We start from the raw sequence: 143,207 nt of genomic DNA, 5'->3' as shown, positions 1-143,207 counted from the left end.
CCCCTTCAAACTCCTTAACATGCTGATAGAACTTAGACCTTCAGTCAGTGCAGTCAGGAGTGCTCCTGTGTGGTGGGGGTAATTTCACATGGAACACATTCTACATCTGTAAAATGGGAGATCAGCACCTATCCCAGCAGCAGAGAGAGCGACAGTGAATCTGCCACACTGCCCCATGGCTCTCGTCCTAAAACAGGACATTGTGTGGGAAGCACAAGGGAGAGGCTAAGTGAGCTGCTCTGCAGGACTTACAGGAAGGCTCATTTGATTCCTAAAACATGAGGAGTAAGGTTCTGAGGATTGGATGGCATCCTCAGATAGAGAAATGTTTCTGTAGGCATATATGTATAGAGATTGCAGGGAGTAAGAGGTGGCTGAAGTTGGGGGTGGGGGGGAGGGATGGCCAGCAGTGAGCTGGGGAGAGCATAGATAGCTGTGAAAGTCTTATTGAGGAGTCTTGGGTTTTCTAAGAAGTTATAGGGAATTTTGGTGTAGAAGGAACAATTGCTTCGGACTCAGGGTCCTCAAGGCTCTGCCTCCCAAACGCTGGGATTTCCTAGTTAATGTATGACTTTCTATCTCCCTTTATAAAAGATGCTCTTAGTACCATCATGTATGTAGAGAAGAACATGAAGACTCATATGCCAAACTGTTAACTTGAAAGTTAATGGAGGAAGAGAGGAAAATTAGCAGAAGATGCCATTGGAGTTAGAAAGGTGAGAATTTGGGTTAATAAAGTGGTAAACTTGATTTAGTGTGTTTAATTATTGGGAACAAAAGTATTGAGTGCAAAGAAGAATAACTGCTTATAGGATTGTACAACAAGTAACACATTTTACAGTGTATTTACCATGTATGTATATTTCTGCACTATTATTTAAAGCAAATCTTTCATTTGGGGAACAGCATAGCCCTTTATATGTATTTTTATTCCAGTTTTAAAATTTAAAACTACATTTCTTTATTTTATATGTGTTTGTGTGTGGGTCGTGGAGTGATATAGGGGTCAAAGGATAGCTTGTGGGAGTAGGTTCTCTTTCAACCATGTGGATTCTACAGATTGAACTCTGGTCCTCGGGCTTGGAGGTGGCAAGTGCCTTTAGCCTCAGTCATTTTGCTGACTTAATTAACTTTTTTAGTTAATTAATTAGTACGTATGTGTGTGGGTGAGTGTATGAAATTCAGAGGACAACTCTCTGGAGTTAGCTCTCCTTCACTCAGTTGTCAGGCTTGTTGGTAAGTGTCTACCTGCTGAGCAATCTTGATGGCCCTTTTCCTCACAAGTTTTGTTTGTTTGGTTTTTACAATTTAAAAACCAAATAATCCTTTAAACCATTTGTATTTTCATCATCTCTAAAACAAATTATATTTTCAGTCTTTCATTTTTAAGTAATTAAGGGAAAATACAGAAGAGAGAGGACATTTTAGGTAGAGGAAATAGTGAAATAATTGTGTAAAGGTTAGGTGAAGACCCTTCCTTGTCTGCTGCAAGCTGGACTGGGATGAAGTAGTCAGTCAGTAGATGTTGAGGAAGCTGGTGTGAGCTAGATGGTGTAGAGCCTGGTAATTATGGCAAGAATTTGAATTCTGTCAAAGTTTTGAGCAGGGATGTGAAATGGTTTGGTTCAATTTACAAAAGAAATAACTGTGAGAGGAGATGCAGAATAGTTTGGAATTGAAATTTTCTGGTTAGAGACTTAGCCAAAGATGTCTTTAAACTTCTAGAGATACACTGAATTACTTAACCTTTAAGGTACACGGATTGCTGTATATGTGAAAATGACCAATCAGGGAATGTGGCAATTACGTTTTTTAATGGCCTTTAAGTGCTAAATACAGTTAGCAAAATATTGAACCTGAGGTCAGATTTTATATGTAGTTAATTTGCTCTTAAACTTGATCAAGTCTTTTAAGTTCTGAGCTTCTTTATCTGTAAATTTAAGAAACATGTGTTTAACTTAATTGTGTTAATCGCTTAACTCTAGTTCACATATGGGCTGAGTCTTGCTGAGTCATTTTCTCAGACTGTGTGGGCGAGGCTTAATTAAAACCAACTAAGAAAACTTAATAATACCCCAACCTCTTCTGTTATTTCATGTATGTTTCATTTATTGTGCCTCTGCCTCCACCTCCAGTTTTTCAAGAAAGAATCTTGCTAAGTAATCCAACAGGCCTAGAACATGCATTCTATGTGCCTAGGTGCTAGGATTGCAAATAACATTACGATTTCTGCAGTTTAACCATTGGAAGGTAGTGGGCTCTTTGGCAGTAGCATGCCTCTAGCTAGTTGCATCTATTAAATTGCTTCTTTGACTTTGTAGTTGTTTTCAAATCTTTCTCTTTTAGTATATTATTATTATTTTATGTGTATGAATTTTTTTTGCCTGCATGTATATTTGTGTTCCATGAAATGCCTGATGCTCACAGGAACGAGAAGAGGGTATTAGAATCCCTCGAGCTAGAGTTACAGATGGTGTGAGCTGCATATATAGATCTGGAAATATATATGTATCCCTGAATGACCTGGAATTTCCCATGGTAGACCATATTGGCCTCAAACTCAGAGAAATCCACTTGCCTCTGCCTTCCGAGTGCTGGGATTAAAGGTGTGTACCACCATGCCAGTCTGGTTTCTTCCTTGGTAGTTCAGGCTTTTTAAGAAATATATAAAATTTATTAGTTTTAATTATATGTATGTGTGTGTGGACACGTGTGTCTGTAGAGCCCTGGAGCTGGATTTATAAGCAGTTCTGAGCCACCTGGCCTGAACGCAGGGATCTGAACTGAACAGATCCTCTGCAAGAATAGTACACATGCGCCACATGGTTGAGCCATGTCTCTAGCCCTAATTTTATTTTTAACTGTGTGGGTGTGTGTGTGCATGTGTGTGTGTCTCAGGGGTACATGTGTACCCGTGTATGAATATATGCAAGTGTTTGTGGAGGCCAGGAGCATTGGATCCTTTGGGGCTGGATTTAGAGAAGGTTGTAAACAGCTTAATGTAACTGCCTGATGTGCTGGGAACTGAATTTGAGTTCATATTCAGTTCTCTGCAAGAACAGTATGTATGTTCTTTTAACCTCTGAGACGTCTCTCCAGCCCCTACAGAATTAAAAAGTAATAATAATTTAAGCTAGAGAATAATAGCAAGACATTCAAAAAAATCTTAACTATCAGCCAAGTTGGATACTTGGAAAGTTGAGATTGGATGGTCTCAAGTCCAAGGTCTGTCTGGTCTATATATCAGTTCAGTGCCTGTCTGAGCAACTTAGGGGGATCTGTCTCAAAAGGAAAGTAATAAAACAGGCTGGAGATAGAGCTGATGGAGCACATGTCTAGCAGGTGTACAGCTCTGGGGTCACTTTCCAGTCTGCCATCAACAGTTTCTGCTTTTCAGTTTTTGAGACAGCCTCATGTAGCCCAGGCTGACCTCATTCAGCAGTGTAGCTCATCCTTCTACTTCCATCTCTCAAGTCCTGGGATCATAGGTGAATACCACCATGCCTGACTTTATTTTGGGGTTTTGAGACAAGGTCTCTTTAACCTGGAACTTCTGTGTGGCTTAGGTTTTAGCTTCCTGAGAGAGTGCTGGAATTACAAATTACAGGCATGTGCCACCACACTTAGCATGGTCAGATATTTTTATAATAGTCTTGGTTTGGGAATGCTGTATGTCATTCTTAGATTTCTATTTTACATTGTCTGTTGTGTTGAGCTATACTGAGCAGCTATATGTTTTTATTTTGGAACTCTTTGGACTTCAAATTATGCATCCTTGGCTTTGTCATAGGGTCCAGTCTTCATAGTCTCCTGGATTTTTAACAATGCGTAGAAGCTTGCTACAGGATGCTAGGTTTTTGAGTACAGTAGAGAATGGTGAGACAAGGATCAAGTACTAGATGAAGAAGAAATCTAATTTTAGTTAGGTTTGACTTCTTTTTAAACAGGCTTGTAAACTTTTATAATATGTAATAAAGTTTGTATTAAGTTGAGCCTCTAGGATTATTTCTTCTTGGATTTGGTTTTGTTTGTTTAGGAATATTTAGAAATTTCTGGATTGCTTTTTTTTCCTCCTTGTGCTCCTTTCACATAGTAGTGAAGAGAGCAAGAGGTAGCCATTGCCATTGTGCAGGTGTGCGTGGTGGCTCAATGGCATATGCTGATCATGTGACAGGTGTAGTGAAGCCAGGCCTTTAGTGTGGTGATAGGAAGCTTTGGGACTAGACATTTAGGTTTAGTTCGACTCTGTCTAAATTTCCTTATCTGTACTGCTCTGCACCCCAGAATGTCTGTGAGATGAACGTGGTGGCACTTTCCTGTTAGTCCGCACTTTAGAGGCGGAGGCAGGAAGACCACTGGGAGTGAGACCAAGCCAACCAGCAACCACCCTGTCTTACATAGCAAGTACCAGGTCAGCCACTGCTAAGTAGCAACATGTACTGCCCCTCAAAACAAACCCCAGAAAAAAAATGAGTTTGTGGTTAGCCCTGACCTTTGTGTGCCTGTTTTTGTGTGAGTACATTGGGAGTCATTGTGAAACAGCTGCCTCATTGTGAGAAAGTAGAACTTCTTCTAAGGAAAAGCACCTTTGAGATAGTTGGAATTAACCTTTTTTTTGTGTTTTGTTTTGTAATAACAATGGTTGTTTAGGCTTGAGGACTTTCCAGGTCCATATCTGTATGCAACTAGATTTTCTCTTGGCTTTATATACTTCATGCTTCAGCTAAGCAATCCGTAGCAGACTGAGTGCAGAAGTACCTCAGACTCACTGCTGTCAAGGGAACAGCAGAGCTACAGAACCTTAACATCATGGCACTTTTCTTCCTGACTTTATTTTTATCTTTGATAATGATATTTTTAATAGAAATGTTATTTATGTTAACACGCAATATGTTTATTATTTTCAAACACTAGTCATGTGCTTAAAATTTTCTAAGTTTTAGTTTCTAGTATGGTAAATACAGATTGGCATAAACCATATGTCAAAAGCTTAATTGGGTCCTCAGTAATTGGGGATGTAAAGGACAGAACAAAAAATATGAGAAACTGTTGACACCTCAGTCAACAAGAAACAGTTTACGTGTCTCTGTTCTGTGTACATGTTGAGATCCTAAAATGTACCTCAGAGACAAGTCTGTGCTGTCCCATCAGAAAGCAGACACCACTCCTAGGTTTAATTCAGAGTATAGTTACTTGTTTTAAAGGGAAAGAAGAAGATTGGGCCTGAAACCCCAGGCTTACTGTCGCAGCACTCTGGGGCCAGAAGTAGGATGACAGTTGCAAGTTTGCTATAACATCAGGTTCCAGACTACCCAGACTGTCACGAGACCCTGACTCAAAACACTGAGAAGAAAAGAGGAACTAATAGTAGAATTTGTTTCAGAAGTGATGGAAGGCCTAGGTCGGAGGAACAAATGGTAGAAGGGGTTCTTATACAAAGAAGGAACCATCACCTTGTGAGGGCTGCAGCTCTTGAGCATGTACTTAACCTCATGAGCTGTTGGAGATGTCCTTTCTGTTCAACTAGGTGCAGAGGCGCATACCTGTAGACTGAAGTACAAGGATCACTTGAGCTTGTGAGTTCAAGACCGACCTAGACAAGACTTCATCTTAAAACAGATAACCTTGTTTTTGTTCTTATTGCTGTGATTGCTGTACTGATGGATTAACCTAATTCCTGTGCTGGATTGCCCACTACTGTTGCCTCTGGGTAGAGGCAGAGCCACTGGGTTTGTTGTAGCTACTACCAGAATAAGATGGCTTGCCTTTTCTTCTTTCATTTCCTTCTAAGATGTTTAATTAGTAGATCCTATCCAGAACCAAGCTTTCAGAGCTGGTACTATAGATGAGAATCAGGATAGGATACTAAAAGCTTCATATAGTTAACAGGTAAAGTGGGTTTTACAGGGTTTTTTTTTTGTTGTTGTTTTTAAATTTGGGTGTTTGCAGACACCCATGCCCATGTGCATACACATGGAGACCAGAGGAAGATGTCAGATATCCCACCCAGTCTATCATTCTTTCTCTGCCTTATTCCCTTAAGACAGAGTCTCTCACTGAACCTGAGCTTGCCATTTTTCAACAAAACTGGCTGGGCAATAAGCTCTGGGGCTCCCCTTGTCCCTTCCACCTCAGTGAGGGGTTTAGAGATACATGCAGCTACAACCAGCTTTTATGTGGATGTTGGGAATCCAGATTCATGTCCTCGCTTGTACAGCAAGTGCTCTTATCCATTTACCCAACTCCCCAGCTTTTTATTGTTATAAGCAATTGATTATGGGGACTAAAGCAATGGCTTAGTGGTTAAGAACACTTGTTGCTCTTTCAGAGAACCTAAGTTCTCTTCCCAGAAGCCATGTCAGACAGTTCACATCTATCTGTAACACTAACTCCAGGAGATCGAATGCCTCCGGCGGCTTCCTCCTGCACCTACACGTGTAGATGCACATGTAGATCCACATGTAGATACACATAATACATAGTTAAAAACAACACAAACATTTTTCTGAAAACCAACTAATTAAATCAGTGTATTAAAATAGCTGTCTAGACTTCTTCATTGATGATTTCAAACTCTACTCCTGACTCAGTACAGATGGACGTAATCTTAACTGTTCAAGTCAACTTGTCAGTTGAGGGTTCTCATCTGACCCATGTCTAGACCCTTTAACCACGGGTGTTTTTGCTGTAGTGATTGCAAATATTATGGGGACTGGTCCTTTGGCTTTCTTCTTCTTTGTCTTTACCCTTCTGATGAAGTCAGCACACACCTCCAGATACTCCTGTTGCTGCTACTAAGGCTACTTCTGTTTAAGAGGAAGAGTAAACAGTGGTGAGTAAGGAGCTGGAGCCACTGACATACAGCTCCATGCAGCCTGGTTGCTCCTGGCACTGATGCAAAAGCAGGAAGGAGGAAAGCGCAGAAGGATAGATTAGAGCACTAGAGTTTTATGAAGGAAGCTAAAAAATGGTAGTTGATTATGGTCAGAATTCAAAGTTTAATAGAGTTGGAGAGAGATTTTCAAGCAGTGGGTCAGTACGAATGAAATGAGATTACAGTAGGGGAATTGATTCTAAGAGAAGGTAATATTGCACTTTAAAATTTCAGTTTATTGCCGGGTGGTGGTGGTGCACGCCTTTAATCCCAGCACTCGGGAGGCAGAGGCAGGCAGATCTCTGTGAGTTCGAGACCAGCCTGGTCTACAAGAGCTAGTTCCAGGACAGGCTCCAAAGCCACAGAGAAACCCTGTCTCGAAAAACCAAAAAAAAAAAAAAATTCAGTTTATTGGGGGCTGGAGAGATGACTCAATGGTTAAGAGAACCTGGGTTCAATTCCTAGCTTCCACATGGCAACTCAAAACTGTCTGTATCCAGTTCCAGGGGATCCCACACCCTCTTACCAATGCAAATAAAATAAATTATAAAAATTCAGTTTATTAGCCAAAAAAGTTTTAGTTTATTATTATTATGCTCGGATGGTGTGTGGTGGCTCTTGTATGACAGTGAGCATGTGTAAGGCAGGGGTTCAGGGAACCAAACTCAGGTTTCCAGGCCTGAGAGTCAAGCACCACTTTCTGTTGTCACCTCTCTGGCATCATTATACTGAATTCTAAGAGAGAACTCTAAAAAGTGGCAGTGGAATTTGGACATTCTGGTAGTTTAAGAGCAAAAATGACATAATGAAAAGGAACAGTAGACAGCATTAGAAGAACAGAATGGTGGGCTACAACATGAAGCAGAGCACTGAAGAGGCTATCAGGAGACTGCTTTGGAGGCTTTTAGCAGTCAGCATGGGGTGCTGGTATTGGCAGTAAAGATAAGACTGCTCTAAAGAGGGGTTTGTTTGTTTTTTTTAAGACTTTGGGTTTTGAGTGGGGGGTTTGAAAGAAATTAGAAGTGACTCAGAAGATTTTAAAATGCTCATTTTTAGTGAAATTGTGTAGTTGAGATTGGAAACAAATGATTGATTATACAATTCAGAATCTAGAAAAGATGAGAAATGTGCTTTCAGAAGTATTGAACTTGGTGAAGAATTAATGACAAGACTTAGGCTGGTTTTATTTATGGGTGTATTATATATGCTTTTAAGAAAAAGTAGATAGCCAAGATAATCATTGGTCCCTTCTATTCATAACTCAGTTTATACCATGTAAGAACTACTGACACAATATGAATAGTCACATAAGGAATAATGATACCAAAAAAAAAACCAACAAAAGGGAATATATTCAAAACATCTGTCTGAGCATGTTGGCATACACCTTTAATCCCATCAGGGAGGCCAAGGCTCTAGAAGAGAGACCCTGTCACAAAGACAAAACAAAAAGCACACTCAGGTCCTCATACTTGCTTGGCAAAGACTTTATTAACTGAGCCATCTCCCCAGCCCCAAAAGCTGAGTGTGGTGGCACATGCCTTTAATTCCAGCAGGAGGATCTCTGAGTTTGAGGGTAGCCTGGTCTATATAGCAACTTCCAGGACAGCCAGGGCTACATAGGGAGACCCTGTTTCAAAAACAGCAATAACAAAATAAAAAATGGTATGAAGAAAGAAAGCTAAATAAATAGGAAAGAATTTCAGGTATAAGATCCAGATTACTCCAGCATTATTTCTGTGGTTAACATATGAAAAAGTCAGTTTATAGTGTGTTTGAGGCCTGCCTAAGCTTTATTAGGAGAACCTGTCTTAAAGTAGTCATACATGTGAAAAATATTACCACTTGTAGAAGAAAACATCTGGTTTGCTTTTTAACTTTGTATTCCAGTTAGTTAGTTAGTTAGTTGGTTAGTTAGTTTTTTAGGGCAGAGGTTCTCTGTGTAGTATTTGCTGTCCTAGAACTAGCTCTGTAGACCAGGCTGGCCTCAAACTCACAGAGATCCTCCTGCCTCTGCCTCCAAAGTGCTGGTATGAACGGTGTGTGCCACCACCCAGCTGTACTCTATTCTTAATGATAATAGTGATAGAACATTTTCTTTCATTAAAAAGAAAGCATTCCTTGGTTTAAGTGCTTTTATCACAGCCTGAACAAGTTTCAGTAAAAAAGACCTTTAAAACCTTGAAAGAATGACAGATGCTGGAGTATTAGGTGCAGGGGATCTGGAGTGGAGATCCTAAATCTAGGAGATTTCTAGGTAAAGGGTGTGGGCAAAGGATACATGACATTCTTCGGGTTCTCAATGAGAAAATGTTCCCAAAAAAGGGCAAAACACCGCTTAACTTTATGTGCATGAGTGTTTTGTCTGCATGTATGTTTGTATACCATGTGCATGTACTGCCTGCAAAGACCAGAAGAGGGGGTGTTGAATCTCCTGGGGCTGGAGTTAGATAGTTGTGAGCTGCCATTTGGATGCAGATAGTTCAACCTCGGCTCCTTAATTACTGAGCCATCTCACCACCCCAACTGCTTAACTTTTAAAAGCAGAAAGGTTTGAAGACTTCCAGTTCTGATCACTACAAAGTAACTAGTACACAGCCAGCGTTCTAGCCATAAATAGCTAGGAAACTGGACGAAGCATACGAAACAACTGCTCCCTGTGAAAAGGAAAAAAATGAGCCCTGTAATCTCCTCAGGTTTCTGTGTGAAACTGGATTCCAGTGCACAGTTCAAGCAGAGAAAGGCAGTCGTCTCAGACCAAGGGAATAAAAAACAAAGTACAGGCTGGATGGAAGGCAGGAATTTGTAGATTAAAGAGTGAGATTTAGAAATCTTCAGAAGAGTCCCCCCTTTTTTTGTCTTTGGCTGACTTTGGGTGAGACTCGGGGTGGGCAGGTAACAGCTATGAAGAACTTGGTAGACATTATTGGCACCCACAGGTTGGGAAACAGTCTAGTTTGTAATGTGCTAAGGAGATCCTCATCATTAGGATAAAGTAACCCAAGAAAAGACCATTTTAGCCCTGCCCTGAAGATGAAGTGGAAAAGGTAGAGAAGAAAAAAGGGGGGGGGGGCTTCAAAATATTAAGCTAGGATTGAGGTGCAGTTTAGTGCTAAAGTTCTTGCATACCATGCAGGAGACACTGGCTTCTATTCCCAGAGTCATCAAGTTAGCAAAAAAAGATCAATCCAATTCTCAATTATCTGCCATGGGGCAACAAAGAAACAAACAAACAAAAAAAACCAACATTGCAAACAGTCTATATACCATTATAACCAGGTGTGGTGGTGCACACCTGTAACTCCAGTATTTGGAAGGCGCAGAAAGATCAAGAATTCCAAGCCAGGCTAGGCAATAGTGGCTCACGCCTTTAATCCAAGCACCTGGGAGGCAGAGGCAGGTGGTTGGATCTCTATGAGTTCGAGGCCAGCGGAATCCCTGGTCTACAGAGCTAGTTCCAGGACAGCTAGGACTGTTACACAGAGAAACCCTGTCTTGAAAAACAAATGGGGTAGGGGGAGAAGAATTCCAAGCCAGCCTTAGCTTTGTTAGAGAGTTCAGCCTGAACTCTTGATAATTTGAGACAGAAGAATCTTGAGTGTTAAGGCTCACTAGGGCTTCTCTACACAGTAAGTCCAAGGCCAGCCTGCACTGTGAGATCTTATCTAAAATTAAAGGTCAACAAAGTATATAAAATAAAGTTTCCAATCCCATATTTTTTTTAAAAGATAGATAAAAAATAAGAAAATATAACCTTTAACTAGAGGAAAATTAGTTGACAAATCCAGAAATGAAAAAGAGGACAGATTGAGAAGACAGTTGCAGTGAAGTACTTAAAGCCTGATCAGGCCATCGTTGAAAGGGGTAAGAAGAAAGACCCAGTGAAACTAACCTAGAGGACTGAAAGATTCAGGATCTGAAATGAAAAGTTCTGTCAGGGATCTCTAGCTATTATACATTCTAGAAGAAAAAGAAAGGAAAGTTAATAGAAACTATTTACACTGAAGCACAGGTCAACAGACAAAAACCAGGCGGTGATGTCTAAGACACTGTCACCTGGCCTAATACACATGTCATTGGAATCCGGGTAAAAGGTAGTTTGTAGGAAATTATTTGTTGATAAATAACAGCTAAAGAATTTTCAAATACAATAAAAGCGATAAGCCTGCTGACTCTAATGAACCGTGGTGGGATGAGTACAAAGAAAACAGCACTAAGACACATCCTACCCACATTATTGAAAACTGGAGTTAAAAGGGAATGGTATAGGGCTGAGAGGTTGTTCTGTGTTTTTGATCATTTGTTGCACTTGCAGAGAACCCCAGTTCTATTTCTAGTGTCCACATGGTTGCTTATAACCATCTTAATCCCAGTTCCAGGGGATTCATTACTCTCTTCTAGCTTTGCTGGGTACCAGACATTAACATGGTGTTCATCCGTACATGCAGGCAAAATACTGATACCATTTTTTTGTTTGTTTATAAACAGGGTTCCTTTGTGTGGCCTTGGCTGCCTTAGAACTAGCTCTGTAGACCAGGCTCACCTCTGCCTCCTAAATGCTGGATTAAAGGTATCATGTATCTCTACTAGCTGGCCTTTCCCCCTGCTTCTTTAAAAGGATAGAATTGAAACAAGGGTTGTACATATTGCTAATGTACTCTAGAACTGAATTATGCCTCTCAACTCTTTCCCCCCATTTATCTTTTAGTAATAATAAGGTTGAGTAGGGTTGTTTAGAGCATTTAAGTGGTAATCGAGGCAAAGGGTGTCTTGGAACAGTTCTAAGTGCACTGTGAAATGTTGACTGAGCTATTATTACTGTATGAAAGGATCCTTACCCGTTGATATACTGTCAAGACACTTGTTTGCATACACATACAGGTTATAAAAAGGAATGGCCTTTTTGAAGTACTGTTTGTGTGCTATTCCTGAAAGAACCGAGGCTAGAAACTGATTTCTTAAATTCTAGACCAGGAGACATTCAAAGGTAACTGTATTTAATCCCTCTCAGAGACACTTAATTTTACTTGATAAAAATCACAAATGTTGACAATTAGCCTGTAAATAAGTACTTTGGAACTTACTGCACTGATGCCTATGCAGATTATTGCACAGTGCAGTGGCTGGAGGGTGCACTTAATTTTCTTGCCACTGGATGGTGCTCGTGTAACATTGAAGTCCCATAGGGTTGGCTGGCCTTGAATGTGCAGTGGTCTTCATGCCTCTGACTCCCTACCATACGCAACGCAGGTATGTTTTCTGGTCTTTTTTCTCTCTTGAGCAGCTGAATATTGATATACATTTACTGGAGTAAATGAAATAATCTTTTAAGTGGAATCAACATAAAATAGAAGTTCTGTGTGTTTTTGCATAAGCATAACCTGTAGGGGGGCATTGTTCATGGGATCAAATCCTTACTTGTCTATTTCAGCAGAAGGCAGGATTGCAGTAGAATATGATTATTCCTCTTGACAGAATCTTAGAGGATTATTGGTATGTTTTTCTGTTTTTTCTAGACAACTGGGCTATTTATTTATTTTTGTTCTGGTCCCTAATTTTTAAAAAAAAAGATAATTTATTGTTTTATATGCATGGGTGTTTTGCATGCATTTATGTCAGTCATTACATGTGTACCTAGTGTTCACAGAGATCAGAAGAGGACATTGGGTCCTCTGGAACTGGAGTTATAGGCTATCATGAGCTGCCATGTGAGTTGTTGGGAATCGACCCGCCTTCTGCAAGAACAAGTGCTCTTAACTGCTGAGACAGTTCTCTAGTCTTGATCCCTAAATTTTATCCTAAGTCTTTCTGGTTAGTTTCCCACGCTTTGCTATATTCTGGGCATCTATTGGAGTATAAAAACTACATGCTGGTATAGCAAAAGTATTTACTTAGGAAAAAGTTAAGAGTTACAAAGTTGTCTTTGTAAGCTGTGTATGATGTCACACGCCTATAATCCTAGCAATTGGAAGAGTATAGAGATTTTGAGACCAGTATGAGCTTTACATAGCCAGACCCTATGTCAAAACGAAATAGATTGTGACTAGGAGGAAAACCGGAGTGGCTATGCTAAGAAACATTAGCACCTTTGTTTAAAGCATGTGTTGCCACCGCCCTGCTGGAGTATCTTTGTATCTATGTTTACACACAGTGATGATCCAGTTGTTGTGCATGTAGTGGAGAGGGTATACTTGCAAATATGCCTCCTTGGTTAACCTAATTTTTATTTTGTTGATGTAGTAGGCACAACAAATTCTTACCCTGTGTTTTGCCTTTTTCAGACATTTTTGGCTCTTTCTGTTACTAGACTGTATTTCTTATTTTTAAATAATTTATTTGATTTTATTTTATATCCATTGGGGTTTTATTTTATGTCCACTGACCTGCATTCATGTCTCTGTGAGGGTATTGTATTCCCTGAAACTGGAGTTACAGGCAGTTGTGAGCTGCCATGTGGGTGCTAGGAAGAACAATCCGTGCTCTTAACACTGAGCCATCTCTCCAGCCCCCCAGACTGTATTTCTATAACTTAAAAAACAAAATTTTCAAGAACCTCATCTTATTATTGGAACATAAGAATTTAGCACCACAATTTGTTCCTGGTACCTCGAATAACAAATGTCTTGGTCAAGTGCTTAACCAAGTAGTACACTGTACTTGCATTTCCTTTCTTTTGGATACCTTTACTTAGAGTCCCTTCTTTTTTACAGTCACCTCGATTTTCAGATACTCTCCTTTAACACAATCAGAATCAACAGACATTGCTTTTTGTAGGTTGTTTTGCTGTTTCCTTTTTCATAACCCACCCCTAGGCTCAGTAGACACCCCCCCCCCTCTTCTTCCTCCATTCGTTCATTCATAAGACCAAGTCTTCTGTAGCTAAGGCTCAACTGCCTCCTCCTGAGCTCAGGGTTGATACTGTGAAGCTCCCATCTTGAAAATAATTTACTTCTTGTTCTCCAGGCCAATTTGACCTTATTTTCATCACTGATAGTGGTTTCCTATCTCTCTCTTCTTTGTTTGGTAAAACTCTCTTTGTAGCTGTCTCTCAGGATGCATGCAAATAGAAATGAACACTCTGCCTCAGAATGCTTGTAATCGAGTAGAAGGAAACCCAAAGATAAACAGGAGAAAGGGTATAAAGATTAATGTGCACACGTGTGCCAGAGCCTCACAGAAACATGAAATTCACGTGATTAAAGTTTAGAGAGCTCTCAATTCTCACTTTCTGCAGCTCATCCTGTCACAGTGCCATTCTCTAAGGCACATGGGAACTGACTTATTTGCTATCTTTCATTTCTCTAGGCAGAGGATTCTGGATGGTGTAAAACTGGAGAAATAGAGCTAAGCACAAGCGAGCAAGTGGGGTGTGTACATCCATGTCTCTCCGCTTTGGACTGTGGGTGTGATGTGACAGCTGCTTTAAGCGCCTGCCACTGGGACTTAAGCTCTGGTCTATGTAACCTGGAATTGTGAGCTAAAGTAGCTCTGGTTTTTCGCCAGATATCTGTCACAGCAACGGAAACGAAACTTACTCACAAAGCCTTCTGTTGTCTGTTGCTTTTGAGGTGTTTAGAATTGGGCATTGTGTGACTTGTTTTGTTTCTCTGCAAGCACTTATAAGCTTTCCCCAGTGTTTTCTGTGATGTGTCTTGGTATAAATCATACTTTATTCATGCTATACTTGATGAGTCTTTCAAAAGTAGATCTCTTTGGTTTTAAGTTTCAGAGAGTTAATGGTGGGTGTTGATTAAATGTGGTCCTGAAAAAAATTCAAGGAGTTTAGGATGACATTTATTTTTAATTTTTAAAAATTTATTTTTATGGGCTGGAGAGATGGCTCAGTGGTTAAGAGCACTGGCTGCTCTTCCAGAGGTCCTGAGTTCAATTCCCAGCAACCACATGGTGGCTTACAACCATCTGTAATGAGGTCTGGTGCCCTCTTCTGGCCTGCAGGCGTACATGTAGATAGAATATTGTATACATAATAAATAAATGTTAAAAAGTTATTTTTATTTTATGTATATGAGTTTTTTGCCTATCTCCTCCCCCCAACACCTTATCTGTGCAGTGCCTGAGGAGGCCATAAGAGAGTACCAGATCCCCTGGAACTGGAGTTATAGACAGTTGTAAGCCACCATATGGGTGCTTTGAATTGAACTGGGTCCTCTGGGGGAGGAGCCAGTGCTCTTAACTGCCTTCTCTTCAGCCCCTAGGGTGATGTTTTTATCTCAACCAATTTGATTCATGAATTTCTGAATGTTTTGTAATTTTCCCAAATGACATTTTGTAGTGATTTCCAATTTAAAATTTATGGAATCAGAACACATACATTTGTATGATTTCAATACATGTAAACATTTTATTGTGATACATGTTCATCTTGTGCTGTAAGAGTGTGAAATCCCAGCACTTGGAAGAAGTTGAGTCTAGCCTGGTCTAAATATCTATATAGCAAGTTCCAGGCCAGTCAAGGCTACATAGTCAGACTCTGTATCAAAAAATAAAAAAAAAAAATTAAAAAAAGGTGGTGCAGGCGAGTCCCTGCTCACTACTACTTTTTCTGTCTACATGTAAAAATAACAAATTTTTAAAGAATAAATAAGCATTAAAATTTTCAACTAAAGTAATAAGGATTTAAATTTTTTTCTTCTTGGAGAAGTTCTTTCTATGTAGTTAATGTTCCTATCAGGGTGGAGTTTATATCACTTATCAAGTTGTGGACACATATTCATGTGTGGACATTTACTTTTAGTGTATATGTACAAGCAAGCAAGTTTCAAAAGTATAAGCATTTTGTCTTCAGAAAATTTTATTGTCACTAAGTATAAAGCAGCAGTTACAATTTATCTTCCCTTTGTTACAGGAATAGATTTTAAGATCAAAACAGTTGAACTACAAGGAAAGAAGATCAAGCTACAGATTTGGTAAGTGACAAGTGTACTTCCTTTGTGTGTTGGTGCCAGTTGCTTAAAGTTTGTGGTGAGACTCCCATTTGCCATTTGTTTAGCGTCTTCTAGACTGCCCCCTGAAACAAGCAATCAGTGACTTTCAGGAAGTAAAACATTGCATTGACCTCACAGTTCATGCACTGTTTGTGCCTAGACTGTATAATTTCGAGTAGTGCCCAGAGCACACAGCTCATCCCACAGGTGGGGCCAGGAGGGAAGGAGCTGCTTGGATTCTTAGGAATGTAGCACACTTTTTACGGCATGTTATTGGGAGTAATAGTTTTTACAACATCCTCTCCGCTGTGCATCTTTTATCTTTTATAAAGGAAAATTTTGCTACTGGCTTGTGATTTTAGAAACCCAATCATACTAACTAGTCTGGTAAAGAAAATAATTTTTCAGATATTTATCATCAGTTTTGCTTATTGGGTTGAACTTAGAATACTGGATTAGACTTGGACCTATGTGAGAAGTTCTAGAAATAACTTCATCAGTAAATAGGCAGCTCTAGCCCTAAGCAAAGGGGTTAGTTACTGGTAGGTTATCCCAGAGGTAGTGAGGCAAACCACCTTTCTCTTGGTTTGAAGTAAGTTGTTAGAGAGATGGCTCAGTGGTTACAACATGAACTCTGCAGAGGACCCAACTTCAGTACCCAGCACCTACATCAGGGAGCTCACAAACCACCTGTAACTCTAGCTCTGGGGAATTTTGATACCTTCAGCCTCTGCAGGTACCTACACACACACAGGCACACATGTGAGCACAGACAGACACATATACAATAATGAAAATAAAATTAAAAATGCATCGTTCATTGCCATAATGACTCATGGAGGGTGGGCAACATAATGAGAATCCAGGTCTGGAACTTGGGAAGGGGTAGGTGAAGAACCCAGGTTGAGTCCAGCATGGTATCTGTACTCCCAATTTGGGAGAAGTGGAGACAGAATGATCAGGCAATGCTCTTAACCACTGAGCCATCTCTCCAGCCCGACAGAATGATCAGGAACTCAAGGCTACGTACCGGGTTCCAGGAGAGCCCTGGCTACATGCTACCATAGTTTTAAAAACAAACAAGGGAGCCAGTTCATTTTGGTAAGGTACAGTCATATTTAAAGTACAAATGTATGAAGTATGCAAATTAAAATGGGACATAAAACTTTAATAAAAAATTAACTTGGATTATTCTAACAGTAATGGGAGGCAATAATTAGGTGTTGTCTTTCTGAAAAATGAAGACAAAATTTTTAAAAACAGGCTCAGTGGGATGGCTCCGTAGAGAAAGGTGGCTGCCACCAAACCTGAAAACCTGAATTTGGCCCTCAGAACCTACATGGTGGAAGGCAATATCTGGCTCCCCAGAAGTTGACTTTTGATCTCTACATGTAAATCTTGACATATATGTGCCTCTCTTCAAAAAATAGGAAAATTAATGTTAAATAAATCATCTAAGCATGGTTGCACATGCCTTTAATCCCAGCACTGCCGTGGGAGGCAGAAGCAGGGAGATCTCTGTGATTTCAAGGCCAGCCTGGTCTACAGATCAAGCTCCAGGACAGCCAGGACTACACAGAGAAACCCTGTCCCCCCAAAAACCAATAAATAAACAAACAAACAAATAAATAAATAATGGCTGTCAGTCATAGAGTCCTTTTCCTGGCCAGCATCTCTATCATCCTGAGGATCCTAGAGTCTTTTGCATGCATTTGGTCACCACAACTTTGTACTCACTGGTAGCCTTATCTTTTACCTAGAGGCAAGGACCTTATCTCAGCACTGGTTCTCTTTTCCTGTCGCGTTAATAGGACATGATTAGAAGCGCTTATAACTAAATACATGAAATTAGCAGGAGATGAACAGGAAATTGAAAATGAAAAAATTTGAGCAGATTATTATACAACTTCTTTGTTTTGGCCTGTTTATAGAATTTAACTGAAAACCTTGGCAGCCAAGGCAAGAAGGAATAGGAATATTGGGCTACTAAGAACAAACTATTTTTCCCCAAGAAAAGTTGAAAAAAGCTTGATAGTACATGAGTAATAACTTCTCATAAGGCTTCTTCTTTCTTTTTTTTTTCTTTTTTTTTAATCTTTTTTCTTTCTTTTTTTTTTTTTTTTTTTTTTTTTTTTTTTTTTTGTTAAGGCTTCTTCTTGTATTGATTGTTAGTATCTAAAAATTATTAAAAGTACAAATATATACATGTGCATTTTTTTTTTTTTTTGAAGACACAGTCCTACTTACCTGCAGATTCCTACCCTTTTTCCCTCTTGGAACACCATTTCCGAATATTGATGTGGTTTATTTCCCTAACTCTCTATCATACATAGATCACCCCCTTATTTAAATTGTGCCTTTTTGTCTCGACCCATCATCAGCTTCTAATCCCACTCCCCTCTCTCAACAGAGCAGTTTGTTTTTTTCCTATGAAAATACTTTGGGGTAGTCCAGGTGCAGCCCAGGCCCTCTGTTGGAGAGTTCTCACAGGGTGGTCAGTGGATTTCAAGAGGGTGATTCTGGTCAGTCCCTGGGGCAGGATGGGGAGGGGGTGTCAGTGAAGTAGCTGTGGTCTTGGAAATAGTGTTTCAAGTGACCTTGGCAAAGTTGCTGGGTGACTGTTGTGTTCTCTGGCCTCCAAAACGGTCCTTGTTACAAACTGTTAGAAGGAGTTTCTTGGACACAGACTGAGATGAGGCCACACCAGTGCAGAGTTGAGTTGCAGTGACCAAATATCTTGTCAAAGACTCTGGGGTCCTCAGAATGGTGGAAATGTTGTCTAGGAAAATGGCTCTGTGGTTGACAATTGATAATGGAGCGTTCAACACCCTGGCCAATGTAACTGTTGCAGTTCCTAATGGCAAAGGAAAAAAAAAGCCTTGACCCTTCTCTGCTTGCCATCACGAGTTTGCCTGTTCCTGCACTGGTACACCTAGGGGCTGAGGAGCTGGCTCAGTGGTTAAGATTTTGTTGTACAAATAGGAAGGCCAGAGTTTAAATTCCCAGAATCCACATAAACACTGGGTGGGTGGAGGCATTGGCCTCTAATTCCAGTCTGGGAAGGTGCAAAAGAGGTCCTCAGAGCAAACTGGCTATTGAGACTAGCCATATTGGCAAGCTCTGGGTTTTCTTGAGTGACCCTGACTCGATGAATCATGTGGAAGAGCAATCAATATTGATGTTGGACATCATCCCTGGCCCTCCACACGCATACACACACACACCACAGACACATGAAAATGGGGAAAGAAGAAAAGAATCTCTCACCCTTGAGGACATCCATACTTCCTCAGGGAAAACTGAACAGGCTTCTCGTTGAAGGATAAGGAGAAGGACTCCGTCTCCTCCAGGACCTTAATAGCCTTGGTTTTGTCTCCTGTAAGTTCTGTAGCCAGTCATTGCTGCTGACTTCTCCCTTGAAAGAGCCCCAATCTCTGGCCCTTCATTTTTTTCTCATTGACACTTGTTAATTGTTACTTCACATGCCATTTTACCAGTTAAAGTGTCCAGTTCAGTGGTTTTTAGTTTAGTTACAAGACTGTATGTATAGTCGTCATTACAATTTTAGAATACTTACTCTCCAAAGAAACTCCTCACTTTCACACCCTGTTCTCCTAAACTCTATTAGTTTGCAGTTTGTCTCTTGGCTCTTCTTAGTCTAGATATTTCATATCTATAGGATTGTAGAATACCTGATAGTTTGTGACTAGCTACTGTTTCTCTTAGCATGTTATCAAGATTCTTCTGTTTTATACATGTATACATGCACCACTGCCTTTCCGCTTCTGGGCTAGTATGGTGTGTGTCTGTCTGTCTGTCTCTGTGTGTCTGTGTTGCCCAAGGAGGTGAGAAGGCATCAGATCCTCTGGAGGTGGAGTAGACAACCACTTGTGAGGCACCTGATGATGTAGATGCTGGGAACTAAGCTTGAGTCCTTTAAAAGAGCAACAAACACTCTTAGCTGCTGAGCCATTTCTCCAGTCAGTCCCATGTTTAATGTTTAGGGCAAAGGCCAGATTTAACTTATATGTCTGAATAATTCTAGTTTGTAGAAGGAGGCCGCTTGTTGGTTCCTGGCCACTTAGCCCCGAAATAACCACACAGATACTGTATTAATTAAATCATTGCTTGTCCTATTAGCTCTAACTTCTTATTGGCTAACTCTTAAATCTGAATTTAACCCATTTCTATTAATCTGTATATCGCCACATGGCTGTGGCTTACTGGGTAAAGTTCCCAGCTTCTGCCTCCGGTGGTGGTTTCATGACTTCTCTCTTACTCTGCCCTTCCTTCTCCCAACATTCAGTTCCATCTTCGCCACCTACCTCTGCTCTGCCTTGCCATAGGCTCAGGCCAGCTTTCTTTATCGACCAATCGTATTCACAGCATACAGAGGGCAATCCCACATCACCTCCCCTTTTCTGTTTAAGTAAAAAGGAAGGTTTTAAGTGGATTTTAGTTGGCTATGTTGAAAGGGGCTGCTTGTTCATCCTGGCCGCCCAGAACCGAAATAATCACACAAAAACTGTACTAATTAAACACTGCTTGACCCATTAGCTCTAGCTTCTTATTGGCTAATTCTTACATATTAATTTAACTCATCACCATTAATCTGTGTATCACCATGTGGCAATGGTTTGCCAAATAAAGTTCTGGTGTCTTATCTCCAGTGGGGCTGCATGGCTTCTCTCTGACTCTGCCCTTCTTTCTCCCAGCATTCTGTTTAGTTGTCCATGCTCCCCTCCCACTTAGCTCTATTCCCCTATAGCTCTGCTATAGGCCCAAAGCAGTTTCTTTATTCATTAATGGTAATCACAGCATACATAGGGAAATCCCACATCACTAGTTGCTACCAGTAACAGATGAGGGCTCCAATTTCTGTAGGTCCTTACCAAAATACCTTTTTTATAATAGCCTTTGTAGAAGAGTTGAAATACTATCGTTGTAGTTTTGGCTTACGTTTCATTTCTGCTTGATGACAATGTTGGACTTCTTAAGTATTTATTGACTGTGTAAGCATATATTTTTGTAAAAATGCATTACTATCTTTTGCTTATTTTTAAGTTTATTTATGTATTTTATGTATATGGGTACTTTGTGTGCATGCATGTTACACCAGAAAAGGGCATCAGGTTCCATTTTAGGCAGTTGTGAGCTGCTTATGTGAATTGAACTCAGGATCTCTTGAAGAGCAGCCAGTGCTCTTAACCACTAAACCATCTATCTATATAGCCCCTCATTCACTGCTTTTTGCTTATTTTTAAGTTTGTTCATTTGTCCTTTTGTTGTTTGAAGATAAGACAGTTTATTATTTAGCATACACAAAACCCTTTGCAAACACATTTATGTGTTATGTGGGTTGTCTTTTTCTTCATGGTATCCTTTGACAATAAATCCAGGTGTGGTGTTACACACTTGATCCCTGTACTCAGGAGAATAAGCCAGGAAGGTGTGGGTTCAGAGCCAACCTGAGCTACATAGCAAGCACCTATCTTCAACAAAGATGGAGGGGGTGGGGAAACAAGGGCTGAGTTTGATCCCTAGCACCATAAACAAAATTGGAAACGTGGGTTTTTCATTTTTATGAAGTCTAGTTTATTTAAAATTTGTTACTTATACTTTGGTAGCATAGCTAAGATAAAAAATGAAGCTATATCCCCTTCTATTCACGAGATTTTTGTTTGTTTTCTTCTGTTGCGATGTGCGGTGCTAAAATCAAACCCAGGCCTCCTGTGCACTGGACAAATGTTCTGCCTCTGAACTACACATTCCCAGCCTTTCTAAAGACTTTTTGGAGTGTTAATTCGCAGAGCTGAATTAGTTTTGTATCTGAGTTAGGGGTTCAGCTTTGCTGTTTTACATGGGAATATAAAGTCCCAGCATATTGTTGGAAAACTTACTCTGCATTTAAGTGGCTGGAAAATTGAAACAGAGCAACATGAACTTGAAGATCACTTTTAGAAGGATGGTTAGGCATGCCTGTAACTTCAGCATTTGGGAAGCTGAGACAGGAGGATTGTAAGTTTGAGGCTAGCCTCAGCTTTATAGCCAGTTCTCTGTAACCCTAGACGACATGATCAGCTGTTTGGAATCCTGCTTAGTGATTAAGATACAAAGAAAAGAATGGCTGTCTAGTTGACAAGAAAGTTACTGGAAGTCTTTTGAAACACAGTCTCTCTGGATTTAATAAAGAATGTAACTAGAGTTGGATGAGGGGACATGGAAGTGTGTGGCTTAGTGCTTAGCCAAGTGGGAGATTCTGCTTAGGTCAACCCCCAGCAAACACACCCCTATCCCTCCCATGAATTAACTGACATACATATGTACACATACACCCAGTAAATAAATATAATTAAAAATTTTTTAGATTAAAAAATGGTGTTTTGTTTTCGTGTATGTATGTGTACCATGTGCATGCCTGGTGCTTGTAGAGGTTAGAAGATGGTGTCAGATCTTCTAGAACCGGAGATACAGGTGGATGCGAGCCATCTCATGTGGACTGGGAGCAGAACTTGGGTTCTCTGCAAGCGCAACAAGTGCTCTTAACTGCTGACCCATATTACTAGCCCCAACGTGTACTAAACATGCAGAGAACTATTTATACTTACACAAGTAAGTGAAAGGCAAGAGCGAAATCTGAATTCTGTCTTAGATAATACTATTGTCAAGTTCTGGTTTTGCTACTACACTAAAGTTCATACCTTTGGATAACGTTTATTGGCCAAGCCTGATGGTGCACACCTTTAATCCCAGTAATTGGAAGGCAGCGGCACGAATCTCAGAGATTGAGCCAACCTAGTCTATGTAGCAAGGTCCAGGCCATGCTACATAGGACCTTCCAGAGGACCCAGGTTCTCTTCTTGTCCCCATATGGCTTACAACTGTTCTTAACTCCAGTTCCAGGGGATCTGGTTCCCCCTTCTGGCTTCTACTGGCACCAGGTATGCACACGTTGAACATACATGCATGCCAGCAAAACATTTAAACATGTAAGGTAAAAATAGATAATTTTAAATTAAAAAAAGAAAATGGCGTCAGCTCTGATGCCCTCTTCTGGTCTCTGGGAGGCACTAGGCAAGCATGTGGTACATATTCATTCATGCAAGCAAAAACCTTTACACATTTACATAAAATAAAAAAATAAAATAAAGATACATAGTTAAAGAGGGATGAGAGAGGGAGCTGGCGAGGTGGCTCAGTGACTGAGCACTGGCTTGCTTTTCTTTGGAGGACCCAGGTTCAATTCCCAGCATCCTCATGGCAGTTCGTAACTATTTATAACTCAAGTCCAAGGGCATCTAATGTCCTCTTCTAGCTTCCATGGGCACTGGTACACAGACGTACATGCAGGCAAAACGCTCACAGCGAGAAATAAAAATAATTTAGAAATTCAGTAAAATGAGGTGGAAAGCAGGGAAGGAGGGGATGTAGCACAGTGGTACAACGCCTGGCCAGTATGTGCGGGACCATAGGTCAGGCTACAGTGAGTGAGTTAGTAAACAGACGGGTGTTTTTACAGCTTTTGTAAATGAGTCGTGGTCTTTAAATGTCCCTTGCTACTGTTTTTTCTTTTCCACTCAATATGGGTAGGTCATTAATTGCCTCCAATATGAAGTGTGGAGCTGGGTGTTCCTGTAATGCCAGCACTTTGGAGGCTGAGGTAAGAGATAGGAGTTCAAGCCTTTTTTTTATTACCTAGCAAGTTTGAAGCAAGTTTGTCTCAAATGAAAGAGTTAAATGAGTGCTTGTTCTGTTTTTCCTTTGTGGTAAATCGTGAATTGTAATCTATTTTTTTGCTTCTGTTCTATTTTGTCCTTTATTTGCAGTATTTGATATTAAAACGCTTAATACAATTATTGACTGTTTATTTCAGGGACACAGCAGGCCAGGAGCGATTTCACACCATCACAACCTCCTACTACAGAGGAGCAATGGGCATCATGCTAGTGTATGACATCACCAATGGTAAAAGTTTTGAAAACATCAGCAAGTGGCTTAGAAACATAGATGAGGTAAGACCTAGGAGGTGCATAAACCCTCTCCCCTTAACCACCTGAGTAGTTTATCTTTAAAATTGTTTCTCACTGAATCTTTATTGAATGATTTAAATTTTTAAATTTTATTACTAAGTTATAGAAAGGTTATATTGTTTCTAGACATTTTTAAATGTTTAAGTATAAAGACAGTAAATCTAACCAAAAGGAAATAGTGCCAAATGCATGTGAAGTTAACAATTTTTTGTAAGCTGAAGTTACATATCAAAGCATATCTATTTCATTGCTAGAGCTTTGAGACTTCCTGTTGGAATTGTTATTCACACTGTATTGCTGTCCTTAACATTGACATTTCACTAGGACTGACTTTTTAAAGCATGCTTTACCTGGATACATGAAGCAGGGTAACTAACTACCTGGCTGTAGAAATGCTCATGGAAAGATGCTTTGGCCCAAAGATGTTAGTTAGCCTTAGCCGAATTCTTGGGAGGCTTAATCTCATGTTCCTTCTCTAAAACAAGGAGGTATTTATGTGAGGTGTGCTGGTGTATGTGTATGTTTGATATAGAGGGGGCTGTGCATGTTAGGGCACACATGTGGGTGCCAGAAGACAACTAATTCATGGTATCGGGCTGACACGGTAAGCCCCCCCCCCCCCCCGCTCTCTTTCTTTCTTTTTCTCTCCCCTTTTCCTCCCCTCCTCCCTCCTCACAGGTTTCCCTGTATATCCCTGGCTGTCCTGGAAAACTCACTCTATAAACTAGACTGGCCTCAAACTCAGAGATCCACCTGCCTCTGCCTCTCAAGTGCTGGGATTAAAGCCACCATTACCTGGCTCACAGCAAACATCTTGATCCACTGAATCATGGTTTACAAGTATTGTCTGTTTTGTGGGTGACCTTTTCAGTGTCTTTTGAGAGGTCTCATCTCAGACTGGCCTTGAACTAAAGTCCTCCTGCCTCTTGCAGTTTATATACTGCTAGGGATTGAACTCAGGGCTTCCTGTGTAGTAGGCAGGAAGTCGCCCAATGAGCTAGCTGCAGTCCTGTTCACTTTTTTTGCATACTTGGAAGCAGGAAAGAAAAATGAGGTCACCTGTCACCTGATGGGACATGATTTGAGAATACTGCCCCATATCCCAGAGTCTGTGAAATTCTGCCAAATTATTGCTAACATAGTAAAGTTTACTGTGTAGATTCCCTACAAAGAGAGACTTTTCTGTATGAAGACATTCCCAGTAAAGGATTTAAAATAATAGTGACCCATGTTTAAGGTCTTGGCATATATGAGGCATATCAAGTATAGCCTTCCTCCTTTCCCAGGTATTAGCATGTAATTTTCTGGAAATTTTTTTATGACTTAAACTTCATTTTCAATGAAAATGTCTTAGCTCCCTGTGTAATGCTTATGATCTGTGGTTTTACCTTACCAGTCTGTAATCCTATCCAGTGTGTCTCAGCAACCACCCCGTGATGTGATGTCATTTACAGAAGGGGTGGAAATAGGTGGAAAGTCCCATCAAAAAATCCCAGGCATGTATGCCTTTAATCCCAGCACTTAGGAGGCAGAATCAGGCAGATCTCTATGAAGTTTGAGGCCACCAAAACTACTAAGTGAGACCTTGTCTTTAAAAAAATTTTTTAAAAAGCCACAAATGATCCGTATAATGGTTACTATGATCTTAAATGTAACTCTTGAATCATGCCCACAGTTGGCTGGGCACAGTTTTTTCCCCCGAGTGCCTCATTTTCTACTAACATCTGTGCTTAAGGGTATGTTAAAAATCTCTTAATAAACTTCTGTTTTGTTTTTCACACTGATTTGTCCTGGGTTCTCTCTTTTTAAACAATGATTTTTTTTTCTTTACTTATAGGAATGTACCTGTATGAGTAAATACCGTGTGTGTGTGTGTGTGTGTGTGTGTGTGTGTGTGTGTGCGCGCGCGCGCGCACGCTGATGCCAGAAGAGAATATCAGATACCCTGAAGCTCGAGTTACAAGTGGTTGTTCTGATTGACGGTGTGGGTGCTGGGAACGGAACTTGTGTTCTCTGGAAGAACAGCAAATGCTCTTAGCTGCTGCGCCATCTCTCCAGCCCAAAGATGAGAGAAGCTGTTTTGCCAGGTTATGCTGCAATTCTTTTCTGCAGTGAAATTAATGCTACCCCTTGGTTGCACAAATGTATTGGTTTAGATTTTTTGATTGTTTGGTTTTGGTTTGAGTCTTTAAGTTGGGGTCTCACATAGCCTAGGCTAGCTTAGCTCTCTGACCTTAAATCTCTGATCCTCCTCTCATCTCTGCCTCCCAAGTGCTAGGATTACAGGCATGATCCACCACTCCTTTCTTTTTTTTTTTTTTTTTTTTTTTAAGAGCTGCGTGTTTGAATGTTTTGCCCACACATTTGAATATGTGCCATGGATCTCAAAAGGGGCCTCAGGTATCCTGGACTTGGAGTTACAGATGTGTGTGAATCACTATGTGGTTGCTGGGAACCAACCTGACTTCTCTGCAAGAGCAATAAGTGCTCTTGGCCAGTTCTCCCCCCCAGGCTTACTAATTTGAATGAAGAATTTTTTAAACCTTATTTATGGATAGTGTTCTACCTGCATGTATACCTGTAGGCCAGAAGAGGGCACCAGATCTCATTACATATGGTTGTAATTGCTGGGAATTGAACTCATAACCTCTGGAAGAGCAGCCAATGCTCTTTTGAGCCATCTCTTCAGCATGAATGAAGAATTTTTAATGCCGTTTTGACTTGTAAAAATTCGGGGTGGGTGTACTGAGAAGCAAGTGTCAGCTGTTTTTTTTTTTTTTTTTTTTTTTGGTATTTTCTTTTTCTTAGCTTTGCTATAGATAATTCTTCTTATAAAAGGGGTGGTAATTAGGAAGAAAGGAAACTTGAGCTAAAGTCATAACTGCAAAGGTTTCCCACACTGATAAGAATGTGTCCCTGCTGGGTGTTGCCACTGTTGGTCTTTTCTGTAGCACCTTAATGCACATAGCGGGAGCCAGTCCAAGCACAGGCTCGTTCTTTCCCATGTATGGGTCTGTGTCCCTCCCCTTAAACATGCATGGCACACACACAGATACATGGAAAAGGACATGAGTTTAAGAAACATACTGTCATGTTTAGAAAATATTAAGTCATAATTCATGTCAGTGTGCAAAAGTAATTTTTATCCTGTTTCAGCATGCCAATGAGGATGTGGAAAGAATGTTACTAGGAAACAAGTGTGACATGGATGATAAGAGAGTTGTACCTAAAAGCAAGGGAGAGCAGGTAAGAGTGAGCCGTGGTGGGGACAGCGCTGGCCCAGTGGCTGTGGTGCTGCTGTGGTGACTGGGCGGGTCTACCAGGCCTTAGAAAGTGCTTGTTGGAAACAATAGCTTACCCTCTGAGAAAATACTTTCTACTGCGTAACTAACATGGGGGCAGGGCCATATATGTGCCTCGTAGTTGTTATTCTGTGTAAGCTATACAGAAAAGCATGTCAGTGATCGTTTTTGTTGCAGTTGTTTTAATCTTAGAAGTTAATGAAATGTGTCAATTATTAAGATTCTGACAATTGATAGCTAAGACTGTGGCAGTGGAAATTCAGTACATCACGCCAAACTTCTAACATAGTTCCTGATTTAGAATATCTGAGATGAACTCCTATGGTGGAGAGGGCTGTTTCTATTACCTAGTTCTCTTTTTAAGGTCTTGACTCATGAAAATGGTCTGTGTTACATTTTCTACTTGGTACCCTAGCTTCAGAGTAAAGTTATTACCTCCTCTAAAATGTTGCTGCCACTGTTGGCAGTCCATATTTGACAGTTGCATGACGTTATTTTGCTTCTATTTTTAGATTGCAAGGGAGCATGGTATTAGGTTTTTTGAGACTAGTGCAAAAGCAAATATAAACATCGAAAAGGCGTTCCTCACATTAGCTGAAGACATCCTCCGAAAGGTAAGCTCCTTTCTGCACTGACACTTGTGAATTTTTTGACTTGGTGATGGTGGTAGTAGTAGTTTTTGTTTTTGTTTGTGACAGGATCTTAACTCGTACCTCAGACTGGTCTGCAACTCTTGTTCCTTCTGTCTTAGCTTTATGGATGCTGGGATTACCCCACTACCTTCTGTTCTTTGTTTCTTTAAATATAGTATTCACATAGTTTGAGTTTTGATGCTATTGTTTCTAAAAGATAACCTTTTATCAATATTTGATTCTCCAGAATGAATTAAGGAACTTAAAGTTACATGTCTAGAAAACATGTGGCAAGGACTGGAGAGATGGCTCAGTGGTTAAGAGCACTGGCTGCTCTTCCAGAGGTCCTGAGTTCAATTCCCAGCAACTACATGGTGGCTCACAACCATCTGTAATGGGATCTGGTGCCCTCTTCTGGCATGCGGGCATACATGGAGGTAGAATGTTGTATACATAATAAGTAAATCTTTTATTTAAAAAAAAAAAAAAGGAATGATGAGAGGGGAGAAACAGTCTTCCCTAGGGAAAAGCACACCAATTGGCTATTCAAAACAAAAGGTCAGCCCTGAAAACATGCATGAGTAACACTATACAGACTGAGCAGGTTATATTTAGGAATAGATTAATGAAAAAAAGAGACCATGGGAGGTTTGGAGGAAAGAAAAGAGAGAAATGATGTAATTATATTATAATCTCAAAAAAAAAAAAAAAAGAAAGAAAGAAAGAAAGAAAGAAAACATGTGGCGACCTGAAGGAAGAGGTAGCCAGTAGTGTTGCTGTTCACTACCTGGTCTCTGTTTCACACGGCTCCCGTACAACTCCCTGATGTCCGTGTGATGGTGATGAAACCTGCAAAAAGAAGCAAAAGTGGGGCTGAGAGTGTAGATCAGTGGTTCTCAGGCTGCAGGGTGCAACCCCTTTGGCAGAGCTCTATCTCCAAAAATATTTACATTATGATTCATAACAATAGCAAAATTACAGCTGTGAAGTAGCAATGAAAACAGTGTTATGGATGGGGTCATCACAGCACGATGAAGGCTGAGAACCTCTGGTGTAGGTCATTCATGGAGTGATTGATGTGGAAGGCCCTAAGTTCAATCTCTAGCATTCAGAGAATGAGAGAAGTGTAGTATAAATAGATGAAGGCTATTTTTAGTGTACTGAGCAGCAAAAAGCAGGTTATAGCCAAGCATGATGGCACATGTCTAATCCCATCACTTAGGAAGATGAAGCAGATTGATCATATGTTGAGGCCAGTCTGGTTAGAGAGAGAGATCCCATCTCAAATTTTAAAAAAAGTTGAGTGAAAGATAATGGTTTCATTTAAAAAGATTGTATGATACCAAACAGATACATTTCATATAGCAAAGGAATATCTGGAAAGGTAGGTTTTTAAAAAATCTTTAAATTATGTGAATGTTTTAAAGTGTTGTTTTTGTTTTGTTTCTTAAGCATTGATTGTTTGGGCTGGGAACGCAGCTTGGTGTCAGAGCACGTTTTTGTCATGCTTGAGGCTCTGGGTTCTCTGCTGGTCTCTAGTCTGCATAGTTTCAGGCCAGCCAGGATATGCAGTAAGATAACCTTATCTCAGAAAAAAAGAAGAAAATTATAACTCTTTCATACTTGAAAATGCCATGGAAACCTACTTTGTAAGTTAATCTGTTTAAAAGATGAGAAGGAATGTTTTAAAGCCAAGTGCATTGGCACACTCTTTTAATCCCAGCATTTGGTGGCTGAGACAGAATTGCATAGTGAGTTCAAGGCTAGCCTGCATACCACAGTGAGATCCTTTAAATCTAAAACCAAAAAACTGCTCATCATAGTGGTGCACACTTTTAATCCCAGCCTAATCTACGGAGCGAGTTCCAGGACATTCAGGGCTACTTACATAGTGAAATTCTGTCTCAATAACATCATCATCATCATAATTCCCCAAATTTAAAGAATCCTCTGTTAACTGTTCTGTTGGGTTAGTGCCCTTTTCCTGGCCAAGAGCCAAATTAAAGTCTGCTTCAAAAACTGAATTCATATTGCGACTCTCAAGTGTGTTACCAAGAGATACTCCTTTGTCAAGATCTACACGGATCTCAGTTAAGAGAAAGTTGAAAGAAAGCCAGACTAAGATGCAGGAGTAAACCTGAGTCACACTACCCTGGGAGCCAGACTTCCTGGAGAAGGTGAACTCCTGTGCAGTTGTGTTTTTTTGGTGTGGCTACTTGAGCTGCCTCTTTATTTTCTGTGTATTTTCCTTAAAATCTGTTCAAGAAGCAAAGGCGGTGGTCAGAAAGCTCATGGGGTTTGGACAGTCTTGTTAGTCTGCACCTTGATTCCCTGATGTTTACAGGGACGAGCCCATCTTGAGACAGCAAGAATAAGTTAGACAGGATTCTCACTTCAGATTTACTAGACGTTCTGAGGGCTCCTGGATTTTCCTTTGTCCTGCTAAAGATCTTCACTTTTAAACTATTTCATGAAAGCTGAGTTCTCAGGCACACCTTAGGCTTTAAAGTTCTATTTATGATGTTCTAAGAATCATATTCAGGATGTTGGAGAAAGCAGAATGATATGACAGAGAAAGCCACTCCTAAGAGTTAACAGTCAACATTTTGGTGTGTCCCTGGAGCTTTTAGAAAGTCTTGCCCACCCAAATTGCATTTTATCCCTCTCCTCTTCCACTTACTCATGATTGAGATTGCCATTTTGTTTGTTTTTCAAGACAAGTTTCTCTGTGTAGCCCTGGCTGTCCTGGAACTTGTTTTGTAGACCAGGCTGGCCTCGAACTCACCAGAGATCCACCTGCCTCTGCCTCCCAAGTTCTGGGACTAAAGGCATGCACCACCACCATGAAGATTGCCTCGTTTAAAGCACTGGTACAGTAATATAAACAATTCAAATGTGCTTTTGTCTGAAAAGGCAAATAACTGAACAGAGAAAGGCTTTGGTGTCCCTAGTGTCAGATGTGCTCTAACAATGGTTTTTGTGAGTTAGAAATTAATATGTTTTTTATTTGGAGGGGCAGGGTTTGCACAGGTTCCACAGCACACTTGTGGGGCTTAAAAACATCTTGTAGGAGTTAGTGCTGTCCTATTTTAAGGTCCCAAGGATCAAACTCAGTCATGAGGGTTAGCAACAGACAGTTACACACTGAACTATCTCGCCTGCCTTTCAAAACAAAACAAAACACAGATCTTGCTATGTAGCCCAGACTTACCTAGAATTCTTCATTTTCTGCCTTCTACGTTCTGGGATTACAAGGATGTGCCATCTCACCTAGCTTAATGATCCTAAGTACTAAGTACTCATAGTTGAGGGCTAAGAGATGCCAAACCTGTTCAGAAGAGTTAGTTAGACTGGGCGGTGGTGGCCCACGCCTTTGATCCCAGCACTAGGGAGGCAGAGGCAGATGGATCTCTATGAGTCCGAGGCCAGCCTGGTCTACAAGAGCTAGTTCCAGGACAGTCACCAAAGCTACAGAGAAGCCCTGTCTCGAAAACAAACAAACAAACAAACAAAAAAGGCAGGGATGGTTTGAAATGCTTTAGTAAGTATTGCCTAGAGATCTCTGTCACTCTTCACAGAAGAAACACCAACTAAGGGACAACCAGAAACAGTTTTGAAGTTGGGACTTTCATGGGGAAGGGACAATCTTCTCATGTGACTGTGACTGCCTTTTGTTGTGTAGCTGATATTAACATGATTCTTCCGGTTGAGTCTGTTTTCATCCAGGCCTGTGTTTCCTCATGGCTTGCTTCCTTGTGTTGTTGCAGACCCCTGTAAAAGAACCCAACAGTGAAAACGTAGACATCAGCAGTGGAGGAGGCGTGACGGGCTGGAAGAGCAAATGCTGCTGAGCGCTCTCCTGTCCATCTGTTCCATCCACCATCCGTTTCTCTTCTCGCTGCAAAATAAAACACTCTGTCCATTTTTAACTCTAAACAGATATTTTTGTTCTTCATCTTAACTATTCAGTCCACCTATTTTATTTGTTCTTTCATCTGTGACTGCTTGCGGACTATTATAATTTTCTTCAAACAAAAAAAATGTATAGAAAAATCATGTCTGTGACTTCATTTTCAGATGTACTTGCTCAGCTCACCACTGCACTTCAGTTGTATTATAGTCCAGTTCTTATCAACATTAAACAATAGCAATCATTTCAACTCTATTCTGCAAAATTGTATAAGAATAAAAGTTAGAATTAACAGTTTTATTTTGTACAACAGTGGGATTTTCTGTCATGAATAATGTGCTTGAGTCCCTATAATCTGTAGACGTGATAGCAAAGAAACAAAAGCCAGGAAAACACTCATTTTCGCCTTGAATCTGTATGTGGGGTTAATTTTGTCCTGTGCCTTATGTGGAAAGGAACTTCTTTGGTTTTCTTTTTTTGTTTTGGTGGAAGCATGTGCAGGAGACATTTCATCCCAACATAAACCCGTTCAGATGCTCGCGGTGTGCTCGACTGTAACTTTGACAGTAGTTAACTGAGGACGAAGGGTAATGCAGAAATGATACTTGATTTGCAGTCTCGTTTCCAGTGGCCTTGATACTTACACCGATTCCTGCCACCAGGTCCCTTGGCCACTCTGTCCCTGCGTCTCATCTTTCTGCATGCTGCTTTGTTTGCCCCCACTACTCCTGGTATGAGTTATTTAAAGATGAAAGCTTTGTCGAGTTTAACATAAAGCACTGATTTACCTTGCTAAGTAAATGGAAAGATAAATTCTAACTGCCTACTATCAGATGTCAGTTAATCGGTGTTGGCCCCTCATTTACTCTCTCTCCTAAACCTGTCCCGCTGTCTGACTTCTGTTTCTCTCCCTCCCTTTGCCCTTCCTGTCTATCCACTGAGTTTATGAAATGGAAGAGTTAATTGCATGCACTAGTGTTTGGAGGGTGTTGTGGTTTGTCTTTCTAATTAGGTATATATCCTATTCACTTTCCTAGAATAAACTTCTTAACCTGAATTTGAGTAGTTTCCACTCTGGCAACTCCTCCAGCAGTTTCATAGCCCAGGAAAAACTGGTTTTGAAATAAACATGAAGAACAGGAAGGAGGAGTGGATCTTAGTGATGTTTGCCAAATATATTGAGATTTGGCCTTTGAAGAACACTTCAGTGTTAAGTTGTCTTTACTGTAAGATTTAGAAATACATTATAATATTATTAATTTCAAGTCCTATCTTTCCATCCTCTCAGAAACTCTTAAGACGATGGACTTTTAAAGACTACAAAGGACAGCGAAAGGCTCCTCACATGAAGCTGAGACAGATCTCTGGCTTTCTGACCCTCGCCTCTCTTCCTCTTTCTAGTTTGGCTCCGTTGCTTCTCATAAGGACAGGGTAGGCTAAGTTCCCTATGCTGCTAGCATCCTAAGATGATACCTTTGTGGAAATAATTGTGAATAGCATGATTCATTTCAAGCAGAGGCTGAGTTTAGGACAGCAGCTTCCATTGAAGAGTTCTGTGACACGCATCTTAATGACCTCTTGGCTCACATAAACAATACAGGGACATATCTGCTAAGAGAACCCATGAATTTTTCAGATAGTGCCCTAAAGACAGTTTTATATGCCTCACTGGTGGCTCTTAGTCCCCCTTCCCCACTTGACTTTATCATTGTTTACTAGTAAAAAGCAGCATTGCCAAATAATCCCTGTTTTTCCACTCTGAAAAATGCAATGTTTAAGCTTTTGAAGTTGTAGGTCAAACCTGCTGTCGCTAAGTCCTTGCTGTTTGTGTTGCTTCCCTTTTCCTGGAATGTGGCAGTCGCCGCTTTGCTTTCAACCCTCTTTGATTCTTAATTCAGTGACTTAAGGTTTGGAGCTACACACTGGGATTTTGGCTAACAGACTGACAGTTTTGTTGTTTGCATAATTATAATTGGCATTGTACAGAGAGGATATGGCTACCTTTTGTTAAATCTGCACTTTCTGAATATCAAAAAAAGGGAAATGGAGTATAAATCAATTTTTGTATAATCTGTTTGAAACCTGAGTTTTATTTGCTTACTATTAGGGCTTTGTCCCCTTTTCTGTAAGTCTCCTGGGATCCTGTGTAGAAGCTGTTCTCATCAAACACCAACAGTTCAGTCCATTCTCTGGTACTAGCTACAAATTCGGTTTCATACTCTACTTAACAATTTAAATAAACTGAAATATTTCTAGATGGTCTACTTCTGTTCATATAAAAAGAAAACTTGATTTCCAACTGTGTGGTTTGGTTTTCATTTATTTTTGGAGTTGGAGGGTTGCTTCTGAAAACAATACAGGAGAGCATCCTGTTAAGCATGGTAAAGATAGAAGGGAAATCATTTTGTCAGCATTTGGAAGAACTGTAGAGCAAACTGTTTTAAACCACAAGGAGCTCTAGGACATTAAGCGAAATCATCCTGATTGTAGGATGGCTGCCCTGGTCCTCTCCAGCTCATGCTAGTTCTGTGTGCCAGGGCCAAGTTGGAAGCACTGTTGACCCAGGGCACCCAGGTAGGCTCTCAGTTCTGAGGGATGGTGCAGCCGAGTTTAGACAGCCTCACGAACCACGGCTTGTCCTTGCCGAGTGTTGGCAAAATCAGTGCTTAACTCCATGGTCAGCCTGGTCAGGAAAAGAGCATGGCTGCTTGTCTCTGCAGAAGAATCACGCACAGGTGCTCACGTGTAGTTTCTGAGAGGCTGAGTCTTTTCAGTGCTGCGCGCCCCTTTCTTCATGACCCCCTTCTAGCAGTAGGAGTTCCAGGGCTGCCTGAGGGCCTCCAGGCTCCCAAGCTGAGTAGAGATGAAGGCAGGGCGCGGCACAGTATAATGAAACACACAAAATGAGCTGCTCCCATTGGACTCTTGTCTGCCCTTCCTCCAAGAATGGACTGGTTGGACAGCCAAGGGAAACCGAGGTAACTGGTGTGCTGGGAGAGCTTCAGCAGCAAGAGACGTTTCAGCTGAGTCACAGCCCTCTGTGCTTCCACACTAATGGGTGCCAGTCAGGTGGTTGGCTCCCAGTGGGCTGGGGGAAGGGAGAAAGGCCCTCGCAGAGCAAGTCTGGGGCTTGAGGACTGGAGTCTCAGGTCTCTCAAAGTTTAGGCAGGGGTGAAGCCCTCTGCCTGCGGCTACTGATTCCAGTGGTGGATACTGCTGGAGGGAGCTCCCTGCAGAAGCCTTAGGCAGAAGAAGCCCACATCTTTGTCTCCCAAGAATTCCCTGCCAGTAACCTGGGGCTTCTCATTTTACTACGTTTTGCTGGAAGCCTCAGGAGAGGGTCTAATTTATTGAGACCAGCTGACTTCTGATTGGATGTGGGCACACAAATAAGGTGAGACTTGGTGAGGTCAAGAAAAAAGCTATCAGACTGGACTTCCCGCTGGCTGTCAAAATGGGAGGTGCTACAGCAGAAGTTGGGGTCAGGGTGGGAGGGTTGCTTGTTCCTTAGCTGCTGCATTGACAGCTGTCAGAGAACCCCCACATGGGCAGGAAACTGCATCAGACACCCCCTCCTATGCCTCACCTGAGATTATACACAAAAGCCACACCTGTTTTTTGTTTCTGTTTGTTAATTTGTGTGGGTCTGTATGTGCCCATGCATGTGGGTGGCTGAAGAAGTCACAGGAGAACATCAGATCTGGAGCTGCAGTTACAGGAGACTGAGCCACCATGTGTGTGCTGGGAACTGAGCTAGGGGCCTCTGCAGGAGCAGCAAGCACCCTTAATTTGCAGGCCGCCTTTCTAGTCCCTTTGTTTTTGTAAAGCAGTACTGGGATCAAACCCATTTCATGCAAGATAGGCAAACACTTTACCAACTGAACTATAGCCCCAGTCCCTACAATAAACTGTTTTTCTTTTAATTCTTCTCTTGTATATTATATTCCTCCCTCTCCTCCCAGTCCCTCCCCTACCCATTTCTCCTAGATCCAAGCCTCTGTTTCCCTCAAAAAAGGGCAGACCTCCCAGGAGTATGCCGCATCAAGTCACAGTACGTCTGGGTACTTCCCCTCATATTAAGGCTGCACTAGGCAACCCAGTAGGAGGAAAAGGGTCCTAAAAGCTGATAGAAGTCAAGCAGTCCCCACTCCCACTGTTGGGAGCCCTACAAGAACACCAAACAGCATATATGCAGAGGACCTGGGTCAGACCCATACAGGCTTCTTGATTGTTAGTACCGTCTGTGAACCCCTATGAGCCCTGCTTAGTTGATTCTGTGGGCCATGTTCTTGACCCCTCTGGCTTCTATAATCCTTCCTCTCCATCTTGGGCAGTAAAATAAATACTTCTTTTAAAAAAATTGTCATTACATTTATTTGTGTGTGTGTGTGCATGCCAATAAATACTTTTTAAAAATTTGTTATGTGTGTTTATGCATGCACATGTGTATGCACTCTAGTGTGTCACAGCATGACATGGAAACCAGAGGACATCTTTCATAGGTCAGTTCTCTCCTTGTTCGTCTTGGGGATCAAACTCAGGTCATCACGCTGGGTGGAAAGCTCTTTTACCTACCCACTGAGCCACCTCACTGGTCCAGTAGACACTAATTATGAAGCCAGGCCAGGAAGATCAGATGTGTAGTCTGGTTTCAAATGCCACATTGAAGGAAATATGAGGACAGGAACAGATCAAACGACATTATTCTAAACCCAGGCTGGCAAGAGTTCACAGGAGTTTTGACCCAGCCTCTCCAGTAATTGCATTGTGACGAGGAGAAAAAGGTAAGCAAATGAAATAGGAATGCCATTAGAAGCTGGGCAGTGGTGGAAGACACCTTTAATTCCAGCAATTGAGAGCTGAATATTTGGTACCCAGTTTGTAGAGGTTTAGGGGAAGGACCAGGGGCTGTAGTCTTAGGGAAGGAAGCGTGTTACTGTGGTGTCCTTTGAGATCTCAGAAGCCCACACCATTCCCAGTTAGCTCTCTACCTCATGCTTGTGAATCAAATATGGGAACTCAGCTACTGCTCCAGGGCCATGCCTGCTGCCATGCTCCCCACGATGATAGCCATGGACTCTAATTTGTTTTATAATTGCCTTGGTCAAGCCAGGTGGTGGTGGCGCACGCCTTTAATCCCAGCATTTGGGAGGCAGAGGCAGGCAGATCTCTGAGCTCAAGGTCAGCCTGGTCTACAAGAGCTAGTTCCAGGACAGGTTCCAAAGCTACAGAAAAACCCTGTCTCGAAAAACCAAAAAAAAAAAAAAAAAAAAAAAATGTCTTGGTCATGGTGTCTTAGTGTGCAATAGAAAAGTAACTGAGCCACTCCCTGGTATAAATGCCCATCCATGACTGGTAATGCAGCTTGGTAAAGTGCTTGCCTCCCATGCACAAACAAGAACAAAATATAGGCTGGAGAGATGGCTCAGAGGTTAAGAGCACTGACTGCTCTTCCAGTGGTCCTGAGTTCAATTCCCAGCAACCACATGGTGGCTCACAACCATCTGAAATGAGATCTGGTGCCCTCTTCTGACATGTAGCATACGTGCCAGCAGCAAATTGTATGCAAAATAAATATTTTTTAAAAAAGAACAAAATACACAGACAGACACATGGTTGTACTCAGCCCATCTGAAGAATGCTGGGCTGAGAGATTCAGGTGCTAGTTGTGTGGGGTTTTTTGTTATTTGTTTTGTTTTAACTTACTTTGTGATTCCCCCTAGGCAGCCAAGTTCATGAGCTGGCCTTCAAATTACATGCCTTGGGACCTCCTGGGAGCCTGTTAGAAACCAGCTTGCTCTTGAGCCTCTGCCCAGTCCCAACTTTCTAGAGCCCGCTCCCATTCTGGAGAATGCTGTTCTTCAATAAACCGCCTGTCTCCATCACAAAAGGAAAGAAGGAAGAGAGTCCTAAGGAAAATCTTAGGGCTAGGCATGCCCTAAGTGTTAGAGTGAAAGTCCCAGGCTTGATCCCCCCTCCCTTCCAGAAAAAAGGAGGTGTGAAATACAGAGTCTCAATACAACTCGAGCAAGTTTAAGCAACAGCCTAAATGAGTGTGGCCTGTATTGCTTTGGGAAGGGCTGGCCTGCGGTTTCTCCATGGCAGCCATTGAGGACAGCACACCCTACCTCCATGTCATCTGGCAGGCCCTGTGCACGTCCTCAGTTTCAGTTAACTGTCCTTAGATTCTGTCCTTACCGTTCCTGATTGCAGTCCACCACTGAGGGCAAGTCGGGGCAGAAAGACCAGCAGCAAGGGCAAAGAGAAATGAGTAAGTATATCCGTGTTGTCCACTGGCATTTTTATTCTCAGTAGCTTTCTTCTATTTTAGTGGTTCAAGATCCCTTGCCTAGAGAATGGTGTCACCCACAATGGAGTTTGTTCCCCTCCATCCATCTAAAATCAAGACAACTCCCACAAACATTCTCCTACCCACCTAACATTAAGGTGCTCTTTCCAGGTGGCTCGAGGTTGTATAAAGTTGACAATAGAAAAAAAAAAAAAAAGCACAGCATATATACATACACATTTTATTTATACACACACACACACACATTTTTTTTCCTTTGAGATAGTGTCGTAGTAGCCCAGGTTGGCCTTGAACTCACTGTGTAGCCGCTTGAATTTCTGATCCTCCCTCCTCCAACTCATTGGTGGTGAGATTACAGGCATGTACCACTTCGTCAGGCTGCCCAGGTCGACCTTGGATTCTTACACTCAAATCGCCCTTCCACCTCAGCCTCCCAAATAGCTGAGCTGTGAGCATGAGTCACTGCACCCTGCTTGCATTTCTTTTAATGCAGCTTCAATTATAACTCAAAAAGAACTTTAAAATGCAAGCTGCAGTCTGGTCAAGCTAACTCCTGCCAGTTAGCTGCTGGACAAATTAGTTGACTCAGTGCACATCCATCATCAATTCTTTATCTCTAAAGCGCCCAGTGGGACAGCTCAGCGGTTAAGTATGCTTGCTGCCAAATCTTATGACCCGAGTTTGATCCCTGGGACTCACAAGTTGGAGGGAAATAACCAACTCTTAAAGTTTGTCCTCTAAACTAGGCATTCACTTGCATGCATTTATGCACGCACTCAAGATAAATGTAAAATAAAGGGTGATCTAGAAAGTCCCTTTCTATTAGACCCAATTGAATAGAAACATTCTTCAGTTCTGAGGGCTCCTTGCTTGACACACAAGACTCCTAACATTACAGTTTTTCTGAATTGACAGGGTCTTGACACTGTGGGGTAGGGTGGGTGAGGATGTGGGGACTATAAAATTAACCATAGAGCCAGTTTGCCACCTGGTGGTCATTTTGGGAACTGCGGTTCCAATGCCCAATTCTCGATGAAACACTTCCTTTAAACCAGCAGTTCACAACCTTCCAATGCTGTGACCTTTTAATACAGTCTCTCGTGTTGTGGTGACCCCAACCATAAAATGATTTTCGTTGCTACTTCATAACAGTGGTTTTGTTACTGTTATGAATTGTAATGTAAATACTTGTGTTTTCTGATGGTCTTAGGTGACCCCCAAGGGTCGTTTGGTCCCCAGGTTGAGAACCACTGCCTTAAACACTTTGAAGGAAGAGGCTAGAGAGATGGCTCAGCACTGGCTGCTCTTCCAGAGGACCTAGGTTCAATTCCCAGCACCCACATGGCAGCTCACAATGGTCTGTAACTCCAGTTCTAGAGGACCTGACACCTTACACCAATTCACAGAAAATAAAGTTAGATAAATTATATATGTATTTATTATTTATATAAAAACCAGCACCTTGGGGCTGGAGAGATGGCTCAGAGGTTAAGAGCATTGCCTGCTCTTCCAAAGGTCCTGAGTTCAATTCCCAGCAACCACATGGTGGCTCACAACCATCTGTAGTGGGGTCTGGTGCCCTCTTCTGGCCTGCAGGCATACACACAGAACATTGTATACATAATAAATAAATAAAATATTTAAAAAAACAAAACAAAAAAACCAGCACCTTGAGGATTTAGGGTGTCAAGTTGGACAAGCACTCTGTCAGCTGAGCCACACCTGCTCCCACCTCCCAAATGCTGGAATTACGGGGTCTGCACCACCAGCCCCATCCTAGTCAGTTCTTCATGCTAACGCAAAAGAGTAAATATAACTAACAGGAAGTAGAGAAGACCAAAGGAAAATGGGTGAGGTGCTACATGGGTAAAGCAGGTAAAGATGTCTGCACCGAGTCTGACAACCTGAATTTGACACCTGGGACTCACATGGTGGGAGAAGAAACCATCCAAATGCAAGCCATGATGTGTGTACTCACACATGTAGATATGCCATAAATACATAAATGTAATTTTAAATGAGAAAGCAAAAAGCAAAGATGAAATCAAAGGTTAAAATTTGAGTAACTAGGGGCCAGGCATGGCAGCACACACCTCTAATTCCAGCATACAGGAGGCAGAGGCATGCAGATTTCTGAGTTTGAGCCCAGTCTGGTCTACAGAGCAAGTTCCAGAATAGCCTGGGCTCCACAGAGAAACGCTGTCTCAGAACACAAACGGACAAATGAGCAGCTGGAAAGAGAGGAAAGCAGACCGTGTGCTATGGCCTGAGGTGACTGAGGCGGGCCCTTTAAGAGGGTATTAATTAGGTTGTGGGAGCTGGGCCTCCCTTACAAAAGGGAACAAGGTAGAAGAGAATTTTCTCTTTCCTCCTGCTTACCACCACTTGAGGAAACAGCTGGACAGCTTCACCTTGAACTCGAGTTCTCTATAAATTACCCGGTCTGTGGTGACAGCAACATAGGAATGAAAGAGTCGAGGGACATGGCACACACACACAAAACACACCACACACACGCAGTTTTTTGTTTTACTGTTTGGGGGCCCTGCCACCCAGCTCCCAAACAACTCATACATGGAGGCTGATTATTACTTATAAATGGCCAGCCTTAACTTGGCTTTTTTCTAGCCAGCTTTACTTAAATTATCCTGTCTGTCTTTTGTCTCTGGGCTTTTCCTTTTCTTACGTCTGTATCTTACTTTCCTCTTACTCTGTAGCTGGCTGGTAGGTCCCTTAGCATCCTCCTCACCTTGTTCTCTTGCCCCTCCTTCCTTTTCTTTCCTTTTCTCCTTCTATTTATTCTCTCTGCCTGCCAGTCCCACTATCATTTCTCCTGCCTTTCTATTGGCCGTTCAGTTTTTTATTGGACCAATCAGGTGTTTTAGACAGGCAAAATAGCACAGCTTCACAGAGTTAAACAAATGCAATATAAAACAAAGTACAACACATCTTTGCATCATTAAACAAATGGGCCATAGCATAAACAAATGCAACACATCTCCCCCCACCCCCAAGACAGGGTTTCTCAGTGTAACAGTCCTAGCTATTCTGGAACTCGCTCTGTAGACCAGGCTGGCCTCAAACTCACAGAGATCCACCTGCCTCTGCCTCTGCCTCCCTAGTGCTGAGATGAAAGGTGTGCGCCACCACTGCCCAGAGGTCACACATCTTAAAATAATATTCCACAACACACACACACATACACACATACATACATACATACATACCATACATACATACATACTACACATACATACAAATAACCTAGAAGATTACCTATGCCTAGAACTGTCTTTATGGCATTTCAGAACTGCAAGAAAAGGAGTTTTGTTGTTGTTTCCTTAGAATGTTCTTACCTTTTCTTTGAGTCAGTCTGTTCCCAAGTCACAGTGGACACGAGCTGGAGGACAACTTGTGGGAGTCGTTCTCTCCTTCCGCCACGTGACTCCAGGGATTGAATGTAGTCTCTGCGGCAAGTCCCCTAACTGCTGAGCCACACCTGGGGTTGGTGTGCATGGGCAGCAAGGCTCCAACATGGAGCTCCAGCCCGAGACTACAGATATGGAAGGCAACAGTAGGCCAGCCAGATGGCTCAGCACATGGTATCCAGAAAGAAGGGAGAGGGGCTGGGAACGTGGCTCGGTCTGTGAAGCACTTACTGCTTGAGCACAATGGCCCAAGCCCAGTCTCTAGCACACCTACGAAAGCCATGCCATGCTCAGGGTCAGTGAGAGGCCCTACCAACAACTGAGGCAGGGCACAGAGGACATGGCTCAGTGGTAGAGCATTTGTCTAGCATGCATGTGGCTCTCGTTTCAAAATATTCTTTTAAATATTTATTTATTTATTTTATGCATGAGCGCTCTGTCTGCATGGACAGCTTTACCCCTAGAAGAGGGCATCAGATTCCACTAGAGATGGCTGTGAGCCACCATGTGGTTGCTAGGAATTTGAACTCAGGACCTCCGGAAGAGCAGTCAGTGCACTTGACCTCTGAGCCATCTCTCCAGCCTCTTGAAAAAAAATTTAATTAATTAATTGAAAAAATTTAAAACAAGGCCTCCTGTTGACAGAGGTTTCTGTCTCACCAGGTCACACATCTGTTTAGTCCCAAATAAACACACAGAGGTCTACATTAATTATAAACTGACTGGCCTATTACATCGGGCTTCTTATTAACTCTTATAACTTATAAACTTATAACTCTTATAACTTATAACTTATAATTATAAATTATAATTCCTGTCTGTGTTAGCCATGTGGCTTGGTGCCTTGTTTGGTGAGGCAGCCATGTCTTGCTTCCTCTGCATCTGGGTGATGACTGAAAACTGACCTTCCCTCTTCCCAGAATCCTCCTGTTCTCATTGCTCTGCCTCTACTTCCTGCCTGGCTACTGGCCAATCAGCTTTTCATCAAACAAGTACAAGAAACAAATTTTTACAGGGTAAAACCATGTCCCGCAGCATCCTCCCCCCTTTTTTCAAAACAAGAACTCTGAATCGAATCTTCCTTGTTTAGCTTTCTTCCTGACCATCTATAACAACTTGTAACCAGCACTCTAAACAAAGAAAAACATCCATAGTCTATTTTCTGGAAATGTGGGTGTAGTTTTCTAGGCTACTTCCTGCTGATTTGGGCCACTGATAATCTTATGGGGACCTAAAGAGAATTTAGATCAAGTCCTGACTGGAGTATCCTGTGAGGTTTGAATTATCTCAGGCAGCAGTCTTGAATCTGTTCTGGATGTAGAACTCAGACATCTGGGCCATCAGCTCCTATTGGAGATTTCTTAGGTGGTCTTCCTTGATCAAACCTGATTTTTCTTAATCCAGAATGAATCCACAGCCTCGCATTTCCTGTGGAAACAAAAGCAAAACCTCTTCTCCAAAGTAACATATATTTTGACTTATATTTTAAAGTCAAGGCATTTTAAAAATATATATGTTGGATTAATCCATCAGCATTTATAATCAAATATCTTTTAGCAGCTGTTGCTCCTTTATCAGCCACCAAACAATTTAAAGACAATACAATAACATACAGAACCCAGACTTTCTGTGTATTTTCCATCTTTACGTGGCTTTTTTTAAAACTCTATTTCTTTTATTTTTATTTTTAATTTTTGGATTTTTGAGACAGGGTTTTTTCTGTGTATCTTTGGCTGTCCTGAAATTTACTCTGTAGACCAGGCTGTCCTTGAACTCAGAGATCTGCCTGCCTTTGTCTTCCAAGTGCTAGGATTAAAGGTGGGTGCCACCACACCCAACTACTCTCTTTTTTATTTAAAGGACTTTATCCTTTTTTCTTTTCTCTCCCAAGCCTACACATAATTTTAAACACATTGCAAACCATTTAAAGATTTTCTTCACCTAAATCTATCTTTCTTTTTCTGACCTCAGGAGTCTTTAATTTGCTAAGTGATGTGGCTAGGATTAAAGCCCTGGCTTTGACGGTCAGTCGGATCCACTCCATTTCTTAGCTGTTTTCTGTTTGTTTGAAACGAGGTCTCAGGTAGCCCAGGCTAGCTTTGAACTCTTGATTGTCCTGCCTCTACCTCCGCTGGCCTGGCGTTATGTGTGTATAGATAGCACTATGCCCTGTCTTAGTAGAGAGAGGACGAGACAAACACAAAGGTATGCTGGGGTTAAAGGTGTGGCCTTACATCAGGCAACAGACAGTGACTTCACAGCCGTTCTGGGCTGTGTTTCGGTGTTGCTTGTGAGGCTAGAACTGTGACCTAAAAGGCAAGGCCAAAGGAAGACATCCTATCAGCTGTCCGGTCCTATGAAGATGATTGTGAAGGAGGGCTCCTCTGGTTCTGGAAACTTCCAGGCGAGACTAGAGCAGGACATTCAAGGTTGGTAGCTGCTGTCTTCTCTTGCCCTCGCCTCCGGGTTCCCCTGCTTGATCGTGGCAGACACTGTGACAACCACACACCAGGCAGAGCAACGGGCGAATTTGTTTTCATCTGATTATATTTGTCTGTGTTGTGGGGTTTTTGTTTTGGGGGTGAGAATGATTCCACCCCCCCTTACTACTTCCTCTCCTGATTTAAATGACTTCAGCAGGATTTTAGCATCTGGAGTTCTTTGCTGTTTTCACCATGTCAAATGAGGAACATGAGCTGCTGTGTGGGTGCTGGGAACCAAACCAGGGTCCCCTGAAAGAGCATCAAGTGCTCTTAGCCACTGAGCCATCGCTCCAGTCCCAATATATTGATAGTTTTCAATCTAATTCTTGCCAGGCAGTGGTGGTGCATGCCCTTAATCCCAGCACTTGGAAGTCAGAGGCAGGTGGAGTTGTGAATTTGAGGTTAGCCTGGTCTACAGAGTCAGTTCCAGGACAGCCAGGGCTACACAGAGAAACTCTGTCTTGAAAAACCAAGAACAAAATAAAAATAAATGAATTACCTCAAATACAAAACAAAATAGAAAAGTAAACTTTTCAATTTAAATATATATATTAAATATATATTTTTATAGATAACATATATGGGAGTTTTGCCTGCATATATCTATATGCCATATGTGTGCCTGGTGCCTCCAAAGCTAGAAGAGGGCATTGGATCCCTTGGAGCTGGAGTTGCAAGGAAAATTGTGAGCTTCCATGTGGGTGCTAGGAATAGAACCCAAGTCCTCTAGAAAAATAGCCAGTGCTCTTAACTATGGAGTCAACTCTCTAGCCCCCTAGCTAACTCCACAATTTTTTCCTTTTCTGAATTAAGTTCTTGGCATCACGTTATCTAATCAGCACGAGGCTGTTTAGATCCTTATTTATGTTTTCTTTTAGTTTGATAGTTTAATTTGGGGTGGGGGGTTTGAGACAGGGTTTCTCTGTGTAGCTTTGGAGCCTGTCCTGGAACTAGCTCTCATAGACCAGGCTGGCCTCGAACTCATAGAGATCTGCCTGCCTCTGCCTCCCGAGTGCGGCATTTTGGTTTTATTTACCCATATCCACTGGTTCTTGTCTCAGCACTTCTCGTGCTAGAAGAGCCTGTCCCCTTTGCTCTTTTGTCACAGATTGGTTACCTTGGTGCAACCACTGGGCGTCAGTCTAGGTCAACAAAGGCATTCTGCCGGGTCCTTCACCAACTCATCGGCTAGATTCATGTCAGATAACCAAGAATTTGCTGTCATGGAGGCCCAAGACGCCAAGTTCACCTGAAGTATCTATCCAGGCAAGTGTCATTCCAAGAGCTCTGGAAGACCACTAGCATGAAGCATTTCACTGGGAAATAATGTGAGAAAATTTTAAAATCATGAAACTTTTTTAAAAAAGCAACTCAATTTAAAAGCAAGCCATGAGGGCTGGTGAGAGGTCCTGAGTTCAATTCCCAGGAATCACATGCTGGCTCATAACCATCTGTAATGAAATCTGGTGCCCTCTTCTGGCCTGCAGGTATACATGCAGGCAGAACATTGTATACATAATAAATAAATCTTTAAAAAAATCATGAGACTCATGAGATGATAATGAATTCTCAGTTTATAGGTGTCTTAAGAGCCAGGGAGATGGCGCCACATGTGACAATATTGACACATAAGCCTGATGGCATGACTTCTATCTGGTATGCTGTCCCCAAGACGGAGTCACCTAAGACACTGAGATGAACAACCTGTGGGGGACCTGGCTCCTTCAGGGAAAGGGAACTGGAATGTCCTGTAAGTCTCATAAGCCTGCTGGCCCCTCCTGGTAGCCTCATGACCAGAATCCCCTCTCCACTGCAAACTTTCTTACTGCAGTTCCTGTTGCCTGTGACAGTTCCTTTTTCCTCAATGCCCTTCTGTCACTGTCCAACTGAAATCACCCTATAAAACTCCAATTCCCTTTTTGGCGCTGCTGTTCTCTCAGAGACTGGCAGTTCCTGCTTTAAACAAAAGCTTTACCTCCAGCCTCAGTGTGGCTCTCGTTCTCTTGTTAAGCCTCAAGCCAACCCTTTTAGGAGAGAATCAACTCCTAAAAGTTGTCCTCTGACTTCCACATGTGTGCTGTGACATGCATGCATGCACACACAGAGAGACAGATACACGCATGAAGGCAGCCACGTGCAAATAAATAAAGCTAGACATGATAATTCGTGTTTGTAATTCCAACATTTGGGAAGCTGAGGCAGCACAGGTGGGGAGGCCACTTTGAGCATGAACTACACAGGGAGACACTGCCTTTAAAAAGATTTCAGGACTTAATTAAAATAACCTTGATATGAAGATACAATAGAAGAAATAGACTCATCAGTTAAAGAAAACATTAAATCTAACAAAAGCTTAACCCAAAATATCCATGAAATATGGGACACCATAAAAAGGCCAAATCTTAGAATAATAGGTATAGAAGGAGAGGAAGTTCAACTCAAAGGCACAGAAAATTTATTTAACAAAATCATAGAGGAAAACTTTCCCTACCTAAAGAAAGATATGCCTATGAAGATACAAGAGCTTACAGAACACCAAATAGACCAGATCCAAAAAAAGTCCTCTCGCCACATAATAATTAAAACACTAAACACTCTCTCCATATCTATTCGATATAGTTCTTGTGGTCCTAGCTAGAGCAATAAAACACCAAAGGGAGATTAAGGGAAAAGGGAGATTCGGAAAAGAAGAAGTCAAACTCTCACTGTTTGCTGATGATATGATAGTTTACATAAGTGATCCCAAAAATTCTACTAAGGAACTTCTACAACTCATAAATGCTTTCAGCAATGTAGCAGGATATAAGATTAACTCAAAAAAATCAGTAGCCCTCCTGTCCACAGATGATAAAAGGGCTGGGGAAGAAATCAGAGAATCAACACCCTTCACAATAGCCACAAATAGCATAAAATATCTCGGAGTAACTCTAACCAAACAAGTGGAAGACCTGTATGACAAAAACTTTAAATCTTTGAAGAAAGAAATTGAAGAAGACACCAGAAAGTGGAAAGACTTCCCGTGCTCTTGGGTAGGCAGAATTAATATAGTAAAAATGGCAATCTTACCGAAAGCAGTCTACAGATTGAACTCAATGCCCATCAAAATCCCAGAAAAATTCTTCAAAGACCTCAAAAGAACGGTACTCAATTTCATTTAGAAAAGCAAAAAGCCCAGGATAGCCAAAACAATCCTGTGCAATAAAAGAACTTCTGGAGGCATCACAATCCCTGACTTCAAACTCTACTACAGAGCTACAGTACTGAAAACAGCCTGGTACTGGCATAAGAACAGACAGGAGAACCAATGGAACCGAATAGAAGACCCGGATATCAATACACACATATTCGAACACCTGATCTTTGATAAAGAAGCAAAAAATAGAAAATGGAAAAAAGAAAGCATATTTAACAAGTGGTGCTGGCATAACTGGATATCAACATGTAGAAAAATGAAAATATCTATATCTATATCTATCACCATGCACAAAACTCAAGTCCAGATGGATCAAAGACCTCAACATAAAGCCAGTCAAACTGAACCTCATAGAAGAGAAACTGGGAAGTACACTTGAACCCATTGGCACAGGAGACCACTTCCTAAATATAACTCCAGTAGCACAGACACTGAGAGAAACAATAAATGGGACCTCCTGAAGCTGAAAAGCTTCTGTAAAGCAAAGGACATGGTCAACAAGATAAAACGACAGCCTACAGAATGGGAAAATATCTTCACCAACCCCACATCAGACAGAGGTCTGATCTCTAAAATATACAAAGAACTCAAGAAATTGGTCATCAAAAGAACACATAATCCAATTTTAAAAATGGAGTACAGACCTAAAGAGAGAACTATCAATAGAGGAATCTAAAATGGCTGAAAGACACTTAAGGAAATGCTCAACATCCTTAGTCATCAGAGAAATGCAAATCAAAACAACTCAGATTCCCTCTTACTCTGGCAAGAATGGCCAAGATCAAAAACACTGATGACAACTTATGCTGGAGAGGTTGTGGGGTAAAGGGAACACTTCTGCATTGCTGGTGGGAATGCAAACTGGTACAGCCCCTTTGGATATCAGTATGGCAATTTCTCAGAAAATTAGGAAAAAACCTTCCTCAAGACCCAACAATACCACTTTTGGGTATTATATCCAAAGGATGCTCAATCGTGCCACAAGGACATGTGCTCAACTATGTTCATAGCAGCATTGTTTGTCATAGCCAGAACCTGGAAACAACCTAAATGCCCCTTGACCAAAGAATGGATAAGGAAAATGTGGTACATTTACACAATGGAGTTCTACACAGCAGAAAAAATGACAACATCTTGAAATTTGCAGGCAAATGGATTAAGCTAGAAAGCATCATTTTGAGTGAGGTAACCCAGACCCAGAAAGACAATTATCACATGTACTCACTCATAGGTGGTTTTTAAACATAAAGCAAAAGAAAGCACCCTACGAATCACAATCCCAGAGAATTTAGACAACAATGCGGACACTAAGAGAGACTTACATAGATCTAATCTACATGGGAAGTAGAAAAAGACAAGATCTCCTGAGTAAATTGGGAGCATAGGAACCTTGGGAGATGGTTGAAGGGGAGGGGAGAGGCAGGGAGGGGAGCAGAGAAAAATAAAATAAAAATCAATAAAAAAGAAAATGCAGAAATGTAATAGCAGATTTTGACACTGAAGAAAAAGATTGGATCCCTAGTCCTCCTTGTGACTCTAACATTTCCTTCCTTATAAGAAATTACAATATGACAAAAACTCCTCTGAATAGGCTCCTAGTTACTTTTCTCTCTTGGTTTTTCAAGACAAGGTTTCTCTGTGTAGTCCTGGCTGTCTGTAGAACCGGCTGGTCTTGAACTCACAGAGATTTGCCTGCCTCTGCCTCCCAAGTGCTGGTATCAAAGGAATATGCCACCGCCACCCAGATTTTTTATTTTTTATTTTTTGAGACAAAGTCTTTCTGGCTGTTTTGGAACTATGTTGACTAGGAACTCACAGAGATCTGATTGCTCATGCCTCCTAAGTGCTGGGATTAAAGACATGCACTACCGCGGACAGCTTACATTCCTTTCTTAAAACCTGATGCTAAGGCTGAGGATAAAATGAGACAACACAGGGCTTCCTTAGGGGCTGAGAAGACCGGGGTTGAAAGCCCAACCCCACAGCAAACCAGGCATGGTGTTGTGCTCTTAGACTCACAGCACTGAGGAAAGGTAGGAGGATCAAGGATTTAAGGTAATCCTCAACTACTTAGCAAGTTCCTGGTCAGCCTGGGCTACATAGCTATGAGGCTGAGTGATCGATCTCTCATCTAGCGTGTGCAAAGTCCTCCATTCAAATAACACATACATACAGACACACTCCACACACAAAGACACACTCATATACACACACACTACACACACACACACACACACACACACACACACACACACACTCCTATGTCCTTGGTTCTGCTCACTGAAAAGGCTTAGAAGCAATACCGCATCCTGAAGAGTGAGCCTCCCAGCTCTCAGAATGTGAATTCATGACTTTCCTACTTAAGTGGACCATATGTCACCGGAAAAATGGCTGACGCCAGATTTCAGGCTGTACACTTGGAATATCTGAACGTTCTGCACAGAAAGGGACATGTACGAAGACCTTACCACAGATGTGACACCTCCATCCAGGGGTAGGCAGTCAGTTGACCACATGGCCCTTCACACCTGCTTTCTGGAGTCTAGGTTATGCCTGTTGGCCTGGCCTTTACTCCATAAACTTTCATACAGTGTCGTGTGACGAAGCTTTTCCTGGGGAGACCCAACACGTGCATATCTACTCAGGGAGCCCAGGACAGACCTAACTCCAGATATCACCAATGTTTAGCTTGATGAACCAAGAGTTTTATTGGGGTTACTTACAGGAATATGAGTGAGGAGTTACTTATAGGAGCAGAAATGACTCAAAGACAGCTACATCACCAAAGCCCACCCCAGCACGGGTGACAGCTCACTATGCTGGGAATACGCTGGGAATCCAGAGCACACTGCACAGCCTGCAGCAACTCACCAGGTTGGAGAGTGTTTATCTCAGGTGCCTCAGTTGGTTTGGCTTCTTCCAAGCAGTTGGCCTAGTCTGAGTCTTCTTTGCAGCTTGGCTTTGGGGAGGGGTCTAGTGAGCCTGGTCAGTTTCAGGGATTTCCTGAGTTCTTTTGAGTTGTTTACCTTCTTGCTTAAGGAGTTTCCCTGAAGTATAAAATGTTTCAATCTCGGAGGAATTTGGTACTCAAGATGTGGTGACTTGGTGGCTCACATCTTTAATCCCAGCACTCAGGAGGCAAATGGAGGTGGATCTCTGTGAGTTCGAGGCCAGCCTGGTCTACAGAGTGAGTAATCAAAGATACATAGAGAAACCTTGTCTCAAAAACAAAACATCAACAAAAAGAAAGAAAGAAAGAAAAGAATAAAAAGAAAGAAAGAAAAAAGAAAGAAAAATAAAAAATAAAAAATAAAAAACAAAATAAAAACCATGGGGTGGTAGTGGCACATGCCTTTAATCCCAGCACTAGGGAGGCAGAGGCAGGTGGATCTCTGTGAGTTCGAGGCTAGGCTGGGCTACCAAGTGAGTTCCAGTACAAGGCTCCAAAGCTACACAGAGAAACCCTGTCTCGAAACAAACAAACAAACAAACAAGACACAAACAAACAAGCAAAACATATGGTCACACTATTCAAGAGACCCTTCACCAGGTAGAAAAGTAATAAGTTTCATGGTTCCACCTTTCGTCTGCCCCGCCCCCTTTAAGATATTTCTAGAAAAGAATACTTAACAAATGCTTTCATTTTTTTGAATTACGTTAATTGGGTTTGGAGAGATGGCTTGGCAGTTAAGAGCACTTGCTGCTCTTGAAGATGATCTGAATGCATTCCCAGTGCCCATTTGGTGGTCCCTGGGAAGTGGAGGCTGGAAAAGTTGGGCTGAACCCACAGAAGAGTTTGGGGGGGGGGGGGCTTCGACTGGGTCCAGGCGGGTAATGGTACCCATCCGCTGGGCACAGGAAGTTGTTGACAGACTTTGTTTCTCTACAGTGTGACCGCACAAGCCTATGATCCCAGCTGCTTGGGGGACCGCGGCAGAAGGCTTGAAAGTTCAAAGGCTGGCTGTGCTAGACAGGAAGTTCAAGACCAGCCTGGGCAATTTATTGAGTCGTGCCTGAAGACCAAAAGTGAAAGAGGGCTGGCGATATAACTCAGTGGTAGGGCCCTTGTTCAGCATGTGCCAGGCCCTGGGTATGAAAAAAAATGAAAGGAAAAAGCAGGGGAATGGGGTTTCTGCTCTTGACACTGGCTCAGGGTTGTAATGCCCATTGTGCTCCGGGATGTTAAGGCAGGAGAACACGAGAATGAGCCAACATAGACTACACACACACACACACACACACACACACACACACGCACACACGCACACACGCACACACACACGGGGGGGGGCAGAGAGAGACAGAGAGACAGAGACAGAGACAGAGACAGAAAACACCTTGTCTCAAAGAAACCAAAACAAAAAAAAAAAGGTGGTATCTGATGCCATTTCCTTTGAGGTTAGGTCAAATGTCAGATGCATCAGACAAAAGGACTTGTGTATACACGCATGCAAATTTCTTGAGTGCACGGAGTACATGGAGCCTCTTAAGGACCAGCCTAGGGACCAAGGCAAGGTCCTCTTCTTGGAGGGCACTCAGCCACGACCCACCTGCACCTGCAGAGGGCGCCGCAGACACACCGAGGCGAAGCGAGCCCCAGGCTGGGTGCGAGGCCATGGCCAGAACAGCCTCTGGGCAAGGCTTCTTCCTAAGGGAACTCCTGAGTTGCATCAGGAGCGGGATGAAGGTTGATGAAGAAAGCAGAAAAGAAAGAGTAGATGAAAAAACTAGTTCTGCTACTGACCCCAATCGTTCAGGTGTCTGAACCTGTTTCCCCATCTATAAAGTGGATGGGGGCGCACGAGGGGCGGGGGCGGATTCGGAGAGTGCTCTTACAAGGATTCGGAGTCAACTTAGATCCCAAGTGCCACCTGCCCTCTCTGCTCTTCCCCAGTCTAAACATCCTCGCCGCGGGGCAGCCAGCCGCCAGTTTGGAGTAGCCGATTGGGTACCGCAGCAGGGATGGATCCGGACTCCACGAAGTCCTGGCACAAGGGGACACCTAGGATACCGTGCCAGAGCCCCACCGACCCTGTTGTCCCCCCACTCACCCTCCACCCCAAGAGCCCGGTCGCCGACCACCACCTGGGCATTCCCGGGCGCGGGCCTGGCGGGCGGGGCGCGGGGCGGGGATGGGGGCGGGGGCGGGGGCCGGGGCCGTGGGAGGAGGCCGGCCACGTGACTCCCGCAGCACGGCCGGGGTTGCCAGGCGGGGAGCGCTGCTGAGGCGCGGGTGGTGGCGGCGGGCGCGGAGCCCGAGCGGCGCGGGACTGGCCGTCGGGGCCCCGGGACGGCGGCTCCCGGAGAGCTCCCATGCCATGGAGAAGCTGGCGGCCGGGCTGGCCGGGCTGCGCTGGAGCATGGGCGCTTTCCCGCTCGACCTCATCGTCAGCCGCTGCCGCCTGCCCACACTCGCCTGCCTCGGGCCAGGTACGGGGTGCTCAGGGAGGGGACGTTGTTGGGGAGCGGGTGGACGGACCGTTGGGACCTCTCACGGATGGAGCTGGCGGGATTACGAGATGCCGGTCCCGGTCCCTGCCCTCCCTGTCCCCAGCAATGGGAGCCTCGCCTGTCTTCTGGGGCAGCTCCCGGGACAACCGGAGCCCCCGAGCTCGGGGAGCGCTTTTTGGCCCCATCTGGGCACAGGGTTAGAAACTGGAGGCAGGGCTGGGAGAAAGTTTTCTGTTCCCTCTGGAGCCAGTAGCGCTGCTGAGTCTCTGGGCTGATCCGTCGGTGCACCCCGCTTTCTTAAAGCTTGTCGGCCCCTGCCCCGGCCGCACCCCCTTGATCCCTTTGTTTCCAGCCTTTACCTTCATCCTCCTGCATCCCTTGGACCTCTATGTGTCTGTTCCCTACTATCACCCGCTAGTCCCTTTTGGGGGACTTGAACCGTCCTTTGGCATCCTAAGGTCCTCTGGTGAAGGGAGGCTATCCTCAGGAGAGGCCTGAGTGAGCGGGCCCCCTTAGGCGCCCCCCCCCCAAGCACAGGACCCCCGCTCCCGCCCTCGTCATATTTCTTCAGCAGTCTCCTGGTATTCCGATGATGGGACCGGGACCTTATTTGAGAGAGCTGAAGGCTGCACAGAGCGAGAGGACTGTAGAGTTGGGGGAAAGGGGAGCTGTTTGACTGGGGGAGGGGCGGGAGCCGGGGCTGGCAGCCAGGCCGGGGGGTTTTGTGTGTGAGAAGAATAGGGGTTTGGCCCGCGTTGGCACACTCGCTTCCCTGAATGCTAATGGGACTCCTGTGCTGTCTTCTTGGACTGGCAGTCCTTCCTCTGGCCGGCAACAGCAAGAACTGGGCACAGTGGGTACCAGGCAGGCTAAAGCAGGCTCTGTGGGGCATCGGTGTCTGGGTCCATCAGGCAGGAATACCTGGTAGGGCAACTCTTGCTGGACCTTGCTCACCACCCAGCGTGTGATCCCAAGACTCTGTCTGCAGCTGGGCCGCGTCCGCTTGTGAATAGGAAATTCGGCCCTAGGTTCTTCCTGCTCACTTCCCACGCATCTCTTTGACACCTCTTTTTTTGAGTTCTTTTCTGAGCCCTTCTGTATAGGCTAGGCCTCCTCTGCTGTTCGCCACACCTGTGCGTCCCTTTATAACCAACAGTTTCCTGTCTTCCACTGGGCTCCTGGCTTTTGGGAGAGGACCGGATAAAGATCGTGGACATTGATTCATTGAATGAATGAATGAGCAATGGTGTGTGATGGCCTAGCTGTCTGACAGCGTTGTTATGACTGTAGTCACCATTTGAGTATGAATGTATATTTGAAATGGTGTGTCCTTGAAGGTCCCCTTGTGGGCATACATTCCGGAAGTGTCCCTCTGTGCGATATTGAGACTGAGTTTTGCTGTTCGGGTGACAAGCGTTTGAACTGCTGGTGATGGTGGCCCCTGGCTCTTGGTATGTAAACCAGTGTGGCTTCTGCCTGTGTCCCTACGGAAGAGTGGGTGGGGCCTAGAAAGAGCTGGAAGAGTTGGAGAGAGCAGACCTTCATCTCTTCCAGGAGCTAGAGAGCTGAGGAGGAAGACAGACAAACCTCCCCTGGCATGCTCTGGCGTACACATGCTCACACACAGAATGGAAGATCCTCCCTTGAAGGCCCTGGATACCTCACCCATTCATACACAGCATACGGACATGCTTTATGAAACCCCCTCTGTCAGAGCAAACCATTTCCCATTTGTTTGGCTGGTAGAAAATTTGGTGTGTGTGTGTGTGTGTGTGTGTGTGTGTGTGTGTGTGTGTGTGTGAGGGGGCTGGGAAGGAGACATCCCCACCCCCACTGTGTCCACCAGCTGCATCCAGGATACGCCCCATCAGTCTCCTGGAAGCTGGGCTGCTAGTCCTGCTTCCCCTGGAAACGGTTGCTGGGGATGGAGCCTCTTGGGCCCAGACCCCTCCCTACTCCAGCACCTCTGCCCCAGTGCCGCTTTCCTCAGCCTAGGTTCCCTCCTCCTACTCCTCCTCCTCCTCCTCCTCCTCCTCCTCCTCCTCCTCCTCCTCCTCTTTCTCTTCCTCCTCCCCAATTCTGCTTCCTAAATCCCCTGAACATCCTATCCCGACTTTAAGAAATTGCTTTCCAAGATGAGATCTGGGTGTTCAGGATTAACTCCCCCGTCCTTTGAGGTCCCATGCCTATGAGACTCTGTGACAGTGTTTCTCTGAAAGATCCAGGAGTGGGCTCTTCTTGTGAGTTTTGCCATTCTGAGCTGACAGTGACTTTCTGAGCACTCATAGCCAGGAACCACAGGGGACAGATCCCTTCTCTGTCTTTTCCTTGTCTAGCCTGGGCACTGACTAGGCAGGATCCTGCAAAGTCTCTCATACCCCACCCCAGCCTTATGTCCGCCTCCCCCATGTCCCTACATGCCCTCAGCTCCCTGCCTCAGACTTGCTTCCTCCAGCCTCCTGAGGCCTGAACACGCCCGGAGGGCAGAAGCTGGCTGGCTCAGACTCCTCCACTGGGAGTCCCTAGCCCCAGCTTGGGCTGGGACAGCAGACACTCCAGCGGAATGATGAATGAGAGGCTGTGAATGCTATAGTTGCGGAGGCCCCATAGGGAGTCAGAGCTTTGAGGCTCAGGCTGGACTCACAGCCCAGAGGCCACAGCTGACAGCCCATTACTGCCCCCCAGGGTTGCTGACCAGTACAAGGATCACCGGGTGCAGTCCCCAGGCAGGGATTTGCTGATAAAGTGTGTGTGTGGGGGGGGGGGGGGGCACCCAATCTTTTCCTTTTTTCCTCTCCTAATCTTCCCTCTTCTCTTCTTTCCATCTCTTCCTTTCTCTCCCAGGGGAGTACGCTGAGGGTGTCAGTGAGCGTGACATCTTGCTGATCCACTCCTGCCGCCAGTGGACGACAGTGACAGCCCACACGCTGGAGGAGGGCCACTACGTCATTGGGCCCAAGATTGACATTCCCCTGCAGTACCCAGGTGTGCCCAGCTAGGGCCAGATGCGTGGGGAGACGGGAGAGACTGGGACCAAGGGTGCGGGGTAATGTGTAACAGAGGCGCCCTTCCTCAGAGCTTCCTGGATGAGCTAGGACCTGCTGCTAGGGGGGTTGTGCTTAGAGCTAGGGCTGAGGAGTGTCCATACTGTTTGTGGAGCGCTGTTTCGGAAGATATGGATCTCATGTTTACAGACTTTGGAGTCTTGTTTTATATCTTGGAGACAGGTTTTACCATATAGCTCAGGCTGACTTTGAACTCATGTCAAGCCTCTTGCCTCAGCCTCCTGAGTACTGATGATAAGCATGACCCACTGTGCTAGGTCACATTTTATTTTTAAATATTTTTTGAAGTAATGATTAAAGATATACACATCTCTTTTCTTTTTCCCTTCAAAGACAGGGTCTCATTCTGTAGATCAGACTGACCCCCAAATCACAGAGCTCTGTCTGCCTCTGCCTCTCAAGTGCTGGGGACCAGAGGTGTGCACCACTACAGCTGTCAAAATGTACCTACATCTCTAAGGCACACAAATCAAACTTTATCCTTAATTGGAGAGCTTCAAGACTATGCCCTAAGCTGCCTTTAATGTTTTCTTTTAAAAAAAAATATTTTTTATGGTTTATTTAACTTTATTTTACATGCATTGGTGTGAAGGTGTCAGATCCCCTACAACTGGATCTTCAGACAGTTGTGAGCTGCCATGTGGGTGCTGGGAATTGAACCCGGTTCCTCTGGAAGAGCAGTCAGTACTCTTAACCACTGAGCCATCTCTCCAGCACACATCTAATGTTTTCAAGCTCAAACAAAGGGAATGTCTGCTAGAGTCCTCTCAGTACTGTGTGCTGGGGCCAACTTGTGGCTGCCTCTCAGCTGGGGCTACTCTTTCCCCCAGTTTTGTGTTAAACATATGGTCTTCCTGGATTGGCTCTTTCAACAATGCTGAAGTGGTGTATTTCTAGGGGATTTGTTTTTATGTGTGTTCTATTTGTTTTTTATTTGTTTGCAGTACGGGGGTCAGAACTAAGGCCTCCTGCATACTAGGCATGCTCGCTAGTGCTCTACCACTGAGGTGCAGCCCCAGCCCTTGTCTACCTTTTTGTTTTAATTTTTGTTAGATTTTTATCCATTCATTGTGTGTGTGTGTGTGCACACGCATGTGCGTGACAGCACATGTGGAAGTCAGAGAATAACTCGCAGATTCTCGTCTTCTACCACGTGGAGCGAGGAGCCAGACACATTTCTTCAGGCTTGGCCGCAAGCACCTTTACCATCGAGCCATCTCCGCTGTCTTTCTGTGTGTTTGTTTGTTTTGTTTTTCAAGACGGGGTTTCTCTGTGTAGCCCTAACTGTGCTGTCCTAGAAATCGCTCTGTAGAACAGGCTGGTCTCAAACTAACAAAGATCCGCCTGCCTCTGCCTCCCGAGTGCTTGGGATTAAAGGCGTGCGCCACCACTCAGCTCAGCTATCTTTTTATTTGGAGGCATGGTCTTGATAAATTGCCCTGTAATCCACGTAGGTCTTGAACTTGTGCTCCTCCTGCCTCAGTCTCCTGAGTGGTTGGGAGTTACAGTCCTGCACCATGCCACCAGGTCTGGCCCTTTGTGTTTGGTTAAAGGTTTTGTTTGAAGAAAGGATGTACTGCCAAAAGAAAGGGTAGCACTTCGATTCTGCGGGTAATGGAACCAAGGGCCCCAGCAGGGAACAGACCTGCCGTGGGTCACAGGGCTACTCGGAGGAGTCAAGGCCAGAACCCAGGTATCCCAACCACTGGGCTCGTTGCATCTTAACAGCACCGCTGGGCTGTTGTCCCCAAAGTACCAGCCCAGTGCCATTCCAGAAATGTCTCCACTCAAGCCCAGGGCAGCTACGTCCAGGGCATCTTGAGTTGTGCGCTGGCCGCACCATTTGGTTCTCACCACATCGCTCCTCGGAGCAGCTGGAGAGCGAGGCTCCAACTCTGCGCAGCTCTGCACGGCTCTTCTGCCCCGCCCCCAACAGGACTGCAGCCCTTGGTCTTACCACTGCTCCTTCTGGCCTGGCCCTCCCTTGAGTCAGCGGGACAAGGCTTAAACCTTGCCCCAGGTTTGATCTCTTTACCACACACTCGCAGGGCTGGCTTCTACTCGCAACACCCCAGGGAGGAAGCTGCCTTGATGGTCTGACTGACTTGGGGGTCTGTCTTGGCTGTAGGCTTTTGGTGCTCAAGCTAGAAATTCCCCTCGCTGAGAATCTGGCGTTGATTGACTCCTGTTGAGATCCCTACCTTCTTGGGCTAAAAAAGCAAGCCAGCAGTTTGGGAAAGCCTTTACAGACATTGGAACCATTTCGGTTGTATCTTTAAAATCCTGAGAAACCAAGTCACAGAGCTCCCAGCAAACCGTGAACAGAGGGAGGGCGGGAAGCCCCCATCCGTTCACCCATCCATTTTGATGCCTCCTTAGTGAGCATGAGAGGTGGGGACAGGACAGTGGGGTGACAGCTGGCCTGCAGGGCCTCTTCCGCTGGGCGCCTCACTCACTTCATGGGAGCGAAAAGAGGGGGCTGGGCCTCCAAAGAGGCTCAGAGTGCAGGCTCCACGCTGAGCCCTCTCAATGAATTAATAATGGCACTGTCCAGGCCGGCTGTGGCCAGGCGCAGCCAGCGGGGGAGGGGTGGGACTGGGGGCGCTGACACTCTGGCTGCCCTCTGTCTCCAGGGTGCCGGGAGTCAGGGTGACTTGGTGTCTAGAGACATCCGGGTGCTGTCCGAGGGTTCAGACACCTTCCTCAAAGCTATTTCCAGAGCCTTGGCCTTGGACTCTGCGGAGCCCTAGCCAGGTGAGCCCCACCTCTCAACTCCAATGTGAGCCACATAATATGCATCCATTTTACATACAAGAGACCAAAGTCAAGATAGTAAATGATTTCCATGGCAATTGGTGGCACAGCCGAGAGGCAGCCACATCCAACTCTGAAGCCTGATCGGTCGTCCCACCTACCATCCGCAGTACTGAACCTAGGCAGGAGCAGTCGAGTCACTACCGCTGGCTGTTCTTTACCAAGTGCTCAAATGCTCGCTGTAGCGGGAGGGTGCTTCTGACTGGAAAGGATAATCAGCATAGTGCAGATGTGTTTCGAGACTGCGGAGTGTGACAGTCCCCAGATCCTGCAGACTCTGCTTGCCACTGACACCATTGTGGGAGGCAGGAGAGGAAGCTGTAGGACTGAGAAGGTTTTTAGAGGCCAAAGCATGACTCCCGGGAGGCCTCCCTTGCTTCCTCCCCGCAGAAATGACCCGGCTGCGAGGCTGGGGGGTGGCGGTGCTGGATACCATGGTTACATCGATCTTCCTGCCACATCCTCCCATAATCCAACCCAGACTGGGCTCCAAATCTTGCCACAAGGGGCAGCAGGCATTTCTCCATGCCTGGCTGCTTGTGGTTGAAGTATGGGGGTTCATGTAGGGGTGTGGAGAGGGAGGAGACTGTGGCCAGTTAGCAGGCCAGGCTTAGGGCTCCAGCTCCTTGACGCTGGCCCCTCCTCATTTTATCCCTCCCCCCCCCGAAGAATTGGGCTGTGGCATCTCTTCCCTCTGGTGTCTGGGAGGTTGAGGCTGGACCACAACCCTCACTCCTGCTTGCTCCAGGGCACCACCCCATCCTCCCTTCTCTTTCTTACTCCTTGGTGCTAGATGTTGGTGATTCAGGCCCTGCCCTTGGCAGGAGGCTCTTCAGGCATCGGGGTCGCTTAGTCTCAATCCACCTCTGGTTGGACTTTGGGAGGGGCGGGAGCCGTCTTCACTGTGTGTGGGCATTTTTCTGGGTCATGGGTCCCCAAAGGGTTAAGGCTCTCTTTCCCACTTCCCTAACACACCTGCCCCACACAGCTGCACTGGTGCTTCAGGCTGTTGCTCTATGTGGTGTCCCCACACATACAAGTAGCACTGCACTGTGGAGCACGACCTGAGGCTCCTTAGTTGGTCTCACAGGATCTGCCTCCACCATCTTCCTCTTTGTTGCCAGCGTGGAACAGTTGGCCATCCCCACAGTGACCAGTGGACAATGTTTATGGTCCTCAGTCCTTTCCTTCTTCACGTCCCCCCTCGTGTTACCCGGGGCCTGAGGAGTCTGCCTCCTGCGTAACCCCTGGGTTCTCTCATTGTGTGCTGTTCCCTGGTTCTCCTCTAGGGTTTGTTACTGGATTGCTTGTTCCAGTCTTGCCGGAGTTCATCTTGTTTGTTTCTTTGTTTTTTGAGACAGGGTTTCTCTGTAGCTTTGGAGCCTGTCCTGCAACTAGCTCTTGTAGACCAGGCTGGCCTCGAACTCACAGAGATCCACCTCCCTCTGCCTCCCAAGTGCTGGGATTAAAGGCATGCACCACCACTGCCTGGCTCAGAGTTCATCTTGGATTGCTGTATTTCCTTGCTCAAACTCCTCCAGGGGGCCCCATTCATTTTCTTCCCTGGTTTTATTTTGTGTGTGTACATGCACGTGTATGTGATATTCGCACAAGTCTGTATATCAGAATGTGTGGGCACATGTGTGTGCATGCACACTTGTGCAGAGGCCCAAGATTGACATCAGGTATCTTCTTTGGTTGCTCTGCACTTTATATATTGAGGCAGCATCTCTTCCTCAACCTGCACTTCCTCTCTTCGGCTGGTCTGGCTTGCCATCTTGGTCTGAGGGCTTCCTCTCTCCATCTTCTTCGAGCTGGGATTACAGACCTTCGGCCATGCCCACCTAGCTTTCCATGTGGGTGCTGGGGATCTGAACTCTGCACAGCAGGCACCTGACCTGCCGGGCCAGGTCACCCACCCCTCACTTCTCACAGAATTAAAGGTCCGCATTGGAAGGTCCCTTTCATTTGAAAGGCGCAGCTTGTCGGTCCCTGAAGGTCTCTCTTTTGGAGCTCTTTTCTCACAAGTGTGCCTCAGGACTTGTCTCCTCTGTCATCCCTGGGTACTCACCGTGTCACCTATGGTGCCAGCATTTCTTCAGACTGTTCCATTCTGGAGGGGCTGTGGTAGTGACTGACACAGCCGTGGGTGTGCTAGGGAAACTGTCCTTCTGTCCTTTCTCCATCATCCTCTCTGTGAGTCCCTCACCTAGTCCGGGCTCTCCACCTGGTGTGAAGCCAGAGCTGTTCTCAGCCTGTCTTTAAGCTCACGTCGGTAGGCATGACGATGGGTGTGGCTGGTGAGGCAAGATGGACACTTGATACAGGATTTCAGTATACCTGCCTTCTGCCCACCTGAATTCCCATAGGGACTATGAGTTTAGGACAGCAATTAGTCAGGGACCTGGGTGGTCCTAGGATGCAGACCTGGACTTCCCCAGCAGCCCGTGTCCCTCCCCTGTGCAGGCAAGTTCAAACTCCTGGAGCAGGCTCGGGATGTCCGGGAGCCAGTGAGGTACTTCAGCAGCGTGGAGGAGGTGGCCAGTGTTTTTCCTGACCGAATCTTTGTGATGGAGGCCATTACCTTCAGCGTCAAGGTCAGTCCTGGCACAGGGTAGGATCTTCCCAAGCTCCCCCAGGTTGAGGGAGGGAGGGAGGGAGGGAGGGAGGGAAGGAGGGAGGGAGGGAGGGAGGGAGGGAGAGAAGGAGAGCGAGAGGCTTCCGTGCACTATGTCAGAAAAGCAGTCTGATTCAGTGGGCTGAAGGGCTTCCCAGGAAAGGTGGTGAAACAGGAATGGTGTGTGGAGGGGTCACGACCGATGAGAACATTCAGGGTGGTCTTCTTTTCCATCAGTTCTTTTCTCTTTACAGTAGTCTTGGGTGGGTGAGGTATTGTTATCATCCCATATGGTCAAGATGGCTTAATAAAATCTGCCATGATTGATCACTTTCAAAGTACACATCTATACTCAGAGGTAACTAAGGACATAAGGAAAACGTTAAAGTCGCACAGCTTCTCTCCAGTCCGAGTCCAGTGCTCTTGCTCTTATGCCAGCGACAGCTGAAAAGGAAAGGACTGGAGACTCGGCGGAGCTTGGAGCTCAGCGATGTGTGACTTTCCTTTGGGACTCTGGTTCGGACCTCACCTTGTCTCTGGGATTCCCCAGGTGGTGTCAGGCGAGTTCAGCGAGGACAGCGAGGTGTACAACTTCACACTGCATGCGGGGGACGAGCTCACTCTCATGGGCCAGGCAGAGATTCTGTGCGCCAAGACCACCAAGGAGCGCTCGCGGTTCACCACGCTCCTGCGCAAGCTGGGCCGCGCTGGGGCCTTGGCCGGAATGGGTGGCCCCGGGAGCGTGGGGGGCGCTGGGGGTGGCGGCGGGGCCGCGAGGCCCGTCAAAGGCAAGATGCCCTGTCTCATCTGCATGAACCACCGTACCAACGAAAGCCTGAGCCTGCCCTTCCAGTGCCAGGGCCGCTTCAGCACGCGCAGTCCGTTAGAGCTGCAGATGCAGGAGGGAGAGCACACGGTGCGCGCCATCATCGAGCGCGTGCGGCTGCCAGTGAACGTGCTGGTCCCCAGCCGGCCGCCACGTAACCCCTACGACTTACACCCGGTGCGGGAGGGTCACTGCTACAAGCTGGTCAGCATCATCTCCAAGACGGTGGTGCTGGGGCTGGCGCTGCGCCGCGAGGGTCCGGCGCCGCTGCATTTCCTGCTGCTCACCGACACGCCGCGCTTCGCCCTGCCGCAGGGCCTGCTGGCCGGGGACCCGCGTGTCGAGCGCCTGGTGCGCGACAGTGCCTCTTACTGTCGCGAGCGCTTCGATCCGGACGAGTATTCCACAGCCGTGCGCGAGGCGCCCGCAGAGCTCGCCGACGACTGCGCCAGCCCGCGCCGCGCGCGCCTCTGCCTGCCTGCACCGCGCGCTCCTGGACTCGTCCGCGCGCCCGGACCACCGGGTCGGCTCGGGCCAGCCCTGCCCGCGCTCGGCGACGGCGACCAGGAGTACGTGAGCCCGGATTGGGCGGGTGCGACGGAAACCACGGCCGCGTGCGCCGAGATCCCGTACGAAGAGCTGTGGGTGCACCAGGCCTCCGAGAACCTCGTCGATGCCCGTGTCCGGCCGCTGCCAGGGCCGGACCTCATCTCCTTCGGGACCGTGGGGTCCCCACGTCATGAGTCCGAGGCACCGCCGCCTCCTGTCCCCCCCAAATCCGAGGCGGTGAGTCAGCTCTGCTGTCCTCGAGGGAACTTGGGCTGGTTTTAGAAGGCCACAAAGTTGGTGACACCCGGGCACCTGGGATGTGATAGGATGGGCCATAGCCAAAGGGGAAAGGGAGAGGGGGCAAGATCACAGCACGCACGCGTGCACGCAAGGCATGGAGACTTGAGGGTGAACTGGAAACAGGGTTACCCACAAAGTCCTTCGTGAAGGTAAAGTTCTGAGGCACAGTAAGTAGGAAATGGCGAGGGATTTCCAGCAACCCCTCGACTTCTTGGGAGTTAGAACCACATTATAGGCTCTGAAATGTTCTGCACTGAAGAAGATTTTTAACAAGTCCCATTTATTTGTCTTTAGAATATTTACCTCATAAGTCAAACCTGTTAACACAGTCTTTGGGGAACTTAATTTGGAAGGATGGGATCTAGATGGCAGATCCTGTCCCTCCCTTTTGTCGCTCTTGACATATACCTCCCCCCATATCGCTATCTGCCCCTCCCCCCATCTGCTAACATTCACAGTGAATTTAAGGTGGAATAGGGGACTGTTGTGGAGCGAGTGTGAGGGACAAAATGGGCTGGAGATGGGTCAGGTGGATGGATAGCTAGGTTATCTAGCCAGGGCAGTCTCCCTGCTGGGTGGGGTAAGATGTCAGGCCCAGACCCAGGCTCACCTGCTTGGGAAGTGAGATAAGGAGGGCCAGCTGCCTAGTGACACAGTCACCTTCTGCAGGTAAAGGAAGAGTGCCGGCTGCTTCATGCCCCTCCTGTACCTCCTCGGGGCGGCAGCAGCTGCAACAGGCTCACAGGCAGCCCCCCAGTGCCACCTCGCTTTCCCAAGCTGCAGCCTGTCCACTCACCCAGCTCCAGCCTCTCCTATTATTCCTCAGGCCTGCAGGATGGGTGAGTCACTCACTGCCTTGGTCCCTGGCTTTGCTCAGATGCTTGGAGTGGGAATGGTGGTCATTCCCTACACTGGGATTCTGCTGCAGGAAAGCACCGTCTTTTCTTTCTTTCTTTCTTTCTTTCTTTCTTTCTTTCTTTCTTTCTCTCTCTCTCTCTCTCTTTCTTCCTTCATTTCTTTCTTTCTTTAGATTTATTGATTTTATGTTTTGTATATATATGCATATATATATGGAGATCAGAAGAGGAATTCAGATCCCCTGGAATTGGAGTTATGGATGGTTAGAGCCACCATGTGGGTGTTGGGAATTGAACCTGCTTTTAAAAAAAAAAATTTTATATGCATTGGTGTTTGAGGAGTCGGATCCACTGGAACTGGAGTTAGAGACAGTTGTGAGCTGCCATGTGGGTGCTGGGAATTGAACCCTGGTCCTATGGAAGAGCAGCCAGTGCTCTTAATTGCTGAGCCATTCTCCGGCCCAAACCAGGGTCTTTAGCAAGAGCAAGTACTCTTAACCACTGAGCCTATCTTCAGTCTTGAGATCACTATTTTCCAATTTTTACTTTCTCAGTTTAATTTATCTTGCATGTTCTGATACGACTTGGGGACTTTGGGGGATGCAGGAGGGGCTGAGGCTTTGGGATTAGCAGGCTGACTAGCTTTGGTGAGAGTAGAAGTCTCCTGCTGAGGGCTATGGGGTCCTGTGACTGTCACCACCATCATCCTCCACCCCGCCCTATGTGTACACCCGCATGTGTCTCTCTCCACTTATAGGGCAGGATCCCGCAGTGGCAGTGGTTCCCCGTCACCGGATGCCTACTCCCTCTATTGTTACCCTTGCACCTGGGGAGACTGCAAAGCCAGCGAATCCTCTAGCCGTCCACCCCCAGGACCCATGCCTTCCACCACCACTCAGCCCAGCCAGGCCTCAAGAGCCCTAGCAGAGCCTCCGAGTGGTCGGACCAGCTCCCTCTTAGGGGCTGACACCCCAGTGGTTAAGAACTACCATGGTTGCCCACCTCCGTTCAAGCCCTCCCACCCCCAGAAGCGTTTTGCTCCATTTGGTGCGCTCAACCCCTTTTCTGGGCCTGCCCACCCTTCAGGTGCTCCAGTGGCCTCCTCCTCTGGGTCCACATCCACCTCGGGTGCCCTGGCTACCTCCAGCCCCACACATTCCCGGGGCCCAGGCCCTCAGGGCCAAGGTTACTCAGCTGCCCTGTCCTCCTCCCTGTCCTCCTCTGAGTGGCAGGAGCCAGCACTGGAACCCTTGGACCCGTTTGAGCTGGGGCAGGCTAGTTCTCCAGAGCTGGAGCTGCTGCGCTGTCAGGAGCCCAGAGCTGTGGGGACACCTGGGTCTGGACCTTGCCTTTCACCACTTGGTCCTCCTAAGGCCTTTGAGCCTGAAGGTTTGGTGCTGAGGCAGGTCCCTGCCTCATTGTCACCAGCTGCCTTGCAGGGGCCCGAGACAGGAGGGACCCTACTCTTTCTCACTCAAGGGGGCCTGGAAGGGCCTCCTGGCAGTCCCCGGGAGGGAGCCACAGGCACTGGAGTGCGGGATGCGCCCCCCTGGCAGCCACCAGCGGACTTGTCTGCCCTCTCCCTGGAAGAGGTCTCTCGCAGCCTGCGCTTCATTGGGCTCTCCGAGGACGTGGTTAGCTTCTTTGCCCGAGAACGCATTGATGGAAGCATCTTCGTGCAGCTCAGTGAAGACATCTTGGCTGACGACTTCCATCTCACCAAGCTGCAGGTCAAGAAGATCATGCAGTTCATTAAGGGCTGGAGACCCAAGATCTGAACTGTCAGGCCAGCGGCTGCACAGCCAGAATGCTGGGAGTGGAGGCCCTGGGACCCCCAGGGGCAGGGCCTCCTGCAGGAAGATCTGGGCCAAGACTGGGGCTGCTCTGTGGGTTCTGAGTGTTCCAGGGGAGACACACTGGGACCTGTGGGCCTCTGCAGCCAGACCTTGCAGGAGCAAGTCTTGTTTGTGAAGAATACTTGGGGGGTACGGGGGACGCTGCTCTACACCTGCCCCAGTGGGGCTTTTGCTGCCATTCCCACAGCAGGGTAAAGGTGGCATGTATGGCAACAGGTGGCAGAATGCCTTCCTGAGCTCCGCTGTAGCCTTTCAGACACCACGCACTGCTCAGCCCTTTATGTTCAGGTTAGAGAGCAGGGGAAGATGGTTCAGAACTCAAGTACAGTTTCCCCAAAGTGCCCTCTCCTTCACACTCTGCGGGCTTTGGCCTGTGACTGCTCCAGAGTTAGGGGTGTGTCTCTGAGGTGCCCTCTTTCTGTCTGCTCCCATGATTAGGCACCTGGCCCTTGGCACTGATGAACCAGCTACAGGCCTATGCCCAGCACTAGAGTCCCTGCTTTGGTCTTTGCTTTGATGTCATCACAGCTACTGGCTGGTTTTCCATGGGGCAGTCTGAGGACAGTGCCTGGGGAGTGGCTGGATGCAGGCCAGCTGCTCTTCAGTTCTAGAAACACAGTGGTCAGATACTCCTCACTGTTAGCATTTCACTCTGATGGACACTTGGGGCCCCCTTTGGCGTCTCACTGGTACAGGACAGTGTGACTGGGAAAGGGAGGCAGGTGGCTCAGGAAGCTACCAGCTCAGAGAAGATCCCTGGGCCCTTCAGTCTCAAGTATGGTGATCCATATGACAGCTAGAGACTGGGCTAATGGACACCTCCCCCCCTCCCCCGCGCCCCATTCCTCTAATAAGAACCACACCCCTCATGCCCTCTGGTGGGGGTGGGCAGAGGTGGCAGTTTTCTCATCTGCCTTCCCTGACCTACCTATTTATTTCTTGAGTTTCTTTACGAATAGTTAAGCCCTGCCCACACCCGTGCCTGTCTGATGGGAACACTGATGCTGCGCTGTGTGTCTTCGCACTATCGATGACTGCCGAAGGGGTAGGGAATAAAGGCTAGATCACAGACAGTGGAAAGTGTGGGGCCCTGGGTGTTGGCTGATATTGTTTTGGTGGAGGGCTATGAAGACCAAGGACACCATATATGTGTCTCTGAGCAGGGGAGGGCTTTGCAATGGTGTGTAGCCTGCTCTTAAACCCGAGACACACAGGGCAGTAGTCCTCACCCCAGTCTGTAAAACCACACCCTTCCACAATATCTTGACCCGCTAGTAACCTTTTTTTTTTAATTTTATGTGTATTGGTGTATTGCCTGCATGTATGTCTGTGTGAGGGTGTCAAATTTTGGAGTTACAGACTAGTGTGAGCTGCCATGTAGGTGTTGGAAATTGAACCCTGGTCCTCTGGTTCTTAACTGCTGAGCCATCCCCATTCCCCCCCCCCTCCCCCACGCCTGTTTTTCAAGACAGGGTTTCTCTGTGTAGCCTTGGCTGTCCTGGAACTCACTTTGTAGACCAGGCTGGCCTTGAATTCACAGAGATCCGCCGGCCTCTGCCTCTGGGATTAAATGTGTGTGCCACCTTGAGTCTTAAGTAATTTTTATTAGAATTTATACCTTCCTGCTGAGGGAAGACCCAGAAATCAGAGCTCAGTGCCGCCAAGGGTCCTGGTGTAACTGCAGCACTGCCAGCTCCCTGAGTCCCACAGCAGACACCTGGTCTTGGCCTTTGTGCAGAGAACCAGTTCTGTACTTTCTGGCCATCCGCAGATCTACTGAGATGACTCAGCTCTGGAGTAGGGCTTCCTAGCAGTGGACGGCACCAGGCAAACATTATCTTCTGTGTAACTCTCCCACAAACATCCTGAGAAGCTAGGGATGAGCATGCCAAGAAAAAAACTGCATACAATGCATAGTGAGGAAATGAATTTAGGGGGAAGACGTATCTTTCGCATCCTGGTACACCATGCCCCTACTGTTCCCAGTGCTCTCACTGACCAGGGCTACAACTGGGCCATAGACAGCCCAGCCAAGGCACTTAGGCAGCCAAGCTTCAAGACATGGGCACAGAAAGTCCGTTTACTGGCATCACAATCCCCCTCTCAAGCAGCTGCCTCAACATCTCCCAACACATTCCTGCTCCACAGCACAGGGCTTTATTACTGAAGGGGGTGCTTAAACAGACGGGCAGACAAGAAAACAGAGCAGGCAGGCAGAGGCCAACAGTCTGGATTTTATTGTCACCCTGTGTTTGGCTGGGTGCAGAAATGCCTTCCCCACTGCCAGTCCCACTGGCCTCCTGGGGGCACAGGCAACAGATGTTCTGGGTTGCTTGTAGCTGCTGCTCTGGGCCTCAGGCAGGCTGGCGAAAGGAGCACAGTGGGGCTCACCCTCCAACATGAAGTACAAAGGCTTAATTCACAGTCAGACTTCACCAGGAGGAAGAGCTGGTCAGGGCTGAAGGCACTGAGGGAGGAGCAGACCCAAGGCCTGGTCTTTCTCCTGAAAATCTAGCCAGACCGGTGCAAAGCGCACTGCCAGGTCTGGGTTAGTGCATGGACTGGGCAGGATGGGAGGGCCTGCTCACTGGTAGAACTTCTTGCTGGGGGTGTTTGCATGGTCGAGGAGCAGCTGGCATGGGGTAAACTGTATTCCGTAGGCAGACTCATACTTCCGGAGCCGGTCCACTACCTTCTGCGCACCGTACAGATCCACAAAGCGGAAGGGCCCTGAGCAGAGACAGGACATTAGCAAAAGGGACATAACAAGCGCAAAGATAAAGGAAGTCAGTCAGGCTCCCAGCCTTCACACTGACCTCCAAGACAAGGGGGGAAGCCAAGCCCAAACACTGCTCCGATGTCTCCCTCTGCAGGTGTGGCCAGGATCCCTTCCTGTAGGCACAGGACTGCCTCATTCACGAACCTCAATATCACACGGTATTGGATGTCTTCGTCAGAGAAGCTGAGGAAAGGAGCAGGAAGGAACGTTTATCTAGGGAAAGAACGGGAGGAGCTGGAGTGCAGATGTGGGGTTCGGGGGAGCCTTAGGGAGTCCAGTGGCCAGGATGAACCACACCATCCTGAAAGATGACGCAGCCTTTCTCTTGGAAAAAGGGGTGAGACTTTCCCTAACTGATGTGAAAATGAGCACCCAAAATGGCCTGGCACAGAAGTTTCAATCACCATTACCTGACAGATCAGCAATAGCAGTGTGTTCCCAAAACTAACAAAGAGCAAGGGTGTGGGGGGGGGGTACACAATTCATCTTCCATCTTCATAGGCAAAGCAGATCTCTGAGTCCGAGGCCAGCATGGACTAGAGACAGAGTTTCAGGACAGTCAATGCTACACAGAGAAACCCTGTATCAAGAAACCAACACAAACACAGGCAAGGCTTGCCCTAGGCTTGGCCAGTTCTCACCTGGACACCTAAGCTGCGGGCAAATGCAGGGAGTTTAGCTGTAGCGTTTTGCCAGCTTTGGGTCATAAAGAGAACATAAAAGGGGCCCCGGAGTTGTGAGCTACCAGAGAAACATCGTTTCTGTAAAAACAATCACTCCAGCCGACTTACACCTCGGGCTTGGCAGCCAGCCTCAGGCTAGCCAGGATGCCGTCCATTTCCGAGTTCAGGCTCTTATTCTTTGACCCCTCCTGATAGATGTAGAAGCCCTTCCCAGATTTGCGACCTGAGAGAAGAAAGAGACTGCTAGTTGTTGTCCTTCCCCCTAGCTGAGAACTCATGTCCACTGTGTGCTGGGAGCTTCTAGCACTCTGCTGCACCCCTCAGCGCCTGCGTCCAGCCAACTGAGCCGTGTAGTCCTGATGACTGGCAGAGAAGAGGGAAGTGCCTGGGGCATGGACACCTGAATCTGAACGAGCGAGTCTACCTTCCACCCCTGGACTTTAGTGTCCAAACAGGAGGTGATTTACTGCAGCCTTAATGGTATGTTCTGAATGGGAAGGCTGAGTTCCCTACACATGGCCAGGGCACAAGGTCAAGCCTGGATACAGAACTTGCTCCAATAGTGTCAGATCTTGGCAGGAGGAATATGCTGATCTATCTGGCATACATAGCAGAGCCCTGTAAGCCTCACTCTGTCTTTTCCCCGAATCTACACACCCAGCCCAAGGCATTTCCTATGTCCAGGGCCCTGTGTTTAGGAAACTCTCCTCCCGGCTCTCTGCTTACACAGCCGCTCAGAACTCGGTAACTAACAATGTTACTCGTGTCTCATGTGGCTACTCACCCAAGAAGCCCTTGGAGACCATCTGCTTCAGCAGTTCTACGTTGCCACCTCCGAACCGCTCCCCAAAGGCTTTGCCTAGGTCTTCTGCTACATGCTGGGCTACGTCCACACCTACTTCGTCTGCCAGGGTGGCAGCACCCACAGGAAAGCCAAAGCCTGTGGTCAAGGTGTCCAGCTTTTTAGGGTCAACTCCTTCCTGAACAGGAAGTAAAGCAGGGGCCTCAGAGCACAGCTACCCAATCATCCCCCCCATAGAAGGGCTGCCTGTAATAACCCATGGACACAGCCTCGTGCGAAACCTACTTCTTTCTTAGACATCACCTGGCCAGATCCAGAACCAGTGCTTCACCCCGAAGGCACAAGAGGAAACCCTGACGCTTTCCCACACACTTTAAGACAGCTGAGATGACCAGGTTACTCATGTTACTCAGTTCTTGCTCGTGATTCTGAATCTTGGGACTAAGGAGATGCCATAGCTACCAGGACTCCAGGACTGAGAATGCTGGCGTTCCAAGGCTAGGGACGTGCCCAGTGAAGAGGATCCTCCTTGCCATGAAATGATCTGGATGTCTACGGAAGGGTGGGTGTGTGTGTGTGTGTGTGCGCGCGCGCGCACGCATCTGTGGATACAGTGGTAGTCAGTCCAAGCGGGCTCCGGAATGAAGGTCCTCACCCCAGGGATACAGACACAGTGTGTCTGAGCATTCTGAGCGGCCTCTGGCTCCTGCAGTGGTCAGGGAGCTAAGAGAGTAGTGTTAACATTCTGCCTATTGGGCAGTCTCAGCCCTGAGATTTCCTGTTCCAGTGTGGGGAGGAGGGCACAAAAGGGCCTCCGGGGAAAAGCAGTGGTACATTCTGGGCGAGCCTATCCCTTATCTGAACATTTTCAGCTTGGAGAACAGAGTGAAAGATCTGACGAGGTCTCAAACATTCCACAGAACAATACCCACCTGAAGGATTCGCATGACTTCAGACATCATGGGAGCAAGACACCTGGTGGTATAGAAGCCTGGTCCATCCTGCCCAGGGAGAGGAAGAGAGCTCACAGACGGTCCTGCTCTGCTTCAAATACCCATGTCCACACCCAGTCTCCCTCTCCCAGTTTCAGCTGACTTCAACTCTCCCCAGAATGCTCAGTGTTAAGCTGTAGAGGAAGCTGTCCTGAACAGTCTGGGTTGTATGTAACCTTTGAGGTCTGGAATCACTGATGAGGACCTGTCGGAGCCTAGATCCACTACCTAGATACACCTACCCCGCCTTGGCCGAACAGTCAACACTCCTGTCCATTCCAGAGACAGCCCAGCAGCGGTCAGGGTTCTAGAGGCTGCGCTTCCCCCAGAACAGTTAGGGGGCTCAGGAAATCTGCTGCTGCTTCTGGGCCTCACCTTCACCACAATGATGACTTTGCCCTGCTTGAGACCCATTGCCACGGCAGAGGCTGTGGTGTCCTTGGAGGTTTTGTCGGTCGTGATGATTTCCAGAAGCTGCATCTTGTCCACGGGAGAGAAGTAGTGCATGCCAATCACCTGGTGAGGGAGCCACAACCAACAGATTACCAGTGTAGACGGGAGAACCCAACTGTGCCTGGCTAGCTAGGGAGACACTGGAGAGAAAGGTCTGCGGTCTCATCAGCTGCTCTTTCCCTGAGCCTCTGCCACCCCCAGCCCGTCTCTATCACGTCCATCACATCACCTGACCCTGCTGTGTGCTGGGAAAGCTGGCCGTCGTTCACTCATCCACACTGTGTGAGGAGGAAGAGACAGGCTTGTGTGGTTTGGAGACAAACCTAGTATTAGCAATGCTAGCTGTTTAGAGAGTTTGTTTTGTTTTTTTTTTTGTATTTCTTGTCTCTCTGGCTGATCAGTTGAAGCCACTTCCCAAGAAGTGAGGAATTTCGCCTTCCCCGCCTAAGCAGTTATCACACTTCACTATAGCTACACTGCAGACTGCTTTTTGGTTTAGGGCTTATCCTTTAACACCTAATTCTAAGTTAAAGGAAGTTTAATAGTTTAAACTTGAAAAACAGCTACCATGGGGGACGTACAGCAGCCACCAAGTGTACTCAGCTGTAGTAATCCATCAATTCCTATACCTGTGGAGCATGACGTTCAGTTTTTGGGAACCGCCCCCATCCATCCCACAATCTATACTGGTCCTTTCCCTGCTTGTAGTCTGAAGTCCCAACCACAATTCCGAAGCAGTCAGACACCTGAGGGCTTTCTGTCCACATTACCTTCTCAGGTCTTTTGCTGACAGAAGCAATCTGATTGATTGGCAGAGCAGATGTGTTGCTGGCAAAGATACAGTGCTCTGGAGTCACCTGCAAGAGGGAAAGGCGTTTAAGCATCTGCCAGGCAGGCCTAGAGATGGCAGTCCACAGCACAGCTGAGAGACACCCGAGCCCGGTCTACTCCCTCATCTGTACTTGCTTACAACATAGAGAGACTCAGCCAGACACCTCTTATGTGGACCTGGTTCTCTTCTTAACTGAGCTGCCCTCTAGTGATGGCCTATCCTGCCCTAGAGACTACATCTCAGCACTTGGTAAACACGATGACTTGAATTAAGTTTCACTAAGGCGGGGCATGGGTGCCAACCCCTCTTGTTATCTGGATGTGCTAGTCTGGAAGGCTACAATACTCCCTAGCCCTGCTCACCTTTAATGAGCCAGAAAGTGTGCAGCACTTCACTCTAACAGTGTCAGTGAAGAGCGGCGTACACTGGAGTTACTCCTCAGCACACAATACCATCATCGACCGTTAGCTACACTGAGCTGTCTCTGCACTGTCCCTGACACAGAATGTTCAGCATCATGTCTACCAACTCAACTTATTCAAGTTTTCTGACACTTGGATGCAAAATATGAAAGGCATCTCTGTTAAATTTGCACAAATCTGAAAAAAAAAAAGGTGAGGTCACACCTTTAATCATAGCACTCAGGAGGAAGAAGCAGATAGATAGATCTCTGTGAGTTTGAGGCCAGCCTGGTCTACAGAGTGAGTTCCAGGACAGCCAGAGCTACATGGAGAAACCCTTACTCAGGAAAAATGTTTTTTTGCACAAATCTGGCATAGACAGAATGCAAACACTAGACTGAAGGTTGAAGATACATTTAACACACCCAAAAGTTGAGTACAAGATATTATGACAGAAATAAAGGTGAATCATTAAGGTAAATCAGAAGAAAACCAAAAACCCTCCAAGAATTGTACAGGCGTTAGATGGACAGAACAAGGCTTGTGGGGAAGACCCTGCATCTTTTTGTTCTTTTGTTTGTTTGTAGCTTGGGCCTCAAACTCACAGGGAATCTGCCTGCCTCTGCCTCCCAAGTGCCAGGATTAAGGGTGTGTGACACCATGATCAGGCTGAGTCTATGATTTTAACCAAGCAGAGTGGAATTTAAGTTGGCAGTGTGGCATGCCTGTGAGAGTCAACACAGTCACTTAGCTGAGAGAAAAGTCCTCTTGGGGCTAGAGATGTAGCCCGTAGGTAGAGTGCTCGCCTAGTATGCATGAAGGGCCTGGATTGGGTCCCCAGAACCACATAAATTGGGCACAGTGTTGTAGGCCCATAATCCTAGCACTTGGGAAGCAGAGGTGGGGGATCTGAAATTCAAAGCCATCCTTGGTTACATAGTGAGTTCAGGGCCAGCCTGGGGAATATCTATATATCTATATCTATATCTATATCTATCTTCTACTCTCGGAAGAGCAAATCATTATCTCCAGAGATGGCTGGCAACAAACTCGTTGCTCCTTGGTCATGCACGCCTTTCTTCCCATACAGAGGGAGTCTATTTCCCATGCTCAGAATGAGGGCTGGCTGTGATTCTTAACAACAGAAGCATGGCTACTGAACTCAGGCCTCACTGCAGTTCTGCAGAAACCACTTTGGCTCTTGGAGAACCTTATTGTAGAGAAGTTCCAGCCATGGGAGAAGGGAGGCCATGGGGTAGACACTGGGCACCCAACCAGGTTTTCAAATGACTGCACTCTCACAGCTGACTACTGCAGTCCACAGCTGACTACTGCACTCCCACAGCTGACCGACTGACCGCACTTCCCCCAGTGACACCAGCCCTGAAATGGTGTTTAGGGCACTGTCTCTACAGAACCTGGTCACACTGCAGAAGTATGAAAACGAGTTGTTCTAGAGATGTTCTTTGACAATGTGTACAGTAATGATGGAGACAGCAGGACAGGGAAGCATCTAGAAACTGTCTCGAGAAGAATGTCAGGAACCAGCTTAGTTCTATGGCGGGTAAGAGACTACTTGAACCACCAGTAGACTCAGCTTTGAAATTTTCTTAAAACCAGCAAAAGGCCAGGTGCAAGGATGGGCATGATGCTGAGCTAGAGGTCTTCCACCCCAAGTTTTGGACTTTCTTTTTTTAAGATTTATTTATGCATGGATGAGTACTATCTGCATGTACACCTGCACACCAGAAGAGGGCACTGGATCCCATTACGGATGACTGTGAGCCACAGTTCACAGCCACGGCCACCAGCACTGCCAATTCAGTACAGTTCACTTCCTAGGCTAGTCTAGCTGTGGTCTTTCTTATGCTTGGATTACAGCCATTTCTCCTTTCCTAGACTTTTCTTTCTACCACCCACATCAAATACACACCTTGTTCACATCATCCTTTCTTTTCTGTTTTGTTTTTTTGTTTTTTGAGACAGGGTTTCTCTGTAGCTTTAGATCCTGTCCTAGAACTAGCTCTTGTAGACCAGGCTGGCTTCGAACTCACAGAGATCCACCTGCCTCTGCCTCCCCAGTGCTGGGATTAAAGGCCTGTGCCACCACCAGGCATGTCATCCCATCTTAAGAACAGGCTATTAGACACCCTCCACCTTGCCGCCTGTGGCAGATGAGAGAGCTGGCCTTGACATCTTAAGAGTGGGAGAGCTGTCCCTGCCTCTCACCAGGGTAGCACAGTAGAGCTGGGCCTGATGGTGTAGGTGTGGGAGAGTCGACCCTGAGATTAAGAGCAGAAGACTGACCCCATCCCTTGCTCATTGCTGCAAGGGGTGAACTTGCAGGGCAGTGCTGGAGAGCTCACCCTGGTGGTGAAGACGGAGACCTGGTGGGCTGACTAACCCTGCAACTTCCCAGAAACCAGTCATGTGTTGGCTCACCCCAACATCCACCCTATCTCTGACCTGCTGGAGCACACAAAGGGGCCGGTCCCCAACATCCACCCTATCTCTGACCTGCTGGAGCACACGGAGGGGCCGGCCATGCAGACACAAAGCTGCAGGACCTCCATGACACAGGGAGGAGTCCCAGTGAGGGTCCAGCCTCAACACTGTAGCAGAAACCAGAGGCCTCGGACCGGACCAGTGCCTCTTTGCAATGAACGCTTACAAGTAATGATATCTGGATAAAAAGGTTTACTGTGTGACTCACTGTGTTCACTACAGCTTCCAAGACAAGACTGCTTTTTCCTCCCTGCCCCTTTCTTTTTCTCCTAAATTTTATTTTATTCTTTTTGGGGTGGGGGAGGTTGCAAGGGCAGAAGGCAGATGCAAAGGGATGGGAAAATAAATGGGATCAAGATGCATGAAGTGAAAGACACAAAGAATAATTTAAAAGTTAAAAAAAAAAAGATTGAGCTAATTAGGACACTCAGGGGCAGGACCAAAGGAGCACCACCACAGAAGAGCATCCAAAACTGTCTGGAGAAAGTGTCCTTAGTCCCCATTGGAACCTTCCTCTCTCCTACCTGAATAAAGCTAACAAGCCCTGTGCTTAGGAGAACAGAGTACTTCATTTTCTTCCCTCAGGATTTTGACCTGAGCTTTCTCATGTACACTGTGTGTGTGCACTCACATAAAAACTTACACTTGGGGCCGGCAAGACCACTCAGTGGGTAAAGGCAAAGCACCTGCCTCAAGCTGGACAGCCTCATTTTGACCCCTGGGATCACGTGGTAGAGGAGAGAAACAGTTCCTGCAAGCTACCCTTTGACTCCACACGGGGCTATGGTGTGTCCCCTCCCAATACGGCCCCACCTCAGTGTCCTCCGGGAGTCAAGCGTGAGGAGCCCTTACTTACGCCTTCTACTTCCTTCAACACTTTGTGCTTAACAGCGAGGTCCTCAAAAACAGCCTCGATCACCATGTCGGCCTTCTCAAAACCCTTGTAATCGAGCTGCCCAATCAAGTTGCTGAAGATGAAGTCCCTTTCGAATGATGTTAGGGCTTTCTTCTTCACTTTGTCATTCAATCTAAAAAGAACACATTCTTAGAGTGGAAGAACAGGAGACTGGAGGCCACACAGTTGCTATGTGGGTTCAGGAACTCTGAAGTTACATCATTATTCCCATTTTGAGGAGGTTGAATTGCTCAGAGATACTGGGGTTAAATGGTTATTAAGGAGGGAGGTTATTACCATTTGAAGTCAAGTTGGACCCCAGGCACATAGTCTTTCTACCATCAAATCTCTCTATGCAGTCAATGTTCAAGCTGCACAATCTTCTTAGGAAACACAAATGCCCTCACTCGGCAAAAAGTCCCAAGCAGGATGGTCTAATGCAGCCAGCTCATCTATCATCTTGTGCGGAACACTGGGCTGAAGCAACCTCAGTTTGGCTGAGCTGACACCACTTCCTCTCAGCAAAACTGGTGGCATGTACATGAGAAGGGACTGCACAGGGTGAAGGACAGCCACCCTTTGTTATTTTAAAACACTTGTTTAACTGTTACTTGGATTTTCTGTAGATGGCTGTATTGCCTGCAGACAGCAGGCCTCGGCCTCTCACAGGCTCACCAGGCCAGGGCTCCGGACGTTTCTCTGGTCAGGAAAGAGGGCTAAAGAGCCTCGTGCCAGTCCTGCCTTCGCCTGCTGTAGTCAGCGCACACTCACTCACACTTCCCTCAGCCCTCCCAGAAGAGCTGTGCAGGCTCTGGATCCACTCCACGGGCAACACCGAAGGATAAGTGAATGACATTTAAAATATCTACAACACTGAAAGGCCTATCATATTTATAAGAAAAAGAGTTGCAAGAATAATTAGTATTTCTAAACAACAAAGGAAACTTTGGTAAAATGATAGAGCATGGGGCTCATGTTCAGGAAAAAGGAATCTGTGATGAAAAACAAAACATTAAGCCGACCGCCCTGCCCCAGACAGTTTCCCTCCTGGTAGAAGCAGCAGACTTACCCTTTGAACACCTGCTGCTGTCCCCGGCCCAGCCCCGTCACTGTGGTATCTTTAAGCAGAGTTTTCAGTCCCTTATCCACAGAGACCTGGGCGATGCCAGCTCCCATCAGCCCTGCACCGAGGATGGCTAGATGCCTGGAAGGAGACGATCAATGATTCTGGTGAGCATCTCAGCCGTTCTAGTAGCTGGGGAACACTAGCCATGCTGTCACCCAGCCACACCGGGCACAAGTCTAAGAGCTTTGGATGATTTCTATCTACAGAAAATTTCTGATTTTTTGTTTTTGTTTTTTGAGACAGGGTTTCTCTGTAGCTTTGGAGCTTCTCCTGGGACTAGCTCTTGTAGACCAGGCTAGCCTCAGACTCACAAAGAGCCTCCCGCCTCTGCCTCCCACGTGCTGGGATTAAAGGCGTGCACCGCCACCACCTGGCTTAATTTTTGATTTTTAAAGACAAACGTAAAACTCACTGAGTGTAAAGAACTGGTCTTTCTGTGAAGGTAGAACTCCACCACCTTTCAGCTGTGCTGTGCAGGTCTAACCTTGCAGAGGTCTGTGTGCAGACTAATCTGTCAGTGACTTCCTAGTGATGTTAACTTTTTTGTCATTCTCCCTTCTCCCAAAATCTATGGCCCTGAAGCCACAATACTTCAGGCTCCTTGCTAGTGGTTTTAGGTTTTTGCTTTTTTGTTTGTTTTGAGAGAGGGTCTTAGTAGCCTAGGTTGGCCTTGAACTCTTCCCGAAGAGGATGACCTTGAACTTCTGATCCTCAGGGATAATAGTCGCACATCACCACACCTGGTTTATGTGGTACTGGGAACTGAACTCGGGACTCCTGTATGCCCCATTAGTATTTACTAACCGAGCTGAGTTACAGCTCTAGCAGTGGACCTTTGGTCTGGAAAGTAAGACCCACACCGAACCACTAGAAAACCATTATGAAATATGAGAGTTCTATAGGGGCTGGAGAGATGGCTCAGTGGTTAAGAGCACTGGCTGCTCTTCCAGAAGACCCAGGTTCAATTCCTAGTACTCACAAGGCAGCTCAAGACTGTCTATAACTCTAGCTCCATGGGGATCTGACACCCTCACACAGACACAAATGCAGACAAAACACTAATGAACATAAAATTAAAAAAAAGAAAGAAAGCTCCATAAAGCTGGTAGAAGGACCTAGAGAACTCAGAGCATCTGAAAACAAGAATATACTTGGAATAAAGGGTCTCCTGCGTGCAGGGCAGAAATAAAAGCTCTACTGTGTGCAGGGCAGAAGACGCTGAAGACAATCTAGTTCTGTGGATGCTCAGACACCTACACACTTGGTGCAAAGCAAATGCACAGGCTTTCTAGGCAGGGAATCTTACTGAACATTCTTCTGTGGTGCTCCAAATTTATTCTTCTTGCACAGGACCTGGCCATTATAAAGTCCCATTAGAGCCTTCGATTCTTTGGTCAGCGCAAGCTCTCCGAATTTCTGAAAGGTAAGGGGAAGAAAGAAAGGTGGAACTTCAGGGTCTAGTGATGGGGATGCCTTCGGTTCATTCTCTGCAGAGCAGAGGCAACACCCCATGCCTTAGTTCCACAGGCATCTCAGTGAACCCGGGTGCAGCTTCAGCTCCCCTGCTACTAGTGTTCTCTTTACTGTCTATCCCCCTCTGGAGCACTTCTCTCTTTGAAGGAGGTCTGCTTATCTGCTTACCATCTATCAATCTATCTATCTATCTATCTATCTATCTATCTATCTATCTATCTATCTATCTATCAATCATCCATCAATCTATCTGTCTGTCTGTCTATCTATCTATCTTTTTTTTTTTGAGACAGGGTACTCTGTGGTGTAGCTCTGGCTGTCCCTGGAACTTGCTTTGTAGAACAGGCTGAACCTTGAACTCAGAGATCCTCCTACTTCTTTCTGCCTACCAAGTGCTGGGATTAAAGGCGTGTGCCAGTGCACCCAGCTTTGAAAGAGGTTTTTACTATAACTGAGTCCTCAGATTCTCTACAGCAGAGGAGTGGTAACCTTTGCCAATTATCTAGCCAGTGGTTCTCAACCTTCCTAACACTGTGACCCTTTAATACAGTTCCTCATGCTGTGCTGATCCCCAACCATAAAATTATTGTCATTGCTACTTCATAACTGTAATTCTGTTACTGTCATGAAGTCTAATGTAAATATCTGATATGACAGATTCAATGCAATGCCCATCAAAATCCCAGCAAAATTCTTCAAAGACCTCGAAAGAATGGTACTCAACTTCATGTGGGAAAGTAAAAAATCCAGAATAGCCAAAACAATCCTGTACAATGAAAGAACTTTTGGATGCATCACAATCCCTGACTTCAAACTCTACTACAGAGCCACAGTACTGAAAACAGTCTGGTATTGGCATTAGAACAGACAGGAGGACCAATGGACCTGAATAGAGGACCCGGATATCAATCCACACATCTTCGAACACCTGATACTTGACAAGGAAGCAAAAATATCAAATGGAAAAAAGAAAGAATATTTAACAAGTGGTGCTGGTTCCCAATTTACTCAGGAGATCTTGTCTTTTTCTACTTCCCATGTAGATTACATCTATGTAAGTCTCTCTTAGTGTCCGCATTGTTGTCTAAATTCTCTGGGATTGTGATTCGTAGGGTGCTTTCTTTTGCTTTATGTTTAAAAACCACTTATGAGTGAGTATATGTGATAATTGTCTTTCTGGGTCTGGGTTACCTCACTCAAAATGATGCTTTCTAGCTTGATCCATTTGCCTGCAAATTTCAAGATGTTGTCATTTTTTCTGCTGTGTAGTACTCCATTGTGTAAATGTACCACATTTTCCTTATCCATTCTTCAGTTGAGGGGCATTTAGGTTGTTTCCAGGTTCTGGCTGTGACAAACAATGCTGCTGTGAACATAGTTGAGCACATGTCCTTATGGCACGACTGAGTATCCTTTGAATATATACCCCAAAGTGGTATTGTTAGGTCTTAAGGAAAGTTGTTTTCTAATTTTCTGAGAAATTGCCATACTGATATCCAAAGGGATTGTACCAGTTTGCATTCCCACCAACAATGCAGAAGTGTTCCCTTTACCCCACAACCTCTCCAGCATAAGTTGTCATCAGTGTTTTTGATCTTGGCCATTCTTACAGGTGTAAGATGGAATCTCAGAGTTGTTTTGATTTGCATTTCTCTGATGTGTCTTTCAGCCATTTTAGATTCCTCGGTTGAGATTTGTATATTTTGTATATTTTGTAGATCAGACTTCTGTCTGATGTGGGGTTAGTGAAGATCTTTTCCCATTCCGTAGGCTGTCGTTTTGTCTTGTTGATCGTGTCCTTTGCTTTACAGAAGCTTTTCAGTTTCAGGAGGTCCCATTCATTAATTGTTTCTCTCAGTGTCTGTGCTACTGGGGTTATATTTAGGAAGTGGTCTCCTGTGCCAATGTGTTCAAGTGTACTTCCCACTTTCTCTTTTATAAGGTTCTATTTATTTATTACAAATACAGTGTTCTGCTTGCATGTATACTTGCAGGCCAGAAGAGGGCAGCAGATCTCATTACAGATGTTTGTGAGCCACCATGTGGTTGCTGGGAATTGAACTCAGGACCTGTGGAAGAGCAGTCAGTGCTCTTAACCTCTGAGCCATCTCTACAGCCCTAGCTTTTTCCTTTTTCTCTGTGGTTCTTGGGTTGGACCTAGGGGCCGTGCACCTGCCAAACGTAATCGCTCTGCACTGACCTACATCCCAGCCCTCAATGTATGCATTCTGTCACAACAAAATCAGCCATAGTGCAGACTGGAGTCATTTAGGTGATAGGTTCTGAAATGACTGACTGCTCTTGTTCTTATTACACACTCATTACTGAGCAGTTTCAAGCATGTATAGAAACCATCCCATTCTCACATACGCAACCACCGAGGCTAATCAAAAGGATAACCACTGTAAGAAGAAAAGTACGAGTTTTCTTATATAGTATGTTTTTTACATATAGTATAGTTTATGTATATACATTTTCAGCTTTAAACACAGCTATGGGTCTTTAGTTTTCTATAGTTAAATTGGAGATAATTTTACCTGTGATTCAGCAAGATAACCAGCGTCATCTCCTTGCTCGAGTCCAGCTTTCACAACCTAAAAGCCACAAATGTGATTGTTTAGTGCTGGAACAGAATGGCTAATGTAAAATAATGCTGAATAAAATAGCAGTGTGACCAGGCTTCCAAGAGTAGGGCACTTATCCAGCTTTGTGAGGGCAGGAAAGGAACGGAATGCCAGCTGCTTTGGACTGAAGCACCTGTGTCTGAGGCTGCTGCTGAACCAGGGAGGAAAGAGAACCTTAAGCTATTTCTCCAGCTTCTTTCTAAGGACAGTGCTCTCTGTTTGCTTCTCTGTGCTTTCCCTGTGTGTGCGTGTGTGATCTTGTTAGTCACATTAACCCGGAACTCTGTACAACTCAACTTTACATCTGGGAGAAGCGCTGTCCCATGTAAAAAAGAAATGACCCCTCGGACCAGGCGGTGGTGGTGCACCCCTTGAATCCCAGCACTTGGGAGGCACAGGTGGATCTCTGTGAGTTTGAGGTTTACAAAGCAACTTCTAGGACAGCCAGGGCTACACAGAGAAACCCTGTCTCGAACAACAAAAAGAAATGACCCCCAAACACCATAATTTATACATATGACCCCAAATCCATTAAACCCTGATTTCCTGTCATATCTAAACTCATCATCTCTCTATTTGCCATCCTATTTTTACTTCATTGTATCTCAGAGTCTTACTCAAATTTACCAAGACAGCAGGCTGACCAGTAGCTCATTCTGTCACTCTAATTCTCGACTGTGTACAGGACCAGTTAACACTGATTCACTGTTGATAACCTTCTCAAATCTAACTTCAGCCTGCCCTGCTAGAGACACCTCACTGTTCACTGTTAAAAGTGGGTTTCACTGACTGCTCCTTCACCAGCCTCATGCTGCCCATCCTGCCTGGCCCGACTTTCCCTTCACCTACTCTGCACTCCCTTTTCAGGCCAGATCCCACAAGTCTCTTCCTCATCTTCATGACTGTGCATTACTGTCTGCTGTTTCATATTGTGTATGGCTAACGGCCTTACCACACATTTAATTTCCCCAGCCCAGACTGTTAAGATGAAAGCAGATGTGTATGTCATGTTTCATCTTATTTTCTTATAGTGCTGGGGACTGATTCTAGAGGCTTCTACAAGCCAGACAAAAGGTTTGCCAGAGATCCAACCCTAGCCCATGTTTCATGTGTTAGTAGTCTCCTGTCTTCTACTCAAAATGTACTCTCTAATGGATTCATTCGCCAGTTTTTTTTTTTTTTTTTTTTTGGTTTTTTTGTTTGTTTGAGACAGTCTCTCTATCCTATAATTCTCCATGTAGACCAGACTGGTCTTGAATTTGGAAATTTGCCTGCCTCTGCCTCTCAGAAAGCTAGGATTATGTGTACCACACCGTTTTTTTGTTTTTGTTTTTGTTTGTTTTTAAGACAGGGTCTCTATATAGCTCTGCAATCTCCAATTCTGATTACACATTCTTGAATTTCCCAGTCTAAAAAGCTCTATGTTTTAAAGTTTTTAAAATTAATTTAAAGTATTTTAAATGTAAAGACCTTTTAATTATGTTCCTTCATCTTTCCATGCTGCCTCTACAGCATTAGGTCTTTTTAATAAATATAAAAGTTGGAATGTCTTTTTAGAAAATTATCATTAGCTGGGCATAGTGGCGCACACCTTTAATCCCAGAACTTGGGAGGCAGAAGCAGGAGAATCTTTCTGAGTATGAGGCCAGCATGGTGTACAAGGAAAGTTCCAGGACATCCAGGCCTACATGGAGAAACTCTGTCTCGAAAATCAAATCAAAACAAACAAACAAACAAACAAACAAACAAGAATTTCGTACTGACTGGGCAGTAAGAAAATCCTAGCACTTAGGAGACAGAGGCAGGTTGATCTCTGAGTTTCAGGCCAGTCTGGTCTACACAGAGCTACACAGTGAGACTCCTTCTCAAGAAGTAAAACACAAACAAAAAGTACTGATGTACATTGTTTAGAATCACAACAAAGAGCACTGCTTCACCAAAGAGGAAGAAATATGAAGGTGGGTACGCAGGGCAGACTCACATCGATTATTTTCAGGGGTGCAGGATAAAGGCCTTTGGTCTGTTTTTTCACCTTTTCTTCAACTGTTTTGTAAATCTGTTGTCTGACAAATGGAATAGTCATGGCATATGACGTCAGCTCTGTAAGGTAAGATGTAGTTATTCACTAATATGAACCAGGGCTCCCTTGTCCATTTACACTGCAGTCTACACAGCAATGGAGTATTCTAGTCACATGAAGGAACACAACCTAAATGTCAACCTCTACAATGCGCTGTCTTAACGGGCTTTAGTTACTTGTTCCCTGTTAAGGCTAAGGCCTGCTCTGGGGACTGCAGCTTTATTATACTATTAAAATCTACTTTTGTATTAATGTTAAAAGTCTTCCAAAATAACAAGCCTTTAAACAATGGCTTTAACAGTCAGCATCAGGTTGAGGATTTGACCATAGGCACAATGGTGCTCTTTAAGGCTGATTTCATACAGCAGAGATAATACATTTACCCTCTCTCTTTTCTTTTTAGGCAGCATCCCTCACAGCCCAGCTGGGCTCATTCTGAACCCAGGTAAAGCTTGGGAAGGAAGAAGCCCTGCTGTGTGCTGCTAACAAAGACACTTACTGTCCATCAGGCCTTTGCTTTGCTTTGCAGAGACCTTCCGATCAGCCAGGCCTTTGGCAAAAGTAATTGCAACCTCTTCTAGGTATTCAATTGTCCTTTCCTCTGAAGATTTTATTCCTGGTCCTGTAAAAACAGAATAAAATAACAACAACAAAATGATTTCAAGGACTGGAATGTAAATCAAGCTTGGGCCAGTCCGAGGCAGAGGAGACCTCCCACACAGCCCTCCTCTCACACTGGAGCGCTAAGCTCTGTGGGAACTCTGGACACAATTGTGAACAAAGGTGCACCAGTGAGCTCTACGTGGAAGAAAGGTCTCAAACACTGTCAGTCTGTCTCATGCTTCCACAGGATGTGGTAGGTCTTGTGTGGCCTGTATTCCTAGTGTACAACTAGAAGAAAATAAAAGACACGAGTAAGCTGTAAACTATTTGTAAAGGTGCTGCAGAAACCTGAGGACTAAAGTTCTAGAAAGGGAACAGCCTATCTTTGGCCATGATTGGTCACTTTGCTCTCTGGTATGTCATAAACCTTGGGGCATGGACTAACTGGACTTGGCTCAAGCCAAAGGCTGCTACTAGGGGGAAAATAAGACATCAGAGCTCTGGAGTCACAGAGAACAGATTAGAAGGAAGAGGAATACAAAGCCAGTTTCCCTGATGGGGCAGCAGTGAGAGGTTCAAATGGCTGGTTCAGAAAGGTGGTAGGCTCTCTGGTCCACAAAGTACTTGTCCATAGAACGGGGCTGCAACAATATGCAGCTGTGTTGGCTATAGTTTTATGTCAACTCAACACAAGGGAAAATCATCTGGAGGAGGGAACCTCAAGAAAATGCCTCGATGGGGGTGTAGGCAAGCCTGTAGGACATTTTCTTAATTAGTGACCGGTGGGGGAGGGCCCAGTTCATTGTGGGTGGTGCTTTCTCTAGGCAGGTGGTTCTGGGATCTCTAAGAAAGGAGGCTGAGCAAGCCAGGAAGCAGCACTCCTCCATGGCCTCAGCACTGGCTCCGGCCTCCAGGTTCCTGCTCTGAATGATTCCTGTCCTCGCTGCTTCTGATGATGACTATAGAACTGTGGGTGAAATAAACCCTTTCCTCCCCAACTTGGTTTTGGTCAGAGTATTTCATCACAGTAATTGTGACCCTAACTAAGACAGCAACTAACTTCCCACTTATAGCACCCGCTAGCTTGTGAACCTGTAGGAAGCAGGAATTAGACTATGTATGCAGCTCAGTGGTATATGGTTAGCATGTGTGAGGCTTCGTTCCACCCTTAGCACCCCAAAACAAACAAAAAGTGGCAAAGCTGAGAAATCCAAAGAACAGAATTTATGGGCTATGAAGACCGACACCATCCAAATTCTCTATTGAAAGTCTGCACAAACTACACGGGAAGAACTCGTTGGCGTGTAAAAAGGCGTCTACACTCCCGAAGTACTTGGGGAACAAGATCTCAAGAGGAAAAGCTTACTACAAATGTAGAATTACTCCTCTAGTAAGATGGCTGTCCTGTCTGAACCCAAGTGGAGAAGGGGGAACCAGAACAAAATTTTTAAATTCAAAATGGCCAAGACTCAGAGAATCCAGAAAAGTCAATAGCATCATAATCTGGCAGGGTGGCCATGGTCACCAGACTGTAAGCAGAATGCTGCTGAGTATGCAGTACACAACAGGTCTACAGGAGGGGAGGGGCAGCTTTGGCCAGCACTGTGCAGCACATCCACGAAAGACCACACCAGAAGCAAAAAAAAAAAAAAAAAAAAAAAAAAAAAAAAAAGCACAGGACGGCTGGTGGCCTACACCTTTTAGGAACAAAGGCCATCCTACTAGGCAAAGAACTATGGCCAGCTGAGGTTCTCCCTGAGGGTAAGAATGTGACACTGGGAAGATGGCATGGGAAACACTGCCTTCCTTATACCCACTTGGAGTGTGGCCAGTCCACCACAGTCCTTGAGGGAGGTACAGATGAGGACAGGTCTCCTGGGATGGCAATGGTCTCACTAATATTTCCATTCCTAGCCTGTATACTTTCCAACCTAGGTCTCTTGGTCTTAGGGCATTAGCTGTACTAAGAGAAAAAGAATCTTAAAGACACTTTCCCCTACTTCCATGCCATTTCCTCTGCCAGGCTCCCCAAAGCCTGCTTGTTCAAGGCTTCCTCAGCAGTCAAGTGACCCCTCACAACCACGTGTAACTCTGGCTTCATGGGAGCCAATGCCCTCTTCTGGCCCCCAGAGGTACCCGAACACACATGATGGGTACCCATACATAGACAGACAGACAGACAGACAGACAGACACACACACACACACACACACACACACACACACAAAAAAAAAAAAACCTCAAAACACAAAAACAAGGGGCTAGAGTGCTGGCTCAGTGGTTAAGAGCACTTGCTGTTGTTCTTGCAGAGGATGGGGTTTGAGTCCCAGCACCCACACAGTGGTTTACAATTATTATTTTTTTAAAATATCTATCTATCTATCTATCTATCTATCTATCTATCTATCTATCTATCTATTTATTTATGTATACAATATTCTGTCTGTGTATATGCCTGCACGCCAGAAGAGGGCACCAGACCCCATTACAGATGGTTGTGAGCCACCATGTGGTTGCTGGGAATTGAACTCAGGACCTTTGGAAGAGCAGGCAATGCTCTTAACCTCTGAGCCATCTCTCCAGCCCCAGTGGTTTACAATTATAAGTCAAGTTGCTCTCTTCTGACCCCTGTAGGTACCAGTCATACATGTGCACAGAAATACATGCAAGCAAAACATTCATAAGATAAAATAAACAAATCTAAAATAATAAAAAATTAAACAAACAACAAAGAAACCCTAAACAAACCCTAAAACTATCTTAGTCAGAACAAAAAACAAAAAAAAAAAAAAGAAAAAATAACAACCCTCCAACCCTATATATGACTTTATGGTTAAGTATGTTAGGTATTTAACCAAGAAGAAATATCAATTCTACACAAAAATTTCCAGAAAACAAGAGAAAGGAATATTCCACAACTAATTTTATGAGGCCAGCATTACCCTGATACTAACACCATGCAAATACTGTAAGGAAACATAATTAGCCATGACACCACTAACTTTCTTTGCCAGGCATAAAAATCACTTATAAAATTTTAGGTGATCAAGCCAGCAATTTGTAAAAAGGATAATGTGTTATCTTTAAGTGGAGTTTACTTCAGGGGCAAAGGCTGGCTCAACACCACCATTAGTTTGTCTCTGTGTGTGTGTTTGTATACATGTGTACACTCATGTGCTTACATGCCATGGCTCACATGTGGAGGTCAAAGGATAATTTTGTGGAGTTCGTTCTTTCCTTCAAACTTTATATTGTTTCCGAGGTCAAATTCAGGTCACCAGATTTGTGTGGCAAATGTCTTTACCAGCTGGGCCATCTCTCTCTGCCCCTAGAGATTTTTATTATTTTGGTATTTTGGAGATTTTTGTGGATCATGCTACTGGCTTGGTATCTAACGCCTTTCTGATTTAAAAAGCACAAAGATTTCCTCCTGTGCTCTCTTCTGAAAGTGTTCTGTTTTGTCTCTTGGACATTGGTCTGTGGTTCACTTTAAGTTAGAATTTACATGCAGTGTCTTTTTTCTTTTGCTACCAATACCCAATGTTCTGCACTGTTTGTTAAGAAAATTATTCTAGCCACGTGGATCCTAGAAATTAAACTCAGGTCCCTGGGCACCTCAATAGCTCCTGTTATTTTCTTGAGGTATGGTCTCACAATGCAGCTCTGGCTTCGAACTTTCTACACTATGTGGCCTAAGGCGGCTCAAACTCATGATTCATTTGTTTCGGTCTTTAAATGCTGGATTACAAGCATGAACCACCACACGGAGCCTTAAGTAATAGCGTAATGATGATATTTAAGAAATACCAGGAGATGAATGTACATTTTAGAGGTTTCTACTGCTAGCAGAAATTGCATGAAAGTAGCACATAAGAAGATACCATATATTAACATTCTGAGGTTGGCTCTTTCCTGTGCTTATTGTATTATTAAAACACAGGGTGGGGATGTAGCTCAGTGGTAGAGTACTGGCCCAGCGTGCAGAAGACCCTGGTTTGATCCCACATGCTCCAAACAAGATCCTCCCACCAGGGACTAAGGGAGGCTTACACATGAATAGTAATACAGCTAATTTATAATTAAACACTAATGATTGAACTGATTCCTATGTTCCTGATATCCATATAATCAATAAATAAATGGAAACCAGGGTGGGAGTTAAAATGATTTAGTATTAGCCGGGCAGTGGTGGTGCACGCCTTTAATCCCAGCACTTGGGAGGCAGAGGTAGGCGGCTCTCTGTGAGTTTGAGGCCAGTCTGGGCTACAAGAGCTAGTTCCAGGACAGGCTCTAAAGCTACAGAGAAACCCTGTCTCGAAAAACCAAAAGAAAAAAAAAAATGATTTAGTATTAGCTCTCAGAAAATGTCACTCCTAAAATACCGTTACTTCTTAAGAGTTTTGAGTTTCATCCTAATATTCAAGTGATCAAATCCTTCAGGAAATAAACAACTCTATAAGACCCAATTCTGAGTCATTCAAACACTTACCCAGGGGTTCCACCAACTGGTCAACCAGTCCCATTTTCTTTGCTCTGTCTGCACGAATGTTTCTACCAGTCAGCATCATGTCAAACGCAGCAGGAACACCCACCTAACATGCAAGCGAGAGCCAGGGCATAGGGGGAAAATGAGGGTGGAAGTTAGTTTACAAATCACAAGTGAGCAAACTTTTGAAGAAACGTGGGGCTGGGATGGGCTCAGTGGGTAAAGATGCTTGCTGTCAAGGCTGACACCCTGAGTTTAATTCCTGGAACTCTCATGGCAGTTTCATGGAACTGGTCCCTGAAAGATGTCCTCTGACCTCCATGTGTGCACCCTTGTACACGTGTGCATGAACACCCAATATAAACAAATAAACATAATCGTTTTTTTCTAAAATAAGGAGAAAAGTCAAACCAGTTTTGTTTTGAAGACAGGGTTTCTTTGTGTAGCCCTGGATGTCCTAGAACTAACGCTGTAGTTCTTTTATCAGTAAATTAAATTTTATATACTTACACACTTTTAAGTTTTGAGAATATGTCCAGTTGAAGAAAAAAATTCTTTTTATAATATCTTTTAAATTCAATAGCATAAGGAACTGGTGAGGTGGAGAATTCATTTTATATCAACTAAAACTGTAGACTGTCATTCTCAATTTGTTTTCCATCATTTATACAGTATTTAAAACTAGAGCTGAGGGTGTAGCTCAGTGGTAGCCTTTGCTTGGCATGCATAAGACCATGGGTTCAATTTTCAGCAAATTTATGCTGAAAATTAACAATGCAGCTCAACTGATACAGTATTGTAGAAAACTGATCTCTAGCCAGGTGTATGGTTTGTTCCATAATCTTGGAAAGCTGAGGCAGGAGAATGGTAGACTCAAGGTGTGTCTGAGTTGCAGAGAAGACTCTGATTTAGAACAAAACAACAACAACAACAAATAAAACAAAACCAGCTAGGTATGGAGGCACACACCTTTAATCCTAGTACTCAGGAGGCAGAGGCAAAAGAATCTCTGAGTTCTAGGCCAGTCTGGTCTACATAGTAAATTCCAGGACAGTCAGGACTACATAAAGAGACCCTGGCTTAAAAAAACAAGCAAGCAAGCAACCAAATACAATAACCAAAAAAAAAGCATAAAAACAAAAATGAAAGAACTCCTAGTAACGTAAGTAAATGAAATTCAACAAAACTTTTTGTGTCAAGACATCTTCTAGACAATTCTTACAAAGAAATGTGTATTATTTATTTTGATAACTAGATTGGTATGTGTTATTTCAGCACTCAGGAGGGTGAGGCAGGGGGACAGACAAGAGTTTGAGGCCAGTCTAGGCTACAGGATGAAACTTTTGATCAAAATCAAAACCAACCAAATAAAACAAAACCTTCCTTTCCCCATTTGCACTTGTGTGGGCTTCTAGGCTCAGCTGCTCCACTGTGCCCTTCTCACTGAGAAGTCTACAGTGCTGGGCGCTGCGAGGTTCTGCCCTCTGCTTTGATAGGAAATCTCTCCGCAGCCTCCAGGGATGACTCTCCTTCTCCTTTCCTAGAAATTCAGAAGCTTACTGATCTTTTTTGGTCTTTTGACTACAGCAAGGACATGGTCTAAATCAGAATTATGAGAAAGATGTCTCATACTTATCATGAACTACGACCCATGGCTTTGAAAAACTAAGGTGATACCGTGAGAGGAGGAACAAATTAATGTTTTGGAAAAGCAAGGTTTATCACTTTTATCCTTTACCAACAATTCTGTAGAACTGAAAAACTATCAGGAATGAAGAAAAAAAACTCTCAATAATCCTCTATACTCCTAACTTACTTGGTTTCTGAATTTTACAGTGAATGTCTATATTATGTACTTTGTAGAAGATGGAGTAGATCCAAAGGGTATTTATGTATAGCTCAAGTTCATGTTGTTGGGTGTTCTTAAACTCACCATTTTGGGCAGTCTTTGGGTACCTCCAGCTCCTGGTAAGAGTCCCAGCAACACTTCAGGGACACCCAATACTGTTTTTCGGTCCTTTGTTGCTACTCTGTATTGGCATGCTATGGCGAGCTTCAGAGAAATGAAAGAAAAATTAGAAGTTAGAAAATGTAACTGTAATGTTTTAGCACCTAGGTTGGCAGGTCTAAACGTTATTTATAAAGCAGGAATGTCCCACAAAATAAACCATGATTTGTTAGGCTGGCATCAGGCACTCTACCATTGTCATGATTTATCAACCCCTTCAGGTAGCTCTTCTTAAAAATCTCCTGAAAAGGTAACCTTTGATCCCAGCACTCTGGAGGCAGAGGCAGGCCTACACAGTGAGATCCTGTCTCAAAAAACAAAACAAAAAAGAATCTCTTTTCTTTAATCTTATCATCTTTACTATACACAAGAAACTCTGAGACTTAAACATATATTATGCTTTGAAGGTCAACCAGACTTAAGAACACGAACACAGATCCCACTTCTGATCTTTGCCCTGAGTCTGAGCCAGGTATGCAGCCATGAGAAAGACTTCATGGTGCAGTTTAAATCACAGCTGTCAATGGAAACAGCGCTCCTTGGCTCACGTGCTTTGTGTCACTTGCTGCTTGTCATGAATTAAGAATTAAACCCATGCAGATGTTTGATAGCTAAAATCAAGCCAATCCTACTCGGAAAACTTTCCTGCAGGAGAAACAATAGCCTAAGGTTTGCAGCGGCACATCCTACCAGTGAGTGGGACAGCATCTAGACAGCTCTGGGATTCATCCATACCTCAAGTCCTCCTCCCAAGCAGGATCCACTGATGGCGGCTACAACGGGCTTTGGGGACTTTTCAAGTTTCTCAAACATTCTCTGTCCTTCCTGTGATATTCGTGTTGCTTCTTGGGGGGTTGTACAAGAGGCTAGCATGCTGTAGCAGCCACATAAAAGAAGACAAAAGGAGAGATGAAACTGGGTCCACTTTGCACAGTGCTTCACCCACTACATACCTATCTCAGCACACATCAATATTTGGCAATGAGTTCATAAAATGGACTCACAATTTATTTTGCTTCCTTAACAAACCACTGACCACAAAGCTCTAACATTACCTCGTAAATATTTTCGCTAACAGATCAGACAGTTCTAGGGCGATGTTCTGGATCTAGTTAATCTCTTTCAGCTGTTTTGTAGTCTTTACCATCTGTTTCCCTAATGACATGCAGCTGGTTTCAAAGGCGTCATTATCTCTACCTACACACAGGAATGATTATTCTTCCACACAGATTCTTATGAATAGAGACTAAGATTTCTTTAGTATATACACCTAGATGAGAGTATGTGGCTGGAACATACATGTTGCCTCCCACTCCTTGTGTGTGTATCGGCATGTTTGCTCAACTGTACAGGCACATGTGGAGGCCAACTTCAGGAGGCTTTTTCACTTCTTATTTTTTGAGACAAGGCGATCCATCAGACTGGGCATGCCCAGCTTTTATGTGGATGCTGGGAATCAAACCCAGGTCACTGGCCTAGTGGCAGGTGTTTCACCCACCAGCCGTCTCCCTAGCTCTTGTAGTTTTCATTTTACTAAGTATTGACAAACTGTGCTCCAAAGTGGCTATAAGAATTGGGATTTCCACCAAATTTTTAAATGTTTTCTGGTATGATGGAAGAAAACTGGGCATTTGTTCTTGGCTAGCAAGAAAGAAAGGCTGTATTTAGTCATCTATGATTTAAGCAACAAGTTCCTTTATTTCATCAGCTTTATTAAACTCAGGAAAATAACTTCAAAAAACAAACTTTTGTAGAATTTACTTCTATCTTCTTTTAAAGACAGAAATATGTAATTAATCAAGATAAACTTACTTGATATCAGCACCTGCGACAAAGCAGCCGGGCTTTGATGAAATAAGGACAGCACTTCTGATTTGGTCATTGGCCCAGATTTCATTCATAACTTCTGCAAACTCTGATTGTACTTCTTTATTCAATGTATTTACCTACAAGAGAAACAGCTACATCTAAGGGTTTAAACTAGAAGTATAACAGACATACTACCACTGTCAAATATGTTCATGCAGCAGACATATTGTAAGAAGAAAATGAAAACCAAAGCCAAAACACAGACAGACCAAAACCCCTCTGAAACCCAACTAGTATCCTTCCCTTTAAGAACAGGTCTCAAGAGCTGGACAGATGCCCAGTGGGTAAACGTGCTTGCCATGCAAGCCCAACCATCCGAGTTTGATCCTTGTATCCCAGGTAAAGGTGGGAGGAGAGACTCAGTTTCATTCTCATCCTCAAGTACGTCATGCACACACAATACAGAAAAAGGGGCTCTGCTGGCTGGGCATGGGGGTGTGTCCTTCTAAACTCTAGTCCTCAAGGGGCAGGCAAAGGGGAACTGCCGCAAGTCTGAGGCTGACCTAGGACCCAGAAGGCTCCAGGATATCCAGGATACCTTGTCTGAAAAAAAACTAAACTAAAAAAGTGATCATGAGGTCATACTCCTAGCAGTCTGGATCAGATGTAGGTACAATTAAGTAAATCTACAAATATTTATTGGCCTAGGGGGAGGAGGGAATCTATACAACATTAAAAAAAAAGAAGCAAAATTAGACACTATATGGTCTTCACTTTATAAATATATTCAACTTCAAAAAATTAAGAGGAAATATTTTAAGTTTGAATCTTAAGTTATTCCTTATTAGACCAGAACAAGTGAAGGAGCTGGCTCCTATAACTGCTAATGTGTGAGAGTTGCCAACCACTTCATGTAGGTCCTCCTGTTTCTTACACAGTTCTATATAGCCCAGGCTAGCCTTGTACTCTGTAGCTGAGGATGACCTAGAATTCTTCCTATTTGTGCCTCTCAGGTGCTGTGAGCCAGTCACCATGCTTGGCTCAATCTCGTCTATGTCATATAGGGCTCTGGCTGCAAGATTTTATTTAAAAAAAAAAAAAAATAGTAAGACACCTTTATACCAATTTGAGATGGGGGAAAGAATGAACCCCTGCAACAGAATATTCTTGGCAAGACTAGGGTTCTGTTGTCTACACGGTTGAATTTGCCAAGATCCAGGTTCCATTTTCCTTTATTTTTTTCTCCCGAGACGAGGCTTCTCTGTAGCTTTAGAGCCTGTCCTGGAACTAACTCTTGTTGACCAGACTGGCCTCGAACTCACAACGATCCACCTGCTTCTGCCTCCCAAGCGCTGGGATTAAAGGCGTGTGCCACCACTTCCCGGCTCCAGGTTCCATTTTCACATAACCTGTTTCTAGCATGTGGCCTGCATGAGTCATTCAGAACCTGTAGGAAGCTCAAGAGCCAAGTGTCTACATGTGTTCCCGCCAACCTACTATGAGTAATGCTACAACAGGAAGGCACTGAAGGTAGATTTAATCACCTCATGTTTAAAATAGGCGGATTAAGTCTTATCAACAAGCATATTCTATCATCCTTATCCTATACAATAACAGGCTAGTTTTATTAATCTTTAATATTAATCTGACACCTAGAGTCAACAAGAAGGAGTTCTTTGTGTGTTGTCTGTCTTTGAAATGGGGTCTCACTAAGTAGGCCTGGCTGGTCTAGAAATCACAGAGACCCACCTGCCTCTTCTACAGTGTTGGTGTTAAAGGTGACCACCACCAAGAAGGACATTTTTTTTTCTTTTTTCTTTTTCTTTTTTTCCTTTTCTTTTCCTTTTTTTTTGAGACAGAATCTGTCTGACCTGAAACTCACTATGTAGATCAGGCTGGCTGAGGCTTCAGAGAGATCTGCCTGCCTTTGTTTCCCAGTGCTGGGATTAAAGGTGTGCACCACCACCCCTGGCCTCAAGAAGGAATTCTCATACAGGAACATCTGCCTATAACTAACAAAACTTTAAAATCATGTGACAGGCCCACTTCCAGACAGGCACATTTCATTTCTATTTAGGATAGAATTCATAAATGTAGTTGGTAGAAATTAACTAAAAAAAGTTTAGGTACCTTTGAATTGGGAGAGTTAATCCGAATAACTGCCACATCCCCTTTGACTCCATAATTAATATGGGTTCTGTCTAAAAAAGAGAAGACAAATTTGTTTCTAAACATGCTTATTGCAAAGTAGGTCTACAAAGTGATGTTAAGATATATACATACAAGTACCATTATATGGACCGAGCAGGCTGTATTTAGGACACACACACATCCCCATTCACCTTCCTCCCTCCAACCTCTTCCATATACTCCCCTTGCTCTCTCAAATTCATGGCTTCTTTTTCTTTGTTGTTTTATATATATGCACACACATATATATCAAGAAACACACATATATTTAGGAACACATACACATACATACATATTAGAATAACACATATATTTAAGGATACACATATACATATCTAGTGATATATATATATGTATATATGTGCGTATACACATATGCATATATACAGCAATTAAGAAAAATGGCCATGAATTTGAGAGCAAGAGAGGTGTGAGGGAGAAGTTGGAGGGAGGAAAGTCAATGGGGGATATGATGCAATTCTAATTTCAAAAAATGAAAAGTATAAAAATCAGCATTATGTAAACAAGAAAGTCAACTTACTCAGCAAAGCAGAAGATGTTGTAAAGCTGCGGCAAATACAGCCTGCAAGGGAAGAATGTTTCAAAATTATTTTGTGAAACAAAATTTCTGTAATATCTGTCAGATCAGCAAAACTATAATTTACACCAATAAAACACCAATCAGAACAATGTATTCTAGGCTACTATTGTGGCTACTCCATTACCTTTCTCATTTTAATTATTAGGTCAAATGATTATCCAGATAATAAGTAAGGTAGGGAGAGGATGTCCCCTCCAACAAAAAAAAAAAAAAAAAAAAAAAAGAGGCACATCACATCTCTAGAATGTGTGAATGTGTTGGGTTACATGGCAAATGGAAGTAAGATTGACCTTAATATAGGGAAAGCATCATGAATTATCTAAATGGGTTTAGGGTAACCCCAAAGAAAATCAGAGACATGTGAGCATGTCCTGGCTCCAGGCTGCTAAAGAAAGGAGATGAGCAGAAGCTGAGACCACAGGTTGTCTCTGGAAACTAGAAAAGGTAAGGCCACGGTTTTTCCTCAGGGCCTTTGGAAAGAATGGAAGCCCTGTTAACACCTACATGAGCCTACTGACACCCATACTGGTAGTTCCCACTTGGGTTTAAACACAGGCCTCGTGTATGCTAGACAAACACTACCACAGAGCTATTTATTCTTGGCCCGAAACCCATTAAGGACCCCTAACCACTGTGCACTGGGGAGGCAGAGGCAGAGGCAGGTGGATTGCTGTGATTTCCAGACCAACTAGTGAAAGTATGCCTCTTGTTTTCCTAAAGGATCCGAGTTTGGTGCCCAGCACCCATGCTGGCTAAAAGGCTCCAGCTGCAGAGGATCTGATGCCCTCTTTTGGTCACCAATGACACTCACACACATGTCATACACTTGCATACACACCAACACATAAATAAAAATAAATATTAAAAAACAAATAAAAGACCACTGGATGTGGTCATTATACACTGAACCCCAGAACTCCGGAGGCAGAGGCAGAAGGATCTCTGGATTTGATACCAGCCTGGTCTACATAGCGAGTTCCAGGCCATCCAGGGCTATATAGTGAGATCTTGTCTTAAACAAAACCTCAAATCAAGGGGCAATCACTGTCTGCTACAAAGGAAACATTTCATGTCATGCTTTGCTGTTTTAAGCATTCCTAACTAAAAAAACCCCTATACTGCATTCTACCAATAACATTCCCAATCTTTGGATAACAAAATTCAGATACTGTCCTCTGTTGCTTATTAGTTGGTGCTCATCATCTAACTTGTTTAGGTTCTTCAGCATGACCACAAGAGATCAAATCTCATGTCCCCAGCCATTTTGGTTCTAATTACCATTTTGCTCACTGGATATCTTTGGCAAGCAGCTGCAACCCTACAGGAAAAACAGCCACCGAAGTCATCAGCAGAACAGGTATGGGATCCACACCTGTAACATTAGCATTTGGGAGGCACAGAGACTTAGAAGATAATGAGGCCAGGGACAACCTGGTTTGATGCTGCTGTTTTCTTATTATTATTTTCATTTTCCTTGAGATAAGGCTTCAATGTGTAGCCCAGGCTAGGTTGGAACTTGCTATACATAACTTGCCTAGTATGACTCTAAACGCTTGAATTCATGATCCCAAGTGCTCAGATTGTAAGTGCATTCCAGCACACCTGACTCTTGTGAGAGAGTGTCACTATAAAGTAGTCCTGGCTGGCCTTGAACAGACGTCCGCCTGAGCACTTTAGTTTTGTTTTAGAGACAAGATCTCACTCGGTGGATCTGGCTGGCCTGGAACTCCTAGCGACCTGCCTACCTCTGCCCCATTAGGTTGCTCCCCCACCCAGCTTGCATCATCCACCTCTAAAGCAAGAATATCTTGATTTTTAAGACAGTAACTGCCCTGAGTGGTGACCAGTACCTGCCATCCCAGCATTCCCCAGAAACGGGGCGATCACAGGTTATAGCTAGGCTGAGATACCTAGCAGTTCCTCACCTCAAAATGAAGTTGCAGCCATGCTGCTTTTGTAGGTATTTGTTTTAGGTTGGTTTTGGTTTTGGAGGTTTGTTGGTTTGGGCTGGTTAGGCTTCTTTGTTTGTTTTGGATTTGCTTCAGCATTTGTATTCTGACACTTAGCTGCTTATTTTCCTTAGTTTTTGTCTGACTTTCTACCTCACCCCGTCCTACTTGTCCATTCTTTTTTTTTTTTTTTTTTTTGGTTTTTTGAGACAGGGTTTCCCTGTGGTTTCTAGAGCCTGTCCTGGAACTAGCTCTTGTAGACCAGGCTGGCCTCGAACTCAGAGATCCGCCTGCCTCTGCCTCCCGAGTGCTGGGATTAAAGGTGTGTGCCACCACCGCCCAGCCTACTTGTCCATTCTTATCCCAATATGCTTCACTCTCTCCTAGTTAGAGCTCCTATCCCATGCTTCTTTCCCACCAGAATTTCTACTTTACAATTTGTTTTTCAGAACTGGGTCTTGAACCTAGGTCCTTGTACATGCTAGGCAAACACTTTACCACTGAGCTATTTTCAACCCTTCATTTATGTCCCCTGAGTAGACTCAGTACTATAATCCTCTGCTGCCCCAGAATTTAAGCTCCACCAAGAAAGACTTCACTTTGACTTGTTATACCCCAGTGTCCTAGAAAGTCGCATGACATGTCAGATTGCTGTGAAAACTTTGGTTGACTAATGACTGAAATTATAGTGGAAGAGATTAGTTATAAGTTCATTTGCAAATGCAGCAATGAGAACAAAACACTAAATAATAATAAAGACCAAAATGCAGGCAGGGAGGAGGATCACACAGTTGAAATCTCAAGGTGAAGTTTTGTGGGGAAACTTAGAGCCATGTACGTTTTGTTGAAGATCAGAGCTAATATTAAGAAATAAGTAACTAGCCAGACAGTGGTGGCACACACCTCTAATCCCAGCACTCGGGAGGCAGAGGCAGGCGGATCTCTGTGAGTTCGAGGCCAGCCTGGTCTGCACAGCTAGTTCCAGGACAACGTGGGATGTTACACAGAGAAACCCTGTCTCGAAAAAAAAGAAAGAAAGAACTAATAGCTGATATTACTTTAAGGGGATGGTTCTCAAGCTTCCTAATGCTATGACCCTTTAATACAGTTCCTCATGTTGTAGTAACCCCCAACCACAAAATTATTTTTGTTGCTACTTCATAACTATTTTGCTACTATTGTGAGTCATAATTTAAAATTCTAACATGCTAGATATCTGATATGTGACCCCCATAGGGGTCTCGACCACAGGTGCAGAGCCACTGTTTTAAGGCATCTGCCTTTTGCTGAGTGCTGGTGCTTAAGTGTGTAAATGATGATTTATTTTCATTTTTGAACTAAAGAAAGAGATAGCTTTCCTAGGATAGTTGAGCAAGTTTGGGATGATGTGGAGAAAGGAGTGAAGGATTAAAGAGGCGTGTAGAAGAGATGGTTTGAACCATGATGAAGAAGAAAAGGAAGGGTATTTTGAAGAAGCCCATAAGCTGTATTTGGGGGAATGATGCCTCTGAGCTACTCTTGAACAATCTGCTTGTCATCTAGAGCTTGCTTGCAATAGAGTAGGATCAAGCCTTTATGATGGAGAGGCCACAGATCAATGTCTCAAACAAATTTAGTGTTTGTCCAAAATTCCCCTTATATCCCTTGTCTTCTACCTAGAGTCTGATTGAAGGACCCTCCACTGGGCCTCTCTTGTGTGCTTGTACTCAAAAGATCCAATCATAATCATTGCTACAGAAAAACCTAGTCCTGGAGTATGAGAACCCCCTGCTACAGGTGGGGGATCGTGAGACTGACGAAAGTCAGGTCTGGGATTGCCCGAAGTGAATAAAAAAATCCTTAGCAGCAAGACAAATGGACTTCCTACACTCTAGGGCAGGAGGATGGGAATGACATACTAAGCTAGACAGAGCTGATCATAGCCAACCAGAATACAGTTAGCCTTCCTCAAAAACTACTGAAATATCTAGTGTCAGTTAAGATAGCCTTGGGGACTAGAAGTAACTCAGTGGTACTTCTCTAGCATGTGTCCCCGGGTTCAATAATCCTCAGCTCTAAGCTTGGTGAGGCATGCCCTTCATCAGCCCTTCACCGCTTTAGAGGTGGATGATGCAAGCTGGGTGTGGGAGCAGCCTAAGGGGGCAGAGGTAGGCAGGTCGCTAGGAGTTCCAGGCCGGCCAGATCTACCGAGTGAGATCTTGTCTCTAAAACAAAACTAAAAAAAAAAAAAAAAAAAAAAAAAAATTAAATAAGTAAATAAATAAATAAGTTGGTGTTCATTAGCCTTGTTTAGGCCATTTAAAGCTTGCCAACTAACCTCTCTTCAGGGTAAACATACTTTCACATAGTTACACAAAACCTCCTAAATCAACAGAGACAAAAGCAAAGAGAAAGAACACTAAATGCACAAACATAAAGAAAAAAATTCCTAACCACAGTCAATTTAATCAAGCCGAAGTACAGGGTCACTTTGCTTCTGGAATCCAGCCTCACCCCCCGTCTAACAGCAAAGCTGCCGCCGAGTGAACTTTAGCCTACATTTTTCAGTGCCAGCAAGAGTGAAACCTTTGTCCTACTTTTTAATCATCTTCATATGTAAGAAAATAGCTACGAGATCACACGAGACTATAATCAGTGGGAAATGTTGGATTGTGCTGACCCAACTTTGAAAATGTTACTTTAGTTTATGACAGTTAATAGCTTTCCCATAATCCAACCCCAGGATAAGGGATGGGATTGATCGAATAAGTGAGAGTCAGACTGAAAAATGCCACAAAACCTAATAACTGCCTTTCATTTCCCGTGAGACTCTGCTCACTTACACACTTGGGAATTAGGAGGAGTAGAAATTAGATATGAAGGTCAACTTGTGAGTTTTTTACTTGATAATCATACTAGAATGATATTACTATACAGCAGGAATGTTCTAAAACTATCATAGAAGGTTTATGTTTTTTCCAGGAAATGCCACAGTTCATTGGGCATTGGCAACGCCTGCACACACTCTCAGGGCCAAGGACTCCTGAAGTCTAGACTCAAAATAGTAAATCAGGTGGGCAGCTAATTTTAAATTGATTTTCCTACATATTTTTTTCAAAGTGTATAAGCTGCTATTAAAATAAGTTGTAGCTATAACTGACTAAACTTTCTTAACGAAAACATAATACAATTTACAAATTAACATATGTTTCTGTGTAGACGTATAGGAAAATCCGCCTGTTAGTTTTTTATCACTTATGTAAAATGGATAGATTGCTTTAAAAATTCTCAGCTACATGCAACCATTACTTCTTAGGGCTAAAAAGTCAATAACATTTATTGGGAACTTATTCCCATTATAAGTTCTTTTATACCTAATGCAGCTTCGTTAGGCTTAACATGTAATTGACTCTTTTACCAATGAGAAAAAGATACTGAAATTAATTCCCAAGGTCACCTGAAGGTAGAAGACAGATTTAACTCAGAAATCAGAGTCCATACTTAAAGCCTTTAATTGCTCCATCACATTACTTCTCCTGCCAAAGAAAAAAAATCACTCTCATTCATTTTACAGAAAGCCCATTAGATTAAAGCACTTGGCCAAAGTCACACAGCTACCTAGTAACTAGAAAACACGTGACCCCCATCACCACTCCAGTGTTGTAGCAGCTGACAATCCATAAAAAAAAAAAAAAAAAAACCCTTAGAACAAATGGAGGAGCATATATGATGTTTTTCCTAAAACTGTTATAAATGAGTTAAAGGGAAAATATAAACTGTAAGGAAATGTGGCCACAAGTAAACATAGAGATAACATAACATAAAGATAACAAACATAAGGATAACAGATGCTTTTTTCCTAATTCCTTCCTCAACCTTAACATCATTTTTTTTTTTTTTTTTTTTTTTTGACAGGATCTCACTATGTAGCCCTGACTGGCCTGGAACTCACCATGTAGACCAGGCAGGCCACAGACTCAAAGTTCCACCTGAGATTAAAGGTGAGAACCACTATGCCAGACCTCATTTCACCTTTCTTTTGGTAATGTGGTGATTTAGACTGTTTACACACAATTGATCTGTGGCGATTAAAAAAATAGAAAAAGACTCAATTAATTCACTTAATTAAATGTCTCGGGAGGTAAAAGTAAATTAAAGCGAATTCATATTACAAATGAAAGTCTCAAAGTAACTGGTGTCAAGTATGATGTGCTACGGATTTGGGACACCTCCGGAAGGCTGTTTTCTACCGCCACCCCTTTAACCCTTTCACTACCAGTCTGAAGAGGAAGAATGCAAGTTTATAGAGCCTGACTGGGCATCGGCAGAAACAAGATTAGAAATAATTCTTAAAATAATCTAACAATTTCGTTCCTCAAAAAAAATCAAGTTTTTCTAGTATTTTAAAAATTTTCCTTTCCCTGAGTTGGAGAACCTGCTTTCAGTCTTTTATACATTCACGCCAGGATTATTGGAAGTGCGAGAGTTGAACTCTCTGCAAAAATGGTTTTGACGGTAGAGATCAGGAGTGGCAGTAATCTGTAAGGCTAGTCAATGCTACCTAGAAGCTTGACAGATCTCTTAAGGTGACTAAGGTGCGGCAGAGCCTCAAAGATGCGACCGAATGGGTCTCAATCCTCCCCATCTAATAGAGTCAGAGTCAAGACCGTAATCATTAAAGGAGACAAGAGGGGCGTGAGCGCAGGGCTGCAGGAGAGAGACCTGCGCAAAGTGCCAGACTAAGTGGAACGAGTCAGGAGAGTTAAGGAGAGCCTGACACCGCCGCAAAAGGGAGAGAGGAAGTGACAGTCCCTTCCCAAGGGCACAGGAAATGGGGTCCCTGGACAGTAACCCTCGTTTCCCGGGGTCCCGGGGAAGGGGTGGGAAGGAGACAGTGAGGGGCAAACGCTGGTGAGCGCCGCCTCGGTTCCGGCAGGCACTCCGGGACTCTCCCGAGCCCCCAGCCAGGCTCACCTCTGGAGCGGAGGATCCTGAAGGCAGAGAAGCGACTGAGACTGCCAATTGCCCGGGACGCCACCATCTTGAGCAGAAGAGGACGAAAGTAGAAAGCTCTTCTAGTGGGGCGCAATGAAGCCGAGGACTTTTCTTTGCTCAGTCTGTCCGGCAGGGCGCCCGATGTACTGCCTTACTAAAACGCAGACTCTGAGTAGTCGCCGGGCCTCTCACCCTCCCTCTTGCTCCCAACTAATCGGGCCGAAAGGATGATTTCTCTGAAGGAAGACCAAGGACCTCTGAGGAGGGGGGCGGAGTGTCTGACTTTCTAGTCAGGCGCTCAGCAGGCAGCCCTCAAGTTCCGCGGTGACCCCGGGCTGGGCGAGAGGGGTCCTTGCGGAACGGGAGCCGCCCCTCGGTGAGGGCGGGCGGTTGTCATTCTGGGCTAGACCTTCTCGGGAGCGGCAGCGTTCGCGGTCTCCGAGGTGCGGCGTCGCGCGATTCGGCTTTCTTCTGACTTTCCCGCAGGCAGGTTCCACTTCCCTCCCGGCTCCTGTCTCTGGGGCCCGCGGCCCCTTCCCTTTCCCGTGAGGCTGCGGAGTCCAGGCCTCCATTGCCAACCGACTCCAGGCGGGCGGCGGGTCGCGTTCTCCTGTAGCTCGCAGCAGGGGTGTCGCCCTTCTCCACTTCGGGTTCACGGACTGTTTGCGTGTGTCAGAGCGTTGTCGTTTCCCCTGCTTTACCTGTTGAGGCAGTCCCGCGGCTGTTGGGATTGAGAACGTGTCATTAAGTGCGGGCCTCGGGTGTGGAAGGAGGCGAGACAATCCTCCCACCTGCTTAGTGATCCAGGGTTCACGGGCGTTTTCTAGCCCAGAAGGGGAGACGGCGGGCATCAGGGCATCCTCACCAAAGTAGCCACAGCCGTTGGAACAGAGTGTGTTAACTGGTAGCCACAGGTGGTAGAACTAGACTAGAGAGCCCTAGTCTACTTCTAATTGAGAGCTCAGCTCTTCACGTCGCCTAGCTTGGGTGTTTTGTTTTGGGTGCTGGAAAGATGGTGCTGAAATAAACGGATTTGTTTCAAAAGAAAGTAAAGTCAGCTTCCGGTGCGTTGCACTATTTTGTTTAATACCCACTACCCCCACGTTTCAATCATTTGCACTTTCGGTGACTTGACTGGCTCAGAAAGATTATATAAACTTTCTTTTTTTGTGGCAAGCCCAGTATTCAAAATAGAAATAGCACTCACTAGTTAGCTGATTATTCTGCAAGAGAGGAAACAAGAAATGGCTGAAATGGTTATGGAAAGAAAGAAAGAAGGGAGCTTTCTGCTTTTGTTTTTTCGTTTGTTTGTTTGTTTGTTTGACAGTCTCTCTGTTAGGTAGTTCTGACTGGCCTGGAACTCACTATTTAGACTCAAACTTAGACATCTATCTGCCTCTACCTCTTGAGTGCTGGGATTAAAGCGTTTTTATTTAATACCTATTATGAACATCTTTTCATGTCAGTACATACATGTATATCTTTTCATTTTTTTCCCAACCTGCTGAATAGTCATGATATATTTATGATATAGCTATTTCTATTGATTCCTCTTTAGATTAGTTCCAACTATAAGTAATACTCTGACAAGCATTGTGGCTGTTTTTTATGTATCCCCCAGTCCCTCGTGCTGGATTTGGAATTTAGCCACTGAATTGCTTTAAAACAAATTTTTAAAAGGTATTTTCGGAGGCTGGAAAGGGGCTAAGCAGTTAAGGGCACTTGCTGCACTTGGCAGAGGATCCAACTTCGGTTCCCAGGACCCATGACAGGCAGCTCACAACCACCTATTGAATCAATTCCATGGTCTTGAATATGTTCTTCTAGCTTCGATGGGCACCCATACATATGTGGCTTACACTCACAGAAATACAAACACATGTAAAAATAGAGATTTTTTGTTAGTGTGACTATTTTAATTTGACTGATGCTGGGGATTAAACACAGGGTATGTAACAAACAAGTGCTCTGGCGTTCAGCTGTACTCTAAGGCCCTGGCAGTTTAGTTTCTTATGGGAACTGCTTATTTGTTCATTTTTTGCTTGTGGTCTGCAGATCGAATATGACTAGGACTGTTTTTTGTTTTGTTTTTCATAAAATTTTCAGTTCTGTCTTCTTTTGATATCAACTTTGTCTTAGGAAGCACTGTTAATATTTGTAAAACTACAGCCAGAAGAAATGATTTGTGTTTTAGACCTGCAGTCAGAAAACTTGAGTATTAGACTAACTAAACATCAGTACCCGTGGTCAAGGCAAGGTGCTGTAGGGCTTGGCCATCTGAGCCTTTAATCCCTGCAGCAATTAGGATTAGTCTGATTGGGTCAATCCCATGCAAACTTCACTGACAACTACATAATGGGGGAAATGCATGCTAGAACAAAATATAGATTAAAAATTGCAGATTTTTCCCTTTTAATTTGAAACAGGCTCTCTGTTTATAATGCTTAATTTATGGCTTCTAGATATTATTCATCTAATGGGAGGTGGCCTTGTCTAATGGGCAAAGTGTTTGCAAGTATGAAAACTGAGTCTCCATACGCTGAGTTAAAAGAAGCTGGATATGTAGCTTTGTGGTCTGCAATCCTAGCACTAGTGGAAAGAAAAGAAGCTAAGGATTGCTATCCAGCCAGACAACCAATAAACTGACCAGCTCCAGCTTTAATGAGAGGCCTTATCTCAAAAAGTAAGGTGTAGATGTGATTGACCTCTAATCTCCACTTCCATGTATACACACATGCACACCCATATTCTCTCATCTTTTTGTTTTGAGACAGGCTCTCAATGTGTACCTCTGACTAGCCTTGAACTTACTATGTAGACCAGGCTGACTTCAAAATCATAGATATCTGCCTGCGTCTACTCGAAGGGCTGGGATTAAATAAAAGCATGTGCCATCTTTCCTGACTCTGGTATTTCTGTATTTTTAAATGTTTTTAGATCTTTTATCTACATGGCATTTTTTATACTTATAGTGTGAACTATAGACTTTATTTTTCCCAAGCAATTAGTCATTTTCCAGCAAATGATTGACCAAGTCATCTTTCCTCCATTTACTTTAAACACATTATATATCAAATTATAAATTCTTATATCTTTAGGTATGCTTGTTATAAGATGTTGTCATACAGTTTCTGAGGGTCAAGAATCTGGGCTACTTGGCAGGGTTGTTGTGACTTTGGAGTTTTAGGAGGTTGTCGTCAGCATGTTGGGCAGGTGGTAGTCATCTGAAGGCTTTCCTGTGCCAGAAGATCAGCTTCCAAGCTCACTCACATGGCTGTTGGCAGGAAACGTCAGTATACAGACCCCTCCAGAAAGCCAGTGACTTTCCAGCGGGCTTTCCACAGAGTATCTGAGATATTTAGACAGAAACTGCGATCTTTTTCAAAGCTTGATTTCAGAAGCCATGCCATCCCTTCTGACAGAGCAGTGCAGTGTGGAAGGCAATCAGACCCAGAGTACAAAAACTGAGAGAAAAGATGTTGGGGTCAGCTTGGAGGCTGGCCACTGCAGTATCCTCATGAACCTTAAGTTTCTTATTTACTTTTTAAGTAAAAATACGTTTAAAAATTAAGACATTGGGTCAGTGAGGTGATTCCATGGGTAAAAGCTCCTGCCACCAAGCCAGAGAACCTGACTTGAATCATGGAACCTCTTGGTAGAAGGAAAGCTTTAACTCCCACAGGTTGTCCAGTGACCTCTACATGTGTGCTATAGTATATGCTCACCTCCCCCAGCTAACAATTATTTCTTTTGTTAACATTTATCTGGAAGGGAGGCTCATGGCACTCATATGGAGATCAGAAGACTTTTTGTAGGAAGTTTGCTGTGGTCCCAGAACCTGTATGCCACTTGGGACCTGGAACTCTGTTTAGGGACAGTGAGGGAGTGAAGAAAGGACAATCACTGAAGAAATGACAGACATGTACAGAAAAGCAGGCGTCAGATGGGGTGTGCAAACCTCTGAAGTGACATCTACTACTAGAACTTGGAACCTCACCATATTATATACATCACAGGGGGAGGGGCTAGCTTGTCTTGGGTAGGAGGTATCTGTAGGAGATGTCTTTTGGAAAATCATCTCAGGCTGTGAACCTCCAGGAGGCAGAGGGAGCTACGGTTGCTGTTTTTTGTGCATTTGGTCTCTTCATTACACTTGGATTCCTTCCCACGACCTGTCCCAAGAAAACCTTTGCTGTCCCTCTGAGCCTTCCCAGGGCAGGCTTTGTCACTGTTGTAGGGCTCAGGCGTCAGAGCCTTTAACGTAGCTGTGTCCATGTCAATGATACACATTCGTTGTAGAACTTTACTCACTGAGGGCTTCCTCTGCTCCCTGTAGGAGTTGATCCTCTCCTTCTCTTAGACCAGTCCTGAGGACAAACTCAGGTCCTCATGCTTGATGACAAGCACCTTTACCTGCTAAGCCATCTCACCAGCCCTAACAATTATTTTAATTTTTTTCTTTTTGGTTTTATTTTGTGTTTTGCTTGTGTTTATGTATGCACTCCATATGTGTGCCTGGTGCCCATGGAGGTCAGAAGAGTGGGTCAGATCTCCTAGAACTGGAGATAATGGATGGTTGTGAGCCATGATGTAGGTTTTAGTAACCAACAAGTGCTCTTAACAGATGAGCCATCGCTCTAGCTCCATCCTTTTCCTTTTTCATTTGTTTGTTTTTGTGATAGGATCTCACTATGTAGCCTTGGCTGACTTGGAACTCACTGTGTAGACCAGACTGCCCTCTAATTTGTAGAAATCTACCTGCACTGCCTCCTGAGTGCCAGGATTAAAGACATGTGCCACCACGCCCTGCCTAACAGTTGTTTTTAACATTGTACCCTAGGGGTATTTTATTATTATTCAAGGAAATACAAATATTTTCCCTCTTTTAGTGGGTGATAGCATACAAAAACTTATTTTTATGTATATGGGTGTTTTGCCTGCATGTTTGTCTATGCAACACTATGTGCCTGGTGCCCACAGAGACCAGAAGAGGATGTTGGGTGTCCTGGGACTGAAATTACAGGCTGCTCTAAGCTGCCATGAAGGGTCTGGGAATCAAACCTGTATCCTCTGGAAGAACAGCAAGTGTTCTTAACCTTTGAGCCATCTCACCAGCTCCTATTTTCTTATCTTTTATGGCTGATTGTATGTAATACAGAAGTTCACTGGTTGCTATTGTATGACTTACTTTACCAGTCCCCTATTTGCTATTATTCTAATCTTTTTCTATTATCGTGGCAGTCAATACAGGTCATGTGCATAATGTCTATCGTATAAGTCCGTGGAAGCGGAATTGTTAGATTAAAAGTTAAATGAACATGTAGTGTTAGAAGGCAATTCCAAATGGCCCAGCATAGAATTTGCACCAGTTCACACCCTTGGTGCAGTTAGTGTTTGTACATGTCTGCCCACACAGTATAGATCAAACCTTTGGGCTTTTGCTAATTTAGCAGACAATTATATCTCTGTGGTTTTAATCTGAATCCTATTATGACTAGAGTCAAAGAAAGCCCTTTCCCTCTCGTGTATGTGTGTGCGTGTGTGTATGTATTTTGTGGTGTGTTTGTGGTGTTGTATGCATGCAGGTTCATGTTGGGTATCTTTATTTCTTTCCACCTTTACGTTTTGAGAAGAGAGTCTTTGAACATGAACTTTATTGATCAGGCCAGCAAACTTCAGGGAACCTCCAGTCTCTGCCGTGATCCAAGGCTGGGGTTATAGGTATATGCTGCTTTTTGTGACTTTTTTATGGGTTCTGAACTAAGTTCCTTGTACTTGTGTGGTAGGCACTTTACTGACTGAGCCATCACCCCAGCCTCCTTTTTCATATATTTAAGAGCCCTTTGTATTTCCTTTCCTATGAATAATTTGTTTGTATCTTGTGCCCATTTATTTGCTGTTTTCTTCATATTGATTTGTAAGAACTTACTGTTAAGACTTTAACCTTTTCCCCCTAAATTGGCATTGTTACTATATTTAAAATATTACAAATTTCTAATTTAGAAAGTAATTTTAATATAATATTATGCTTAGAAAAAAGTTGGAAGTATAGTGAAAGACCTCCAGAGCGGGGAGACTCACACTCAAGTCTCGGGATAACACGACCCCCCAGGAACTCACGAGAGACCATCCTTGCTGCAGTCACACGACGTTTATTGACAGGACAAGAACCAGTGCACTGGGGCCGAAACTCATTTCTCATGCAGGGGTAGAGAGTTTGAACCCAAGTAGCTGGGAGAAGGGGTAGTAAAGGAAAAAACCATAAAATTCTGAAAATACCAATGATCATCACAAGGGGGTAACTCCCTGTTTCTGAAGATTATAATCTAACTTTATCTTCAGCTAGTTCCTAAAACAGAGTCACTGATCCGGCTAATCTAGATTTTTGATTCTTCTCTCCCTGCTTAGATTTTTGGCTCTATTTTTTCTGCTAGATTTTTGGCTCTATTTTTTCTTCTATAGGGGTCTGGATTTATCTGGGTCTTTCAATAGTGCTACAGTAATTTTTCTAGAGGACTAAAGAAATGGCTCCATTTAAAAAGCACTGGCTATTCTTCAAGAAGTCCCAGATTTGATTCCCAGCACCTTATGATGGCTAACAACCTATAAACACAGTTCCAGGACCTGACTCCCTCTTCTGGACTCTGGGCAGTGTACACGTGTAGGGCACAGACAAACAGGCAAAACACTCATACACATAAAATAAAAATAAAAGTGTTTCTAGTAGCAGTCGAAAGTAAATTGCTGACTTGATACTATTTTGCTATCTCTGAATTTTTAGTATATATCCCATTTATATGCCAGCATTCCATAGAGCCCTCTACATATTCAGAACACAACCTTCAAAATCAGGAGGATAACAGTGGTGATTTCCTGGGCATGCTATACATTGTCCTTGCTGCTTTGGGTTGAATATGAAGGGCACAAGCTCCAGAGATAGACGGCTTGGGTTCAGATTCAAGCTTTGCCATTTCCTGGTAGTGGGTCTATAGGCAAGTCACTCAATCTCTGTTTTATTCCACCCCCTCCTTCTTTTGGTTTTTCTAGACAATATTTCTCTATAACTTTGGAGCCTGTCCTGGGACTAGGTCTTGTAGACCAGGCTGGCCTTAAACTCACAGAGATCCGCCTGCCTCTCCTTCCCGAGTGCTGGGATTAAAGGCGTGCACCACCACTGCAAGGTTTCCTAATCTCTTAGTATGGATATACTATTCATTGTGAGGAATAGATGATTAATGCTTAGAATAGTTATTTATACAATGGAAAAGCTGTGCCAATATAGTTATGATATTGCTAGAAAAGAATAATTGATAATGGCATTGTATGGTGGCTGTGAATGAGATAATCAGATTTCATAGACTCTGTACACTATAGTTTGCTGACGTAACTAAAGACATACTTTGTTCTTTTCTTTATAGGTTTCAGAATGTCTACAATCTTGACTTCCGCTTTTAAAAACATTTCTACTACATCAAAATGGGCCCTCAGATTTTGTAAGTTCAATTTTTCTTTTTTAAGTGTAGACTTATAAACATTGTACATAGTTATTAAATGATACACGCTTTGTTTTCTAGCTGTAAGACCTCTGAGCTGTTCTTCTCAGCTACGATCAGCCCCAGGTACAGTAATTTTCAAACAAATACTTCTCCATTAAATGTTAGAATTCTGTATTTGTGAATTCTGAGTAAAACTCAAACTAATTTGTTAATTCTTCCCCTTTTATTATCAACATGAGTATCATTATTACCTTCAAATAAAAATATGTATAGTCAATCAGTAACATTACTTTGGGCTTAAGATGATAAAAGAAGGCTGCTTCCTGGCCTTTGGCACTCAGAGTCATGAAGGTCCTATAAACTTGGCTGGGTCAGTGTGTGTAGCCCTGGCTGTCAGTCCTGGAAAGGATTAGTTTACACACTGTCTTGAAATCATTGTGGAGCCCCATGTTAACTTTTGCAATTGTAGTTAGTGGTAGACTTCTCTATTAAATATCTTATTATCTTATATACAAGAGGACCTGTTTCTGAAATAGGGGTGAATGGGAAAACTAGTTAATAAAGGAAGGTGTTTAGCTATCATGGAATGAAAGAGTAGGAAAATTCATTGATTTGATGGTGTTATATAGATCCTCAATGAAACCCAATGAATTAGGCTTCTTCACTATTGAAAATCACTGTGTGATGTAAAAATTTCCTGACAGATTGTCAACGTTTTTTTTATCCTTGTCTGGGCTTTCTGTTGACTTTTTTCTGATTTTATATTTATTTCATATAAAAAATATATTATTTGTGCAATGGTTTCATAGAAAAAGTGCCATCTAGAATCAGGACATGTACTCTGTTTCAGCACAGTATCTTTTCGGCCAGTGTGGCCAAATGACATCTCTATATTTTATAGTTTCCTTCTCTTAAAAAAAATGGTTGCCAGCCTTACATAGGTATGAATATATCTCTAAGTTCTTTAAGTACAGGGAATATAGTGGTAGAACTCCTACCTAGCATGTTCAAGACCCTGGTTCAATCCCCACCCTGTACTAAGGGAAAAAGGACAAAATCAAAGCAGATTTGGACTGAATATACAGATTAATGGTGGAGCACTTGCCTAGCACACTGTACTCAACCCACCACCACCATAGCAGCTACAACAGCACACAACCAAAAAGCCCTTCATCAACTAAAGTCAGTATGTTCATGGTGGCATTATCTTCCCACAATATTCTTAGACATCTGTTGCCTAATCTCAACTAGAGAACTTATGTCCTAGAGCCTCTAAATTCTAACCAGAATTTAGATTTCTATTGTCTCCACATAGAATAATAAAGGATAGTTCCTTCCCCTAATTTAACTGTTCACTCAGGCTTTTGCTTTGCATAATCACCCACGCAGATTTGACTCCTTACCCAGTAGTAGAAGGTCATTCTGATGGCAACAGAGGGATCATTTTTCAGCCATTTAGACTAGTCTCTGTTGTCTGGTAGCCTTTTTTTGGTGTTTTTCTTTTCTTCCTATGTTATAAGCTCTGAAAGTCTTGAGACTTATGTCCCCAGTGTCAAACAGTATTTTATAAGTGGTTTGTGTTAATGCTGCTGATGATAATGGCACAAAAAAGGCACCTGATAAGCAAAGGAATGTGACTGGCTGGTTTTAGGATAGGGAAGGGCCATGTGCCTGTGCCAAGCAGGTTTTAGGTTACAATAGTTATAACTATATACTTCCTCTTCACTTGTATTACTGCTGGAAGAAGTGTGAGCAAATGACTACAGGATGCATTGGTGTCCTGTCATCTCATGAACTGTGTCTGACTGCTTGACTGATTTGATGATTATTTTTTGTTTCTCTGTCTATGTTCCTGTTTTTCTCACACACAGATAACAATTATGTAAAGCATGACACATCTTTTTTAAAACTTTTTTATTAATTTTTATTGAGCTCTACATTTTTTCCCTGGTACCGTCCCTGCCCCTCCCTTCCCCTTCAGCCCTCTCACAAGGTCCCCATGCTTCTTCCAGTTTACTCAGGAGATCTTGTATTTTTCTACTTCCCATGTAGATTAGATCTATGTATCTCTTTCTTAGGGTCTTCATTGTTGTCCAGGTTCCCTGGGATTGTGGTTTGTAGGCTAATTTTCTTTGCTTTATGTTTAAAAGCCACTTATGAGTGAGTTCATGTGATAATTATCTTTCTGGGTCTGGGTTACCTCACTCAAAATGATGTTTTCTAGCTCCATTCATTTGCCTGCAAATTTCAAGATGTCGTTATGTTTTCTTCTGTGTAGTACTCCATTGTGTAAATGTATCACATTTTCCTTATTCATTCTTCGGTCGAGGGGCATTTAGATTGTTTTCAGGTTCTGGCTATGACAAAGCTGCTATGAACATAGTTGAGCACATGTCCTTGTGGCACGATTGAACATCCTTTGGATATATACCCAAAAGTGGTATTGCTGGATCTTGAGGAAGGTTGTTTCCTAATTTTCTGAGAAGTCACCATACTGATATCCAAAGGGGCTGTACCAGCTTGCATTCCTACCAGCAATGAAGAAGTGTTCCCTTTACCCCACAACCTCTCCAGCATAAGTTGTTATCAGTGTTTTTGATCTTGGCCATTCTTTCAGGTGTAAGATGGAATCTCAGAGTTGTTTTGATTTGCATTTCTCTGATGAGTAAGGATATTGAGCATTTCCTTAGGTTTCTTTCAGCCATTTTAGATTCCTTTGTTGAGAGTTCTTTGTTTAGATCTGTACTCCATTTTTTTAAATTGGATTATTTGTTCTTTTGATGACCAATTTCTTGAGTTCTTTGTATATTTTGGAGATCAGACCTCAGTCTGAAGTGGGGTTGGTGAAGATCTTTCCCATTCTGTAGGCTGTGGTTTTGTCTTGTTGATCGTGTCCTTTGCTTTACAGAAGCTTCTCAGTTTCAGGAGGTCCCATTTATTAATTGTTTCTCTCAGGCATGACACATCTTTTAATCTTTGATTTTAATTGTGTGTAAAGTATAGAATATATTGATTAGCATTTGAATTCTAGATTTTCAAGTTATATAGTCTAGCTTGCACATTTGCAAATAAAGTTTTGCAGACCAGGAATGTAAACCATAGTGTTTTTATACTCAGTTGAGATTTTTTTGGGTTCATTGTTATTGTCTACCCTGAACACACACTCACACACATTTTGAATATATGTAAAGGACCTGTATTAATTATGTTTGAGAATTTTTTATGTGGTTAGGAGCCAGTGTGCACATAAAACAGTGGGAGTTCTTTTGGTGACTATTACATAATGCAACAGCAGTACTATTTTTCAAATAGGCCAGCCTGGTCTATAAGAACTAGTTCCAGGACAGGCTCCAAAGCTACAGAGAAACCCTGTCTTGAAAAACCAAAGGGGGGGGGGGGAGAAGAAGTTTAAAGGCAGAACTGTAGGTAACTGTAATTATTAGAGAAAGTTTTATTGGGATAGAATGTGAGGTAAGCCCAAGATACATGGAAGAATTGAATGAAATATGGGGGCAAGCAAATGAGAGAGTACTTGAATAAAGGTGAGATACTGGAAGTGAGCAAGGGACTGGGGGCTTGCTCAACCTGTCCATTTAAAACAGTAGTAGATGATACCTTATGACAACCAAGTAGAGCAGTGGTTCTCAACCTGTGGATTGCAACCCTTTTGGGCATTTGAATGACCCTTTTCCTAAGATCACTGAAAAGCACTGATTCTTATATTATGATTCATAACATCAGCAAAATTATATTTATGAAATAGCAGCAGAAATTTATGATTGGGGATTACTACAACATGAGGAACTATATTAAAGGGTTGCAACATTATGAAGGTTGAGAACTATTCAAGCTGAGCAAGAAATTAGAAAAATAATAATTTTAATTTGGAGATGCATAAAAGAAACAAGCTACTTTTTAAAAAAGCACCCTAACATAGTAATGTGTCATCCAACTTTTCCTCAAAATACCTTTTTATCAGGTCAGTCACAAGTAATCTACATATTTGGTGTACTGTTTTTATTTCTCAGTTTTCATTTTCTTTTTCTTAAAAGATTTATTTACTATGTATACTGTGTTCTTCCTGCATGTATGCCTATAGGCCTTAAGAGGGCACCAGATCTGATTACAGATAGTTGTGAGCCACCATGTGGTTGCTGGGAATTGAACTCAGGACCTCTGGAAGAGCAGTCAGTGTTTTTAACCACTGAGCCATCTCTCCAGCCCTTTATTTCTCATTTTTCTTGAAGATGGAAACATCTTTCAATATTCCCTTTGATTCCTGTCCCCATCATATTCTTTGATTCTTCTATCGTCTCCTAAGCTTATTTTCTGATCATACCTTCTTTTCCCCTCTACGTAGGAAGTTACAAAGCTGTCTTGTTATTGTGGGTAATGGGTCCTCAGGCTTGAGAGGGTTTGTGTGTACTGAAAGTAGAAAGATATCAGGAAGCACACAAGCTGCTCATGGCCAGGTGTTCCTCTCACGGCACCCTGTGATGTGCCCTTTCCTCTCATCTATGTGTGTCTCTCTTCCTTTTACTCTTTTGTTCTTTTCTTTGCTCCCAGGATTTGTGGCTATCCCACAGCTAGCTTACAGATGACGCTACTTTACCATTGCCCTAGTTCTTTTCATGGCGTCTTTTCAGCCTCTGCCAATGGGTATTTTTTGCCATGTTTCTTTGCTTGGATTCCTACCAAGGAGGACATGGCCTGGCACAGTTCATCACTTGTTTGCCAATGACACGAATAGCTAATTGCTGTGGTTTATAGAGTCTGAGTGTACACACCAAAGGTCATGAGCAGCAAGTTTACTCCTTGTGGTAATACTGAGAGGCGCTAGAACCTTTAAGAAATCCCAGCACTGGGGAGGCTTAAGTAGTAGTAGTATTGAGAGTCCGAGGCCAACCTAAGCTACATTGTGAATTTGATATGTAACTGTGTTTTTTTTTTTTAAATGAACTTAAAAGTAATTTGGTCATTGGTATGAGTATGATATCAACCTTTGAGTGTGGCTGGGTTTTTGTTGTTGTTGTTGTTGTTGCTTTATTTTTTTTTAAGATTTATTTATTTATTTAGTATGCAATGTTCTGCCTGCATAGATACATACCTACAGGCCAGAAGAGGGCACCAGATCTTCTTACTGATGGCTTTGAGCCACCATGTGGATTCCTGGGAATTGAACTCAGGACCTTAACTACAGTGCTCTTAACTACAGATCCATCTCTACAGTCCAAGAGTGGCTGTTTTAAAATGAGTCCATCCCAAGTGCTTGTTGTCTTCTGCGCATAGCCATTTTTCTTCCTGCTTCTTTGCTGTGGTATGTTTAGCTTTGTTATAACATAGCCAGGTAGACCTTCACCAGGACTTCAGTATGCACCATTTAATTAGTTTAGATTCCTTGATGTCCAGTCTCGAGTATTTTATTGTAACAAAAACAAAACAAACAAAACAAAAAATGGTGCTAATATACACTAGTCAACTACTTTGTTGATTTGTCAATGGGCCTGACATACCCCCTCTGAACATGATCAGTTTATGCCTTGGATTTAGAGTTATGACCTTGTTTGACTACTGCATTGGCAGAGACTATAAACAGTACAGCTCTTTTTAGAGGAGAAAAAGGCAGACCTATCAGAATTACACCAGCATCTCAATGGAAATTATGAAAGCCATCATAAAAGGTCATCATAAAAATAGACCCAAATACCAGACTCTTATGAGAGAAAGAGAGCAAGCTAAGCAAAATGTATCTGGGCAAGTGTTCCACTTGAACTTCTTCCCTATTCCTGATTTCATATATTTTATTAATATTTCTTTGAACTTTATCTTAAAGCTGTCCAGACCAAGTCAAAGAAGACCTTAGCAAAACCCAATATGAAGAATATAGTGGTGGTGGAAGGTGTCCGCATTCCATTTCTGCTGTCCGGCACTTCGTAAGTATGAAATGATCCTGGTAGTCGTTTCTCTTTTAAGGTACTGTTTGAAGTAGTCTCTGTAGGTAATAATGCCATTAGTGGGGGACCAGATGGAAAGTACATGTATAAAGTCAGTATAGAACAAGTCAAATCGGTGTGGTATATAATAGCAAGATGTTTTATCCTTTTTTATAAACTAACTTGCCATGGTATTAGCCTGAAATTGCCTTAATTGAAAGTTCAGTGTAGATCCAGATAGCATCTTTTCCAACAGGGTGTACTTTTCTTTTCTGGAACATTGATTGCTTCTGTAGGCACAGTTAGTGCTGAGACAGAGGATGATCTGTAAAAATTCTGAGAACCTGCTACTTTGGTCCTGAAAATGATGAAGCTTTGAGTTGACACAGCTGGTCTAAATGCCGCTTGTAGCTCAACCCCAAGTATTTTGGACTAGCCTGATAATTTCTCAGAATCAAACAACTGTTTTTCTTAGGATTTTCTATCCTCTAAATGAGATTCATTCTATACAAAAACTGATAATGAATTCTGATAATTAAGTTCAGGAATTAGTTCTGTTTTGTTTAGATTGTGTTAGTTTGTTAATATTTCTATTTTGCACAGGCAGTCACTAACATTAAAACTTACTGGAGAGGCCTGGCGGTGGTGGCGCACGCCTTTAATCCCAGCACTCAGGAGGCAGAGGCAGGCGGATCTCTGAGTTCAAGGCCAGCCTGGTCTACAAAGAGCTAGCTCCAGGACAGGCTCTAGAAACTACAGGGAAACCCTGTCTCGAAAAACCAAAAGAAAAAAAAAAACTTACTGGAGAATATTAGGCTCCAGTTTAAAAACAATAAGGCCTATCTTATGTATTCATATGGAAAATTTTACATCTTGGAGATATATTACTTTTAAATGGCAAAGCATAGGGGCTGAAGAGATGGCTCAGGAGGTAAGAGCCTTTGAGAGGACCCAAGTTCAATTCCCAACACCCACAAGGCAGCTCACAACTGTGTGTAACTCTAGTTTCAGGGAATCCAACACAGACATACATGCAGACAAAACACCAATGCACTTAAAATAAAAATAACATTTTAAAAAGGAGCCAGTGAGATGGCTCAGCGGGTAAAGGTGCTTGTCACCAAATCTGATGACACAGTACAGTTCCTGGAAAACAAGGGAGAACTGACTCCTACAAGTTGTCCTGTGCCTTCCCCAAATGTATGAGCACACAGCACCAAATATTTAAAAAGAGAAAAAACTTAAACAAGGTGTAGAGCCTCATGTGTAATGTGGAGGGAAAGGGAAGGAGGGAAGAGCAGGAAGGCTGGGGTTAGTGACTAACAGACTTTTTGCAGGAAAGGAAAATAGTAGTTTATAGTGGAGAAAACTGACAGGTACCATCTGAACCAAATGCTCAAGTTAATATCACCGGTAATAAGTAATTTTAATGCCACACATCCCAATAGGAAGCAATGAGAAGAGTGCCTTGCCTCTGATCTCAGGTGTCAAAAGTGGGGAACTATCATAGTTTAGAGGTGGCTAAGCCGCCATCACAACTAGATGCCACATGGCCCTGTGGGTTAGACTCTGGAGCAGGAAAAGGATGTTCATAGGAAACTGGTGAGAGCCACAAAGTTAGTAGCTTAGTGAGTAGTACCTTGAAGAAGCTGGGTAGAGGGTGTAGGAACTCAACTCTGTCCTTTATGGTCTTTGGTAAATCTCAGATTATTTCAAAGGAAAAAGTTTCATAAAAAAAACTAAAACAGGGGTGGAGAGATGGCTCAGAGGTTAAGAGCATTGCCTGCTCTTCCAAAGAGTTCAATTCCCAGCAACCACATGGTGGCTGACAACCATCTGTAATGGGGTATGGTGCCCTCTTCTGGCCTGCAGGCATACACAGACAGAATATTGTTTACATAATAAAAAAAACTAAAACATGCCCCTTGTATCCTTTTGAGCTTTACAAAATAAAAAATGTAGTCATCTCCTGCTCCTCAAAAAAGCTCTCAAACGAAGGTTAGTTTTAAAAAGAATATTTAACACATTCCATACTGAATAATAGAAGTATGGTATATAATTTTTAATGTACATGATAGTTTATGTTTGGGGTTGGGATTTTTGTTTGTTGCTTTTGAGACAGGGTCTCCTGCTGTAGCTGTGCTGGCCTAGAATTTGAGAGCATTCCTCCAGCCTTGGCCTCCCAGGTGCTGGGATTATGGGTCTGAGCACCATGCGCAGCTAGAACATCTGTTTGGTCAGATACCCAGAAAATTCTGTAGTTGCTTAGGGCTTGTCAGGTTTTTAAGATGACAGCAAAGTCATGCTATTTCTTCGCTTGAACCAGTGGAATGACTTTGACAGTAGCATTGGTTACATTTTCAGCAGTATATGTTAGATAATCTGTATTTCAAAAATAATTTAAAAGGTTATTGAAACTGTAGGCTTTTGGTTTAAATTATTTGTTTTCTTTCCCAGCTATAAAGACCTAATGCCACACGACTTGGCTAGAGCTGCACTTTTGTAAGTAAATGAAGTTTCCTGTTCTTTACTTAAAATGTTTTCCTAGTTTTAGCATTTGAAGTAGTATGTTCTGTAGAACTTTCATGTTTAGGATATGTTAAACTTTATATGGCAAGAAGTAAATTTTTGTTTGTTTTTCGAGACATGGTTTCTTTATGTAACCCTGGGTGTCCTGGAACTCGCTCTGTAGACCAGGCTGACCTCAAACTCACAGACATTCACCTGCCTCTGCATTCTAAATGCTGGGATTAAAGGCGTGTACCGCTACTACCTAGCTGCAAGAAGCAATATTAACTACCTTATACAAGGGTTTTTGGGTTTTTTTTATTTTTTTTTTTTTATTCGAGACAGGGTTTCCCTATAGTTTTTTTTAGAGCTAGCTCTTGTAGACCAGGCTGGCCTCGAACTCAGAGATCCGCCTGCCTCTGCCTCCCGAGTGCTGGGATTAAAGGCGTGCGCCACCACCGCCCGGCTGGTTTTTTTTATTTTTAAAGATAGGGTTTTACCATCTAACTCTTACTGACCTGAAATTTACCAAAGAACAGACTGACCTTGAATTTAGGGATTGACTTACCTCTGCCTCTCAGTTGCTGAGATTAAAGGTGTGTCCCATGATAGGATTAAATTTTATTTTAACTTTATTTTATTTATTTATTTATTTATTTATTTATTTATTTATTTATTATGTGTACAATATTCTGTCTACATGTATGCCTGCAGGCCAGAAGAGGGCACCAGACCTCATTACAGATGGCTGTGAGCCACCATGTGGTTGCCGGGAATTGAACTCAGGACCTTTGGAAGAGCAGGCAATGCTCTTAACCACTGAGCCATCTCTCCAGCCCTTATTTTAACTTTATATGTTAAATTTGAACAGTTTTGATTGGAAGGCATCTTTATCTGCAAGTTTAGCACGTAGCATCTTGACATGACTATATATATACATATACATATATATGTGTATATATATATAGTATGTAGATTGTGTTTATTATAATATTCTCAGGCTGGCCTAGAACTCATTATGTAGGCCAAGATGGCTTCTAACTCATGGCAATCATCCTGTTTCATCTGCATGCATGGAGGCAAATACTCATACACATAAGATAAAAATTAAAAAACAAAAAACTCGAAGGTTCATGTGCAAAGCTAGTAAAAGTTTTAAATTAGAGCTGAGAGGTGGTGGCACACGCCTTTAATCCCAGCACTTGGGAGGCAGAGTCAGGCAGGTCTCTGTGAGTTTGAGGCCAGCCTGGTCTACAGAGTGTGTTCAGGACAGGCTCCAAAGCTACACAGAGAAACCCTGTCTCAACAACAAAAAAAAAAATTTAAAAATTAAATGTAATGAAATGAGATTGAGATGGATGACTACTTTGGGGTGGTCATAAAATATATGGCTGTGTCTACATAATGTACTCTCTAAATGTCCAGTGATATTTTGCTTTAGTGTCTCCAAGCAACCGAAGATCTTTTCCTCACTGGGAAACACTTTGATTTAACCTTTCTGCTCATCGGCAGTCAGTTTTCTTGTCTTCCTGCCAGACTTTAAGAACAAAAGCCACAGCATTGTTCCTCTGTTTACTGTTTACTCTCCCTAATTACATAATAACAATAATCATTTCCATTCCCAAATCTCTGCGTAGCTACACATTGGAAGTTTCTCTTTAAGGACTTCGTGATCATAAATACAACATTCTTTTCTTGGGCCTTTCTGTGCTCTACATTTAACACTGTGGACTGTGCCTGGACATGTCTTCTTTGAGTTCTTGTGTTGCAGCTTTATGATGTTCTTCCATCTCCTTCCCTTTCCCCTCTTCTCTTTATTTCAGTGATGGGGTTGTTAACCCAAAGGACTTGTAAATACTGGGCAAATGTTCTACCAGTGAACTGCACCTTTAACTCCATACAGATTTTATATAACTCACTTTTGAGTTTTGACAAATGTGTACTTGTGTTCCTATTTTTGATGGCTCCTTAAATTCTCTCTCTCTCTCTCTCTCTCTCTCTCTCTCTCTCTCTCTCTCTCTCTCTCTCTCTCTCTCTCTCTCTCTCTCTCTCTCTCTCTCTCTTTTGTTTTTGTTTTTTGAGACAGGGCTTCTTTGTAGCTTTGGAGCTTGTCTTGGAACTTGCTCTGTAGACCAGGCTGGCCTCAAACTCACAGACATCTGCCTGCCTCTGCCTCCTGAATGCTGGGATTAAAGGCATGCACCACCACTGCCCAGCTCAAAAGTTACTTTTGATTCTTCCTTCTAATGTCTCATTACCAAGTGACCATCAGATACTGCCTTTACATCCCTTGTCATTCATTTCCTTTTTGATAGGGTGCCAAATGTTTGTGCCTGGCCTTTTAAAGAGAAGGGCTTGTCTTTGTATTTTTCTGGTGATTAGAATTGAACCTAGGGCCTTATATGTACTAGATGAGCACTCTCCCTCTGACCTATACCTCCAACTCAGGCACTGTTTAAAAACGTGCAGTGTTTTATGTGATGTTCTCTGGCATGTTTGAACTGTTTCTTTTCTTTGGATTTCTGCTTTTAGGGGTTTGTTGCATCGGACCAATGTTCCAAAGGATGTTGTTGATTATATCATTTTTGGTACGGTTGTTCAGGAAGTAAAAACAAGCAATGTGGCTAGAGAGGTAAGTAAAGCAAAATTATATGTTTAAAGAGATTGATAAAGCTGGACATAATAGCTGATGCTTGTAATTTATTCTTGAGAGGCTGAGGCAGGGGGATTGCCATGGAGTCCACTACTTACTGTACTCTGTAATAAGTTACAGATCAGTCTGGCTGCAGTAGGATCTTGTCTCCAAAACAATAGCAACAGCTCTGTTGCTCTAGGCTTGGTGGCACACTCCTTTAATATCAGCATTCAGAAGGCAGAAGCAGGAAAATCTATGAGTTTTAGGCCATCTAGGGCTACAAAGCAAGACCCCTTTTCTTCCCCTATCCCAACCCCTCCAAAGTGGCAAAAAAGTCAATTTGAAGTAATATGTTTTAATTTATCTCTTTGTGTGTGTGCATGTGCGTACGCATGCACGCATGTGGTGCTAGAGATCAGACTCAAGGCTTTGTACTTGGTGCCAAGTGTTCTACCACTAAGATATGTCCCCAACCAAGAATTTACCATTTTAAAGTCATTGAAGTCTTAAAATTCATCAACTAAATATGTATTTAACTAAAAATCAGATGTTTGCTGAAAGCCTTTATCATTTATTACAGAAGTTACAGTTAATATTCAAGGTGTCAAGTCACAAGAGTTAACTTCTGACGGAGGAAACTTGCCTTGCAAGGCCTGCAAAAATGCAAACTCCAGAAAACTGTGCTTCTGCCTGTAATTTTAAATGTGCTAATTGCATTCTTTCTCTAGTCTGTATATATGTGTGTATCTCATAAATACATTCCTGATCTACTGGGCATATTTATCTATGGATTGTCAAGAAGCTGGGTCTTCCTTAGCTGTATTGTCTAATTGATATTAATAATGTTAGCCTATATAGAGTTTTGGTGAATAAAACAAATGCAAAGATGCTTCCCTAGAGACAGGTGTCATAATGGTGGTACACGCCCTTAATCCCAGCACTCAGGAGGCAGAGACCTGGTCTACAGAGCAAGTTCCAGGACAGGCTCCAAAACTACAGAAAAACCCTGTCTCAAAACACATGCATGCATGTGCGCACGCACACACACACACACACACACACACACACACACACACACAGAAAAGGAAAAAAGAAAAGAGCTATAATATTCCCAGCTGCCAAGATAGCCGCACACAATTAACTGATATAAAACTTTAAAGTCTCTTTTAGATCAGTCCAGGTGCTTTGCTAATTGGATTTTAAGATAAACTATTACTAAATGAATACAATCTTATTTACTAGGACATGTAGCCAGCTGTATGATTTGTTAGACAAGGTAAATAGTGCAAAGTACCCTAATTGCAGTACCAGGGACAATAATTAACTTTTTGCATGGATTCCTAACCTCAGTTTTATAGCCTTTGCCCAGACACCATGGGATAAGAGTCCCTGAATGGCGGGCTGGAGAAAAGAGATGGCTCAGAGGTTAAGAGCATTGCCTGCTCTTCCAAAGGTCCTGAGTTCAATTCCCGGCAACCACATGGTGGCTCACAGCCATCTGTAATGAGGCCTGGTGCCCTCTTCTGGCCTGCAGACATACAGACAGAATATTGTATACATAATAAATAAATATTTTAAAAAAAGAGTCCCTGAATGGCCAGGGCTATTTAGAAAATATAAACTATATAGCCCCTGAAAAGAGTTACAGCTTCTCTTTCTATGGTCTAGGGTTACCTGCTGGACAGAAAAATATATCTTTTTTTTATTTTTTATTTTTTTGGTTTTTCGAGACAGGGTTTCTCTGCAGAAAAATATATCTTAAGATTGAAAATGTTTGTAATGTCACTGTGCCAGTGCCTTGGTGAGTGCTGAGTGCTCCTCCGCCATCCATACCCCTGTCCCTGCTACACTCTGAGGACACATTTGTAAACAAATACTCTCCATGTGAGAGGGCCTGGCCCTTACGACCACTAACCACAAATGTTTAAGATGTATACGTTATGTACAGTAAGAGGTATAGGATATAACATACAGTTTCCTCATTTCTCTCATTGGTTTAGCTCTGTAAGGCGACTTCACAGCCACGGTTTGCAGCACACAAGTTAGGGGTTAACTGGAAGAAAGAGCTTTTTTAAATTTTATTATTTTTTTGAGCCGGGGTTTCTCTGTGTAGCCCTATCTGCTCTGGAACTAGCTCTGTAGACCAGGCTGGCCTTGAACTCACAGGGGTCTGCCTGCCTCTGCTTCCTGAGTGCTGAGATTAAAAGCGTGTGCCACCACCGCCCAGCCAAAGTGATCTTTTCTTCCTGTCTGCATTTATTGCACTGGGGGGGGGGGGCAGAAATGTAAAAGGATAAAAAATGTAGGAAGAATAATGAAGAAGAAGAAGAAGAAGAAGAAGAAGAAGAAGAAGAAGAAGAAGAAGAAGAAGAAGAAGAAGAAGAAGAAGAAAACAAAGAATGTAACAGAGAATTGGAATTAAAACTGAAACAGAATTAGAGCTAAGAAATTATAGAAAATTAAGACAAGAATTAGAATAGAGGCAGAAGAATTAGAAGAGTACATTAAAGAAACATGATGAGAAGACGTGTGAGTTGACCTGTTTCCTTCACCCTTGCTTGAATCCTAATTTCTTCGTTCATTGTAGTTTGGACCCAGAGAGGAGGTTTTTAAGGCTGGACTTTAAAAGCTTCTGTTAGATAACTATTATTTTTAATAATTACTGTTATTATCACATAACTATTATTATGTATTCACATTTTGCTATAAGTCAGATAGATAGATTATTTGAGTGGGTTTAGGAAATGTTAGTTTATCTGTCTCTTGTGTTAGAGAAACAGTATAGCAGTGTGTGGCTGATATTACTCTTTGTAATGTTGGCCATCATGGTTTCTAGTTAAACTTTAACATCTTATAGCCAATTTCATAGCCTGACTTTTGTAGTCAGAGGAAGCTTTGCCTATAATTTACTGCCTTTGACTAGATGACACGTAGGTAGATTTTTTTCTTTTTATGTAGGCATTTCATACAAGTTTGCCTTTACCCTAGTTGGCACACACCCATCTAGTGTCTGTTGGGCAATGGAGATAATGACTGCCTTGGAACTAGTATGAGTATCCCACAGGCATTTGACTGAATAGTTCAAACCTGTCTTCTGGGCTTTGTTTCAATTATTTGGAGAAACTTGGCTTGCAAGCATATTTATCTTATTTCATGTCTGTGTTTCTGTGTTCATTACAGTTACAAGGATAATAACTTCTATTGCCAACCAATATAGAAGGGAAAATGTGCAGATCAAAAGCATTTTTGTTACACTTTTACAAATGTTAAAACAGCTAAAGTCCCAGCACTGCACAGCTCACAAAGTGACCATCTGGACGCTGTTGAGGGCAGAAGAGAACTGAGAGCAGGGAGAGGTTTCTGTTCTCATACAGTGTTTACTTTTCCTCTGCAGCTTCACATTATTTTACATGCCTAATAAGAGCTTCACTGGGCTATTAAAAAAAAAGACAAGAAGTTTGTGGGATAAAACAAGGATGAACCTTGAAAGAACTACTTATCTTGCTCAACTACAGAATGATTGAATAAGTTATAACGATGATACTAGTCCATTAAAAACCTATGCTGTGAAATTTATAAAAAAAAGTTTCGTGAGTGCATAAAGCCATCAAGCACCTCACAATGTTTTCAACTTCTGTATCATGAATAGGAGGTGACTTTCATAAGACTGAAAAAGTAAATATTAAATCTGTTTCAGTTTTCTCTATTTTTATTTATTTTTCAAATAAGAATTATGATGTTTTTCTATGAATTTTTCTGAAAGTGTTAAATGTGTATGCACATCAGCTGTTACATAATTGACATGAGGAAGTTTCTCTCTCTACCTCATACTAATATCAATCATGTTGTATTCCACGTAAGTTTTTTTTTTGAGACAGGGTCTCACTTATGAAGCCCTTGCTAGCCTGAAACTCACTATAGACCAGTCTAGCCTCAAGCTTACAGAGATCTATCTGCCTCTGCCTCCAGAGTGCTGGAAATGAAGTTGTGAGCCACCATGCCTGACTCTCCAGGTAATTTTTGTATCTAAGGAGAAAGATAGAGTTGATGGGACAGTTATGAAAATAAGTAGTAGAATTTAACATCCAACTAAAGCCAACTAAAGAGTTTTGTTAGGACCTGTGCCAGTATTGATATTAACTCCTAAAAGGCCTTGTACCTCTATCAAACCTGACTTTGTTGAAAGACCTCAGTGTATTTCTCCTTCCGCTTAACTTCTTCCTTTCTCCTTGGTACCTTGAAAGTGAGTCATTCTTTATTTTTTTTAAAGATTTATTTATTTATTATATATACAACACTCCTTCCATGTATGCTTGCATGCCAGAAGAGGGCACCAGGTCTCATTATAGATGGCTGTGAGCCACCATGTGGTTGCTGGGAAGTGAACTCAGGACCTCTGGAAGAGCAGTCAGTGCTCTTAACCTCTAAGCCATCTCTCCCGCCCCTGAGTCATTCTTTAAATAGAAGTGTGCACACAAGGGTCACCAGCTGCCAGTTCTATTTAAAGCTCCATCAGTCCTTTGGGTCAGCTGGGGCCAAGGGTAACATGCTTCAGTGGCTTTGTGAGGATCAAGCTGTTCTAACCTGAGTGCCCTTACCCTTGCCCCACTGTGGAGTCTTTCCTTTTGCCCCTGACACCTGCTTCTGATTTCCTTTCCAACTGGTTTAGGTTGAGAAGTTGACCTGCAGTTGCCAGGAAGTAGTTTTAGCGTAATCATTTAGGCACCTAGTGTCAGGCCTCCCTGGAGACAGCAGAGTACGGTCATACTGGTTACACAAAAGTAGTAGCTTTCTGCTCCTACAGATGGCAAGTAGTATCAAGCGCAGTGTAAGTATAAAGGCAAAGATTAGCTAAGAGACCCAGCCTTTTAAATGGAGAATTTGCAACATCCATATCAGAATCCATATCAGAATACAGTTTGTATTCTGATAATTAATAGTTTCAAAAAAGACTACTAAAAAGTTTCTTGTAAGCCGGGCGGTGGTGGCGCACGCCTTTAATCCCAGCACTCGGGAGGCAGAGGCAGGCGGATCTCTGTGAGTTCGAGACCAGCCTGGTCTACAAGAGCTAGTTCCAGGACAGGCTCCAAAGCCACAGAGAAACCCTGTCTCGAAAAAAAAAAAAAAAAAAAAAAGTTTCTTGTAGTTTCATAATAAAGGTGGGAAAAGTTGGGAACTTTTTTTCCCTTAAAGCTTTAGCATTAAAAAGTTTTTTTTTTTTTTCTAAGTGTACTAAATTCTTTACATTAGCAAAACTGGAATGCTTTGGCAAAATAATTTTTCCCAACAAATAGTGTAAAACAATTATAGATATCCTTGTTTTATGTTTGTTTTTGACTGGGTCATGAAATTAGAGGCCACTTTTTCTTAGATTAGTAGGCCTTCAAACTTCCTCAGGGCCCCTAAAGCTTTTTTTTTTTTTTTTTTTTTTTTAACTAGCTCTAATAGACCAGGCTGGGCCTCCAACTCTGCCTCTGCCTCCTGAGTGCTGGGATTAAAGGCGTGCGCCACCACCACCCGGCTTTTGTTGTGGTTTTAATGGTCAGTTCTGTAGAAACATTTCAGCCTTTGCTCTGCTGCTAGGCTTTATAGCTTCAGCGATACATGAAAATCTCACCCCGTGATGCCGTTTCCTCACTCTTAGTTGTATATTAAATTTTAAGAAAGATAAAATTACATGGTATCCTTGAAGGCTTGAAGCAAAGCATTGTTATTAGTTAGGTGAGGCTGAAGAATGCTGTAGCCTTGTGCACCACACTTGGAAATGGCTACCAGGCTGCTGGAGTTGGTAGTCCGCAGACTGCATACCTGAATACTGGGGAGGCTGAGGCAGGAGACAAGCAAGTTCATGACTGCCTGGGCCACAGAGTGATTTCAAGGATCCCTCATGAAATCCTATTTTAAAGTAAAAAGTAAAAAGGGTTAGGGATAGATCTTCATGGTGATAGAGCTTGCTGAGCATGTGCAGGACTTTAGGTTTAACCCCCAGTGCTACAGAAAGAAAAGAAAAACAGAAAGGACTGACAAGATGACTTAGCTGGTAAGGGATGTACTGCCAAGCCTGACAACCTGAGTTCAGCGTCCTTCACATGTATGCCCCTACCCATGTTCACATAAATAAATAATTGTAATAAAAATTATAAATGAAAAAAATAAACTTGTTACCAGGAATTTAAGAGTACATTTCAGTGTCTAGAAGAAAAACTAATAAGCCATTTTATTTTAAACATTGCTCTGTAGAATATTAAAATAAACTCTTCATAATTCTTCAGAGTAGGGCTCGGAGCCTCACTTACATGTGTCCTTTCTTTCCCTCACTGCTCCCTGAAGGCTGCTCTTGGAGCTGGCTTTTCTGACAAGACTCCCGCTCACACTGTCACCATGGCCTGTATCTCTTCAAACCAAGCTATGACTACAGGTATGTGTAAATGGAACCCAAAGGTGCTTACTGATGTTTCTCCTTTTAATTAATCTTAAGAGAGGTAAGCAATTAGCACAGAGCTCTTCATAAAGATAAAATTGTATGAAAGTTGGGGATTTTCCAGAGTAGTTTCCATGCCCTGTGGGGACAGTTGCATTCTTCCTTAGTCCTGGGCTGGCTGCTACTGGGACTGTCAGTGGGAGGAGGTGCATAGTTTATCCTGCGTAGGTAATTCTGATTGGACATTTTCCCATGAGGACAGAGTAACTGCAGCCTCAAGCATCAACAGTTGAGGCTTGTTAATTCCTGCTCTAGATGGTCTAAGTCATGGGGTGGGAATATGTCTTAGCTGGGAGCACTTGCTGAGTAAGCATGAGGACAAGAGTGGATAGATCCCTAGCACCTACATAAATGTGTAGGTGAGGCAGCCTGCTTGTAATCTCAGAATTCAGAAGGCAGAGAAAGGATTCCCAGAGCAAGCTGGCTGGCTAGACAGTCCGAATTGGTGAGCTCTGTTCAAGTAAGGGAGCTTGTCTCAATATACCAGATGGACACAACTGAAGACATCAGATACCAGCCTCTGGCATGTACACACATGTACACCACACACACACACCTCCCCATATGTGCTCTAACACCTGCGAGCACACATTCACACATGCAAAAATGTTTTCATATTCTTTCTTCACTTGATACCCACATCCTTGACCATCTATATGGTATTTCAGCTTCTAACAATCTTACTAAAATTGTGGGACGTTAAATGGCTACTTCTAAAGACAGGAAACTTGAGAGGCTTAATATTTAATGTTACAATAATATCAATGCCAGATTAGACCGGTCAGTTCATGGATGGTGAGGAGTGATGCCCGAAGCAGTGGTTGGGGGCTTCTCTACCGAGCAGGGTGTGACTGACTCCCAGTTAAAGCAACAAAATATTGCATGCCAGTTGCTATACAGGAAAACCTAGATCTGAGAAGTCAGATACCTCATGTAGTAGAAATTAATATTCTCTGCATGGGGCTGGGGGGTGGAGTGTGGAAGAAACCTTTATGAAAACTTAGGCTGGGAACATATAAAATATAGAAGATGTTTAGATTTAGAATATTGTTTGAGTTGGGCTGGAGAGATGGCTCAGCACTGGCTGTTCTTCCAGAGGACCAGGGTATGATTCCCAGCACCCACATGGCAATCCACAACTATTAACTCCAGTTCTAGGAGATCTGATGCCCTCTTGGCCTCTGTGAGCACTAGAAACAAATGTGGTGTACATGCATATATGCAGGCAAAACACACATACACACAGAATAAAATAAATTAATTAAAAGAATATCAATTTATTTAAAAGTTGATGTCAGACTGGGTGGTGGTGGCACACACTTGTAATCCCAGCACTTGGGAGGCAGAGGCAGTTAGATCTCTTGAGTTTGAGGGCAACCTGGTCTATGGAGTGAGATCCAGGACATTCAGGGCTACACAGGAAGTTCCTTTCTCAAAAAACAAAAAACAAAAAAAAAAAAAGGAAGGATGGAAAAAAGAGAAGGAAAGGAAAGAAGAAAAGTAAAAACTAGTCAAGTGTAGTGGCAGGTGGATCTCTGTGAGTTTGAGGTTTAGAAGCCGGCCTGGTCTACATAGTGCATTCCAGGATCCTGTATCTAGAAGAAAAAAAAGGAAGGAAGGAAAAGTTAAAAACTGATTATTATTATATAAAACTGATAACTGTTACAAAAATTTTTCATGTATTTATTTTGCACGTATGTGTGTCATGATGCATGTGTAGAGGTCAAAGGATAACTTGTGGAAGCTGGTTCTGTCCTTCTGCCATATAGACTCTAGGGATGGAGCTGAGTTCCTCAGGCTTACCTGCAGGTGCCTTTACCCACTGAACCGTCTCACTTGCCCCCAGTTATAGAACTTTTTAACCAAGAAGCTTATATTTCAGTGGTTTGTTATTCCTACAAAGTTGTTCATGCACATATCCTTTGTGTCTTGTAGCTGTTGGTCTGATAGCTTCTGGCCAGTGTGATGTTGTTGTGGCTGGTGGTGTTGAGTTAATGTCTGATGTCCCTATTCGTCATTCAAGAAAAATGAGGAAAATGATGCTTGATCTCAATAAAGCCAAGACTCTGGGCCAGCGCCTGTCCTTACTCTCTAAATTCAGATTGAATTTTCTATCACCTGAGGTAAGACTTGTGAATTTAATATAAATAAAGGCGTGTTTCCAGAACATCCTAAGGCTAGATTACTGTTAGATATAACACATACTCTAATAGCTATATATTCTCATGATTACAGGGCAGTGTATTTGGTCAAGATGGGGGTGGGAGTAGTTACAAAAATTGAATTTGTAGAGACTGGAGAAATGGCTTATCGGTTAAAGAGCACTGACTACTCTTCCAGAGACTCAGGTTCAAACCCACATGGAAGCTCACAACTGTCTGTAACGCCAAGATGTGCCACACTCACATGGACATACATGCAGGCAAAACACCAATGCACATAAAATAGTAAAAATAAGTAAATTATTAAAAAATTGAATTTGTGCCAGGCGGTGGTGGCACACGCCTTTAATCCCAGCACTCGGGAGGCAGAGGCAGGTGGATCTCTGTGAGTTCGAAGCCAGCCTGGTCTGTAAGAGCTAGTTCCAGGACAGGCTCCAAAGCTACAGAGAAACCCTGTCTCAAAAAACAAAAAAGCAAAACAAAACAAAAAAAATGAATTTGTAACCTGGGCATGGGAGCACATACCCTTAATCTTAGCACTTTAGAGACAGAGACAAGTGAATCTGTGTAAGTTCAAGACCAGCCTTATTTACATAATCAGACTAGCTCCAGAAATGTGTCTGTTAGCCCTCTTTAGAAATATGTTTGCTCACAAAGAGATTTCTGGGATCTTTTATTCCCTCTTTGGCTTTTTTTTTTTTTTTTTTTTTTTTTTTTTTTTTTTTTTTTTTTTTTGAGCTAGGGTCTTGCTGAGCTACCCTCAAATTAAAAATCCCCTTGCGAGCCAGGCGGTGGTGGCGCACACCTTTAATCCCAGCACTCAGGAAGCAGAGGCAGGTGGATCTCTGTGAGTACGAGGCCATCCTGGTCTACAAGACCTAGTTCTAGGACAGGCTCCAAAAACTACAGAGAAACCCTGTCTTGAAAAAACAAAACAAACAACAAAAAACAAAACAAAACAAAAATCAAAATCCCCTTGCCTCAACCTCCCGGATTAGAGGCATGTGTCCCTAGAGCCAGCCAATAAATAGATTTCAGCTTTTCTAAATAACACTGAGCAATCCTACATAACTGTAACTGACTATAGCTGTTGTCAATGTCCCCTTTTGCTAGCTCCCTGCAGTGGCTGAGTTTTCCACTAACGAGACCATGGGCCACTCTGCAGACCGGCTGGCTGCTGCTTTTGCTGTTTCTCGAATGGAACAGGATGAATATGCACTGCGTTCCCATAGTCTGGCCAAAAAGGCACAGGATGAAGGACATCTTTCTGATATTGTACCCTTCAAAGTACCAGGTAAGGGCCGGGCAGTGGTGGCGCACGCCTTTAATCCCAGCACTCGGGAGGCAGAGGCAGGTGGATCTCTGTGAGTTCAAGGCTAGCCTGGTCTACAAGAGCTAGTTCCAGGACAGGCTCCAAAGCCACAGAGAAACCCTGTCTCGAAAAATCAAAAAAAAAAAAAAAAAAAAAAGTACCAGATAAATGGTGAGACTTAAAGGATTTCTTTATTTTTATCTTTTGTTTTATGTGTGTACCTTAGTGTCTGTATGTTCATCATGTGCATGCAGGTGTCCGGGGCGTCAGAGCCCCTGGAACCAAGGTTATAGGTGATTATGAGCCAACTGATGTGGGTGCTGGGAACAAATCTGGATCCTCTGCAAGGGAAGTAAGTGCTCTTAATGATGCTCAATCATCTCTTCATCCCTATACTAAAAACCTTAAGTGATAATTTCTTTTTTAAAAAAAATATTTATTTATTTATTTATTATGTATACAATATTCTGACTGTATGTATGTCTGCAGGCCAGAAGAAGGCACCAGACCTCATTACAGATGGTTGTGAGCCACCATGTGGTTGTTAGGAATTGAACTCAGGACCTTTGGAAGAGCAGGCAATGCTCTTAACCACTGAGCCATCTCTCCAGCCCCCAAATGATAATTTCTTAAAGACAGGGTCTTACCATGTGACCCTGGAAGCCTTAAGCTCACAGAGAGGCCTGCTTTTAGCCTCCTTGTTGCTATGATTAATTTACTTTTTAATAAGTATAATGATTGTTTCCAAACTATTCAGTTTTTATTCTTTTTTCATTTTTGTTTTTCAAGACAGGGTTTCTCAGTAGCTATGGAGCCAGTCCTGGAACTCTCTCTTTAGACCAGGCTGGCCTGCAATTCACAAAGATCCACCAGCTTCTGCTTCCCAAGTGCTGGGATTAAAGGTGTGTGTCGCCACCACCCAGCTCAGTTTTTATTCTTAAACATGGACTCAATTTTAGATTTATGTGGTAACATAGGTAAGCTTTAAAAAGATTTTTGCTTCGGAAGCAAAGGCAGGAGCATCTCTGTTAGTCTGAGGACAGACTGGCCTACAAAGCAAGTCTACAAAGCAAGTTCCAGGACAGTCAGGGCCACACAGAGAAACCCTATCTTGGAAAACCAAAAAAAAAAAAAAGAAAAAAAGAAAAAAAAAGAGGAGGAGGAGGAAGAAGAGGAAGAAGAAGAAGAAGAAGAAGAAGAAGAAGAAGAAGAAGAAGAAGAAGAAGAAGAAGAAGAAGAAGAAGAAGAAGAAATTTTTGTTATTTTTAAAACAGTCTCATATAGACCTGGTTGGGCTCATATATGTTACTGAGTCTGGCCTTGAACTCCTGATCCTCTGCCTCTACCTCCTACGTGGTAGGACTGCCTGCACATGCTGCCATACCCTACTTTAAGTTTTGTAAGTGCCTCTTTTCACATACTCCTGGAGTATCTCTCTCTCTTCTCACTCTGTGTGTGTAACTAAATAAATGGAAACATAAAATTTGATCTCGTCTTGGTAATCAGAAAAGACTTTCTTTTTTTTTTTTTTTTTTTTGGTTTTTATTAGGGTGTATAGCTCAGTAGTATAGTGCTGCCTCAGGACAGTCAAGGCCCTGTGGAGTGGGGATTAATCCCTGGAACTAGAAAGACCAAAAAGGCTTTCTTCATAGTTGACAGATAATATTTATATCCCATTTGTTAAGTTTTTAGTAACATGTATGTGTCTTTGTGTGGATATATGCACATGTATGTGGATTCTTTAGAGGCCAGAAGAGGGCATTGGTTCCCCTGGAGCTGGAGTCATAGGCAGTTGTGAGTTGCCCAACATGGGTGCTAGGTACTAAAAGAACAGCAAGTGTTAACCACTGAGCCATCTTTCCAGCCCCCCCCCCCGTTTTTATCATTTTAAAAGCATATTGCTATAGAGAAGATATATAATACTTACAGTTTCTTAGAGTTAAAAAATTGTCGTGGGCTGGAGAGATGGCTTAGCAGTTAAGAACACTGACTGTTCTTCCAGAGGTCCTGAGTTCAATTCCCAGCAACCACATGGTGGCTCACAACCATCTGTAATGAGATCTGGTGCCCTCGTCTGGCATGCGGGCATACATGGAGGCAGATTGTTGTATACATAATAAATAAAGAAAAGAAAAGAAAACACAGAAAAAATATTTTAAAAAATTGTTGTCGTTGTCGTTATAGGAAAGGACACAGTTATCAAAGATAATGGGATCCGACCTTCCTCATTGGAGCAAATGGCCAAACTAAAACCTGCGTTCATCAAACCCTATGGCACAGTGACAGCTGCAAATTCTTCTTTCCTGGTAATTGTCAATGTTATTTGTGTTTAATAGAGGCTTTTCTGTGTTCTCAATAGAAGAGCCTACAACAAATTTGCTAGTGTGTGATTGGAGGCTTAAAATAAAGCTATTCACTGTGAAAAGAAAATGTTAAAGGAAAATCATTTCAAAAAAAACCCCACAAACTGGGTGTGATAGTACAAATCTGTAACCCCAGCATTCAGGATATAGAGGCTGGAGGATCAAGAGTTTACAGGTAGCCTTGGTATGCAAGACCCTGTCTCAAAAATCCAACAAATAAAGTTTTGCTTTGAAGATAAGATTTCTTTATGTAACCTAGGTTGGCCTCAAAGTTATAATCCTGCCTCAACCTCCCTGGTGCTGGAATTACAGGCATGTACCATGTTTGAACACCAAGTTTAAAATAATAGTTTTAGCCGGGCGGTGGTGGCGCACGCCTTTAATCCCAGCACTCGGGAGGCAGAGGCAGGCGGATCTCTGTGAGTTCGAGACCAGCCTGGTCTACAAGAGCTAGTTCCAGGACAGGCTCCAAAGCCGCAGAGAAACCCTGTCTCGAAAAACCAAAAAAAAAAAAAAAAAATAGTTTTAAGGACTTAAATCTCTCACTGTACTAATACAGAAGCTGTTCTTTTTTTAAATTGATATTTATTGAGCTCTACATTTTTCTCTGCTCCCCTCCCTGCCTCTCCCCTCCCCATTCAATCCTCCTCCAAGGTCCCCATGCTCCCAATTTACTCAGGAGATCTTGTCTTTTTATACTTTCTCTTCCCATGTAGATTATATGTATGTAAGTCTCTCTTAGTGTCCTCATTGTTGTCTAAGTTCTCTGGGATTCTGGTTTGTAGGCTGAGTTTCTTTGCTTTATGTTTAGAAACTACCTGTGAGTGAGTACATGTGATAATTGTCTTTCTGTGTCCGGGTTACCTCATTCAAAATAATGTTTTCTACCTCCATCCATTTTCCTGCAAAATTCAAGCTATTGTTATTTTTTCTACTGTGTAGTACTCCATTGTGTAAATGTACCACATTTTTCTTACCCATTCTTCAATCGAGGGTCATTTAGGTTGTTTCCGGGTTCTGGCTATGACAAACAAAGAAGCTGTTCTTGTGCCCTTGACCATTTATCAAACTTGTATTGCTTATGCTGGGCACTGGGAATGGAAAGGACAGTTGTGATCCAGTGAAGCACTGTGGTGGCTGCACATTAGCCACTGAGGATGTCAGAGTGGCTTCTCAAAAGAAGCACTAAGTGAATTTGGTGTGTGTCTGTGTACCGTGTGTGTGCAGTGCCCATAGAGGCCAGAAGAGACATTGGCTCTTCTGGAACTGGAGTTACAGATTGTTCTTTGGTGCTGTGTGGAGACTGGAAACCGAAACTGGCTCCTCTGGAAGAACAAGTTTTTTTTAACCACTGAGCTGTCTGTCTCTCCAGCCCTCCATGTTTCTTTGACAGTATAGCTAACCAGTTACTGCCACCACACCCAGCAGTGACCGCACTGTTGTAGTATCCATGAACCATTTTTTTTTTTGTTGTTTTTTCAAGACAGTTTTGCTGTGTAACAGCCCTAGCTGTCCTGGAACTAGTTCTTATAGACCAGGCTGCCCTCGAACTCTCAGAGATCTGCCTGCCTCTGCCTCCCAAGTGCTGAGATTAAGGCGTGCATCACCACTGCCCATTTCTTATAATTTATTTAAATTAATTTTATTTGCATTGGTATGAAGGTATACTAATGAAGGTATCAGATCCCCTGGAACTGGAGTTAAAGACAGTTGTAAACCGGGTGCTGAGAATTGAACTCAGAACCTCTGGAAGAGCAGCCAGTGCTCTTAACCTCTGAGCCATCTCTCCAGCCCCCCAGAAGTACCTTTTTGTCCTGTAACTTCTTGATTATTATTTGGGATAAAAAATATACGAGATGTGTTCAAAGTGTTCTAAAACCATGGTTTTAATGTTCTCACTTGCCCACCTGTGTCTTCTCTCAATGTTTTGCCTCTAGAATAAAATCTCAAAGCTGTGGGCAGGAGGCAACAAAGAAACAGCACAGAAAATGTAAAAAATAAATAATTGGAGTAAATAAAATATTGTTCTAATTCATAAAAAATTTTATTTCCTGTGCTCTGAACAAAAACCTATAGGTTCTTATTCTAAAGTTGCCTCTCCCAATGTATTTTGACAAATCATGATACCTTTTGAACAGTGCCGGCTACTATTGTCCTCCCAGAGTGGCTCAGTGTGTTTGCTTGACTGTGACTTAATGGTGGATACAGTGAAGTGAATTTGTTGTATAGAGGTGACTGCCGGGAGACTGCAGATGACATCACTGTTCTGTTACCATTTCAGACTGATGGCGCTTCCGCGATGCTCATCATGTCAGAGGAGAAAGCTCTGGCCATGGGTTATAAGCCAAAGGCATATTTGAGGTAAAGTAAATATTCTGGTGAATTGCCTGTGATTTCTTTATTTTATTACTGGAGCTATCATTTCTGTTTTTTTGTTGTCTAGGGATTTTATATATGTGTCCCAGGATCCAAAAGATCAGCTTTTACTTGGGTAAGTAGTAGTAGTGAATATCTCTCTGGATTTCAATAAAAAGTATTTGAATTTTTTATTACATTTATTTAGTGTGTATGGAGGGTGGTGGAGTATAATTTTCTCCTTCCACCACATGGGACCCAGGGATTAATTGCTCACATTTTTACACAGGTTTCAAAGTATGTTAAGCCCTAAATTGGCATAATAAGTATTTTATTTTCATGTCACTATTCACTGTGCTATATAATTAGACAACACTTCCACCCTGTGGGGTGTATGTGTGTATGTATGTTTATGTGTTTTGGGGTATCGAAACCAAGCACTCCCAACACTGAGCCTCATCCCTATCCCACAGAATCTTTCATAAATGCCTCTGGTTATCTCTCATTTGTGGTGATATTTTGTATATGATCTAATAAATAAAACTTGCTTGAAGATTAGAGTGCAGAGCTAGCCACACTAGATAGCCATAGAGGCCAGGCATTAGTGGCACACACCTTTAATCCCAGAATTCGGGAGACAGAGGCAAATGGATCTATCTGGGCTACATGAAATTGATCTAGTCCAATAGAGAAACAGAGCCAAGCAGTAGTGACTCACACCTTTATTCCCAGTACTTGGAATTCACACACCTTTAATCCCAGCACTAGGAGACAGGAAGGGATATGGCTGAATATGGGAGGAGACGGGAGCTCAGGGTAGTCAGTCTGAGAAGGCAGTCTGAGGAAGCAGTCTAAGGACAGGATCGCCCCTGTGCTCTGAGCATCAGTAGAGGTAAGAGCTCTAGTGGCTGGTTGCTCTGCTTCTTTAATCCTTTAGCTTTCACCTCCTGATAGCTGACTCCAAGTTTTTATTATTAAGACCAATTAGAATTCGTACTACATTCCTTTTTCCACTGGCTTCATTGTAACCCTAAAATTAGGCAAACCCTTCCCTGCCTTGCCCCTTTCAATTCTGTTCCTTTTTTCTTTAGTTTTGACTTACCCTTCACTGTTGCCTGCTGATTATCTGTGTTTCCAGTTCTATAGTATGGTAAAGATGAAAGGCATGTCTTTCTGTGTCCTCAACACTTAGTTAGTATTTGTATAATAGAACAGTGAATAAGTATACGACTCAATTTGGAGTATACTAAGAAATGCTTAAGTTAAAATGGAAAGTTTTGGGCTACTACCTTTTGTTTGTTTTCTTTTTCAGACCAACATATGCTACTCCAAAAGTTCTAGAAAAGGCAGGATTAACCATGAACGATATTGATGCTTTTGAATTTCATGAAGCCTTCTCAGTAAGTTGTTTATAAAACACATCGAAATGTATATAACCATTAAAAATGAAACTCATGCTTGTAAGGAGTGGGGCTTTGTATTTCAGACTTGACTTCTTTGAAGGGAGGCTATGTCAGAAAATTGGGTCATACCTGTGTTGAAAATATACCTTTGAGGATATTTCTTAGAGGCCTAGTAAGAGGTGTTAAACTATTTCTTTAAGACACTTTCACTGAGAACTGATACAAAGATTTGCTTAAAGTTACATGTCTGTGTCTTAGATAAAGCCCAGAAGAGCATTGATAACAAAGTCATGAATTATTTCCCTCCTAGGGTCAGATTTTGGCTAACTTTAAAGCCATGGATTCTGACTGGTTTGCACAAAACTACATGGGTAGGAAAACCAAGGTAAGTTTCTAATAAAGAATATATGCTTGAATTTCCCAGTAAAAACAGTAAGCCTTTATGTTGTCTTCTGTAGGCGGAGGCTGCTTGCTCATTTCCTGGCCACTCAGACCCGAAACAATCACACAGAAACTATATTAATTAAAATTACAACACTGCTTGCTCAATAGCTTAAGCATATTTCTAGCTAGCTATTACATCTTAAATTAGCTCATTTCTATTATTTTATATTTTACCATAAGGCTCGTGGTTTGCTGGCAAGGTTCCGGGGCGTCTGTCTCCTTCAGCGGCTACATGACGTCTCGACTCCGCCTACTCTCTCTCTACCTTTCTGTTTGGATTTTCCACCTAACTTTACTCTTTTAAGCCATTGGCCAAAAGCAGCTTCTTTATTAACCAATGGCAATGAAACATAATCACACCATACAGAGGGGAATCCCACATAAGCTTCTGCTGGTCTCATTCCTAGGTCATACATTTGTTTGTAAGGTGGCCACTGTTATTTACTTTCCTCTGGGTTGCCTGCTTCTCTTAGGAAGAGCCTGATTTGATTGATCTTAAGTCAAATTGCTTTTAAACTGGTGTTTGTTTTTGTGGGAGCCAGGTTGGATCACCTCCTCTGGAGAAGTTTAATATCTGGGGTGGATCACTGTCTCTGGGACACCCTTTTGGAGCCACTGGCTGTCGGTTGGTCATGGCAGCTGCCAACAGACTGAGGAAGGATGGAGGCCAGTATGCTTTAGTGGCTGCCTGTGCAGCTGGAGGACAGGTACGTCACAGCAGTGTCCTTAGCTCTTCACGTCTCCAGGACATTTTGTTTGAAACATTCATGGAGCTCTATTTCTGATGACAGACAACAGCAGTTTTCTTTTGGGAGATAGGGAGAGTGTTGATTTTAATTCTGATATTTCAAAGGAAAATGCTCTTTAAATCCAAGCTGTTCTTTTTTTAAAGTGTTTGTTTATAAAATTAATAAATGATCATCATGGAAACTATGTAAAATATAAAAATATACAGAAAAAATAGTTTATAATTTCTTTGCCAGGCACTAACATTAAAAGCAACCGAATGTATTTTTTCTTTAACAATACACTTTTATTTATTTACCTAATAATCACAACACCTTATCTGTAAACTCTAGGGAAGCAATGTCTGCGGCTCTTCACCCAGGCATGACATGCTTGTCTCATATGTTTGAAGTCCTGGGTTCAGTCCTCAACACTGCCACAACAAAACCACCCTCCTCAAGAACAGAGGCCTTAACTATCTGTAGACATTTGGCTGCTGTTCAACCAAGGGATTTATTGTTTTGGTAGATGTTTTCCTGTCTACTTCACTCCATTATTGACTCAGCATTCTACATACTATAACATTTCACTGGGAATAAAATGCAGAAGGAAAACTAACTGTAGGCTTTTATTGGTTTTTCAAGACAGGGTTTCTCTGTGTAGTCCTGGCTGTCCTGGAACTTGTTTTGTTGGCCAGACTGACCGCAAACTCAGAGATTGCCTGCCTCTACCTCCTGAGTATTGTGATTAAGACCACCACGTGTACTAGCATGTAGTCTTTTTTTTCTATTCTGATATAAACAGATTTGTGGTTTCTTGCATATTATAGACACTTTTACAATCAAGACAAATAAGCTATAGAAGAGCATAAAATCCTATCTGTAGCCATACCACCCTAAATATACCTGATTTCTCAAAGTATAAAATCATTTCAGACTGCCTTCTTCTCTTTCTTCCCCTGCCTCTCTCTTTTCCCCCTTCCCTACTTCCCTTCCGTTCCATAACCTACTAAATAAACTCTATACCCCACAAAAAAATCATTTCAAAGACTTTATAGACAGCTTTCCCCTAGAGACTTTGGAGGAAAAAAGGTTATTTATTCTACTTATAAATTGAGCTGGGTATGGCAACACATGCCTTTAATCTCAGCACTCAGGAGGAAGAGGCAGATAGATCTCTGTGAGTTGGTGGCAACCCATGTTTACAGAGTGAGTTCTAGGACTGCCAGGACCACACAGAGAAACCCTGTCTCAAAAAAAAAAAATGTTGAAGCATTTGTTGCTTCATAGCCTGGAGCTTTTTGGTGATAGTAGAGATGAAATCTAGGTCTCCACATATACTAGACTGCTCTACTGAGGATAGTCCCTAACTCAGAAATGTTTTACCATTTGTGTGACTCCCCTAATTGAAACCTTGCATATTTAGGCAGGAGCCTGCTTATCTCTGCCTGCTCCCTCACAGAGAGACTGTGTATTGCATGTAGTCCACAGAGATTCCCTCCCTTCCTTTCAGGTGCAATTGTTCTCTCTATTCCACAAAATTTAAATAACATTAGGTGATTTTGTGGATGACTGAAGAAGAATGTTCAGTGTCTTTCTTCTATAAGTTTTAAACTTGCCACTAATTTGTTTCATTGAGCCAGTAGAGTGACACCACATGATTAGGAAATTAGAGCAAAATTTACTGTAGCTAGGCAGTGGTGGCGCACGCCTTTAATCCCAGCACTCAGGAGGCAGAGGCAAGCAGATCTCTGTGAGTTCGAGGCCAGCCTGATCTACAGAGCAAGTTCCAGGACAGGCATCAAAGCTACACAGAGAAATCCTGTCTTGAAAAACAAAACAAAACAAAACAAAAATTTTTTTTTAAAAAATCACTATTGTGAATCTAGAGCAGAGCAGGGTTTTTTCTTCTTTTTTAAAAATAACTTATTTACATTTTATGTTTATTGGTGTGTTGTTTACTTGTATGTCTATGTGAGTGTGAACCGGAGTTACAGACAGATGTGAGCTGCCATGTGGGTGCTGAGAATTTAACTCCAGTCTTCTGAAATAGCAGGCAGTAATCTTACCACTAAAGCCACCTCTCCAGCCCTAGAGCAGTGTTTTTCACCTTTGGCATTGTTAATGTTCTGGACCAGTTAATTCTGTGGGCTGTGTACTGTACTGTAAAGATGCTTTAACATGGCCTCCACCCATGAGATTCCAATTGCAACAAATTCTTCCCAATCCTACCCTGGCCTATATATAGGCACATAGTTGAAACAAGTAGAAATACCTCCAGACATTGCCAGATGTCTTCTGGAGAGAGTGGGAGGCACCTCTCCTAGCTGATAACCACTGATCGATCATGTTGGAACATGAAGATAGTGCATTATAAGTGTTCTGTCTCCTGTGAATCCTTTGAATAGCTCTCAGGTCAGTCAAACCTTCCAATGTCCACCCTTTTTTTTTTGTTTGCTTATACATTGTCAAGGTTTTGAACTAATATATATGCTAAATTCCAGATGAAGATCTTGTATCAGAACCTTAAACTTACATAGTATTGAACTTGGTGCCTTATAAATAATAGTTTCTTAATACTTATTTAAGGGAGTTGAACCTAGAAGTTGGACATTTCATTAGGCTGTTTACTGGTTTGATGACAGTCCAGCGATAAGGACGACTGTTTATCAGATTGGAAATTCTAGCTGTTTAGGTTTGACTTGGGTCACAACTAGTACCCAGAGCTGTGCAGAGTGTTGGAAAAGGGACATTGTTCTTTCTTCCTACCCTTACGTACGTTCAGTTCATCTTCTTAGCCAGAGAATAGTGAAGAGCCAAGAGCCCAGGCCTCAGAATCCTCACACCTGTTTTCAGATCTGGTCTTACTTAACTTATGATCTGACTGAGTCACTTAATCTTTCAAATCCTACGTGGGTTGAAGATGTGGCCCAGTGGTAGCCTAGCATGCCTAGCATGCCTGAGACCCTGGATCAATCCCCAGAAGCACAGAAACTGAAATAAAAGCAACCATTTATTATACTTATTAGGACTCACACTCTATATTACACTGAGTCTGCTGCATATATGTATCCTTGTGTTTATATGAGAATAGCCAGTTGTGTGTGTGTGTATACATGTGTGTCTATATAATGTGTTCTGAGTTAAAAATGTTTATAAAGTCTTTCTAAACTAGGCACCATGAGCTCCATTTTATAGAGGAAATTGGGGCTCAGAAGGATCACTTTCCCGTGATCCTCAGTAGCTGCAAGTGTTTGTATACACTGTTCGCTTGCCTCCATACTGGCTGGATTTGTCACTTTTCATTGCTTTCATTTCTTTGACTGGACTTTTTTTTTTCTGTCTACAGGGTCATGCTATGATTGTGGAAGCTTATCCAAAATGATTGCTGTAGAGGAGGTGACCTGATTTCTGTGCAGCACTCGCACTGGGCAATGCCATTTCAATGCACTACCGAGTGACACCAGTAGTCTAGCTCTTCTTAGGAACATTTGTGGCCTTCTCTCAAATACTTTGCAATCAAGCCTTGCCAGTATTCCAAGCTTTCCAATGACCACAGCTTCTGCTCTCTAAGTTCCAGGCTATCACAGATGTGTACACAGTTCTCGTTGTCTTTTGTCACAAAGACTAATGGCTGGTAGCAGCTTAGAGAGAGGTTAGCTGAGGTTTGGGATCATCTTTGTAACATTTGCAGATTCCCCCTGTTCCTCCTGTCTGTCTCATAGAGGTAATTATTTTTTTTTTCTAAAATACAAACCTATGTGCCTAAATTAACTTACTATGGAAAAAATAATAATCTAAACATCTCTGAAAACTGAAATGCTTAGATATATAAATACCATTTTGGCTGACCCTAATAAAGTAGAACTGTATTAGAGGACTGTTTGTAGTCTCTTTATTAGTGGGAGAAGATGGCCTTTTTGACTCACAGGCACCTTTTGCCTTTAATTACTTATTTAGAACTTATAACTATTTCAGTTGATTGTGAAACCACCAGGACTGTACGTAATATCCTGCCTTATAATACGCTTCTCCTATTGCTTAATTGAAGCAAATTGATATCCTTGGAGACGATCCTGGTTGTCAGGGTTGGTGTCACATGTGAAAACATGGCTATCAGAGACTCTGAAATTCTTGATGGCTGTGCTGCACAAATCACATATATGTTATTCTGAAAAAGTCATAGCTTCAGTTGTGGACATTTAAATGTTGCTCAAATGTATGGAAGTTGCTATCAGAAAGATCCTGGGTAGTGCAGAGGCTTTTAGGCAAGGAACAAAGTGTTGACCTTTGAAAAGTACCTAAGAGTTTTCTTGGCAAATTAAAACATTGTATGTATGTATGTATGTATGTATGTATGTATTATGGGATTTTGTGTGGTGCCAGGAATTAAAAGTCAGGGTCTCATGAATACTAGGCAAGTACTCCGCCACTGAGCTTCAGCCCCAGCCCATAGTGTGAGTGGTACATATTTGTTTTTTAAGTTTCTTCTGTGTTGCATGAATAATAAAAACCCAGAGACAGATATTGGGGTTCAAGCTAAAGATCAGAAAAGCAAAGCAGCTAGCCATTGGCTCTTACCTCTGTCTCAGACCAAAATGGGCAAGATCCTGTCTCCACGAATCCTCAAACTGAAGACTGAGCCTGAGGCCTGTCTCTTCCCACTTTATATGCCTCTCTAGTGCTGGGGTGAAAGGTGTGTGCCACACTGCCTGACCTGTATGGCTGACTAGTGTGTCTGCTTTGCCCTCTGGTCTTCAGGCAAGCTTTATTTATTAAAACACAAATGAAATACCACTTCTGAGTCCAAACTTATTTTTAGATGTCTGATCTAAAATTTTATCAGTGACATTTGTGTTTTAATATTTAATGAACTTTTCCTAAAAATGACAGAATCCTTATCACTTGATCTCTGGTCAATAAGAAAAGAAAACCTAGCTGGGGGTTGCACACCTTTAGTCCCAGCTCTTGGGAAGCAGGAGCAGGCAGATCCCTTGAATTTAAGGCCAACTTGGTCTACATAATGAGTTCCAGGACAGCCATAGCTGCATACAGAAACCCTATCTCAGAAAAAAAATAAGAAAGAAAAGAAGAAAAAGGAAATATTGCTAGGAATAGCAGTAATTTTTCACAGGAAGCTAGCTGATGTAATGCTGCGCTCATCTATTTTGCTTGTATTTACTACACTTTATGCTGTAGAAATAGACTTTGAGGATAATCAGCCCATCAGAGGGAGAAGGTAGAAGGACTTCTCAGTATTCCTGTAGTCTCCAGGAACGCTTTGGAGGAATCCTAGACTTAAGGAAGCCATGGCAGTTGTCTTAGTTGATGTTTCCATTGCTGTGATGAAACACTATAACCAAAAGCAAGTTAGGGAGGAAAGGGTTTGTTTGGCTGACACTGCCATATTGCTCTTCATATTGAAGGAAGTCAGGACAAGAACCTGAACAGGGCATGCAGAGGCTATGGAGGGGTGCTGCTTACTGGCTTAGTCCCCATGGCTTGCTCAGCCCAGAGATGGCACCACCCACCATGGGCTGGGCCCTCCCCCATAAATCACTAATTGAGAAAATGCCTTACAGCTGGCTCTCATGGAGGCTTTCCTCAACTGAGGCTCCTTTCTCTCTGATGACTCTAGCTTGTGTCAAGTTGACACAAAATCAGCAGTGCCACTAACCACACT

At 43.4% G+C, this 143,207-nt stretch overlaps 4 protein-coding genes across 6 annotated transcripts in view; 3 read left to right on the top strand and 1 right to left on the bottom strand.

Annotated features, from left to right (window-relative positions):
- Positions 1 to 33,992, top strand: part of Rab10 (RAB10, member RAS oncogene family) — a 57,416-nt gene extending 23,424 nt beyond the window's left edge. Inside the window, exons 2-6 of the mRNA XM_038319946.1 lie at positions 15,741 to 15,801; positions 23,693 to 23,831; positions 27,006 to 27,095; positions 27,664 to 27,765; positions 31,551 to 33,992. Coding sequence (XP_038175874.1) covers positions 15,741 to 15,801; positions 23,693 to 23,831; positions 27,006 to 27,095; positions 27,664 to 27,765; positions 31,551 to 31,634 — 476 coding nt within the window. The 3' untranslated portion in view covers positions 31,635 to 33,992. The remainder of the gene's footprint in view (positions 1 to 15,740; positions 15,802 to 23,692; positions 23,832 to 27,005; positions 27,096 to 27,663; positions 27,766 to 31,550) is intronic.
- An 18,433-nt stretch (positions 33,993 to 52,425) lies between these two features.
- Positions 52,426 to 65,364, top strand: Garem2 (GRB2 associated regulator of MAPK1 subtype 2). Its single transcript, XM_038320729.1, has 6 exons — positions 52,426 to 52,537; positions 55,403 to 55,543; positions 60,904 to 61,034; positions 61,605 to 62,666; positions 63,399 to 63,568; positions 64,344 to 65,364. The coding sequence occupies exons 1-6, from the start codon at positions 52,426 to 52,428 to the stop codon at positions 65,362 to 65,364; spliced, it is 2,637 nt and encodes an 878-aa protein (XP_038176657.1).
- A 2,292-nt stretch (positions 65,365 to 67,656) lies between these two features.
- On the bottom strand, positions 67,657 to 101,840 carry Hadha (hydroxyacyl-CoA dehydrogenase trifunctional multienzyme complex subunit alpha). Its single transcript, XM_038318189.1, has 20 exons — positions 101,687 to 101,840; positions 94,725 to 94,766; positions 94,124 to 94,194; positions 91,997 to 92,130; positions 90,920 to 91,058; positions 90,110 to 90,229; positions 88,180 to 88,282; positions 83,587 to 83,709; positions 82,989 to 83,107; positions 80,921 to 80,977; positions 78,217 to 78,326; positions 76,854 to 76,988; positions 75,746 to 75,917; positions 71,922 to 72,008; positions 71,074 to 71,214; positions 70,639 to 70,707; positions 69,689 to 69,884; positions 69,013 to 69,127; positions 68,259 to 68,404; positions 67,657 to 68,172 (listed from the first exon to the last, which is right to left on the bottom strand). The coding sequence occupies exons 1-20, from the start codon at positions 101,751 to 101,753 to the stop codon at positions 68,027 to 68,029; spliced, it is 2,292 nt and encodes a 763-aa protein (XP_038174117.1). The 5' UTR covers positions 101,754 to 101,840; the 3' UTR covers positions 67,657 to 68,026.
- A 212-nt stretch (positions 101,841 to 102,052) lies between these two features.
- Hadhb (hydroxyacyl-CoA dehydrogenase trifunctional multienzyme complex subunit beta) lies at positions 102,053 to 141,401 on the top strand. Of its 3 annotated transcripts, none has more exons than XM_038318190.1 (16): positions 102,053 to 102,193; positions 109,126 to 109,200; positions 109,282 to 109,326; positions 115,037 to 115,136; positions 117,594 to 117,638; positions 120,177 to 120,276; positions 126,610 to 126,697; positions 128,696 to 128,883; positions 130,036 to 130,216; positions 132,419 to 132,540; positions 134,879 to 134,958; positions 135,041 to 135,088; positions 136,265 to 136,352; positions 136,666 to 136,740; positions 137,342 to 137,506; positions 140,874 to 141,401. In XM_038318190.1, exons 2-16 carry the CDS (start codon positions 109,134 to 109,136, stop codon positions 140,907 to 140,909), a joined length of 1,428 nt encoding a protein of 475 aa, XP_038174118.1. In that variant the 5' UTR covers positions 102,053 to 102,193; positions 109,126 to 109,133; the 3' UTR covers positions 140,910 to 141,401. The 3 variants fall into 3 exon arrangements, with proteins under 3 accessions (XP_038174118.1, XP_038174119.1, XP_038174120.1); XM_038318191.1 differs by having other exon boundaries at positions 102,071 to 102,150; XM_038318192.1 differs by having other exon boundaries at positions 102,119 to 102,252.
- Positions 141,402 to 143,207: the final 1,806 nt, after the last annotated feature.

The sequence above is a fragment of the Arvicola amphibius genome, chromosome 2 (genome assembly GCF_903992535.2).
Source record: "Arvicola amphibius chromosome 2, mArvAmp1.2, whole genome shotgun sequence".
NCBI classification, from domain to species: domain Eukaryota; kingdom Metazoa; phylum Chordata; class Mammalia; order Rodentia; family Cricetidae; genus Arvicola; species Arvicola amphibius.
This window is presented reverse-complemented; position numbering and strand designations above follow the sequence as displayed.

Excerpts from the sequence above, each read along its gene's own strand:
- Garem2 (XM_038320729.1), top strand. The coding sequence starts at position 52,426 with ATGGAGAAGCTGGCGGCCGGGCTGGCCGGGCTGCGCTGGAGCATGGGC. Across the intron at positions 55,544-60,903 it reads CATTCCCCTGCAGTACCCAG|GCAAGTTCAAACTCCTGGAG; the intron begins GTGTGCCCAGCT and ends TCCCCTGTGCAG. Across the intron at positions 63,569-64,343 it reads TCCTCAGGCCTGCAGGATGG|GGCAGGATCCCGCAGTGGCA; the intron begins GTGAGTCACTCA and ends CTCCACTTATAG.
- Hadha (XM_038318189.1), bottom strand. The coding sequence starts at position 101,753 with ATGGTGGCGTCCCGGGCAATTGGCAGTCTCAGTCGCTTCTCTGCCTTC. Across the intron at positions 94,767-101,686 it reads CAGGATCCTCCGCTCCAGAG|GCTGTATTTGCCGCAGCTTT; the intron begins GTGAGCCTGGCT and ends CTTCCCTTGCAG. Across the intron at positions 76,989-78,216 it reads GCACCACAGAAGAATGTTCA|GCATCTAGCCATCCTCGGTG; the intron begins GTAAGATTCCCT and ends GTCTCCTTCCAG.
- Hadhb (XM_038318190.1), top strand. The coding sequence starts at position 109,134 with ATGTCTACAATCTTGACTTCCGCTTTTAAAAACATTTCTACTACATCA. Across the intron at positions 128,884-130,035 it reads TGAATTTTCTATCACCTGAG|CTCCCTGCAGTGGCTGAGTT; the intron begins GTAAGACTTGTG and ends CCCTTTTGCTAG. Across the intron at positions 136,741-137,341 it reads ACATGGGTAGGAAAACCAAG|GTTGGATCACCTCCTCTGGA; the intron begins GTAAGTTTCTAA and ends TGTGGGAGCCAG.